This window comes from Clarias gariepinus, chromosome 12 (genome assembly GCF_024256425.1).
Source record: "Clarias gariepinus isolate MV-2021 ecotype Netherlands chromosome 12, CGAR_prim_01v2, whole genome shotgun sequence".
In the NCBI taxonomy this organism is placed as follows: Eukaryota; Metazoa; Chordata; class Actinopteri; order Siluriformes; family Clariidae; genus Clarias; species Clarias gariepinus.
Window position 1 is genome coordinate 11,373,031 of NC_071111.1, and position 124,950 is coordinate 11,497,980.

General features: G+C 37.7%; 5 protein-coding genes across 13 annotated transcripts; 2 read left to right on the top strand and 3 right to left on the bottom strand.

Moving 5' to 3' along the window:
- Positions 1 to 25,710: 25,710 nt before the first annotated feature.
- On the bottom strand, positions 25,711 to 58,510 carry tspan11 (tetraspanin 11). 4 transcript variants are annotated; one of them, XM_053508807.1, is made up of 9 exons: positions 58,375 to 58,510; positions 47,944 to 48,038; positions 44,444 to 44,635; positions 41,809 to 41,883; positions 40,436 to 40,540; positions 35,738 to 35,896; positions 33,858 to 33,944; positions 29,792 to 29,916; positions 25,993 to 26,106 (listed from the first exon to the last, which is right to left on the bottom strand). In XM_053508807.1, exons 2-8 carry the CDS (start codon positions 48,028 to 48,030, stop codon positions 29,839 to 29,841), a joined length of 783 nt encoding a protein of 260 aa, XP_053364782.1. In that variant the 5' UTR covers positions 48,031 to 48,038; positions 58,375 to 58,510; the 3' UTR covers positions 25,993 to 26,106; positions 29,792 to 29,838. The 4 variants fall into 4 exon arrangements, with proteins under 4 accessions (XP_053364783.1, XP_053364782.1, XP_053364780.1 ...); XM_053508805.1 differs by having other exon boundaries at positions 47,944 to 48,035; positions 58,375 to 58,484; XM_053508806.1 differs by having other exon boundaries at positions 26,016 to 26,106; positions 29,803 to 29,916; positions 47,944 to 48,035; positions 58,375 to 58,484.
- An 8,784-nt stretch (positions 58,511 to 67,294) lies between these two features.
- On the top strand, positions 67,295 to 83,003 carry prmt8b (protein arginine methyltransferase 8b). 2 transcript variants are annotated; one of them, XM_053508732.1, is made up of 10 exons: positions 67,295 to 67,985; positions 69,251 to 69,487; positions 70,677 to 70,832; positions 71,903 to 71,966; positions 73,814 to 73,956; positions 75,677 to 75,764; positions 78,773 to 78,888; positions 80,335 to 80,485; positions 80,630 to 80,751; positions 82,528 to 83,003. In XM_053508732.1, exons 1-10 carry the CDS (start codon positions 67,917 to 67,919, stop codon positions 82,609 to 82,611), a joined length of 1,230 nt encoding a protein of 409 aa, XP_053364707.1. In that variant the 5' UTR covers positions 67,295 to 67,916; the 3' UTR covers positions 82,612 to 83,003. The 2 variants fall into 2 exon arrangements, with proteins under 2 accessions (XP_053364707.1, XP_053364708.1); XM_053508733.1 differs by having other exon boundaries at positions 69,254 to 69,487.
- Positions 83,004 to 83,206: 203 nt separating this feature from the next.
- Positions 83,207 to 100,626, bottom strand: cracr2ab (calcium release activated channel regulator 2Ab). Of its 5 annotated transcripts, none has more exons than XM_053508688.1 (18): positions 100,550 to 100,626; positions 100,047 to 100,113; positions 99,236 to 99,549; positions 98,938 to 99,049; positions 98,656 to 98,821; positions 97,841 to 97,987; positions 97,001 to 97,091; positions 96,289 to 96,369; positions 95,240 to 95,427; positions 94,294 to 94,365; positions 94,169 to 94,208; positions 93,987 to 94,081; positions 93,554 to 93,902; positions 89,062 to 89,200; positions 87,790 to 87,871; positions 86,360 to 86,576; positions 86,196 to 86,272; positions 83,207 to 83,835 (listed from the first exon to the last, which is right to left on the bottom strand). In XM_053508688.1, the coding sequence occupies exons 3-18, from the start codon at positions 99,422 to 99,424 to the stop codon at positions 83,748 to 83,750; spliced, it is 2,133 nt and encodes a 710-aa protein (XP_053364663.1). In that variant the 5' UTR covers positions 99,425 to 99,549; positions 100,047 to 100,113; positions 100,550 to 100,626; the 3' UTR covers positions 83,207 to 83,747. The 5 variants fall into 5 exon arrangements, with proteins under 5 accessions (XP_053364663.1, XP_053364660.1, XP_053364662.1 ...); XM_053508685.1 differs by having other exon boundaries at positions 100,028 to 100,113; XM_053508687.1 differs by having other exon boundaries at positions 100,047 to 100,198; positions 100,550 to 100,624.
- A 2,041-nt stretch (positions 100,627 to 102,667) lies between these two features.
- ccdc59 (coiled-coil domain containing 59) lies at positions 102,668 to 106,183 on the bottom strand. The gene is made up of 4 exons (XM_053508753.1): positions 105,944 to 106,183; positions 104,516 to 104,843; positions 103,304 to 103,412; positions 102,668 to 103,192 (listed from the first exon to the last, which is right to left on the bottom strand). Exons 1-4 carry the CDS (start codon positions 106,095 to 106,097, stop codon positions 103,028 to 103,030), a joined length of 756 nt encoding a protein of 251 aa, XP_053364728.1. The 5' UTR covers positions 106,098 to 106,183; the 3' UTR covers positions 102,668 to 103,027.
- A 155-nt stretch (positions 106,184 to 106,338) lies between these two features.
- mettl25 (methyltransferase like 25) lies at positions 106,339 to 120,490 on the top strand. Its single transcript, XM_053508139.1, has 12 exons — positions 106,339 to 106,653; positions 107,148 to 107,306; positions 107,382 to 107,500; positions 108,609 to 109,280; positions 109,511 to 109,658; positions 111,709 to 111,803; positions 111,930 to 111,959; positions 112,158 to 112,231; positions 112,608 to 112,701; positions 114,745 to 114,819; positions 119,894 to 119,965; positions 120,181 to 120,490. Exons 1-12 carry the CDS (start codon positions 106,449 to 106,451, stop codon positions 120,274 to 120,276), a joined length of 1,839 nt encoding a protein of 612 aa, XP_053364114.1. The 5' UTR covers positions 106,339 to 106,448; the 3' UTR covers positions 120,277 to 120,490.
- The last annotated feature ends 4,460 nt before the right edge of the window (positions 120,491 to 124,950 follow it).

The following is a 124,950-nucleotide window of genomic DNA, read 5'->3' on the forward strand; positions in this document are numbered from 1 at the left end:
AAATTGGCTTGCATTTAAAAAAACGGATAAAATATGCATTAAAAAAACATACAAAATCCACGCTAAATGATAGCAGTTACATCACTGAGTGCTTAAATGTGTACATGCACTTAATAATATGTCTGTCACATTGCAGGACATGCTTATTACCATATATAATTCCACCTCTTCAGGAAGACTAAGCCGATATTCAAATGTGTGTCTGCAGCAAACTGTATCTTCACAATAACTCCTCTTATTAAATACGTACCCTGCGTCAGGAACTCTTCAGTCTTGAGCAGAAACCTGTGAACCGCCGGCCCAGCTGAAATGACAAACTCAAACAGCAACGATACACACATGGTAAAACAATCAGTCAGTCTGTATGTGTGAAAGAGAGGGGTGTTTCCTTAAACATGGTTAAATACAATCATTATTACTTCCAGGGAATGTTAGAGTGTGTGTGTGTGTGTGTGTGCGCGCGTGTGTGTGTGTGCGTGCGTGTGACCAGACGGCCAGAATCAAACAGGACACACCAGTGCGTGGACACAAATGGTTGAGTGATCACAGACAAGGACATCAAATGGCTCCCCCAGGACCACTTTCACACGGGTCAGCTGTCTTTCTAATTCCACACACTTCAAACCGATCAGGCTCAACACTTAAAAGGACTAAGGTTCTCATCTCATGTAACGGAAGCCAGTGGCTACATGTACGGACTGCAGAACCGTACTAATTTGTCATCTGGTCAATGAGTTAAGACATATGCTTTACCGAGAAAAAAAGAAGTAAGCTTAAGTGATCTGTTTTTGAGGCTCTGATTCGCTCATAGGCTTTAAATAGGGACAGTCAAGCATCTACTCAGAGGAGCCAAATAGACTTGGGATATTTATTAGTGTCCAGAGACGCCGTGACCAACTCTGTTACACAGTGCTATTAGGTAATGTTCCGGTTTTACATTTACAAATGCACAGTACCTGAGATAGCACTGTCACTGCTGTCAGTCAAAGTGACTCAAAGTGGCTTGATGACAATCCCAGAGCAGGCAAACTTCAGTTTTCCCAGATAACGACAACGTGGACTGATGGAATCTAAAAGCCAAGGCCAAGAGTACATTCAAGGAAAGTGTCCTTGATCCTACTTCACCTTGATATAAATAGATGGAATTAGACAATGTGTGTACATTTTACCAGGTATAACTACCTCTAATTGATAATTAATGTTACATGACATTTACAGTAGATAGCGATAGATGAAATAAAACTGCCAAAAGAACTACAACAACTATGGCATGTTTTAATCATTCCTTTGGTATTGTTGTGGAACATCTGTAAAGCAAGTTACTTCCTGCTATCACTTATAACAGCAGGCATTCCCTCGACAGCTTCTTTCTTTTACTTTTTCTCTTGAAAATACATTAAAATATGCAGCTTCTTTTGCCATGATTTTTCCATGATGGACAACTTAAAGTTTAAGCTCCAGCTGTTAAAAAACACTGACAGTGGAGACTGTCCTTGAAAAAAAAAAAAAATGCTAAATAAACATGGCTTTACCATAGAAGCATGCCATAAAGGTTGTCACTTAAAACTTTAACTTACAGTATGTATACTATATACCATACCAGATACCAGACATACATGTAAAAAATAAGTGCACGTGTAAAATTATGCAAATTTAAACTGTCTTAGAAAAAAAATGCAGGTTGCTAATTTAAATCAGTCATTCTGATAGACAGCAATGGGACTACTTACAGTACAGAGAAGAAGAAAAAAAACTTTGCACTCTATTATGATAGTCAGGTTCCCCTAGGAGATTTATATTTATATTAATAGGCCTAAATGATAGTATTTATACTGTAGTAATAACCTTGCTAAGTGATTTTACACATCCACTATGTCCTTATAACTACTTATGTAGTTATGTAACACAGGAATTGTTTATAGATTATTCTTCAATTATGTTAAATCATAAATTGATTTATTTATTATTAATTTTCTATACGACTTATCTTGTATACATGGTTACGCGGGCTTGGAACCTATCCCGGGAGACTTAGGGTACAAGATGGAGTACACCCTGGATAAAGTGCAAATCCATGTAATACATAAATGTTATTTCTATTTACAGTATTGTCCTAGGAAAGTCATTAAACTTAATTATTATTTATGATTGATTGTATATTAAGAACTGTGTGTTAGATACGACTGCATCAGTGGCAGTACAAACTTTATTGGGAAACCTTTTTTCTGGTTTATACGTATTTAAATATTTACGTCTAACTGCATATTAGATAATGCATAACAAATGATATTAATGTAAGTGGTTTGAGCGGTGCACTTCCATTAAAAATTGAAACCTATGTTTTGTAGAAATTTCTTTCAATCTTTTTTTTATTTTTTTTATAGTTATCCCTGCAGTTAGCAAAACTGGCTAGGCATATCTTTCCTGTATCTATTATCTCAGAATTGTACTTAGTGCAGGTTTTGCTCAGACTCTAATTAGAAGAACAAAAAAAAAAAAAAAAAAGAAAAAAAAAAAAGCAGAGACGAAGGTAGGCCATTTTTCTTTGTCCATATATATGTATGTAGTTCTTTGGAGATGGATTCCAGAACACTAAATCTGGTATGCTTTGTTTCCATGGAGACCGCGCAACCATAGCGATAAATGCCAGGTAACCATGACATGAAAAGGGACACTCCCCTCCCCAAGTCATGCATGCAAATGTGAAGGAAGATTTAGAATTCTGAGATAATAGGGAGAATAATAAAAGAGAATGAAGTAAACAGTCAGGACCTGTGATGTAAATCTGGTGATCTAATGGGACAGCAAATAATATTTTATATACATAAATAGTGAAATATTTATGAATAGCAAATTTAACGTGAAATATTTATGATTTTTTTAAATGCTTACATACAGAGCAGCTAATTAAATGCATGTCATGTAACATTATATTACTTCTGCACAGTTAAAGCACTATGATGTAATTAAATTAATTGTATACAGAGGTATCTTTAGGATTCCTGTATGTTTAACCAACCCAAAGATCCAATAAAACTATCATCAAGCCACTAAAAGCTAGTTAAAACTACTACTAAAGGTGCTCTATTATTTATTGTTACTTTTTTTATTTTTATTACAACTTATATTATTAAGAAACAACATTATGGAAAAGTAGAATCTCTGAAATATTAATTATTATATCATTCGCATTTTGCTTCAATGACAGTGTGTGTAAAACCTTATGGCGCATTTTAGATCAAATCAAGTGTCATTTGAGGACATGGTTTAACAAGTTTGGAGATTAGATTAATTGTTCATTGCAGTCAAACAGGTGCCTAGAAATAGTGCAGAATATCAATTATTTAAGATATAAAACATATTAGGATCTCAGAAATTCTCAAACCTGGTTCATTTCCATTTTGAATGTACTCTCTAGTATATTGTGTGTATGTGTGTGTGTGTGTGTGTGTGTGTGTGTGTGTGTGTTGGGAGGGACATGATGGGTGGTTGAACCTTCTTCGATTTAGTTCCACAAACGCATGCAACAAATGAAACAGATTATGCTGTTTATAAATCAGCAGGGTTTCCTAAACCAAAGAGATGTAGCCATAGGGATTTTTTTTTTTTTTTTTGAAGAGATGAGAAAAGAAACTTTGGAGATTTTATTGTGCTTCAGGACTTTCAGATAGAGACTGAGCACATGGTTTTAGGTTCCCTTATGTGGATGTCGTTGTTACTGAATGAAAGAAAACTTGTTATTAACTAAGTTATTGTTTAGTATTAAAATACTGAAAAGAATCTTAGTTTGTCATTCAATTAAAATTCTATCATTTGATTGAATTGATTAATTAAATTTAATTAATGGCTAAATTAAAATGGCTTAGTGGTTAGCAATGTTGCCTTGCACCTCCACGGCCCGGGTTCGATTTCCATCTCTGTGTGCGTGGTTCCCAAATTGCCCGGAGTGTGTAAATGTGTGTATGTGTGTGTCCTGATATGGATTGGCACCCTGTCCAGGGTGTACCCTGCCTCGTGCCCCAAGTCTCCAGGTATAGGCTCCAGGCCCCTGTGACCCTGTATACAGTATTAAGTGGAATATATGATAAGTGAGTGAGTGAGTGAGTGATCATTTATGAATTTAATTTTACAGATCATGCTAGTTATATAATTTACCCTGTGTGTGTGTGTCTGGAGGGTGTAAGTCCTCCTTCTGTCAGCCCTTAGGGTGTGGGACTGTACTATCTCCTATAAATAGTCCTGTCCCTGATCTTTGTAGCCTCCTCATTTTACACTCATATAATTGCCATCCAGTGCATGACATTCTGAAAGGCTTTAACCCTCGCGTATAAACCAGCACAATAAAAGTTAAACAAGCCTGTCAAGAGACCGTGCATGTGGTTTTGAAGTCATGTCCACTGTGTCGACGGGCGGTGAGGAAATAAGCCCCAGTGTCAACAGTTCATCATGCACAGGAAGGGCCGGTATGCGTGGTGTGTCTCACGCTCCTGCTCCACATCATGCTCTGGCATCATGCCACAGCATCTGCCACATGTGCCAATGCGCCTGAAGAATAATTACATGTCACATGTAGAGCAATGACTGTAATTCATGTGCTTGAAGACGTTTTCAGGAACACATACAGTACTCCTGCCTCTGCCTGTGTATGTTTGCAGAAAGAGGGCGAGAAAGTGAGAAACAGGAGGAATTACAGCTTGTCAGGCAAAGTGCAAGAGGAATGTCTAAATTATGACAGGTATTAATGCATGGTAATGAGCAAGGCAGCGAGGAATGGGAGGGGATAGATCTGGGAAATGGCGATGGAGATTAGGAGTTGCTTTATACAAAGGAGAGAACAGTAACCTAAAGATAATGGCTGAAGGTAGCAAAATACAAAGTATAACAGGAAGACATGCTTAAACTACGGAGGATGGAGTTTTACCAACCACACACCACAAGAAATATCACTAGCAGCATAGAGAGTTGGGAGAGATCTTAACTAGAGTTAGGTTTATCTAGGAGTTATCATTATAAGATCATGATGAAAGCAAATTTACTGTACCATTTTTTTTTTTATTCTAACCTTGGAATTTTATTTAATTGCCAGCTGCTTTTTTTGATATAATTAATTAACCGAAATATTGAGAATGTTAAGAATATAAATGCTTAGCAATATATTCAGTAATTAAATATATTTTACAATAATCTAAAAATGAGAACATTTCCATTGACTATATTATAAAAGGTTTCAAAATATATTATTTCTGTAAATTGTTCACATTTGGGGATTGTGTGAACACAAAGCATGTTTAAGCAGGATTTGTAGTTCTTTACATGAACCCTGTGTATTCTCATCTGCTAATAGGCATAAGATCATTATGGATGTACAGTATGTCACAGCTCTTACATGGTATTGAATTCTAAATTCCAAAAGACAAAATGATTGTGTTATTTCTTGATATACTGTAAGATGCAGTAATATGTTTAATCCATAATATGAAAATGATGAAAAGCAGGATTAAAGCTTCAACAGGTGTTTTAAAGATTTTTTTTTTTACTTATTATTATAAATAGCAATGATACACCCACATTTCATCTATAACACCAAAATAAATTAGATTGCGTATTTGGGAAATAAAAAGCAAAGCACATAAATGTTTAATCATCCATCGTCTATACCGATTAACCCTGTATACAGGGTCTCGGCGGGCCTGGAGCCTATCCCGGGAGAGTAAGGGCATGAGGCAGGGTACATACTGGACAGAATGCCAATCTATCGCAACACATACACACACTCACACACACACACTACGGGCAATTTGGGTACACCAATTAGCCCTAATCTGCATGTCTTTGGACTGTGAGAGGAAACTAGGATACCCGGGGGAAACCCAAAGCAAGAGGAGATCATTCAAACTCCATGCACACAGAGATGGGAATCAATATTTAATATTATATCAATATTATATTTCTGCTGTCTGTTGAAGTTTTGAACGTGTACTAAATAATGATTGTGTAGTCCATAGACGTGTAATATATAAGCATGTAGTATATAAACATATTTATGTCTACAGTTTATTTCTCATTAGAAACTATTTGCTGAATTATCCTCCCTTCTTTTTTACTGACCAATCAAATAAAGTGTGCTACAATTCATATCTTACTACTCTGTATATGTCATTATAACAGCAATGCTTCAAAGTCCTACAACTGGCGCATACTTCCACAGTAGGTTCCCTTGGGAACGTTCACGAAAAAGCATCTAAAAATGGATCAGGAAACATGGGAAACAAGGTGGGGGTCAGAGAGGTGGCAGGTCATAGCCCGTCATCACACGCCCTCAGTCCGCGCCGATGGCTTCATCAGATGTTAAGTGTTACGTTATCGGGTTTACTGTCAACACGAGTATGTGAAGTATAGTCTCCACTGGAACTCTTAATAAGCCCCCCAGTTAAGCCAGAAAACCAGCATGTAATAAGAGAGGGAAGTGTTAAAGAGCGGACACGGAGTACTTTAACTGGGACGAGTGCACCCGGATGGAAATCGGGAAAGCAGACACTGCGGCGGCGCTCAGGCAGGATAGTGTGGCGAGATCCTGTAGCTTAATGATTTTATTTAGCTCGGGTGATGATGGGAGGGTGATGATTTATTAATAGAGAGGGATTGAGCCTAGCTGTTAGATTACCATGTTTATGCTTAGTGGGATTTTCCTGCCTATTTCAGGTGTCGTTGAGAGACGGCATGCAAACGGGGGTTGTCTTTCCAGCCTGCGTCCTGGCTCAGATTCCTTCCCCTGTGTACTAACCTTTTGTCCTTTGCCCTGCACATCACAGTGAATTCCCATATCAGCACTCGGGTCATGACCCGGAATGGAAAACTCGAAGCAGAAATGTGCTGGCACCTGATTTTCTGCCAATCTGTCCACTCGGTCATGCTTGCTTAGACCGTCTTGGCTGCTTTTCTCACCCTGTGGGTCTTCCCCTGCTATTATTTGAAGGTGAGTCCTCTCCATTACAGGAATCAGACACTGCACTGGAGGGGTCTGTAATTAAACACATCCAGTGTTGGTCATTACCAAATACCATCCCTAATTGCCCCTTATCTCAGGTAATTACTGCCTAACAGGAGAAAATGACTCCATATCATGTGGCGAGAGGCTGTGTGGAGGTGTGTGTGTGTGTGTGTGTGTGTGTGTGTGTGTGTGTGTCTGAAAGAGAGAGAGAGAGAGAGAGTAATTGTGGTATATTTGCAAAAAAAGAGAGTACCGAGGGCTAGGGGATATGAGAGCTGCTTGTAATGCAGTGGTAATGACCAGGTTCTGTACGTGAGCAGGTGCATTAATGTTGTAACACACACACATACGCACATACTGTACACACACCTCTAATAACAGAGATGATCAGAAACATACAGTAAGAGTAGCTCAAACAAACACCTTGTTGAGTCTAGTGCTGAAAAAGACAACACAATAAAAATATGTTTTGGGTGGTTTGGGCTTGTTTTGGTGGACACTATAAGGACACACACACACACACACACACACACACACACACACAGAAGATAAAAGAGCTGAATATCGGCTTTGTGCCTACACACACGGATTATGCAGTCTGAACCAATAGATTATACACAGATGAGTGAGCTCTACCTCTATCTCAGCGATTTTTGGACCTGCTGCTGCTCTAAGCATATCACTTGCTCAGTGTGTGTGTGTGTATGTGTGTGTGTGTGCCACACAACGCCCGAGGATCGATGACTATTCTGTCTGACACAACTATGTCGATTCAGCATATACCCGAACAAAGACACACACACACACACACACACCATGCCAAACTTTTGCAAACGCTCTCAAGGTCGGTTCGCTCATTACAGCAGCCCAGGGGACCTAAAACCCATGTCCTACTTTAAAGCCATGCTCTGACACTAAAGGTGAACTTATTAAGTAGCGCAAAGAGTCAACATGAGTCAGGAACAGTCCTTCTCAGTCCAGAATGATAGTTTCCTGTCTGTTTGGGGGGGGAAGAAAGAATGTTCTCTGTGTTGTTAAAGGACCCCTTCTTTTTTTTTAAGCTTATCACTATAACTGATATCTATACTGTACTTGTGATTAGCATGGACAATCTAATATGGATAAATCTACAGTATGTATAACATCTTTACCAAGACTTTTCCATATCTGCCTCTGTCATTTTGAATTTGTTTTATACACCGATCACCTGTAACATGATCACCCACCCAATATTGAGTCGATCCCCCCGCCCCCACCCCATTCCTTTAGCCACCATAACAGTGATGCACTGTGTGTTCTAACACCTTTCTATCACAAGCAGCATTAATCTTTTCCTCGGTTTGAGCTACAGTAGCTATTCTATTGAATTGGCCTTCACTCCCCACTGCATCAGTGAGTCTTGGCCGTCCATGACCACGCCACCAGTTCACTGGTTTTCCTCCCTTGGATCCTTGGTCTTGGGGGATGTTCCCAGGGTGTAGTGGTCAGGGCATACCAAAAGTGATCCAAGGAAGGAAAACTGGTGAAGTGGCGGCAGGGTCATGGGTGGCCAAGGTTTACTACTGTAGCTAGTGTAGATCAAAATGATACAGGTTAATAATGGTTGTGATCAGAACACAGTGCATCACTGTTATGGTGAGACCTACTTAATATTAGGCAGGTGGTCCTAATGTTTTTGGTGATCGGTGTACTGTATAGTCTAATATACAAATATATTAAAATTTCTCACCCGTTTCCCAAAGCTGCCCTTAAACTTGAATTATAAGTGATTTTCTGACTAAATAGACATCCTGTTAATTTCCCAGTACAGGGTCTGACTTCTTGTTCACACACACATTATTCTTCGTCCACAATGGGTAGAAATTAGGTTGAAAAATTGTAGAGTATTCCTTTAAACGCAGTGATTACTATTGATGTAATTATTATTATTATGCAGAATATAACCTCTGTATATCCTGTGTCCCTGGAGAAAGCGCTTTACTCTCCTGCCAGTGAAAAAAAAGAGCAAAATTATATTAAAGTGTTTGCCTGTTATTAAGCAGCCTCCCCCATTATGTGTGTGAAATTGGATGGAAAGTGACAGCATGAGTGCATCTGACAAGCGCTAAAGTGAAGCACTCAGAAAGCCATAGTGCTCCTGCGCTCAGATAATGGCATTTCATTAGCATAGCGCTGGTCTGATTCCTTCACACTAGTGCTGAGGAAGACATCTGTTGTGTGTCTATATCATGAGAAACGTCTCGTGGAAGCACTATAAAGAATGAATTTTATACGGCCTATGGTACTCCCTCTGTGCGGACAGGTTAGAGCTGAATTTTGTTATATATAATATTTGACTGTTGAAGGGCAATTTTTTTTTTTTTTTTTTAACACAAAAATCACATGAAAATGGTTAGGATATCTCTTTATATTCATTTTCTCAACTTGTTTGCTAAATACAACTCATGTCATTTTATTCAGGAAAATAAAAATGAAAAGTTTTTTCAAGTCTGTTATATACAGTACTTACATAAATCTGTATAACGTCTATAAATCTTGGACGTTATACATTTTTCTCCTCTGCACATTGATTGTGAAGTTTGTTTTGGGGATGATTTCTGGTTTCCTGGTTTTGGTAGTTTTGGTTTCTGTGAAAGAAAAAAGTTAAATTTGTACAAATCTTTGAAAGATACCAACTTAGTTTAGCTCAGTGGGACTGCACACGCATCATATGAGTCTCAGCTGAACTCTAGAATCATTTTTCATGGACCAAGGGTTGTGGAATTTGACCCTGATTACTTACATTCTTCCGGGTGACAAACTTCACAGTCTGTGTGCAGAGCTGGAAAATTTATAAAGACAGAAACTTATGGTAATGTACTTATATGCACCTCAAAGCATGTTATTTGTGGCATATTTAATTAAAAGTGTTTTGAAGTTGAAAATTAATTTCCAGTTTTTATATTCAAGATCTTATTTCGAAGATCCGGATTTTAACCATTTAATATTGAGACAAAAGGAAAGCCAACTTTGTAACAGCTTTATGCTGTATCCTCATGCTTAAGTTTATTACAATGGGAAATGTTTAATGCTTTTTTGTTGTTTTTTAAAATTCTCATAAATTATGACATTATTACAGTCTGTTCATGCTGGCTTTCTTTTTTTTTAGTCCTCCCCTTGATTTTCTCCCTAATTTAGTCATATCCCATTCCCACCTGTCACTGTTAGAGCACTCTTCCATCAAGGCAACATCTACCAGCCAAGGAGCTTCATGACTTTGACATGCTTCCTCTGACACACTTTCGAACTGTTGCTCACACAGTGTGAGATTCTGAGGAAAGTGCCATCCACCCCTTTTGCTTGCGTGAGCACACACACTAGCCATGACTGGGTAGGGTCGCACTGATTGTAGTGATAATGCAGGTATGCCACCCCCCCCTTCCCCTTGGCCAACCTGCTCTAGACTTGGAGGCCTCCAGCATCACCTGGGAGTCAAACTTAAAATCTCTGTATGATGATGACAAACTGGTACTCAGGAGCCAAGTGCAGCCATATCTCACTGTATCATTTTTCAGTCTAGGTCATGTCCACTTTGTGTTTAAAGCTGCACACAGTTACAGTAGATAAAACGCTAAATATACAATTAGTGACATTGCTGCATACACGATCACTAAATGAAACTATATATTAAATAACATTAAATTAAATTAATCATAAATAAGAACATTATATAAAAATAGCAAACTATTTCTGAGAGGAATTATTCGTAATATTTAAATGTATGTTTAGAATATGTAATGTTTTATTTGTTTCACTCTAGTGTGTTTCCCTCATTGTAAGGTTCATTAAAGCAGACAAGAAAACAGTAATCATGCTCTGGAGAAGACTGGAACAACTGGTCCTAGAGGTTTGTTTCCAAGTTGTTAAAATGCATTTAGAAAGCTATTTATCAACGTAAAGTAAACTAATCATGGGCAGTATTGGGGTCTTTTATATACAGTAAACTAAACTGAGATGTTTGGCACATACTGAACCAAAGGATGGCTCTGGATGTGATACACAAAATGATTAAAACAAGTTGTTGTTTTTTTTTTTTAGTTTTTAATTCTTTACATTTTTTAAATATATATGCTGCAGGTCCATTTTAGCTACATTTAATGATTTCTACATGGTTGTTTAGCCCTTTCAGTGTTAATCTAACCAATGAAAAAAAAGCCTTATGAGCAATGTTGGGGGACGTTACTTTTTAAAGTAACTAATTACATAAAAAATTACTGTAATTAAAAAGTTATCAGTTACATTACAGAGTCACCTTCTGATAAAAGTAACTACTTAGAGTACTTTTCCATTGCATACAATGCATTCCTCATGCATGTTGTTGGTTTTTTTTCAAGACCTTTATAATTATTCTAATATCATCACTCAGCGAAGTTTGGCCCATAATCTGTGGCCCATGTCTTTGGAGTGTAGGAGGCACAGGAAGAACATGCAAACTCCATGCACACAGACCCCGAGGGAAATTAAACCCGGAACCTGGGGGTGCAAGGCGACAGTGCTAACCGCTAAGCCACCATGCCGCCCTCTCCAAAAATCATCCTAATGGAAATTTAATAAACTCCAGAAGTTACAGAATGCTATTGCGTAGCGAACGAAAAGCTGTTTGGGATTTAGCCCAGGTGTGTTTTTATGACGCGTCACAAAAAAACCTTTGGTAGTACAAGCTGATTTTTATTTTTATTTTTTTTACATAAATGCTAGATAACTAAATATTAGGTACTATAGATAAAAAAAGAAAATTTTACCTAAAAAGAAAGTGCTCTGCTTATTACTTATTTTGTATCCACAGTCAGAAATCTTTGTAATCAAAAGTGCTAGAGAAAGAACACATTTTCTTCATTAAAAATGGTACAAAGACAGAAACACTTAAGCAGGCATGTGCATGTCAGGGTGCTTGTTATTTCTTGCCAGCTCTCTCCAAATACACGACTGATGTCTCATGTCTCCACTTCCCCGTGGCCCTATTAAGCAGCACAGCCTGTCCAAATGTCTCTGCTCTCCCTTCACAACCTGAACAAGGTCTGGTCAGGGCTAAAACCTGCCATCCCCCAACTGACTCAACTGAAACAAGAGAGCTGCAACAATACAGTACGATCCCTGTGCAAGGTGTCCTTTCCTGCCAGAATCAAATCAATATCGACTTTCTGCCTCCGCTTAGACAAAATGACCATCAGCTCTGGGTCAAAACATCTGCCTGAGGGGGTTTAAGTCCACATTCATCAAGATCCATCATAATATTTACAACATGCAGCACTATATGAGATTTGCACACATGTCCCATATGGAAGAAGGGGTGGGGTGTGGAGGTGGGGTGGGGTGGGGCAGGGGGTTGTTTGACAGATGGGAGAAGTAGACATGTAAAAGTGTCTCTCATAATTTCTAACTCTTAAACGATTCCAAGGAGTCTGTTGCTACTCTGTTCTTCACCATAAATGTGAAGTGACATGGTAGTATTTCGGTGTCACAGAATCCGTGGGAAAATGTGTAGAATTTAGTGCACGGTTTAGCACTTTAGCTTTATAAAACTATACAGGGCGCGACGCCAAAAAATATTCTCAACAGGAAAAAAATCCTATCAAGCTGATATGTGCAGCACATGACTACCAAGGCACCAATAAAAAAAAGCAAAATATTTCCTGCAACCTTTACAGTTCCTTCCAAAACCCAAATAATATCCGGTATCCAGAATCATCCCATGGGATTGTTTGTATAAAACTTTTTGAAGCAAGCTCCTGCTCTTTCTTTCATACATTAATGTATTCCAGTGCTGCACAGGAAGCTCTAGATTGACGGCGACTGGGGTGCATAACGTACTGTATAGGTTACTGATTTGTGCTGAGTGGAGATTATTAACAAAACTTCTTGGACGGGGCCGGTAAAGAATGAAAAGACGAGACACGACAAGTTGAGTTGAAAAACACAAGCTCCAAGCATATGGGAAGTACTTTCATCTGCCAGGAAAGATGAGAGTTACAAATATTCCATTCGAAGTTGGAAGTTCAAGTCTCTCCTACAGAAAATGATTTGGAAAAGAAAAAGGATATAAGTAATATCTAAATAATAAGAAATGGCCTACTAGCCTAGATGAACAAGACAATGAGAGTCTGTCGGGACTGTAATCAGAAAAAGATAAAAACATCATCCAGATGCAAATATTCTTTACTCATAGCAAAAAGCTGACCATTGACTTGTGCCATGGGTGCACATTTAATTAACATTAAATCATTACAACATTAATAATAATCTTCCTCATCATCTTCCTCATCATCATCATAAGCTTGTTAGTTCCCCTTAGTATTGATGCACTACTAACTAGCTTACTTATGTTAATACATTACCTTGGACAACAATGTCTTACTTAAGCAAGGTTTTCCAGGAAAAACAAAGCATGCTTTAAAGCTCCCGTGCGTTGTGGACCTGCTATAAATGTATAATTCTTCCACCCTTGGGAAGCACCTTGGAAAAAAAAGCCAGCTGGGACACTCGTTTAATCAACATATAATCTATTCTAATTTGGTTTGCACTGATAACCCCCCATCACCCCAGAACCGTGAAGAAAAACTACACACCGAACAAGTGGCTTTCTACCCAGCCTGCTCCTATTTATCATCCTGAAAAGGCTTTCTTATAATTGGAGGCCCCTCGCTTTATTAAGCAGGAGAACAGATATGCGGTCTATAGGAAACACGGCATCGTGCAGTCGGATGCCGAGCCAATTAAGTGTGTGACACGGATGCGATGTAAGCGGTTAAAAGATGGATAACTCGATTCCGTCGGCGTTAACGCTTGATTCGTTCTTGAAGTTCCTCGTCGATAGTATTGACCGCAGCCTCGCATTGGAACAAAAGGGAAATTATTTCTGACACCACAGCAAAGCTTCTCGTCTTACTCCTCAGAGAGTCCCATAGCGGGAAGGATATGAATTGATAGACTGTAGTACCCATGTGCCCTCTTTCTCTCTGTTTCTGCTTCCCTCATAAATGTCATCCCACTCTCTCTACACATTAATCTCCATGAGGCCAAACGAATTTTTTTCTGGGGCTGCTGGCTCATGCCTCACTGGACTACAGGATGGCAGGTTTTGAGAAAGACTTTTGAGAAAGAGAGAGAGAGAGAAAGAGAGAGAGAGAGTCCATTTTTCATACAGACAAGACTACAGCAGCAGGGGTATGAGTGGGAAAATATGAGGGGTATTATGAAGGCGGTCATTCCTGCAGTCAAAGGCAGACACAGAGGAAGCATGGATACCGACCAGCACAAAGAAGAGAATTGCAACACTGTGTGATCAGACAGCAACCACATGAGAAAAAAAAAAAAAGACTCAATCAGACAAATTGAATGTGTGTGTGTGTGTGTTTATTTGTGCATCACGGCATTGCACCATTGCTGCGTTATAAATAACAACCAGCAGAACCATTTGTGCTCCAACATTTGATATCTTATAAACAGGAACAAATGAGAGAGCATTTGACGCTTAGGAAAAAAAAACAATCTGACATCACTGTACAAACACTCCATTGAATACCGGCCTGCATCATGCCAGGAACTGTGTGAAGCTGCTGGAGTGTGAAGGAGGGGGTGCGAGGGCAGTCTCGCATTGCACTTGGGTGATGAAGTTGAATTGAAGCATAATTGGGATTTGTTCCTTTGACACTGACCTATAGCTGTTTGTATAACATCTAATGACCTCTATGGCATACACCCAAAACGCAAATGCACAGATCTCATTGGTTGAGGGCTTAAATCGGAAGATTGTGACCTTTGGCTGAGAATTGCATTCGCGAATGCCACAACGATTTTCCTTGATGCTAAGTTTAAGGCGGCTTGTGCTGGATTACAAGACTTTATTTTGGGCGCAAGATGAAACAACATCAGCTAGTCCAGTTTGTAATTAAAAGCGCATAAAAGTGTTGCGTCAGAAATAAAAGAGCGGTATTATTTACAAACTGAGCACGAGCATGGATAATCACACTTCTGTCCTTAATTTGGTACCAAAAAAAAAAACACTAACACATGCATTCAGGCCCCTTGTGGCAGATCTATTCATAAATTAATTAAAATGGGAAATGAATGACTATAGCTTACATGTCTGGATATAGCCTCAAAACCTCCATTACTTTTTAGAAGGCAAAATGAATGGCTAAATCCTTTAGCAACAGCGTGTCCATAGCAACAGCAGAACCATTTCGTCTCATAATAAATGAGGGGTCAGAACAGTGTTTTATTTATCTGTCACTATTAATGCTAGAGGCACTGCGAGACTGTAACAGGGATGCTCCTGATAATGCCGAATAAACATAGATGGAATAAAAAAAAAAAGTTTGGCAGGATGTCAGACTCTAGGCATGGATTCACCTTTGACCCTGTTACAGCTTCCCCCCAAAAATGTTCTATCTCTTCTAATATTTATTTGAAAATAAGAAGGTTCAACCACCCAAGATATAATATACAAGAATGTAAGATTCTGCTCATCTCTCTCTCTCTTAAAGATGTTAATGGTTTAAAAAAATGACTCTAAAACTGTGAGGTCGTAACCATTACTCACATACAGTGGTTCGGGCATTTCAGAAACACCCCCCCCCCCCCCCATGCACCCTCCCGCCCCTCCCGTCACCCAGGCAGACCTAGAAAATGTGCTTTTAATTTAATAAGTATTTTCATGAAATGATTTTTGTTGCATAACTTCAACATTGCCGCATCTGGCAAGATGCAGATTATGGTATGGTATTATTCTCTTGGTATTGTTGCCGTAAGTGATTTTCCCCTAATGACTAGCTGAAATAAGCTGTTTCGGGACGAACAAAAATATCAAGTGGTTAGTACAGAGTTATTAATAGATCATTCCTGGTATTTGGTGCCATTTGGAGATCTGAAATGATCTGAAAATTACACAGAAGTGTTTGGTGGCTTCATAACAAAATAACAAAAAAAGTTTTTTTTTAAGGATAAAAATATACCTAATAATAAGACACACACACACACACACATTCATCCATCTATGTTCTATATGACTTATCCTGTGTAAGGTCACGGTGGGTCTGGAGTCTGTCCCAGGGAACTCAGGAGAACACAGGCAATTTAGAAACACCACTCAGCTTACAGCACGGGTCTTTAGACTACAGTATGCTAGGAATCTGGGCATCCTGAAGGGAAACCCACCAAACAACATGTAAACTCAAAGGACACATACTATACAGTAGGTGAGATTCAAATCCCCAATTTCTATATTCACAGTGCGAACAACTAAGTTAAGCTGCTCACACATATACAAGGTTTTTATAAATGATATTTAGGAGACTCGTTCAAAATGACCACACTGTTGAGTGTTCTGATATAACTGAAAGAGCCAGACACCCTAGTCATTACACCATGTGTTTTCAATGTTCTTATTTAGGTCAATCACAGCAGAGTGGATGTGCTATGACTGAGCACATCTACTATCATCAAAACATGAACAATGATACGTAGAGCTACTTACTCACCTTTCAGGGCTGTTGAAAAAAAATAATTATATGATGTTGATTGACAAATCATTGAAAAATAGAGTGGATTTTAAATTATTTTAATAAAAGCATCCTGACGTATTTTATGTTGTTAGTAGTGCATTAATTAATATAGAATGTCCACAAGACGAATGAATCTTGTTGTTACTTACTTTATAGCGGATACACTGCCTGGCCAAAAATAAATAAATAAATAAATAAATAAATAAATAAATATTCGCCTACTTATTTCATTCAATCATCTTTATCTTTGATCACAGCACACAATGTGGTGGCCAGTTCATTTGATTCCTCATGCTCCAGAAACGCTCTTTCACAATCTGAGTCCCCGATTATGCCTGTGTTATTAGGGAAGAAAAACTCTAGATGTGATTGATACTCTGGTCATTCAGTACATTCAGGTCCTCAGCTGACTTCCTTTTATTGCCACATAATTAATGTTGCTGAGTCTAGACCTGACCAACTGACGCAACCCCAGATCATAACCATGCCTCCAGGGGCTTGTACAGTAGCCAGTAGGCATGAAGGGTGCATGTGTTTCTCTTCGTACACTCACTCTGGGTCAATCTGAATCTGAATCATGACCTTTACCTATTGCTAAAAAGTTATACTCCTTATACTCCTTATAAATTGTCGATTATATGCTAGCCACTCTTTTCTTCCTGATGTTGAGCAAAATGGCAGCTTCTCATATTATCGAGAAAAGGAAAAAAAAACACAAAGTTCACATTATTATGTCAAAACATTATTAATCCTTTGCAAAATGTTAATTAAATGCCTTCTTACAGAAAACCTAGTTTTACTTTGCAATAACAACACATTTTTAAAATCAGTTTATTATTAACATTATCACTGTTAAAACATGACAAAAAAAAGTGTTAAAAATTTTTGCATGTGCATGTGTATACAGTACATCTTTTCTTTAAAGAAATATAATTAACATCTATAAAGCTGTGGGGGGAAATTTGTCTGAAAAATCAAAGTGGGGAAAATGTGTTAAAGTCCCATTTTTAAGTTTTAAATAATAAATACAATTATGTGTAATGAAAAGCCAATAATTTTATCCACTGAACCAGGCAAATATGTTTCTTTTTTGAGTCTGTACAGACTCTATGCACATAATAAGCCATTATGTATCATTTTCATAATTGATATTACTGCTGTAGCTTTATAAACTCACACTGTGTTCGATTGTGTTAAAACTATTATTCAACATGATGGTTAGACATATTGTGAATACTAGTAATCACAATAATGCCCGAAGTTTTTCAGAAGATGGCATTTTCCAAAAATAAAAAGGTCTGCTGAAGCTTTTTTTTTTTTCTTTCTTTCTTTTTTGCTGAGGAAGTATGCAGGAAGGCACACTTATTCTTAGATATTCTGGAGCAGAATTTGGCAGGAAGCTCACATGCATGGATTTAAAGGCTTGTCGTCATGGTGATTTGTCTCAAGGCCCATGTGATCTGGCCCCCCACATCTGTTTTTCTTTCTCTTCCCTCCCTTTAATCTGTCTAATTATTTATCATTAATTATTTATCTTTTGCCACTGCCATGTGTTAAACTGGGCCAGTCATCAGTAACAGCAGAAATATCCCCATGCTGACTTTTTTCTTTCTTTAGTGTGTAAAAGTAACATGCATGAGTTTTCAAGGTTGCATTTTTATTAATTCAACACATCTATCATATAAAGTGTTATCTTAAAAATATGAAGCAATCATATTAGCTCCTGTCAGTCCTGATGGTCACAAATGCCATCACAGTTTCCAAAGTGTCCTGCAGATGCACGACTTTGGGCCAACATTGCCCTCTGCTGGAAGTTTAGAGCACTGCACAAAGGATCAGCCATTTTGTATTAGTTTAAACTGTTTAATCATTTAAGTACATTGATCATCCTGCAGAATACATAGCAGAATTGAAAACAACTCCACACACACATGGAAGTGCCTTTTAGACCAGCAGTCAAGACGGCAGCTGTAATGCGAGTCATGTGTGTGTCCGCCGTATAAAGGCTTTGCAATGCTAAGCATGACTTTGGTGGGGTTAGGAAATGATATGTGCGTGTAATCATATGCATAGCTCTGTGTCAGCTGAAGTATGAAACAAAAAGTCACATACCCACATGGTTACCCTGAGCGGTAATATGTTGAATCCTTCTTGCTCCGGGACAAAAGAGAGGGAAAAGTATGAAAGAGAACATGTGAGAATGGGAAACAGAGAAAGCACTATAGAAGGTTCAACTATCGGTCTTACTGACGCCACCTCTCACCACAACAACTGCCAGAAGAAGAGAACTCCATAAACCACTGACCTGAACTTAGATTTCTTAACCATTTTTTCTTTTCTCATGTAATTCTAACTATACCATCTACAGACTAGCAGGCCAGATTGCAATACTTTCCACTAAGGCATTATACAAATCACTAAAACCCCAGGTATGATTCACGTGTAAGATGTCGAAACTCATTTCATCTCATTTTTTTTGTGTTTTAAAGAAAAACGACAACAATAGTGCAAACCAAGACTTTCTATTGAATGAAGGCATGCAGCCGATTGGCATTTACAAAAGACTTGCACAGTACAGAAGTCTTAGTCTTTTGACTAAGAGTGATTAGACTGAGAGTAAAGAGACTCTCAGCCAAGTTAAAACATGTGAATAGTGCAAATGTTTGAAATAAGGCCAGATGTCCATAAATGACAAGGTGGCTTGGAGCTTGCTGCAGTTGCTCCCATAACTATTCATCAAGTAGATTGGATGGATTACTTGTCACCAACTTGCAGAAAGAGACACATCTGTCTTTGGTCAGAACACACAATCATTCACTAGCACCAATTGCACATTACAGGACCTCTGGAAGCTGGAAGTTATTGGCACGTCCCCGTACAGTCCTGACCTCACTCCAAGCCGTTTACACATGTTTAGGGAATTAAATAAGATCTTGGGCCAGTGTTCCAGATATGAAGCAACAAACAGAAAAAAAGCTTTCTACAATGATGATATCCAAGCACTAGTGAAACCCTGGGATAAGAGCATTAGTGTAACAGGGGATTATATAGAGAAATAAAGGGAGTTTTTATTCTCATAACTGTGTTCCTTTACTCTGCACAACCAAAAGTCCTAGTTTGACTTGAACGCCCGCTCGTACATATATTTCTACCATGTTTTACTGGCTTTTTATCTCATGATAAATTTAAAATGAATAATAATTTAAATATTTTTAATCTGTTAGTGCAGATGCTAAAAATAAAAAGTGAGTGATTAACAAACCATACTGTAACAGAGAACTGAATTTGAACTTACTGTATATTCAAGTTACAAACTGGAGAAAACAAATGTCCATAAATGTATGTGTCCTTTAGCAGCACACTACTTAACAAACATAAGTGATCATTAGTTTATTATATGTTTAAGCAATATTACATGAGGGAGAGTGCTGTTATAATAAATATCAGCATGGCTGCCATGTGGCTGTAGGCATGAGAGAACAGCATGAGTGCCGAAGGTATCACAGCAGTGCTGATATTCAGTATGACAGCATGACCTCAAGTGTGGTATGGCTTTCATACAACATTTCCCCAAAGATTATAATTTGTTTGTTTATTCAACCAGTCATTTTGCTCCACCAACACATGTCCAATATGCAATTGGAGACTTATACAATAGTTAACAACTGACAGTTAGTGTAATTAGTTTAAAAAATTTTCGGGACAATGAAGCAAAACAGTGAGAGGAATAAATAAACCATGAAGGTAGTGGACAGTCCCTAAAATCTCAGAAGTTTTTCCTTATATTTCCATTTATTCTGCGTTAGAATTTTGGCTATGTTAACTTACAGGTTCTATGTTTGAATCCCAACAACGTTCCCAACACAAAAAGTGTGAAAAGCCTACTTCCACCCATGACAGTTAGAGGCATTATCTTAAAGGAAATGAAACTGTTGTACTTTTTTATTTAGTGCCATAAAACCATGGAACCCTTAAAGTTTTAAATAACAGTTTTTTTTTTTTTCCAAGAGTGTACAAGATTTAATTTATTACATTATTGACGACACATCTCAAAGGACAGATGAGGTCAAACTGAATACTCGGTTTTGTGTTACTTTGCAAGCTTAAAGCTCCTTTCCAGAATTAGCTCAATAACTATTTATAACTATATAACTATCATTCCTGTGAACATTCAGCAAGTGGATGCCTGATCCTTGAAAATCAATAGATAACTTGTTGACAACTTGTGGAAAAAGATATATCTGTCCACATGAGAGATATAACTGTTCACACAATCATTACAGGAACTTGGCTGGGAGTTATCGTCACATCCCCCCTGTATCGTCCCGAACTCACGTCAAGCGACTTCCACATGTTTGGGGCATTGAAGGGAGGCCAACGTGAAGCAGGCAGTCTGATCATGGTTCCAGTATGTGTATATCTATAGATAAAATTATATAGAAATAATTTTAAGAAAGCATGTTTTTTTTTTAAATAAGTTTTTCATTGCTGGTTGGTTAAAACTATTTCCCAAAGGTTGAAGAAAGCACAGGATGATGTGGTCACTTTCTTGACTAAGACTATAGTAACGCATTGTGTGATGAGAAAGCAGATTGATATCCATGTCCCCAAATGCAGTACTGTCAATATATTGGATTGTAATAAAACTACTATTTAAAATGAATAACCCTGTATAAACCAACAAACTCAATTTCTCTGTACGTTACTTTGTCTTTACAGTCGCTTGAGAATAATGTTTGGCAGACTACTACAGCAGGCCTGACCTGGGAAACCAACATCTGGAGTACTTGATCTCTCAGAGGGCCTGCATGTTTCTGACACATGTCCACATGCTGACAGTAATACAGGGGCAGATTTATGCTGCTGCAGTGACCGGCTCTGGCTCTAGGCCCTCTCACATGCAGAGCTTTTGCTATCTCAAAGGCAATATCTTTCATGCTTTGATCCCCATCCTAAATCCGTCTGGCACATTTATTGCTGGGTATAATGCAGGCCTGGAGTCACGGGTCACCGAGTCTGTGTTACAGGAGCCTGATCACTTGCGCTTTTTTGCTTTATGGAAGTCTGATCTACGGGCTGATATACAGTACATTAATGCGTTTTATTTAAAAATAATAACAATGATAACAAAGCATGTATAATTTATAGGATTTTGGATCACAACCAAGAAAGTGAATAAAGAATTTGGCCTTCATCCTAGCAGGTTCAGGGTGTTCGATCCTTTGTGAAACAACATCCTGTATAAATAAGTCAGTGGAGCACTCTACTGTACTGTATATATTTTACTTACAGTGTCGGTTCTGCAAGGCTTCACACTCATATGGGTCTTTGTTATGCATTATGTGTAGAAAGAAATGACACGTATAGCAATTCGCTGTATAAACGCAGTTTGGGGTGGGAGGCAGCTTGGCACGTCCACCCACATGTACATGAATCATCCTCCATGCATTATATAAAGCATAAAACACTTCAAACATGCTGTTGTAGAAAAGTAATCAGCAACAGGATGGTGTAAAGTATTACCACTAAAATCATAATAATAATAATAAGAAGAAGAAGAAGAAGAAGAAACATTTAAATTATGGCAATTTTAAAATTTAATGAAGACTGACACTTTTGTTGAAGAGTTCCATTTACAGTTACAACATACAACAAAAAAGTTACCTTATCAATCTTGCTTTTATATAATTTTGTAAAACGTTTTTGCATTTTTAAAGTTGTACCCACAAAGTGCTCGATCCTGAAAACTTTCCAGTGGCAAAACTTAAATTACCAGATTTACTGCTGATTGCACTGATACTGATGAACACTATTTCCAAAACTGATAAATAAACATCCAACTATAGAACAAAATTACCAAATTCACGGCATTTGGCCAGCACCTTTGTACCGAGCAACTGACTTTTTTCCTCATTATACATCTGAGCAGTTGAGGATTAGGAAACCTTGCTCAAGGGCCTTACTCATGTTGGCTGTGCTGGGGTTTGAACCAGTGACCTCCAGATGAGTAATCCAACATCATAACCACTGAGCTAGAACATATATTATAGACTCTCATATTAAAATATTAGATACACTGTGGCTAAAGCTGCTTTTATAGTGAAACTAATCAACATCTTCTGCCCAAGCAGCAACAGTACTGTCGGACTGAAATTGGAAAATAAGGAACTATATTCTAATAAATTAAATAATGGTGGTACTGTAGAGAATCAGAATAAAGTACACCCCAGTGAGAAATGTTTGGTGTGTCTGGTTATTTTGGATAGAATAAGACTGTTTCTCATTCATCAACTATCCCAGTAGTCTCAATGTACAGTAATGCCAAGGCTGCTATGGATTGTGGTGAATCTGTCAATGAAAAACGCCTACATCACCCTGAACTCATACTCATCTTATGCTAAACATAACATAGTTTTGTCACTTTTTCATTCGAAGACTGTCTTGAATGAATATATTGTACATCACACCAGTTAGTAGTTTAAATACAGTATGATCATGTTGTCTCTGCCTCCACCTACTGGCACTTATTAAATAACTCATTTTCAGTATTACTTTTCTTCTGATCAGGGTATTGAAGGCTCCCAGTACTGTAAGAAGTAACACTAAGCATAAATTTGGAAAATATGGCATGATGCATACTGTGCATAAACTTGCATGTTTTGGGGAGGTGGAAGGAATCCAGAAAAGCTGGATAAAACCAGCTGGACATAGAAAAAAATAAAACCAGTCACCAGGTGTCAACTTAAACACTGAGTTTGTATTATGCAGATTTATCCCAAAATCATTTTATTATCCAGTAACATCGATCAGTATATATACATATACAGTACATGCCACTGCTACATCTGCATTAAGAAGTACATCTGTTGCTCTTTAAAAGAGGCACATTGTCTAAAGGCATCGAGGCAAAAAATATACATGTCATATTATACAGATATTATCATAGTATTAGAAAGTAGTGATGTGTCTATAGTAGAGTAAATGAAGGATAGTTGGACATCTGACATAGAAAGGGCATTTTTAGCACCATCCACCCAAGTACTTTATTATGCATATGCATTCAAATTTATACAAGAGAAATTAAAAGTAGTAGCTTAAATTAACTACTTATAATAAAATGCAAATATTTAATTATTATCCAACTAAGAATGAACTTCAATGGTGGTTGCTATGGTAACCCCATGAAGCAATGACTAAACATTTTTTTTCTATATTTGCTTTAGTAATTTATGAGGTTTCAATGAAGGTTTTATTTATGTAACACCCTCAAACTTCCAAACGAGCCCTTAAAGATCCAATATCAAAGGCAGTTGGGTGGTAAAGAAGTTTACTCTTGCAAGTTAATTCATCCATTATCCGTGCTATTTCAAAACCAGATATCTGAATTGATTATAATAAAAAATATATACTGACAGAAAAGCTGACATCAGTTGGCATGTGAAACGTTTCAAACAAGTTATGATAATGCAATCAGTGAAAATAATAGCTCTACTGTATATATGCAAATATTTTGTCTTAGAAATGTTACTTGTTCCACTTTATAATGCCTTGCACCAACCCAAAGCTTTTTTTATATTGTCTAGCTTTACAACCTTTTTTAATTGAGCAGAAGTGATATATCTTTGGGTTAATTCAACTATAAGTATACCAATAGCAATGTGAAACATGGTGGTGGCAGCATAATCGTACATGTACGGGAAATGAAAAACTGTTTTTAGGTTGAAGAATGGATGAAAGCAAATGCAGGGGTAATGCCAAATGAAAAGTTTCTGCTTGGGACAGAAGATCTTCTGTACAAAAACATTAACCTTTAACCCATCACTTTTTATTTCCTTGGGGAAATAATAACAACAATAGTCGGGTCTTTCAAATGGTTGAGATGGTAAAGGTACTCGAAATGGTATCAATATCAATCAAGTATCTAAACATTTACAAAAAAAAAAAAAAAAAAAAAAACTATAACATAAAAACCAGAAGAACTCACCCAACATGCAAACTTTTTATATGGTAGTACAATTAGATCTATTAGCTCCTGAAGGCATACTATTTAAATATCTGGTTGGGTACAAAACATTTTTCAATATGTAATATTGAATGAAAATGTGCTCTACCAAAAAGCTGAGCAGAATGTTAAAGGGTTGAACATATAGCTGATGCTGTAATGGAATGGTTCAACAACAAGAGTCATAGCCCAAACAGATCAGACAAAGAATCAATGGCCACCACTAGTGGTTATTATTCATTTTCATGTAATCTGACTGAGCTTGAGCAACTTTGCCAAGAAAACAGCATAAGCCGAAATACTAGGATGCACTTTTGAAAAGTGATTGTGTCATGGCAGTCCCCTGGAATTTTTGTGTTGCCTTTTGGGGGACTTATTTTGACACTGTTGGCATTCCTTTTTTCCCCCAATTGAACTCAGGTGTTTCTTGTTAATGCATTAATAATATTACTGCCTAAGGCCCATGCTTTTGTTGTTTTGTATTGCATTTGTCTCCATTAAGCCATGACTTTTAGTTAGTTATATATGTTTCTAGCCATGTGTCAGTTGTTTTAGTTCAGGTAATGTAAGTATTCTATTCAAAGTGTTCTGGGTTAGTTGATTTGGTCTTGTCTGGGCATACATCCTGCATCTCCATCTCTCAATAGAGACATACCCCAGAAGACCTGCAGTCAAAGGTGGCTCAAGCTAGTACTGATCATGAGGCTGAATACTTATACAGTATAAATAGCAAATCATCTCTTCTTTTGTGCCAGAATTATTTTATAGACTATTTATTTCTCCAGATCCAAGTGATATCAACTTCATGTTCACACTGTAACACTATAAATATGCAAGAAATTTTAGAAAAGATGAATTCTTATGCAAGACATCACAGGGTGCTTATGGAATATGCTACAGTGCAGAAATCGCTGTGATATTTTTAGCTTCTTAGTAATTTACTTCTCAGTGTACATTCTGTTAGCAAAACATATATTTTTACACATATAATTCATAGTTCAGTAAAAATACTAAAAATAACTTTCACTGCATCACATGACCTTTATATGAGTTCGGTATATTAGGCTTAAGTAAAAAATAACATCTAGTTGCATAAAGAGAGCAGCTTCGACCAGTTACAGATACACAGTGCTTAAAAAAGAACAAAAAAATCTTCTTCTTTAAAAAATAAATAAATAAAAAAAAAACGCTAATGATTTCCCCCCCCTATAAGATTATGAAAAGCCTCTTGTGTTATTAGGATATCAGCATATAACCACATTACATTCTTGCTGAGACTCCCATATTACTGTACAGTGGCAAGACTGTGGGAAATAAATCCAATGATGATTAAATGAATTTAAGGAATAAATTAATAGAAGGTTAAAAGAAGGACTTGCACATTTATGTAAAACTATACTGGGAGGAAAGCACACTCATGCAGTTTGGAAAAAAAAAAGGAGGAATGAATAAACAAGTGTGTGGACTGGCAGCAAGCAGTTGAGGTGACCCATAGAGCTCCTGCTGATCGGTCAGTATGGGTCGAGCTTTATCCGTCTGTGCAAGCAACAAGTAAACACCATCCCACAGATCTGTAAAAGAAAAACACACACGCACATGAGTATATGCAATATGTTTAGATAAAGTTGCATATAAGTGAATTAGCACATGCATGACAGAAGCCCATAGATGAATATTGTGCATTCTGGTAGAGCATTGTACTGTACTGAGCACTGAGCCATGTAACGAGCACAAAAATGACAAAAATGCAGTTAGTTACTGACTTGAAGGTCAGTGCTTTGAAGAAATACTCATCTATGGGTACATTTATAACAAGTGACTGGATGCATAATCAGAGGGAAAAAGAAATGAGAGCAGGCATGCTATTTTTACTTTTATTTTAGATTCTAGCCATCATTCTTAAGCAAACTTTGTCCTTTACCAAAGCATTTAATAGTAAATAGTGTGTTTTTTATTATTTTTTTTTATATTGCCTTATCTTAATTATACAGAATGTCTATGTGGTTGCACTTGTAGAAGCTCTTTTTAAAAGCATCTGATGAGGAGATTGAGCAGCATCCAGTTACTATGGGAACAGAGGCGTAAAGCAGCCCTTATGGCAGCAGCTCTGCAATCGGGTCAATTAGCATGTGTGGGAGTGTGTATCTATACACGTGCGTGTGGTTAAAGAGTTAGAATGGTGGCAAGTGCTAGAACCAAAAAGGGAGAGTAAACAGCCTGTGTAAACAGCCACATTTTATTATTTAATTATTATTATTTCATTATTTTTTTTAAATAATAATATTGTGCAAAAGTCTTAATAGTACACCGTGTTTACTTAAAATTAAATTAAATAAATGATAAAGACTAAATTAAATAAATTGTAACAATGTTTTGCTGCAAAGGGCTGCAAAGTGCTGATTTAAAAATTGGTTGTTTATGTAACAACCTCAGCAGCAGCCTCATTTCCCCTCTCGTCTAGTCCAAACACTCAGCATTCAGCATCACCAGTATACTAGTCACCTGATCATCTGTCATCATCCACACCTGTTTCTCACTGGTCCATGCCTTAAGTCTTAATGATTCATATGTCATTGTGTGGCTCAGGTAAAGGGATGGTACTGAAAATGAGAGGCAAAAACCCGCCAAAAATTACAATCCTTCAGGAATTATTCCTCAAAACTACATAAAAAAATACGAGAAAGCCTGGCTTCTTGGTAGTTAAATATAAAGAAATGAGGCATGGCTAAAGGCATTTGCCCTCAGAGAGAGAGAGAGAGAGAGAGAGAGAGAGAGAATAGCTATGCAAAAGTCATGTAAAAAGGTCGGTGAAAAAAAAGGGAATCTCGGAAAGTCCCCTCAAACAAAAGTAATTAATTAATTAATTAATTAATTAATTAATCAAAGCTCAAGAAGTAAATCATGATCTATTTTATCTATCAGTTCTTAATCCGTATCTATATAGAAATGTATTTATTTAAAAAAGAGGGAGGCATTTATTTCTCCAAAAATAATCGAACCTCCTCCTACCCTTTGGACACAGATATACTGTAGCTGAGCTAAAATCTATAATTAACTTATCTTATTTTGTACTGTTACAAAATTAACACTTCTTTTGCATACTTTGGCACATAACATAAATATATATACCCAAAAATACATCCAGTTGTTACATAATAATGTGAGGAACTGCTGCACATGGCAACTGAACATCACACGGATATACCTGCTTATGAATGAATGTGTGAATGCATTGGGCCCTGGTATGGCCGGGTAACTTGGTCGTGTACTCCTGCTTTGTGCATGGGACAGGCTCTGGACCTGGGTAGTAAAAATGAACTTCCAGTACTATGGAAACTATCAGGCACAATGATTGTCTTGACTTAATGATAGTTAAGCCTATAACCATTAGTCATGTTATACAGAATGTGACCCTAAGAGGCACTTAGTGATACACGCTGAGCATAACACATTTCAGTGCAACGTGACCGAAAGATACCTCCACCATCAGAACTACAGGAACTGACATCGCTGTGTATGAGGCTGCAACTTTTCACTCTTGCACTTGTCCATTTGAGAGAGGGAGCTGAGGGAACATTACTGGCTTTACTTCAGCCATGAATGGGAAGTTACAAATAATTAATGAAAGGGAAAAGTGGCTAAGTATTTTTGTGTAAGACAATCTCTTAAAAGTTTCAAGAGAAAAAAAAAGGGATCGGACACGAAACACGAGGGGAGAGAAACAGTCTAAATACATAATGTACAATATCTCCTATATCATATCATATCAATATCATAGTCAGCAGATTCCACTTTACCGTCATTTTCACCAACAAAAAAAAGTATTCAAGGTTTTTCAAAGCTAAATTCACACTGCGTATAGTAAGGAGGGAAAGTGGAGACCATGGAGTGTTCATGCTATGCAATAACAAGAAAGTCAAAAATGATTATATTAAACCTTCTGTTGGCTGCACTGTCTTATCAGCACTTTGTGTTAAAGTCTACTGTCCCCCCAGTCACTGCTGTGCGGGTGCGATCGTGTTAAATCCCGTCATTTGTAACAGCGATGCTAGCAAATATCCCCATTTGTGATTTGCAAAAGAGACGAGCGTGTAGTGATTAAATTTTTTGTGGTCTAAGGGTATGCCTGGTGCTGACACAACTCACGGACCAAGTCTCTAAGGAAGGTGAACGTTTCTTAAAGGGAATCATTACTGGTGACAAGACTCGGATTCATCACTACGAGCCTGAGAGTAAACAGCAGAGTATGGAACATGAACATCCTCAATTGCAAACCAAGACAAAGTTTAAAAGTCAACCATCAGCTGGAAAATTGATGCTTGCAGTTTTCTGGGATTCTCATGAGCCAGTATTGGATCATTCAACAGTGCTTATTGAAGAGCTTAAACCTCAAATTAAACACAGAGGACTGCTATCCAAGGGTGTTGTGATCTTGGATGACGATGCAGGTCCGTATACTTCTGCCCACATGATCAACCCTTTGCAAAAATTTGTTTTTGCGGTGTTAAAACATCCTTCTTATAGCCCTGATCTCTCTCTACTGTACTTTCACCTGCGAGGATGACGATTCACTTCTGATGAAGAACTTAAGACAGCAGTGCATACGTGGCTCACAGCTCAGCCCAAAACATTTTAATGAGGAAATACGAAAGCTTGTTGATAGATGGGCAAAGTGTTTTGAAAAGCAAGGAGATTCTGGTAAAAAGCGATTTGCATGGTTCCACTTTCTTTTAGACACTTACATCTCATTCAGGACAAAGTACCAACACACATCTCTTTCTTTCTTATTCCCTGCCCTCGTTGTCTCAAAATCCTCAAGCAAAGTAAAAAAAAAAATCACTTTGCATGACCCTGCAGGTTGACACTTGGCACTGTGCCCCAAGAAAAGATCACATCTGTGCCATGAAGATAACGTCAAAAAGAGCAAGGTTGAATTTTCTTTAAAACAGAGACAAACAAAAAGGTAGCATATTTTAGGCTAAAGGAAATATCTACAATAGATTCAAACCAAAAAGAGTAACATATTTGAATTCTCTGTGATTATGACTTATGGGTTGAATAAGGGAGATAAGCCATGCAATGCTGGTCTGCATACGGACTGAAACTTATGATGTGCGAGCAGCGCAACAAGCATTTTCTGTATTCTTGGTCTGAAAGCACAGCCTTGATGAGGGGATGACAACATGCTGCAGTACCATGCGTGATGCACTTACACATACAGTACATACTGTACACACACACACACATATGGCAGACCTGCCGCACACTTGGCTGTTGAAAAGCCAAAGAGCAGAACTGTTCATTCAAACATCAGAGAAGTCTTCTTCCTCTTCTTTATAAAGCAGGTAAATAAAGCAGGCAGTCAACAGTGCTCCTGCTAACTACAGACACAGAACCAACACACACACACACACACACACAAAGAGAGAGAAAGAGAGAGAAGAAGAGAGAGAGAATACGAAAGACAGAAACATGATGTAAGACAAAAGACAAATCATTAGGATACATTAATAATAATTCAAGCATGAATATGTACTAATTGATTTATGTAATTACTAAAGGGAAAAGAATATCATGTTACACACACACATATATATATATACACAGAGAGAAAAATAGAGAGATACACAAAAAGGAGTGAAAACATGACATAAGATAGCACAAGAGACAAACTATTAGAAAACTAATGTTAATTAAAGCATAAAATGTATGGCATCTATTTATCACACACACACACACACACACACACACACACAAACAATACCGGGATTGACAAGTATAAAAGGACTCCAATTGTAAGTCTGGAATGAGACATTTTCGAGGTCACTCACATGCCTACTCATGCTGCTTTTTGCACAATTATTTCTCCAGTGCACTCGACCTCTGCGGAGCAACACCATGTGTTTTATTAGCATAATAATGAAGAGCATCAATTTAATTACTCTACTCATTCGAGAAATGCTTCTGCCTGCTTTGCATTTTTATTTATTTGTTCGTTTATATTTTCAACAATAATTTACCCAACTTCAAACGTTCCCTAATAGTCTGCTTAATAATCTGCACAGTGGTAGCCGGTTGACCCTTCTTCCTGAAATATTACGAACTGATTATCGTTTCTATTATATTATCAGAAAAAAAAAGATGGATTTGCCGTGACCTAAAAATAAAAAAATCAATAAATAGAAATAGCGCTGTTACAGCAAATGGGGGAAAAGGCAACTTGGTATTTTCTAGTAATTTCCCTGCATAAATTATACATTCTATTAGACAGCTGTGCTGAATGCAATTAGGATGCTGATGATACAGTGTAACTAATATGTAGTTGAAAGCAAAAGTTTGTACACCCTTAGATATACATTTTTTAAGTTAATTATAACAAGGCGTTTAGTGCCTTGGGCTTCACAGTTGTGTATGTGCAAATTAGAAAAATGATCAAATAGTGTTCAGATGTTTAGATATGATCAGTAAAAAAAATTCCTCTGTTTAAAAGTTCCTCTTAATGGAGTTTTATAACAATTCTCTTGATCTTTGTTTTCCGATCTTTGGCTCTACTAACTGACGCCATGTTTTATTATTATTATTAAAGATTTTCTTTTTTTTTTTTTTAAGTATCTGATTTTTTTCACAGAGAAAACGTTAAACATTTGCATTTATCTGTACCATCTTTTCATATACTGTATTCTATACATGAAACATAGCTGCTCATGAAAGAAAGACCAATATACAGTATAGGCTGATCAGCCATAACATTAAAACATTAAGCCCAATATCATGTGGGTTCCCTTCACACCGTGCTGTGGTGTCTGGCACTGGTACGCTACAGCAGATCCTTTGCATGGATCAGATTTCTTGTGGATTAAGATCTGGAGAATTTTGAGGCTCGATCAACAACCTGGAATTCTTTGCCTCCTAAATTCCCATACAGAGCAAGCTGTAATGCACTGGATGTCTGATAGCTTTCTATCGTAACCAGCATAATATGCATACTGTGGCTTTTCTGTGGGATCAGATTGGACAGGCAGGCCTTTGGTCCCTATAGGCATAGATAAGCCTTGGGTGCCTATGATCTTATCACCAGTTTACTGGTATATAATTAATAATCAGTGTTATTCAATTCACTTTGCAGTGGTGTTGTGGCTGCTTGGTGTATAGTATGTTAGAAATGGTGCAAAGGACACCTGATGATATAGGATGATATTGTCAGTTGAGCCCATGACTCTGTGTTGTGCGGCTAAGCTTATACCTACTGTTCCTCTGCTAACTTTTGTTTTTAAGTCCTTCCTACCTACTGTATGTGCAATCAACACCATTCTTCCAAAATATTTTAGCAACTGGGTTACAATATAACACGTGTTCAGTTGCACATCTGGGTTTAAATCTTGTTATTGTAAAGGTTTTAACATACGATTTACATCATATTCAACCTTATTGCTTTGAGACATCCCGCCCTGTGGTCAGGGGTGGGGTCTTCTCTGAAGAGACCACGTCCATCAGGACAGAAATGCTTCATTATACTGTAGGATAAAGGTCACTAGTCAGAAGAACATGGAATTTATTCGCACCTTTCTGTACTTGCATGTGAACAATGTATTTGTTTATACACTCAAGTGAAATAAATATTTTGCAAACGTTTCCACTTACACTGCGACAGGTTAAGAAATAAACCTGTCATACTCTCCATAGCTCAGATCCAGCTCAAAAAGACACGAGTTTTTAAGTCAAATTAGAGTCTTTATTCACACGAAATAGAGCAACAGCACTAAACACTCCCCAACATGGAGCACAAGACTAAAATTAGATGCCCGCATTTAAACACGAGCGCACTTTTTTATCTTTCCCTCGCTCTTCTTGCAGTAGCGAGGGATCGGTCAATACTGCCGACTCGAGATCTGAGGTAAAAATAGTCTTCCATTTTGGACTGACCGACAGATCTAGTAAACAGTCTATTTTAGTCAGCACTTACACCGCAGATCAATGATTTGATGTCGAATCAGTAGTGATGTTAAGGTTCATGGTTGGGATTTTATTATACTGGACCTTAAAGCCACTTCAACATTCATTTTCCTTAAGGAAACCTTACAATGTGCAGTTTTAATGTTTATACGACAATTCAGGAAATCCTTGTTTAGTCATCAGTTATAACATCCTTATTACAGTTGACATAAATATAATCTGAAAAGAACTGTTGATGTCAACACGGAAAGGGCACTGATCTTATATGACCATCTGTTTTTTTTTTTTTTCCTCTAGAAGACATAAGATTTTATATGTTTTTTGTTTTTTTACGTAAAATAGCAGTTAGGTACATAACATTTTAATAATAATAATAATAATAATAATAATAATAATAATAATAAAAAAAAAAAAATTAATTAACGTATAAATAAATGAATTGCCTGGGGTAAAACTAAGAAGGTTAAAACATTCTTAATAGTATCACTCTATAGTTAATAAATATACTGTATATGTTAACTGAAAGACACTGTCTTTATTTTATTAGTTACATAACTATTGACACCTAAAGGGTTGTTAAATAGACCAAGGAATGGGTTAAGCACAAAAAAAAAAAAAAAAAAAATAAACAAATAAATAAAAACAGGGTGTATGTGTGTGTGCCCTGCGATGGATTGGCAGCCTGCCTGGTGCCCTAAACCTCCTGGAATAGGCTCCAGGTCCCTGTGACCCTGAATACAGGATAAAGTGGTATAGACGATGAGTGAGTGAGTGAGTGAGTGAGTGAGTAGACACAGGGTATGCAGTCATAGAAAAATTGCATCTACCGAATATTTATCTATATGGAATAGAACACTTCGGGACATACTGTCGGTACAGTAAAATCTCTGTTGATTTAATACTGTCATATGATCCAACTGGACCAATATAAACACTGTGAGATGTTAATCCAACACTCTGGGTGTTAGTTTAACACTGGGAATTTTGCTGTGATCTATCTATAGATAGACAAAGATATAGTGACAATTCACACTATACTGTACATTACACAGCATTAAAAGTCATCCTGTTGTCGAAAATTGTGTGACACTGTTAAGTTGTCCACTGTACAGTATAATACAGTTGTTGCTGCAAAAATTCCAACATATTAGAGTGGGCATATTAAAATAAATCTATGATTCACCACATAGTCAGCAATGCTGTTACAGAAAATTAATTATCTTCTCACCAATCAGAACAGACAATTCAGCAGGGCTCAGCAATTGAAATAGATATATGAGGAAACATCTTCTGCAAGGTGGAGTAAAGGTGGCAAACAACAGCTGTAAACAGCCAGAAAGATACAGAGCTCTAATCAATAAAGTATTACCTGTAGACAGGCCACACCGATCCCCACAGCGCCAATGATGAGCAGGTGGTCAGCCAGGAACTGTTCCAGCTTAGTAATACAGCCTCCCTGAAAGACGCAACAGCAAAGAACAGCTAAAACATCAATTTGCACTTCAGCAGTTAGGGATTTGGTTGTGACAGTCATGTCAAGATGAGTTTAACAGCATTGTTTTATTCTTTAGCATCTGATAGCTAGCATTACAGTATGTATTACATGTATAAAGCAATATACGATAAGGTCAAACTTGGTTGAAAATGCCCCAACGTACCAAAGGATGCTAACAACATAATGTCATATACACTGAACAGCCATAACATCAAAACCATTTGCATGATGTTTCTGGCTCCTTAGGGTGTGGCTCTGCAGGACCTGTTAGGATGTGCTGTGGTGTCTAGTGTCTAGTTAGGTCGCTTCTCAGCCAACGGAACTGGCTGACTCACAATCTTGCCAAAGAACATAGCCACGGAATGGCACATAAACATCCTCCGAGAGCAACTTCCCTCAACCATTCAAGAACAGTCTGGTGAAGAACAATGCCTTTTCCAGCACGATGGAGCACCTTGCCATAAGGCAAAAGTGATCATTAAATGGCTCGATGAACAAAACATTGAAAATTTATGTTCATAGCCAGGAAACTCAGTAGACCTTAATCCTGTTCAGAACTTGTGGTCAATTCTCAAGAGGCGGATAGACATACAAAAACCCACTAATTCTGACAAACTCCAAGTATTGATTATGCAAGAATGGGCTGCCATCAGTCAGGGTGTGGCCCAGAAGTTGATTGACAGCATGTCAGGGTGAATTAAAGAGGTTTTAAAAAAGAAGGGTTAACACTGAAAATATTGACTCTTTGTATAAACTTGTAATGCAAAACATGTCAACTAAAGACTTTGACACTTGTGAAATGCTTGTGATTATACCAAAGTAACATCTGACAAAAAGATCTAAAAACAGTGAAGCAACATACTTTTTGATCATTTATATTTGTGTCATTCTCAAAACATCTGGCCACGGGTGTAGATAGCAAAGAAAAATATCCAGCAAACTGAGAAATAATACAATAATAACAAAGCACACATCAACCATGAGGAGGCATGAAGGTTAAGGTATCCAAACTGTCTTACAGCTAGCTAGCCATGTTACTTTGCTACTGTAACTCTTTACCATGTGTTTTAGCACTGGACTATGACTGTCTAAATAGTAAAACTCTTTCTCTTGAAAAAAGATAACTTTTGATCTTACCCAGCTAGCTAACTCATAAATATTAATTAACTTAAAGCAAAAATAAAAGCAATTCTCTGTCGTGTTTAAACCTCAAAACATTTGGCTTTTTCTCTATAGCTTATGATAAAATACAGCTGTTACTGTATATGCTTTAGAAAGCTGTGTATTCATGAGAGTAAGAAAAATAAAGCTGGACCTGCTGACAGGTCGTGGGAGCTTAGGGAGTTCTAAAATTTACTCTTTGTCATTTGACATTACCAGATTCCATTGAGTTAACAGATTTTGATGTATGACTACACCCTTCACTTAAATCTTACCCATGGGGCTAATCAGGCTGTGGGCTGATTTTGTAATATAATGTACTTTATATGGCACAGTGGGGAATTGGCCCTAGCATTAGCACCTGAGAGACTCACTATAATGTCAATATGAGCACCTGCTAGACCGCCAGCTGTAGTTTTCTCATCCAAACCTTACCCAAGTGGTATATTAAAAGAATGATGGAGTTACAGTTTTCAGCAATATTACAGCTTGACCAAACAAATCAGCAGCTCAGTAGGTTACATCTTTGCTTCATTTAAAATCATTTATGCGATTCTGTGGGAATGAGACCGATATTCATTTTGAACACCCACCTCCACTTTGTAGATGTTGGAAGGGTGGTCTCTTTTGCCACAGCGATGGGTCATTGTCTTGCAGCAGCTGTCAGGAACCATCCGGTTTTCAGATTCAGATGACCTGACGTACACACTATTCTGCCAATCTAAGGAGTTGTTGCTTCCACAGCACTTAAACTGCAAAGTGAAATTTCATAAGGGTGTCGATTAAATTTCGGTAATGGCAGCTTTATAACAATATAATTATATATTAATAGTAATTATATATTAATTCATAATAAATACAATGAATCTTTATGTAAGGAAACTTTTGTAACATTTCTGGAAGGAACGATACTCCATGATACTGTATTATTATGAAATGATTTTTATTTCTGTCTTAATGAATACCAAAAACAGGAAATGACTGTTTAGATGATAACATGAACTATTTTGTTTCATGTATGATTAGCAAAACTACATTTAATTAATTATATAATCTTAAATTGATGCAACAGAATAATTATATAACGTAATAAATAAATAAATAAATAAATAAACCATGATAAATCATGTCGGATCCTTTTCTCTATTAATGTGAAGTGAAAACTGTTGAAATGTTTTATGGAGGAAAAAAAAAACATTAAATGTGTCACACAAGTGTACACACATGCACGCACACACAGACACACACACTTTTATAATGAAGCCTGTAACTGTGCTCAAAAATAATTTTTTAAAGACGTTAACAATTAAGAGATCATAACTAACCTACAAATTAAATAAACACCAGTTTTTCTGTTGGAGTTTTTTTATTTTATTTTATTTTGGTGCTGAAGACATGGTCTGCAAAAGAATTTCCATAAAACTAGATGTCTTGCATAGGAACAATGTAAGTCCAATGTAATCAACAAATAGTGACATTAACATGAACAGAATGTCCATTTAACACTAAAGCAACATTATTGCATGAGTGCTGGTCAATATACGCAAAATTCCTTATATAGATGCAGTTGGACTCATACCCCTATCTCACCTACGCGGTTTCACGCGGTGGCCGTAAGTACGGTTCATCATGATTCATCGCGAGTTTTTGGCGCTGTGAGTACGTTTCCATATTTTTCCGCACGAAAAATTAAACATGTTTAAGCAGAAGCTTGCGGACCTTGCAGAGCGTTGCGGAACATCAGCAGCCAATCGCACCACATCTCACCGTGAGTTAAAGCGCAGATAAACCCTGAAAGTGTAAAATCAACACTGTTGATTTTACTCTGTATGACAACAGTCTCTCAAATTCTATTCTATGACTGAATGGAAGCAACGAAAAACCAACAGCAACAAAACCACCCCAAACCATGCTTCACAATGTGTTTTTGTCTAATGAGACCAGGGTAGAACTTTTTAGGGATAATTCTAAAAGACAGCTTATAACCAAAAGAATACCATATGGTGCATCATGGTGGCAGCTGCATAATGCTTCCGAGCTCTAGTCAAGATAAACAGATAGCACCGAATAATCTATTTTGGGCACAAAACCTGCAGACAGCTAAGGATGAAGAAAACATTCACCTTCCAGCAAGAAAAAGGCAAAAGGCACAGATCCAAATCAATAAATGATTAATGCTTATTAAAAACGAATGGTTATGACTATAACCTCTGTTCCCTGAGGGAGAGGAACGAGGTACAACGTATGGGATATCACGCCCTCTCATGTCCTGGTTAAAGCCACCTATATTCATGGCGTAAAGGCAGTCAAACCTGTGGTGACATAGATGTAGCCCTGCCTATACCTATAAGCCATCGTCACCACGGTTTACTCTCAGTTTTCTCAGCTAAGCTGAGAGGCTGTTATGTCAAGATGGTAGAACCGGACAAAAATGCTTAGTGAAGACCAACTGGTTGCCGCGCAAATATCGCCTCCAGACATGCCCTTAAAAAGCGTCCAAGATGTTGCCATAGCTCTCATTGAATGTGCCTTCACACCCTGAGGCAATGGGACACCTTTGCTGCTTTAAGTTAATGAAATAGCTTCCACAATCCAATGGGAAAGCCGTTGTTTAGACAAAGCCTTACCCTTTACTGGACTGGCAAAGCAGAAAAACATTTAAATCACATAAGCCCATATTCATTGGACGGTCCATGTAGACCTGTAGTGCACATACCGGGCACAAATTATTTAATTTTCCTTGCTTCTTAGAAGCAAAAGGAGGGGGGCAGAAGCTATGAATGTCGAAGACCATAGAGCTATAATTGGTGGAGACAACCGTAGATACATAGGCCACATTCGGTCGTAGAGTAACCTTTAAACCATTAGCAGCAAACTGCATACAAGATGGATGCATGGACAAAGCGTGGAGATCACTCACTCGTTTAGAAGACGCTAAAGCAGGAAGAAGTGCCGTCTTACATGAAAGAATTTTCATATCTATAGACTTAATTTACTTAAAAGGAGGACCACAGAGGGCCTCAAGCACTAACAATAATTCCCAAGATGGAACACTGGACCTCACAGTGGGTTGCAGACATCGTACTCCTCTTAAAAAAAACTTACTGCCAGCCGATGAACACCCAATAACACTCCATCAAAACCAAACTGCTCACCCTATCATCCAGAGATCGCTGGTTCGGTTACCACGTAAGGCTGTAACTTCTCGCAGCCGGAGGTCTAGAGCTCCACCATTGCCAGTTCCCAAGTGCCGGATGAGAAAGGATTAAAGATTACATACTTTAATAGTAGAGAAGAAAAGTCCTTTTTCTAACAGTTCTTGTAGATCTTGGAGCACTAAAGTGGAGAACATTACGTTCTTGCCACCACTCACAGATAAAGTCGGGGAACATGGGCAAGCAATTTTTAATGGTTGTCGGTTCAGGAAGGAGAAAAAAATCCTGCGAACCTCTACGGTTTCTGAGCCGGCTGTGGGGAGGGCCACTCCACCCCCAGCTTCTCGGCCACTCAGCGGTAGAGAGCAAAATGTCGTCCCGAGTGGCTAACGCAGTAGCAGCGGAGCTCTGAGCAGACAGCAAAATTTTATGCTCGTCCCCCGACAAGCCGTGCATTTCCAGACCGATGTCGAAAACATCATCATCCTCGAAAGCACGCTGCTTAGCGCCTGGCTGCTGGCCAGTGATGTAGGAGAGTTCACGGCCCTCCGACCCTTTAAAATACTTCATTTGGTCTGCCCAAATAAGAGCGGGAACTTCTGCCGAAAACTCCTTGTCAGCAGGCACATGCGAGGCTGGAACTGCTAATTCGGAAATTCGGACTGTATTTTTTCCCTGGATTCTCTTCACGAACGTGACTCGTCTTTCCAGCATTGAACGACGCAGCTGGCGACAAAGCGCACATGACTCAGGCTCCTAGCATGGAAAAATCCCAGACGGGGACAGACTCGTGCAAAGAGAAGCTGCACTCCTGAGGACGGGACGAACAGCGGACTTCTTCTTTGCCACATTATCTTCACTGCTCATACTAGCTAGCACCGTTAGCACAGCTTAACAGAAGCCAACCAAACGGAGACGTCGCTAATGCTCTAGATGACCCACCAAATGAGGCTGTTCTCACCAACAGGAACAGTTAAATTGATTTTAAGCTCAGTCTTATAATGTAAAATGTAGAGTTGACTAGCAACACCTAGAAAACTCTACACAGCGAAGTGAAGAGCATAAGAACTAAGAGTCAACCGTGGTGATGATGACTTATAGGTATATGCGGAGCTACACCTACAACACCACAGGTTTGACTGCCTTTACACTGTGAATATAGGTAAAATACAGTATATGAATATATATCGTGTAATCTGACAGATTTGGAGCATTTCTGCAAGCAAGAGTAAAGACGTGCTTAGTTGTTAGACTTTGACACAAATATAAGTGTTGTATTACAGGTAAAATGTGCTCTTAAGAATTAGATCAAAGTTTTAATCAATTATTTTTTCACCTGAATTGTGTTGGATGATATTAGAGCTGTAAATGGCAGGTGGACTGCTAATGCGATTCAATTAGATTTTTTCTGCAGTTGTTTTTTTTATTCAATTGTATAGCTTTTTAAAATTATTATTATTATTTCTCATCCATGGGCACAATCCACAAAACTCTTGACCATGGAGGAGCAAGGGCTCAGTGCTAATCACTACATCACCAATGACGTCTATTCAATAGCGCTAAAGTTTACTATCTGATTTATTTAAAGTAGCATTTAAATTATTTGTAACTTGTACTGTTTAAATGTCATGTCCCATGCAAAGGGTATTCTTTTTTCCCTGCATGTCTTTTGCTCCACACTCCAGTCGAGTAGGTGGGTCACCAACTGCCCATAAACTAAAAACAAGAAAAAGCGATACTCTTGCAAAACTAATTATTTGCAGAAGATGCAAGAGGACTATATTTTCTGCAAATGCTGTGGTATATTTTGAAGAAATGTATTAAATGTAGACCATTTAATGTTATGTAAGTTTACCTAATTAATATAAAAAGTGTTAGTCGATTCAGAATCAAACACTGACTCTTCAGTTAGGGGCATGGTATATGTTAGATTTTATACTGACATGTTCTTATTTTAATTATGAATAAGATTTTAGGACCGGAACAAATATTTATTATTAACTACTCTGGTAGTAGCCCCATTATATCATCCAGACATCATACTGCCATATTTGAATGATAATAATAATAATAAATCCCTAGGCATAGCTCTGGTTTATGATTCTATGGTAAGGACTTTGATTTGGAGTCTCTTACGTCCTGCTGGAGACGGTCCACTGCCTGAGTGATGCCTTCCTTCCCTGGCTGAGCGTAGTTCTCAGTCATCGTCTTACTCAGGTGCTGCTTCAGCTCCTCGCTCAACTGAAAGGAAATGAGGAGAGAGACCATGACAAGAAAATTTATAAAAATGAAATAAATAAGAGAAGTGAGTAAGAGCTTCAGTGCAATTATCAGAGTACAAAAAAGTTTGAGATATTTGAGAGGGATAAAAAGGTGAGGATGAGAGAAGAAGATGATGGGTGGGTGATAGAGTGATCGAAATCCTCAAAAGCACACTGTAAATAGTGATGTAGAAATTAAAATGACTATGTAACTTATGATATACACTGCCGCTCAAACAAGTTTAGGATCATTTACAAATTTCTTTGTAATGTTTTTCAAAAAAAAAAAAAGATTTTTCATGCAATTCACAAAAAAATTGAATCTTATTCAAGTTATCCGGAATCCCTATTGAGCTGTTGTGGAAGCAGTTTGACCCTATAGTTAAGAGGAAGACTCCATCAAGCCTATCCATCTTGTGGGAGATGCTCCAGAAAGCATGGGATGAGATCTCATCAGAGTATCTGAACTGCTAGAATGCCCGTGCTCTACCAGGCTGTAATTGCTGCAAAAGGTGTGTGTTTTCTTTTATGAGGGCAAAGCTTACATTTTTACAAGAATGTTTATATTTTTACAAGTTTACATTTTACAAGAATCATTATTTCTAACTATCACCATTTTAGCATGTCTTGTTCTTTTGCTATATTTTCTATTCAGGCTAATTCTGTGTGCGTTACTTTGGAAAATAAAATTTCTAAGTAATCCTAGAAGTGATCTCAAACTTTTGAGCATCAGTGTATACAGGTATGTCAATATAGAATTGATTGGCCTAATGTTATCATGTTTTCCACCTAAAGAGCCCTAGCTTTTCTCTGCAACATGGTGCATATCTTATTAACATAAAGACAGTTGGTAATAACAGGAACCAACTTCCACAAAATTAATTATAGCTATCAGTTAAAAAAATGTAATGTGTGTTTTTAGCAAATTGCTGTTTTATAAGGGAAATAAAATAGTCTGGGTCATCACTCCATTTTTTCCCTATAACAGCATGCATTGTTGTGTTTGATTCTTGACATATTATAATAGACTTAATAAACAGGTATATATTCATCTATGGTAATGAAAAAAAACGTTACTAAGGCTGACTTTGTGCAATAATTTATCACAATGCACACAATTAAATGACCAAATATTACCATTTGCTGTGCATCATCTTTCCATCTGGTGACATTACATTGATGTGCCTGTGTTTTTTTGCTCTTTTTTTATGCTGGAATGTTAAAGTGTGTGTGTAGGTGTTGCCTCACCCTTTGATAATACACATATGCTAGAACTCCAGCAACAAGTTCAATCAGGAATATCACCAGCAAACAGGAGAAGTACTGTAAAAAAAAAAAAAAAAAGTATATAATCTATTAAATGTTCTACAATATTTCATTTCCCAGTTATAAAAACAAAACCCAGCAATATTATCCTCATTTGTAGTAATGTACTGTATACGACATTTCTATACAACGATTCAACAAAACAAGGACTTACAACCTGCAAACACTATGGTTCACTCTGGTCTCACGATCTGAACTACATGCCATGACCTTTTTGACCTTCCTCCACTATGTCGTTTTATCATAAATGTTGAATAACTCTCAGCAGATATCTAACATCCCTAGAAATAAGTTCATACACAAGGACTAGAAAAGCATGCCAGTGCTACCAACAGTAATAAAAGTCAGGTGCACGAAAGATGACAAGAAGATTTTTGTCAGTTATGGAGGAACAAACAAGTTAAGTTAATTAGCAATGTGAAAGCACCTGCTGGCTGCACACTCCTACTCAGCACTACTATCAGTGTCTTGTTATTTACAGTCTCTTTGACTGTCACCTATGTGTCTATGCACTTACAGTATCATGCACAATTCATAAAGCATCTATTAGTCAGACATCTATTAGACATAGGCCTTATTTTTATCTGCACCCACTGCGATGGTCAAAAGCACCCCAACCTGTGCATTTTAAATTTGTGCATATTTAAATAGAAACAAATTTATATATAATAAAAGAGCATCAATGCTTTCAGGAACATTCACCATTGAACATTCCCATGGGCATGCAATATGTGTGGACACATCTTTTTTCTTTTTCCATTTTGTCCATTTAACACTGCATTTACTGTAAATTTACCACATTGTTCCAGGCAAAAAGAAAAAAGTGGGGTGATTTACATACCCCCCCCCCCCACCCAGCTATCTTTCAAGCACCATTTAAATAAAGATAAAGCCTGTTTCCTGCATTCTGACTGGATAAAAAAATGCACTTCCTCAAAAGGCTTAGTAGAGGCAGTAACATTTGTATTTAAAAAGTAGAACTAGAGTAAAGCATGATCTAAGATGTATTTCAACTGGAACATTAAGAGACACATTTTGGAACCTCTAAAACTTGTTAAAAGGAGCATAATATGTCACATTTATACAAGATTTGTCAAAAAGTAAATATTGGGTTTACAAAAGTTAAAATGGAAGAACAAAATAAGACAAAAATGTTTTTTTTAATTTGTTGAGCCCACCCACATCCATGTACACAAATCTCCGCCCCTAAAGGTGGTACCCAACTTAGAATGGATTGTCTTTTGTCATTTCCAAACACAATAAGCCATCCGGCTGTTTAAAATCCACGTTATACCACTATAAACACAAACATTTAGCGAAGAGTGATGACTTGGCTATAGACTTGCTTCACTAGCTGCTTAAAAGCTTAAAACACAATAAATTATCCTAATAATTATAATAATTCATAAGAATCTATTTCACAATACCAGTCGTACTAATTCAGGAGCTCAAAAGTGTCTTCATGTTCATGATTTTCTTTCAATTCAAACGTAGATCAGCAGCATCATTAATTTGGTGTCTAGTTATATCCAGTTAACCATGAACATTATTATTATTATTATTATTATTACTACATGCAGTGATTTGTAAGTACTTATTACTATGCAGTATTTAGTCCTATTACTAACGCATTTGTTTGCTTGAACATGCTCAGTGCTTATTTCATAAATCATCATTGTACCCATTATATTTAAGATTGCTACTAAATCTGACATTTGTCAAACTGTACCACTTGTCGAACACATCTTCATAAACATCTGAAGCATATGCTTTAAACATAACACACAGGACGTGGCTTGCATGAGACGAAGACTTCTTATCAGCATAAATGACAGAGTGATTGACGGAACGGTAAGAAAAAAGAAAGAGAACACAAACACAGGCAGTGTCAATGTCAGAAGAACAGCTGGCACAAACACACACAACACACACATATACAGGTAGACAGGTGAGGACAATTAAGGCAACCTGTCAGCAAGACAGGAGACAAAAGCTTTATAGAGGCAAACTCAAGGCCAATCATTACAGTGCAGTATAGCTGCTCTACCTCTCCTGGCTTTGACTGGTGTGTGTGTGTCTGTGTGTGTGTGTCTGTTGAGATGTAAGAGAAGCTTTCTTTTAAGGTGAGCAGAATGTTAAATATCCAGATAGTTCAGTCACAGACTTTTAAATCACCTTTGTGAGAAGTTGGCATAATTAACGCAGCATGAAAGAATGAACAAGAAGATGGAGCTGAACCGATCTAAACAAGGAGAGGGTCAGCTATAAATAGAACCACTGCAATAGCAGTCACAACCTCTTTTTCTCTGCCTTAGAAAATGGAGGAGAGTGGGATGTCTGTCAGCTCATTTAACCCAATGTCATGCTCTAAATCAGCAGCAAGCAGTCAAACAGCGGACAGGACGTCGGCGAATAACAAGACGTGAAATTAAATGATTTATCTATTTTTAGCTGGTTATTTTAGTGTGAACAACGGCTTAGCTTCTGGACACCACTTCCTGTACTGTACATTCCTGTAACCAGTGGTGTTAGGTACAGAAGGGAAACGTGTGCGTACCGTAGAAAGGAGGTTCCTCTGCTCGCGGATGACGGCACAGCAGCCCAGGAAGCCCGTGATCATGACCAGGCCGCCGGCGAGCAGGAGGATATACGCCGACACGGCGAATGTACTGGAGGCCAGAAGACTCAAATAATCAGCTTTATCAATCAGAGTCCAGATCCCCACCCCCATCACAACCCCTCCACCCATCTGCAATATGAAAAATAAAGAGAGAGAGAGAGAGAAAGAGAGAGATACGAGTTGTCTTTTAATTATCTAGAAACAACTTGGTCATTCCATCCATAAAAATGCTAATTTTTGTTTTAATTATACACATCCATCCAAAAAGGAGAATATTCCAGACATCAGATTTCTCACCTTATTGGATAAAAAAAATGAACATTCATAATTTATTCATAACATGCTTGTCATAAATCTGAAGCATTTCTGAGTCATTTCTATTACATAACCTGGAAAATACACAGATTTATCATTTAAGATGATTAATGATGTAATATGCAATAATGAAATTATTTAGCATTTTTTTACATTACACCTGCAGCTCAGTCTGTTACATAAACAAATCAAGCTATTGTTGATAAAATAAAAAGTAGGCAACCAGAGCTCTGGGTTTCTGATAAGAAAGTCAGGAGTTCAAGAAAAGCTCCCCCAAGTTGCCAATGTTGGGCCCTAGAGCAAGACCCTTAACTCACCCTGTGCTCTGACCACAACTTTCTTAAAGCTCTGATATTTTAAGTAAAGATTTTTACTGTACAGTTATGTATACTGTATAAAACAAATAAAAACTTAACATACTTAACATTTATATACCATACAGGGAATAAAATATTATGGGGTGTGCTGTTACAAAAAAAGTATGCTAATTCTAAAGTATAATGCAGAACTGATGCTTTTTCTTATAACATGACAGACCAGTGTTTTATTCTATTTATACCACAGAATAAAAAAAAAGAAATTGTTAAAAAGTGACTTTTAGTGTATTTTTAGTTACACTTATTTTCACTTTAGTTACACTTATTTTCACTTTAGTTACACTTATTTTCACTTTAGTTACACTTATTTTTATCACAGTGGAGCAAAAAGTCCAGTGTTGACACTGGAGACTCCTTCTAATCACAACAAATAATAAATTTGTCCCAGGGACCAACACTGTAGCTAGAAATCGTGAGAGACACCTTTCTACTTTTCATAGATTTATAGTTTAGTGTAAAAAAAGAGAGAAAATATCAGCACTGGTCGATTTGAACTGTCTAAATGATGTCTTCATGCTTTCTGAAGATTTGTTGAGAACAACTTTCTCATTCTATTTCTAGACAACTTGTCACTCCTAAAGCTGCAAAAGGATGATCAACAAATCTTACTTCCTAGAGTATTTAAAATCTATCATAAAATATGGGTGTATATTTACTTCTTGCGTGTCTGTGTACATTTGACCGATGCTTGTCTATGGTTGCATTGACTATTAAGAAATAAAATGAATAAATAAAGAGACAAGCTTAATAAAGCTGTAAAAATACAACCTATGAACTTCAGTATAACTTCAACATACACTTCAACACTTTTCTTCCTGACCTCTCCCTTATCTAACTCATATTCTACGGAAATTCCAGGAAACTATCCCAGCCCTTAATTTCCCTTCTTTCCATTCCTTTTCCTTCTAAGTTCAAACAAAGAGCCATAGCAGAATCAGACACACCCTCTGGGGACTTCTGCCTGATGAGTGACCCGCATACCACTCTGCCCACTCCACTGCAAAAGCCAGCTTTGTTTCAGACAAAAACTAAATCTTTGTGCTCTAGTTTTTTCAGCCCAGAAGAAGATCAGAGGTTAAGAAATATGAACAAAATATAATATGGATTTAATAAAAAAATAACAGCAGCTCTAATAGTAGTGCTGGCTATACGGGTCATAATATGAAGCTCATTCTAATATGTTAGCGTTTCTATAGTAACAGTTCACTCGCAATAATCTAAAACAAATAATACGTTAGCTGTTATGAAGGTCGTTTAAATCAAACCGAGTCCTTAGACACAAAATAACAAAACATAGTTATGAGAGTAAAAAACCCTTAGTGTGTTTATACAAATGCACTTATCCAAGCGATTCAGTAGTGCTTGGGTACCATCTAATGCATTGGACTGCATGCTTCATGTATGAAACATTTACATTTACATTTACATTTGGGCATTTGGCAGACGCTCTTATCCAGAGCGACTTTCATTTTTTTTTTTTTTTTTATCTTATTACACATCTGAGCATTTGAGGGTTAAGGGCCTTGCTCAAGGGCCCAACAGTGGCAACTTGGTGGTGGTGGGGTTTGAACCTGGGATCTTCCGAACCGCAGTCCAATGCCTTCACCACTGGGCTACCCCTGGCCTAAAAGAAACGGTGGAAAAGAGGTGGAAATGGCTTGTAGCGGGGTTGGAATTGTATGCAGAACGCCCAGTTAAATTCTTGAATTATCTTATTATAGATATCTTGAATTTCAAAGATCAGGAGTTCACCTCAGCCAGGATCAGATGTACAGCCTTGTTTAAAATGTTTACACCATTTAAATGTTTTATTGTTGGTTTTACCCCCTCAGTTTGACTTGAACACCCTTTGAATTTAACAAAGACATTTAACTGTTGATATGGTGAAGCTTTCTCTAAGATGATTTTATATATGTATAATGTGTGTGTGTGTATGTCTATTTGAATGTCTTTGTTAAATACGGAGGGTGATCAAGTTAAACCGGGACTATGATTAAATGCTTTAATCACATCATTTACACATTTATTTATAAAAGTATAAACGTTTTTTTAAAAAGTGCTTAATATCATATGCTTTGCCCAGGATTTTAATTAAATCCTGTCCTTGATGCTGTTAAATTTTACTAAGGTTTCAGTATCACAGTTATTTCAGTCGACAGTCGTATGACAATGACAAGGCAGCACTTTGCAGCACATACACTCGAACGTGTTTAGAAATCCTAAAGCCTTTAAAGCCACTCGTTACAAACAAATATGACTCTAGAGGGTGCTGTCCCAGTTCGTGAGCTGCTGCACTGCCTGATCAGAAACGAGAAATCCTGGCAGGCAGAATGAGAGCTGAGAGGTGGTGGGGAAAATAAAGGCTGACTTGTACATCTGCTCCCACATCGCTACTGACAATGACTTACACACATACATAAACACATGCTCAAACCTCCTTCCTTCCTTTCAATTTAAAAGTGATTTCACTTCTAGCCCAGGGCTTTATGAAACATTAGGGATTGACCGAGCTCTATTATTAAACACTTACTGTTCAAGAATACACATGTACAAACAAATACACCACACACACACACACACACACACACACACACAACCCACCTGAGACTCACCAACTTCGATTTGATCTTGTGCAGTTTTTATTCCACCCTCTGACTAGTTTTAGCCCACAGAACAAACTCCCACACTTTTTTCCCTTACACTGAAATGCATAATGCACACACTCTACACTCAATCCAGACTCACCCAGAACAGGAAGTTGAAGACAAATAGCAGATACTTGAGACAGACCGTCACCCAGTCACCCTGCTCATCCTTATACATGCTCCCCATCTTCCCTGCCGAACAAAAGACATACAAAGATGACAATAATGCTATATTATTATATAATACAATTACTTCTTAAGAGTGACATTAGGATTATACACTTTTAGCTTATACAGTGGAACCTCGGATTACGAGCATAATTCATTCCGGGAAGTGGGCTCGTATTCCAAAACACTCGTAAACCAAATTTAATTTTCCCATAAGAAATAATAGAAACTTAAATTGTTTGACCTACAGGCCAAAAAAAGGCGAGTGTGTGTGTGTGTGTAAGCATGGTGTCAAATTGTGCACGCACACACACATACAAACACAAACACACACACACACACTCTCTCTCGCCTTTACAGCCCCCTACCACCCCCTCCTTCTTTTGACTTCCCAAACACACACACTTTCTGCCTTACACAGAAACTCTGCTCTGTTGCGATTCTTTTCAATGGTGAAGTGAAAAACGACAGGCTGATACAGAGAGAAAAAATTTATCTTTACCCTTTAATGAGACTAGCTCTTGCTCTATATGGGCGCTGTACAAACACGCTTACAAACACAAAATAAAATGTTTTACACACACACACGTGGTCACAGTGACACAGTGTTGTAGTAAACAGTACACGCATGCACGGATGATGATTATACCAGTAAGAGACTAGCACTTAGACCCAGCAGGAGAGACGATTACCTACAATTCCGCAGCGCAAGAGGGAGAAAAACCGTAGGCTCAGTTGTGATCACTTGACGCTCAGCGTCAAAACAAGAAGCGCATGCGTGATACATGATACTCGGTGCTCGTAAACCAAGACAATGCGTGTTTTTCAAGTCAAATTTTATTAAAAATCTTTGCTGGTCTTTACGAACGACTCGTAAACTGCGTTACTTGTAATCCGAGGTTCCACTGTACACTGTATATGTGTATATATATATATATATATATATACACACACACAATATATATATATACACATACATCGGTAATGATTTTTATTTCAATGCTGAAGGCATCCAAAATACAGAATAATGTCTTTTGAACAGTCGATATTGAGATGTATCTGATACTCTGTAAATCCTTCATAACGACTTTAATCTGAGGTTAACTGGTGATTGCTGAGACTAGTAACTCCAAATGAACTTCTCTACAGCAGAGGTAAGTTTTAGTCTTGCTTTCCTGTGATGGTCTCCATGAGAGACAGTTTCATCATGGTGCTTGTTGGGTTTTGTAAATGCATTTGACACAATACTAATCTTGCAAGAACTATTGCAGAAAGGCTGACCTCCGTGTCCTAAAATAAAAACTGACTGTAGTAGTTGTTGTTACATAATTACCTTATTTCATATGTGTTATTTCATACTTTTGAGATCCCCAGTATTTTTGTAGAGTGTAGAAAATAAATCACTAAACATAAACAAAGAAATTTGCAAATCATCCAAAAATTTTAAGTATATATATATATATATATATATATATACTTAAAATTTTTGGATGATTTGCAAATGAAGTATATATATGAAGTATATATAAAGTATGAGGCGCCGTATAGGGCTTAAATCAAACTTTACTCATGCACACACATATGAAACACTTGCATACACATATATGAAACACTCACACATACATATATACTACTAACTGCTCAAACAACTACATATGAAACACTTGCATACACATATATGAAACACTCACACATACATATATACTACTAACTGCTCAAACAACTACATATAAAATGCGCGCGCACATACATACATACTTTCCGCGCACATACATACATACTTTCCGCGCACATACATACATACTTTCCGCGCATATACATACATACTTTCCCGGCACACGCACGCACACACACACATACATACTTTCTGTGCACGCGCACAAAGCCAACTGTAGCGGTGTAGGGAAAGAGTGAACAACTGATCTTTAGTTTAGCGGAAAAGGGAATGGATAATTTCCTATAAGTCATTACATATCGCTGGAGTGTGAAAAAATTTTACTCGAAAAAGAATTTATATTTTTATTATAATTATTATCGAGGCGAGGACATCATATAAATAGGACACAATAATTGACATTTTGATTTAATAAAGAAACCATTCGTATTATATAGGCTAGTAATCTGTAAAAATAAATAAATAAATAATACCTTTTATATTTTTTTATGGTATCAGTTTCAATAAATAATCTATATTTAATGTCCGTAGCGTGAAATTTCCACAGCAGCAGCGACAGGTATCCGAGGTGCTTGTGTTACCATGGTAACGCAAGGAGGAAGTGACGTTGCATGGTGTTCTGAATGGTGGAATTTTGTAGAGTGAAGTTCCCTTTTCAGACATTTCCTGCGCAGGGAGTAGGGTGTAGGGAGTAGTCATTTCAATGTATATGAACTTCATTCTCCCTGATTAGTAGTAGCGTTTCTTAAATAGACCGTTAATGGACAGTTTAGAAGACAACGAGTGATTTATTTATCACCACAAAAGTGGGTGATATGGGGGGTCGGAACAATGTTTGTCCCGTGGGATTCCGATGAGTTATTGTTCATATTAGCGAAGGCAAGGAAACACATTTCACAAAACAGTATTTCTTTCTGTTGTAGGATCCGACATATTAGCCAAAGATTCCGTGCTTCAATTTTCTTTTTGCAAATCATCACCTGCGTTTTCTGCCGCTGAAATATTCAGACATTATGTGGATAGTTCTGAATACGCCATGTGATTAAGCAGTGATTATACAAACCAGTACTACCATTCAGGGAGAATGAAGCGACAAGTCCGTCTACACTGAAATGCCTTCCTTTTACACTGAAATGCCTTCCGGTTACACTGAAATGCCTTCCTTTTACACTGAAATGCCTTCCGGTTACACTGAAATGCCTTCCGGTTACACTGAGAATCTCATAGGTGAATGTGCGAGAAGAGTTTGTATGTATGTGCGTGGAAAGTATGTATGTATGTGCGCGGAAAGTATGTATGTATATGCGCGGAAAGTATGTATGTATGTGCGCGGAAAGTATGTATGTATGTGCGCGGAAATTATGTATGTATGTGCGCGCGCATTTCACATGTAGTTGTTTGAGCAGTTAGTAGTATATATGTATGTGTGAGTGTTTCATATATGTGTATGCAAGTGTTTCATATGTGTGTGCATGAGTAAAGTTTGATTTAAGCCCTATACGGCGCCTCATAATAAAGTATATACCGTATAGAGTATATATAGAGTGTACTTACACACATACACATTTTTATTGTTCTATTGAACTCTATAATAACACGCTGTTATTGTTGCTGGAGAAAACTGAAGAAATATTCTCAGACATAGGCTATTTATAATTAGATTATTTATTTTACATCTGTTTTTATTTTCATATTTTAAATACAGTTTAAAACCATGTTTTTCACATTCAGTTTTTTATAAAAGCACATGTGGTTTTGACTAAGAACTGAACACGTAGCCTACTTTGTAGCAAGTACTTCCATATTCACTGCCCAGCCTAAAAAAAAAATTTTTTTAAATCACCATTTCAGATGGGTTTAATTATTGAGCTGCATCAAGCAACTGTCCTGTATATTGCCGAAACTGGGTTAAGAAACCATTGTCAAAACCTATAAGGTTTCAACTTTCTAGAAAGAATGTGGTCATGAATGGAGTTTAATCACTTAAACCTTTAGAGAATGCATGGTAAAAAAAAAATGAACAGTCAAAACCAGTGCTATGTTTAATAGTATAAGTAAGAGGATTGCCTTGTACATGCTATGTGATGAAAATTCACAGGATTTGGACTCAACACCTGTGAGTCCATAAGAAAACCACTTGTTAGTGAGACTAATCAGAACAAAGGGCTTATATTTGCTAAGGTGCATAAAGATTTGACTTTTGAGCAATGTAAAAAGATCATGTGGTCTGATCAGTCCAGATTGGCCCTACTCCAGAGCGAGGGTTGCTTCAGGGTAAGAAGGGAAGCGCATAAAGCGATGCTCCTATCATGCATAGTGCCTACTGTAGAAGCCTCCGGAGGTGGTGATCTGATCTGAGGTTGCTTCAGTTGGTCAGGTCTAGGCTCAGCACCATCATCATTGTAATCAGTATACCACTAACAACACCATTTTTTTTATTTTTTTTATTTTTACAGATACTTTGTCTTCCTTGCTTCTTTTTCTTTCTTGTTGGACCTTAACCTAAAGCCCAATAGGTTACAAGTAAAAAAAAAAAAAAAACACACACAGCTGGTTTAGAAAGAAAGTGAAGACGGACGTCATGAAAGACCGCACTGGCCTTGAGTTCTTATTGTTGGAAAGTGGATTTATTATTTATTTTACATGTATGTACAGGATATGTAGTGAAGAAATGGAAGGTTTGTACTTTCCTCATTTTTTCTATTTTGAAAGTGTGACTGTAAAGATGTTATGATTTGGATGAAAATTACATTAATGACTTCTTTAAGGGAGTTAAAATATTGGTTTACAGCACTGGAATGCTCTTATGCTGCTGATGCCAAATGACAAAACCAGACTTAATTTAAAGAGGAGTCAAAAAGACTGTCATGCCATACAAAACCATAACTTAACTCTAATAACAGTCCAAACAAACCTTCCCTATGTGGCAGTGATAAAGCTGCCAGGAGTGTGCTGATACAGGAATCTAATCAATAGTGAGCCGGATGTGACTCAGAGTTACTCTTACTCCCTAAAGATGATCATTTACAACAACAGCATATCTCAAAAAGCTTGCCAACAAAGCAATTTGCTAACACCATCCATTCACCCCTTCATTTTCTCTACCAACTATTTTGTTTATGGTTATAAGGGCCTGAAGCCAATGCCAGGAACTGTAGAGGAAGCACTTTGAATAGGGTGCCAACCCATCACAGGGCACAAGCACACACACAAGACACTAAATCACACACTATGGACAATGTAAAAAAAGTCAATCATTCTACAACACATGTCTTTGTATCGTAGGAGGAAACCAGAGTACACACAGAGGAAACCAACCAAACACTGCACAAACAGGCAAAGACAGCACAAGTTATAGTTAGAAGCAGTTTAGAGCCAGATTAGAAACCACAAGTTTTGAAAGCGCACTGTACTGTACATGTGTCCAACTGTAGGCACTTTTTTAATTAACAACTAGACAGAATTTGATGAAACGTTTGTAGTACTTACCCTGCACCATAAGTGAAATTAAAATGTTAAGTAAAAATGATGTACAATTATATACAATTATGTGCTGGATTTAATAATCTATTTTAAATAAGCTACCAATAGGCTACTTAATCTGAACAAACATCAGCAATAATAAATATTAATTAGAAAAGCTAAACTGAATATTTTTACTGGGATTAATTGATATTTGTACCAATGAAATAACAGCGCTGACTGCTGGAGTCAGCTTATCTTTAGCTTTAAATGTTTACCTATTTCTACAAACTCTTTTCCCTTCGATGAGCGGTACTAACGCTAGTATATGGCGGTTTACAATGCGACTGTTAAATGTACTATTTTTTTTTCAACCATATTTATCTATGCTAACAACAAATAAAGGCAAAATTACCTCATTGAAAAGACATTTGCCAATATTTATTTAGCACTGCAAAAATAATTAAAGAAAAAAATAAACAAATACATAGTTATACAGTACAGGCCAAAAGTTTCGACACAGATTCACTCATTGACGACCATTTACATTGGTAGATTCTCACTGAAGGCATCGAAAACTATTAATAAACACATGTGGAGTTATGTACTTTAAAAAAAATGTGTAAAATAACTGAAAACATGTTTTATATTCTAGTTTCTTCAAAATAGCCACCCTTTGCTCTGATTACTGCTTTGCACACTCTTGACATTCTCTTATTGAGCTTCAAGAGATAGTCACCGGAAATGGTTTTCCAACAGTCTTGAAGGAGTTCCCAAAGGTGTTTAGGACTTGTTGACCCCTTTGCCTTCATTCTGCAGTCCAGCTCACCTTAAACCATCTCGATTGGGTTCAGTTCCGGTCACTGTGGAGACCTTTTTTTGTTAAGTACATAACTCCACATGTTTTCATTCATAGTTTTGATGCCTTCAGTGAAAATTTACCAATGTAAGTGGTCATGAAAATAAAGAAAACACATTGACAAATAGATGAGAAGGTGTGTCCAAACTTTTGGTCTGTACTGTATATTATTAACAAACACTACATACATTCAAAGTAAAACAACTGCAGCCTTTTTTCGATTTCAAATGCAGCCTTTTCTCCATAAAAATAAAACTAAATTTCAAATTAAATTGGATTTTGGACCAATTTTTCAAATTAAATTGGACCAATACAGAATTGAGGGGAGAAGCAGAAGAAAACCCAGCATCAAAAGACTGATAACTGGAGAGAGGTTTTACTGGAGAGACAGGAGTCAAACTGCTTATTTCTGGGACATGATAATTAATAGTTGTGGCCCATGAATTGCCTGTGTATACAAGTGACACGGCCTATCTGAGGGTTGAGCTTAGAAGCAACACGTGTCAAAACAACAAGCAAATAATGGCCCCTGAAATAAGCATGTTTGTGGAGAAATGGTCAAAAATATACACCAAAATGCGCACGAAAACCCCCCACATCCACACAGCTGGTTTAGAAAGAAAGTCAAGACGGACCTCATGCAAGACCGCACTGGCCTTGAGTTCTTATTGTTGGAAAGTGTATTTATTATTTATTTTACATGTATGTACAGGATATGTAGTAAAGAAATGGAAGGTCCATTAGTGTGCTAAATGATGGAGAACAATTCCCACATCTCTATCTTGCTTAGTGCATCAGGGGATTCTCTTCTGTACAATAAATAAAGATGAACATTAAATGGTCCAGGAACCGAACACTAATCCCAGAAGTGTGATTAATATGAATCTTCAGTACATGGAACAAAATGCTATAAGCTGCTGTTGATTTTCCGTAACAGTGAAAGTGAAAGTGTTCACAGTAAAAACGAGCAACACTTAGTTGCAAAGAACTAAACCAAACCAGAACTGACCTAACCCTAACCCAAGGAAGCTCTAGTAACAATAGAGACAAGTTAGGTTTATTTAACAAGCTAATTTAAGCATCAGTTTGAACTCTATAAAGTCCAACTGTCATTTAAGAGTCATGTTGGTTCTGTCCGTTATGTGCTTGAAACTCCTCCCCTTCCATTCTCTGGTGCATGATGGCACAAGTTACCACATCAAATGTATAGCTCACTACACTCATTAATTCCTGGTTTTTGTTTCAAGTACATGCTACATTGTTGCATTTTATAGCATCGTTATGCACATTAATTTGAAACACTATGATTTATTTATAATATTAATTATTTCCCATAAGTGTACAGTCAAATACATAAATATTGGCACCCGATGTAACTAATTAAATGTGCTGCGTGCCATTTTTTACGATAGACAAATTGGTTCATTGCATAGTGCATGGTTAAATTTATTCAAATATAAAATGTTTTATAAGTAGCACTTTTTTTCTGAAGAAACTCCTTTTGTAATGCCTTTCCTTTTGTAATGTGGAGCAAGGTTCAATATGTGCACACAATTCAAAAGGCATGCAGCTTAAATGCAAAAAATTAAGGGTTAAATTATTACACATTATAAAACTGGTATTGTCTTCACAAAAGCTTCTGGACCATACTGTAAGCTACAAAACAACCAAAATGATCCGCCAGTATGTTTCACACTGGTTCCGCCAGTATGTTTCACACTGGTTTTGGGGACTTTTCCTTGCTTACAGCATCAGTAGAGAAAAAGTCTGTTTGCATGTGATCACAACATTCAATTCTAATAATTCCTTGTGAAGTTCAGCCTCTGTTTCTTTTTCTTTGTGAGCTGCTTTCAGAAAGGGCTTTTTCATCTCCACACCAAGCAGCTTGTGTGGGTGCTGAATGCGTATGCGCCCAACTGGCAGATTTTTAGCTATTTTGAAACTTACAGATTTTGCCCTGATTATGGCTGATGATATTTCTGGCTGGGTAAGTTATTTATTTTTTAATACCCAGCCTATCTGAGTGGTTTAGATCAACAAACGGTTTCTTTCGAGTTAAAAGCTTTTTGGCTGGAGGCAAATATGAAACTTCTGGAGACTGACAGCAATTTAAAAATAGATATTTCCAGAATCCATTTTGGTTAAAAAGCATTTTGTCCGATTGCCAAACACAGAAGGAGCTGGTCAAACTGTTCAGCTTTCTTATTTCCCTGAATACAAATGGTCTGTTATGCTGCATTAGCCAAAAATGGGCTATCAGTTTGACCAGCTCATCTTGTGTTTTGACAGCTGGTACTGTAATTGGTAATCAGACCAGGCAGTTTTTTTTCCATCTCAGAATATGCAGAGCAAATAGCATTTTGTACTTTTTTCCACTTTAGAAATATTATTCAAAGCCCCAACAATTTAAACTAATTGATTTTTCCTCTTTTACCTGAAGTTAAAATTAAAACTATATATAATCTTCAATTCCTAGTGGAGTTTTGTAATAAATTATTTTTAATATTTTACGGTTTTAAGGTTTCTGACACAGGAACTAAAGAGTGAATATCATTTGAGGATAAGCAATTTAAGCAAATACCCTTTTCTTTTTTTTTAATAATTGATTAAAGCAATAATTTCCAATTCGCAATACATACTGCTGTGTGTAGTGGGATTTTGTTTTTATTGTTATCATTTTTTTATATGCCAATATAAATTCTGTTGCCCAAATGATTGCACTGATATGATCATGTACTTTCATTCTCAAGTTTTATTAAAATTACAAATCGCTGGTTCACCTTATGTACAGTCACTTAGGTTCCCACCTGTATATACAGTACATGTACCTGGAAACAGTATATTCTTATTATTTTACAATGCTCAACAACCTCGTTAATGCACCCTTCTGTGTACTTTATCGGACTTCACCTTTTGCAAACAGTGTATCATAGGTTTATATATATATATATATATATATATATATATATATATATATATATACACACACACACACACACACAGGTATATATAAACATATATAGGTTTACCCTTAGTAAGTTTAACCTAGCCATAACCCCACCTGTTGATGGTATGTTGTTGTATAATCTATGAACTGACTTCTGTAACATTAATAAAGTGTTCTATTTATTTGTTTATCCATCCATCCATTCATTACAGGTCTATGGAGGTCAATGGTGACCATATTCATTTCCATTTTTATGACTGTAGTAGGACCTTTGGTTAACATTAATATGCACATTCACACGCTACGGGTAATATGGGAACACCTTAGCCTAATCTCTATGTCTTTGGACTGTGTGAGGAACCCGGAGTACCTGGATGAAACCCACCAAGCATGGGGAGAACACGCGCAAGTCGACAGTGCTAACCACTACTCCACCTATCTATCTAGCTAGCTATAATTTAAAGATAGGGATTTGTCTTTTTCATTTCCATCATCGATCCATGAAGCAAAGTGAGTTAGAAATTCTAGCCTTATTCCCTTGAAGTTTATGGTGTTGATCTGTTTTTACAGATCATCTGTTTTTGATCCTAAAACTACACCCTTTTTTTTTTTTTTGCCCAAGTTGGAGTTTTCCCTAGGCTAGCTATTTTTGACACTGAAAGTCTGGAAATTTCCTTTAGTTTCCATTCCTGACACAGGAAGTCGCGTGAACATGAGCTGAAACTTTAGATGTTTTTGTTAGTAGCCTCCTTTGGAAACATTGTATTACAATGTTTGTACAGTACGTTATTGGTCTGATTTGATGTTCCTTCACGCCTCGTGCGGTTTATTAAATAAGGTACAACTAATGGAACGGTCTGGAAGTTTCCATTGCAGACTTTAGTCTCTATTTGCCAAACATGGTAAGTGAGATTTATTTTGGATTTGTTTTCTGTTCCTGCTGCACAACACGACTGCGGAGTGTTTACAGAGGGGCAAACACTTACGGTTCCTTGGCAACGCGGTGTAGAAGAATATAAAAGCCGCCTGTGTTGCTGCACCATCACTAGCTACAGTGTGTGTGTGTGTGTGTTTCATTAGCCATAAGAGAGCTTATAAAGGAGAAGCGAAATTTCAAACCTTTCCTTTCCTGTTCTGAAACAGGACTTCCCCGAGTGTTCGTCAGACCTTTTTTTGTCTTTCAAGAATCTGACTTCGACACGAGTTAGATTTGATGAATGCTACAAAAAATAAATAAAAACAGCTAAAAAGCGCGCGCGTGTGTGTAGAGTAGCCATCCGTGCTCCAGCTGAGCACCTGCATTACCCGTGCTGTGTTCTGCGTGTCGGGTGGAGGAAAAAGTAGCCTGGAAATGTACAGCAGCAAGCCTGTGCTACTTTTACCATGCAGGCCAGAAAGAGGCGTGAAAATTCAAACTCACCCAAGAAGCAGAAAATCCACCAGAATTCAAATGTTTAGAAACGCCTGCACGCGAAGTGCCTGCATGTGTACGTGTGTGTGTGTGTGTGAGCGAGTGCAGCTTGTTGCTTGTCCGAGTGGAGGGTCACAGAGAGGCGGGGAAGGAAACACAGCTCCATCCCGCCCCTCTGCTGCAGGCCATCCTGCTCCACTAAGCATTCATCTTCCTGCAAATGCACAACATCCACATCAGCATTTCTGATCAGGACATGCATGCATGCTGCAAAGACACGATTTTTGCCTGAAGTCTGAACGGTCAAATCTGTGATTTTTAGGTAAATTCATCTCGATGATCATCTTACTTTTGTCTAATGCAGGATGATAATGAAAAGGGATTTTAGTGTGAGGTAATGAACATTCAGGATGATGATGGCAAACTATTCTCTGTGTTTTAAGGAAATCCTGTATTTATCTCTTTATCCTGTATACAGGGTCGTGGGGGACCTAGAGGCTATCCCAGGAAATTTAGGGCACACCCTATACGGAGTGCCAATCCATCGCAGGGCACACACACTCCCCCCAAAGTCCATTTATCTTCCATACCACCTAGACTATGTGGTATAGTGAGGGGCATGTGTCCTTTCCCAGGACGCTCAGGGCACAAGGCAGGATACACCCCAGATGGGGTGCCAAAAAAATTGCAGTTCATAGGAGCGCACACCCTCACATATATACACCGTTCAGGCCATACCACAGTACTTGTAGAAAATCCACAAAGAACAAAGAAAAATATCCAACTTTCGCACACACAGCGGTAGCAAGATTCAAACCCCCAACCCTTGAGGTGCAAGCAATAGTGCTAACCACAGAGCATCTACACACCCTGTGGACATTATATTTATATTGTCTTCAATAAGGGAACAGGTGAATAAACAATAAATTAGGACCATCTGACATGAACTACACTACATGGCGAGCTGAAACATAGAGTTCAGGTGTTTCAGCTACACCATTAACAGGTGTATACTGTACAACCGAAACAATAAACAAACATTGGCGGTAGAATGATTGGTGCTAAAGAGTTTAATCTGTTATAAGTTGCCACTTTTGCTATCAGTCAGTTCATGATCTACTGAAGTCAATTGCAAGTACTATTAATGTGAAATAAAATCATCTAAGAGCAATAACATATCAGCCACAAAGCAGTAGACCATGCAAACGTACCGAGCGTGGCTGCCAAGTGGTGAAGTGTATAGTGCATTGAAATCCATGGTTGCATCACTTACTACTGACTACTTAGAAATTGCCTCTGAATGCAACATCACCTTAAGAACGGTATATTGGGAGATCAAAATATGCAAAGCATCAGCTGGAGTGGTGTAAAGCATGCTGCCACTGGACTCCGTAGCAATTGAAACCTGTTCTCTGCAGTGATGAGCCAAGCTTCACTATCTGGGAGTGAGGGACAAACATGACTTTGGTAGATTCCAGAGGAACAATACCTACTGTACAAGAATGTAACATTCCATTAGTAAAGTTTGGTTAAAAAAGGGGCGTGATGGCCCCTACAGTACCTGTTTTTTCCAAGGGTTTTGATCCCATTGGTCTCAGTGAAGTGTACTACTAATTGTACGCTTTAAACTTTCCAGCAACAGTTTGAAGAAAGCCTTGTCCAGCAATGTTTTCTAGTTCTGCTCCTAGAATAGATTTGTACTTTTTAAAAATAGTCACATCTGGATACCATAGAGTTGTAATATATACTGTATATAAGTAGCTGCTGCTGTTACAGTATCTATCCAATATCCACTATTTTGAGTATTTTGAGTACACTTTTTCTCTTCCTGTCAGCTCAGTGAGCTACCATTGGCTAACCTCTGAATTTCACTAAAACTATTCTGTGAGTTTATTGAATTGAACAATATGCTTAAAATCCTACTATAATTCTTGTCATAGGTTTGCTTATTAATCCAGGTGTTATTTCAGAAAAATACATTAAACTTTTTATTACTTGAGCATAATTAGAAGATGCTGGCATAAGCGTTTGGCTGGAAGTATGCAAATGAAAACAGTGGCATTTAAAAAAAAATTATTTTCATGGCCTTGAAAAGAACCTTATCCAACTTTCCTGGTCAGACAGGGTGATGAAGCAAGAGAGGGTTTTGTCACAAGTGTCCTTTTCATTATGCAAAGTACAGCATCTGCTGATGAAGTGCTAGATCTTGTCTGACCCTCAGTGTTTAGGTTAATTTGATATGTTCTGCACTGAGCCAAAGGCCTCATTGATTAGACGGGCCTCTTCTCCTTATTTACGCCTGTCAATAGCAGCAAGGACTTTATTAAAGAAATAGTCCACAGTGCTTTTCTTCTATACTGTATGTGACTCTGCAAGTGGTGTCAGAGGTTATTAAATTCACAAATACACAAAACAGAAAAAAAGACTAATTAATAAAAAGCTATTGTTAATATTAAATAGCATGGAATATAAAATGGTAACTCTGTACTGTAAGGTATCACTGACATAAGAGATTATATTGCAACTTGCTTCTGATTGTCCTCGGTCACACAACCTGGGATTTCTCAATGTGTCCGCCTCCCTGCATGCCTACAGTACTCTGTATCTCAACAGCTAAAGCTTCATCAGGAAAAGGCAGAGGAAGTATAAGCAATACGGCAAAATTCAGGAATTTATATTCAGTCAAATCAGATATTTCCCTGTCATATCTGAACCAGGGCAAAGAGTTTACTAAGGCGGCCCTGTGGGCATTTATTGTAGTGAATGGCATCAGCAATTGACCTTAAGTCTTTGATAAGGCATTTGGTGCAATTTTACCAACAATGTCAAAAAGGAAAAAAAAAAACAAGCCAATTTTTCTGTTCAATAGAGAGTTTCGTTGGATCATTTCTCACAGTCTGGATTAAAGACAAATGAGGGTATGGGAAGGGGAATATGGTTCCAAAACAACCATCTGGGATCCTCCAATCCGAAAGGGAGAAAAGAAGAATCAAACCGCATTGTCAGTGAAAATCGAAAGTCATCAGGCAGAGGACTTGGCAGTAAGCAGTAATAATGAATTAATTGCAAAGGATAAACAGAAATGGGTGACAGAGAAGAATGAATCACATGAATTAATTTGACATGTTTCTTTTTCAAGACCAGTTGTGATTCCGGTTTAGTTCTGTCTGTTTGGGTCCTTACTTTCTGTTTTTCTTGTTAGTTTATCACCATGGATTTTTGTGTCCTGTTTAAGGCATTCTAAATGGTGGGAGTGGGGGTGGGGTCATGGAATGTGTGTTTTGAGTGTACGGTCCAGTGAACACATTCAGAAAAAAGCCCAGAGAGTAGACAAAAAAATTCTTTGACTTAGGCAACCCACACACAGGGATTTTTTTTTTTTTTTCATATTTTACTATTTCTTTAACAAGATAACACAAGTCTACCCAAAAGTGTGTCAGTTAATAGTCCATCTAAACGACCTCCCAGATAATGCATTTTTTCATACTTCAAACTCAAACTTCAACATTTATTTTACTCCTACTCCAAATGTGCAGTTTTAGTGTCTGTTTAGGCGAGTTACTGCTGCCAAGTCAGGATAGGGGCTCTCTTATATGAGGATACAATAGAAAAGATTGTTTGCTTGTTTAAGCCCTGGTCAGTACAAAAACGGAGAGAAAAAAAATTACAAAAAGTAAAAAGCAGGAAAAAGGTTGTTGTTTTTTTTGATTGTTTGTTTTTTTGGCACATGCATGCTGGAGACCTGTGTGAATGTCCAAAAGTAACTAAAAAGTCAATTTTGCATAATAGGTTCCCTTTAAGCCAACCGTTTAAGCATAAATGTAATTACTTATACCAAGTTAAGAAGCATTTGTATTTCAAGGCCAAGTGGTTTGCAAATGCTGTATGCTTTATTGGTCTTACTGTAAAATGTATCTTAAAAACAACAACAACAAAAATGATTAATATATGCTGGATACTTAATGAAAGAAAAATATTTCTCCTTTTGTGCAAGAAATCATTGCTCTAATACCACCTGCTGCCTACACCCGTTCAAGGTTTGAATTCAGCTAAATGATAATAAATTGAATCCTTGGACACTGCACAATGAATAAGTTTAGATTGTCAGTTAGGTTGGTTTATGCAATGCATGACTTTGTCATTTTGCTTGAGTGGGTGTCTGTGCTTCAGTGTAATGCCTGAGCAATATATGCACTAGAAATACCCTCATCAGGAAATAACACACAGAGGCACCACTGTCAGGTTTTCAAACTAAAATGCTTCTAACCATTGCAATTAGAGAAAAAAAAACTAACTTTAACTGTAAAAATAATTAACTGTAACCGGGGATGGAATTGCGTGTGTAGAAGAGGATTTTTCGAATGTTTTGTATCCAGTGACACTATGCAGAACAAAATAATTTTTAATGATAGCCTTTTAGTCATAGAACATTATATGAATTTTTTAGAGCTTTTTGTTTCTGATCTTTCCTCTCATCATGATATAATATTGTTTATCTAAACAGCACTTCTTGTTTGTATTGAAATTAAATGTAGGAATATCTACAGTTAAGTTACCTAGATTAGCACATTTTTAATATCAAGTCACCACACAATATTGCTTACATTTATCAAAATTAAATGACAATCATAACACATTTGTGTCACATGCTCATTAGTTCATAAAGAAATTAAATTTCATAACAATAACCTTTATTTTCATTAGACTTTGTCCTTTAATTTTAGAGGTCACCAAATTGGATCACTGATCCACCAGATCTGGCACTGGTTTTACACCAGATCCCCTTCTGTCACAGCCCATGCGATTTCTGGGCCTAAGACTGGCACTGAATGTTAGCAGCTATTTAGACATTTAAGCAATTTGGATTAAGGGCATTGCTCAAGGGACCAGCAATGGTGTACCTGTGGTGGTGGGGATTAAACCTTGACCCTTCAATCAGCAATTCAGGTCCTCAGTAATGGACTTTAAAACTCTTTAAAGCTATTTCCAGTAAGACAGCCTGAAAAATTTAAACACAAAGGTGTAAATAATTAATTTATACATGAATAAATATTAATGTGAAATCATATAATCATGTGTGAAATGCAGGGTGAAATTTACATATTATCTTTTTTTACCTTAATAATAACAACTACCTCATAATCACTGTTTTCCTAAATTCAGTAGAAACAGAAGAAATAGAGTGGAAAACATTAATAAAATGTAAATAATATTGAATAATGTATTTTCTGCAGTAATAGTATAAGTCATAATTTAGAAATGAGGACCGACTCCTAAAATTATACCAAACCAAAGTAATAAGAAAGTAAATATCAGTAGTAGGCTGAAAACATTTAAATATTTTTTAGACCCCACTGTAATAAGATAAGATCAGTTTAGTTTAGGTCAGTTAAGATTGGATTAAATTAAACTTTATTGTTATTGTGCAAAGTACATGTACAAAGCCAATGGCCCTTGGGGGCCTGAGCTTCTCCAGTGGCACAAGACAAACCCAAAACCTAGATGTTAATGTTTTTAGGGTTATAGATAATATGTCTACAATGTGTTACAGTATATGACTGTAGAATAACTGTTTTTATAATAGTTGTTTGTTTACAAAGGGTAATAAAATCTGCCAATTTTTTAATGGAATTCAAGCCTAAGGACTGAGGTAGGATGTACTGTACGCACTGACATTAGTTTATTACACAAACCTAATCATGAGTAACAACCGTGAAATGAACAGAAATTAAACTAGGAGATAAACAGTATAACAAACCAGAGGTGAACATAGAAAATAAACAAATCCTCTAGAGAGAGAACACAGAGAAACTAGAAGTTTACATAATATGTATAATCAGAAATAACAAGATATCCATGAACTACAGTAAAACAGAAACCATCATAAAACAAATGTCTCACAAAACCTTAAACATCCAAATAGCACATTGTTTTTATCTTAGTCCAGAAACATCCCGTCACATTTAAATGCCCACAAAAAAAAGACAATACACATTAAATAAAGTATTGCTGTAGTTTATTACAAGTCTTTTGTAAATTCGGATTATTTGTATTACGAAGTTGATAGACATTGCCTTATCCATATTTGAAAGAAACTGTCTCAATAAAATCCTAAATGGTGAAAATGCTAAAGTAAAATTGCATGAACAATACTGTAGCAGAATTGCATGTTGCAAGTCAAACACAGCATTACTCAGCTATACCATATCATCCAGAACTGATTAGGAAGTTAAGGAAGCTGCTAAATGAGAAAGACAGACATTACTACAATCAAGTAGACAATAAAATGTGTAAACACTTTGTTTGTCTCCATTCCCTTCAATTTGCAGTTGTGCAGTCAGCTCTAACCCAACACAGATAAGCCCATGGTTAACTTTGCACCATGGACTACAGGACTTGTCTGTTTTGTGGCTCAGCTCGTGTCTCGATGGAAGGACGCAAAGCAACAAACCTCTTTCAAAAGTCCTTTTCATCAAATTCTTGATTTAGAAGAAGTATTTGCGTATGTGTGTTTTTAGGCTAAAATAAACCTGCATGCCACATTTTATACTTCAGGTTACGCTTAAGTTCTGCAAAGAAATCAATAGGCTAAGATTGCACTAAAAAACTACAAGAATAAGATTTTTTGTGCTTTTTTCGAGTTGATCGGATCCCGTTGGCTCATATGGGACTGAGGCACTCATCACGGTGCCTGCTCCTGCGCAGAAAGATGGCGGGGGCTGAAAGCTCAAAGGTGAGTTCCAACATGCATTTGTATAACCGATCGGTCCTCCAATTTTAGCCACCTAACAAAACATTAGCTGAAATGACAGTTGTTTAATAATCATTGAGACAAAACAAGCCAGTCATGTATATACTTAAAAATTAGTAAAGTATACAGTCTAATTATACTGAACAAAAATATAAACGCAACACTTTTGTTTTTGCTTCCATTTTTAATGAGATGAACTCAAAGATCTAAAACATTTTCTACATAAACAAAATAACCATATCTCTCAAATATTGTTCACAAATCTGTCAAAATCCGTTACGATGAAGAACTGGAGTCAAGTCGAGACCCCAATGAGGACGACGAGCATGCAGATAAGCTTCCCTGAGACTGTTTCTGACAGTTTGTGCAGAAATTCTTTGGTTATGCACTCCGATTGTTTCAGCAGCTGTCCGAGTGGCTGGTCCCAGACGATCATGGAGGTGAACATGCTGGATGTGGAGGTCCTGGGCTGATGTGGTTACACATCGTCTGCGGTTGTGAGGCTGGTTGGATGTATCGCCAAATTCTCTGAAACACCTTTGGAGACGGCTTATGGTAAAGAAATGAACATTCAATTCACGAGCAACAGCTCTGGTGGACATTCCTGCTGTCAGCATGCCAATTGCACGCTCCCTCAAAACTTGAGGGACACCTGTGCAATAATCATGCTGTCTAATCAGCATCTTGATATGGCACACCTGTGAGGTGGGATGGATTATCTCGGCAAAGGAGAAGTGCTCACTATCACAGATTTTGACAGATTTGTGAACAATATTTGAAAGATATGGTTATTTTGTGTATGTAGAAAACGTTTCAGATCTTTGAGTTCATCTCATAAAAAATGGGAGCAAAAACAAAAGTGTTGCGTTTATATATTTGTTCAGTATATTCAAAAGGTTAAAAACTATAAACATTAGCATTCAATCAGAAGTAAGATGTTAAATGATAGTGAGTGGATGAAGGATTTATAGTACATTCCTCCTCTATGCATGTTATCTACTATTATTTACAACCACATTTACATGTAATATACATGTGAATGATGAACATTTAAAACTATCATATATTTACTATGGCAAGATACTGTTGTAAAGCAACATTAAATTTGCATTTGAAATTATAAATAATTTGGTTGTTTGGTTGTTTGTTTTGTTTGTTTGGTGGGTGGGAAGTAGGAAAGCCGATAGAACAGGTAATGGCTAATGAAATACTGCATTGACAGGTAACGGTAGCATGCATGTGTCAACATCATATAATGCACACACAGTAGAATCCATAAAACATTATAGAACCATAGTGGTAAGGTGTTTATGCCTCCATTACAATTTAGCAACTTAATTTCCATCACTCCAAAATTTGTATGGTAAGATTTACTCACTCTATACCACTTATAATGTGCAGGGAGGGGCACAGTAGGCCTCAGGGCATGAGGCAGGGTACATCCTTGACAGAATCCCAATCTATCCCAATACACACTTGCTTACACACTACAGGCACTTTGTGAACATATACATATTGAAAAAAAATACGTTTAAAATGCTTAACGTATAGTACTATATGCATTGTAACTATGTGGACCGCATTCTTCATGCTTTTTTGTTTTTACAACAAATGGTACACCCTGGACAGGGTGCATAGGCTGTCATTCTTCTTAAACCAAATGTTATTGTCATCTTAGCTTCATTCTCCCTAATGTCCCATGAATTAATCCAGATTATTTCTAGCAACAAAACGTTTGCCTTTTTCTCTTCAGGGTAGAAAATATCTGCGATTGTTTTAATGTACCAGATGTCCGACAATACAGTGTCAGTGAGGATAAATATAGACTGGCGCGCACGGAATTGCTGGAGTGTTACTTGTTTTCAGACCATCTGACATAATGATAACTGACATAACTCTAGTGCTTTTGTTTGAGTATGGTCTTGTGTCCTCGCCTTTTATTATTCAACACCTCTGTGCATTCTGCAAAAGCAAATCAGGCTCAGAAATGACCAGCTGTCTCACCACATCAAAAACCATAAAGCTGATGCCCAATATAGGAGAAATAAAAATATCCTCGATGCATTTAAGTGTAAGGCAAAAAAAAAAATAAAAAATAAAAAAATGCGCCTGGCGTTCAGTCAGTGTGGAAGATGTGTGGGCAGGTGGAGGTGCCATTGCGCGTGTAGGAGGCACCGATTTAGTTTCGGGATCATCTCCATGCACTTCATCCGCTTTAACCCGCTCCTGTCCTGCGCAACACAGAGCCAACTTCTTCTATTCGGGGCTGAACTTTTTTTTTTCTCTGGAGAGAAAAGCAATGCGCTCGAATCACGGGTGGATACACAGTCTGTAAAACCTTGGAGTGTATTATAAAATGGTCTATTATATCCCTGTATATGTACAGTAAGGGATGTGTGCGCTTCGCAACGATGCTGTGATTCAGCAGTGCCAGACCCTGAGGCTGCTGCTGAGGCTTTTTACAGGATCAACTGGTTTCTTCAAGTGCTTTCTAGGATCTTTCTGTTAACTTTGCACCATGGACTACAGGACTTGTCTGTTTTGTGGCTCAGCTCGTGTCTCGATGGAAGGACGCAAAGCAACAAACCTCTTTCAAAAGTCCTTTTCATCAAATTCTTGATTTAGAAGAAGTATTTGCGTATGTGTGTTTTTAGGCTAAAATAAACCTGCATGCCACATTGTATACTTCAGGGTATGCTAAAGTTCTGCAAAGAAATCAATAGGCTAACATTGCACTAAAAAACGACAAGAATAAGATATTTTGTGCTTTTTTCGAGTTGATCGGATCCCGTTGGCTCATATGGGACTGAGGCACTCATCACGGTGCCTGCTCCTGCGCAGAAAGATGGCGGAGGCTGAGAGCTCGGAGGTGAGTTCCAACATGCATTTGTGTAACCGATCGGTCCTCGTGACACAGAGTGCATTGCGATTAGAACAATGCAAATCGTGTTCTCGAGCTGTTTGCGCGTTTGGATGAGTTCGGAAATGTCTAAGCGCCGAATTTAAATGGCTAGGAATGCAGAAAGCAGAAAAGCCGTGCAGGTTTGCATGCGATATCTAGAGAGGAGGGATAACAGTCATACAGCCAGGATGTGCTGATGACAAACAGGCTAGAAAAAAAGTGATTTTTTTCTTTCTTTCTAGAAATGCACATAGCAGAATGTTCCCGCAGGCTATAAAACACGCGTGGACTGAGGTTACAAAGCGCGCGGTCAAAAAGGACAACCGACTATTGGCCTCGGACGACGACGCTCCATTCCGTGGTTCAAGAAAGAAAACACAAAAAGCACGGATAAATCTGCAGGGTTCATTTTTCCCGCAGTCGGTACTTATGGCGATCGATGATGTGAGGGGGAAAAATCGTCTCTATTACGAAAAGCCGGCGTTGTTGTGAGCGCTGTCCTTGGTGCTGCAGTGAAGGAGCCGCCGGTGTAGTAGATTCCCAGGGGCTCATCCCATCTCTAGCTGCACGTTCAGAACACTGTATGCACGAGATTAAGCATTGCTTTTATTTCCTAATCCTAACAAATCATTGTCCATCCTGGTCAAGTGTAATCCCCAAACTGACATATTTTTAAGAAGTTGGAGGAAACCAGAAAAAACAGAACAATCACAGAGAGAACAAGCAAACCTCAAAACCAAACCAAGGACCCAGGAGCAGTAAGGAGGCAAAGTTATCCTCTGTGCTTATTCCTGCTGCCCTAAAGCCACAAACACTATGCATGCATTTTCTCTTCAGTAGGCACTTTTTCCTAATCAAGTTGTCGTGGATCCAGAGCCAATACTGGGAACCTTGTGCATGGAGTGGAAATACAAATTTGATAGAATGCCTATTGAAGGACGAATGCACAAACATGTTCACACCTTGATGTAACTCAGCATAGCTAGTCCATGTACTGGTATGTTCTTGGGATTCAGAGAACCCAGCGGACATGGTCCCACAGAGGCAGCACTACTACCTGCTCCATCACCATGCCATCCTAGTCCAATAGTGTAGTTAAAAAAAAAACAGTTCTAGCTTATAAGCCAATAGGATGCCTCATGCTACAACCATACCAGTGGAATGGTAATGACTTAAGTTTAAAGTTAGTAAAAAAAAAATAATAATGATTGTTTTAACTCTGTTTGCTCTAGCAGAAGCAGCAGCAGCCGAAGCAGCAGAGCACTGGCAATCCTCCCTCATCACAGCCTCCCCCTGTGCCTAAGCTCATGGCCTCAGTTCATCATGTCCATTGTCCCCCTCATACCCCACATGTCTCAGCACTGTCCACCTGCCCTGGGCGTGGTAAAATGGCCAAACTTCTCAATCCAGAGGAAATGACCTCACGAGACTACTACTTCGACTCATATGCCCACTTTGGCATTCATGAGGTACACAGTATAAAATTATATTGGCTTGATTTAACTTGTTTTCCAGTGAAGTTGTATGTAGAGTTCCCTGTGAAAAATTATATTGTGACAAAATCAATATTATATTTTGAAGGACATCATTGTGAGTCAATGAGCTAAATCAGATATTGGCGCTGCAAATTGCTAAAGTACACTTAAGGGCTCTTCAGCCTGTCCTTCTTCAAGGAATCACTAAAGCTGTCAAGGGTTCCCCTATCAGAATGGGTTTGTGGGCATTGTCAGTATTTTTTTTTACATTGTGTTGTGTTAAATGTGCTTGTCAAAAATGTATATATTTTAAAGAAATTAAATAAAAACTTAGCTTTGAAAGAGGTTTTCCAGAGGTTTTCAAATGGGCTACTTGCTCATATTTTGTTTGGCATTTAGGTATTGTGATTTTATTGTTATCATATATCTGAACCTTAAATTGTTACATATGTTGCTGCTTAAATATATTTACTATTCTGTTTTACAATTTAGTCTGATTTAATCTTTAAATATATTAGTGATTCTAGCCCACCTACTAAAAAACTACTCACATCTATAGAAGAAAAAAAACATTCACTTTAAACAAATATGCACATCTGTGATGCAGTATGAAATGGGTACATGTTGATTTTTTGGGTCAGGTCAAATTGTCTGCAGATAAAGGAGCTATTCCTGATAATGGAGAAAAACAGGACAGGGAAGAGAAAATAAAAGAAAAGAGAGATGTGTATCAGTTAATCCCAACCGGGTGATAATAGATATCTGTCTCACTTTATAAAAAAGAAGATACAGTACATGGTGTCCTACATGTCACACTAGTCATGCAGCAAGATTGAAACCTGAGAGTCTATGCTTTGAATGGGTCTTTCAGTTTTCAAGTGTTTACACTGCCTTTTCAACGCAGTGGCATTTATTTAGCATTTTTCAAAGAAAAATGTGTTGGACCATTTGAAGGTAAAGCTGTATGCAGGTAAGCTGTGTGATGGAATAACAGGATGTAAACTCAACTATAAACAGTTGAATGATATGGTTTCTTTACTAAATAAAAATATAATAAATAAAGTAATTAAATGTTTTGGATGTGGATGTGGATACGACATGTGACATTATAGGGATGTGACAGAAAATCACCCACTTTGAGGTCAGAATCACACTCTTCTATTTTAAAATGCTCTATTGACAGGAGATGTTAAAGGATGAGGTGAGAACACTGACCTACAGGAACTCCATGTACCACAATAAACACATTTTTAAGGACAAGATTGTTCTAGATGTGGGCAGTGGGACGGGGATCCTTTCCATGTTTGCTGCTAAAGCGGGAGCCAAGCACGTCTATGGGGTGAGAATTCTGCTACATCCCAGCACTAAACACTGCTACACAATGGAGTAGCTCAGATTTGAGAAGAGAAATTTCATTAGTTCTAGGGTTATAAAAAAAATTCTGCATATGAGAGTGGGAGAGTGAGTGGGAGAGAGAAGAGCTTCTTATTCAGTTCATCACCTTAAAGCATATTTATAAATACTATGAGCTGAACTTCACTGAAACCGAAAAGAAAATGATTGTCAGGAATGGAAGTTCTGGTGCCAGACGAGCTTGTGTGAGTATTTCAGAAACTGCCGATCTCCTGGGATTTTCTCACACAACAATCTAAAAAAGAAAAAAAAAAAGATCCAGTGAGCAGCATTGTTGATGAGAGAGGTCAGGGTAGAATGAGCAGATTATTCTGAGCTGACAGGAAGGCTAAGATAACGCAAATGTCAACTTGGAGAGCAGAAAAAGGCATCCCAGAACACACTGCATGTCAGACTTTGCGGAGGATGGCTTGCGAGCGCAGAAGTCCACATCAGTTCCACTACTGTCAGCCAAGACCAGGAATCTAAGGATGAAGTAGGAACAGACTCTCCAGCACTGCACAGCTGAAAAGCAGGAGATGTTGGAACGAGCTGTTATTTGAGTAACTATAGCCTTTCCTTTTTTGGTGTGTGTGTGTGCGCGTATATATATATATATATATATATATATATATATATATATATATATATATATATATATATATAAACTCTAGAGCCAGTTGTGGGTGAAAATCCCAGGAGATCAGCAGTTTCTGAAATACTCTACCTATCTAATTGCTGATTGATGATTGCATGAATGAGCAGGTGTATCTATTAAAGTAGTCACAGGAAGTATTTTCACAGGCATCTGGCTGGTTATTGCAGTGAAATTTATGAATGAGACTGTGTCTTTACAGAGACACTTTTTTTTTGTACAGAAAGCATTTAACCGGTTTAATTATAAAAAGAAGTGGTTATTTAGGACTAGAGTTCAACATATTCTTGCAGTTAATAGCAGCAAGCCAATAAAACATGTAACACTCATTTTGTTAATTTTTCTACATCTTTTTTTTGCAGATTGAATGCTCAAGTATATCAGAGTACTCAGAAAAAATCATCAAATCCAATCACCTGGACAATGGTAAAAGCCAAGCATCTTGTGTCAAAAAAAAAACAAAAAACATAGTGTGTTATTTAGTGTGATTAATGTATTTGGTTAAAAATATAAATGGCAGCTCACTTTGAGAGCTTCAATTGAAAAATGTGTTAGATATACACATAAGGATTTTGGCACCTCATTCATATTGCTGAAATGACCCACAAGCTTGACAATGTTTTGTCATGTAGGTCTTGGGGCAGAGGTTTTTCAAGAACATTTAAAACAACCGTTCAAAGAAAAAAAAATGGATAGTTGTCAACTGCATGGAAAAGGAAAAATAAAAAAAGGCTAATAGGCTACAGTTAAAATGCACATAAAAAGTAGTCAAATGTTCAAATACACATCTATCGGCAACAGGTTTTGTAAGGCTTTGAAATTTGTCTCAATTTAGCAGAAAGGATTCCACCCACAATAATTGGCAATGAATAACACCATCATGCCACAGTAGAATACAGCAAAGCCTAATAATTATAGAAACAGCCCAAACACAAGAGGACTCAATTTTTCACACATTCTAGTCTCACCATTGTGATTTCCAGTAGGCATGCAGAATTAGCACAGTTTGGTGAAACTGTTTCGTGTTCTGTGTTTTAATAATCGTAACTTTATACAAGGGATATTCAAGTCAAACTGGAACCTGTATTTAAATTTCAAATTAAAAATATTATTTGTCACATTCACAGTCATACACAGTACAATATGCAGTGAAATGCTTAGTAAAATTGAAGGATGTAAAACCAATCAACATTTGCATTTACATTGAGGCATTTGGCAGACGTTCTTATCTAGAGCGATTTTCAAAAGTGCTTAAGTTTCCGTCATTGGATAGATCTTTTTTTTTTCTTAAGTACTCTGGGATAAGTCCATTACTGTAGCAGAGGATTATATAGAAAAATAAAGTGCATTCTTAATGTTTTTTTTTTTCATTCTGCACAATCAGAAATTTTGGTTTGACTTGCATACCTCTTGTACATTTAATGATAAAGGCTAGTGTACTTAACGGTTGATTTGGCTTCTGGCTCGAAAAAAAGTATATAGCACAAAAAAAATTTGTTTAATCTCACCAGCATGTTTAAGGAAACCAACTCCATTTGTGCAAACTTGCCTATACAGTAGATTAATGCATCGTTAATTTTGAAGCCCTGAATATATACAGGCTTGCTTGTATGTTCATAATTTCAGTTTTGAGTATTATGCATACTTAACTTGAGTACAGTTCTAAGGCTTTAACTGTCTTATTTACTTTAAATTTTTTTCCTATTAAGAGAAAAAGTGTGACATACTTGCAATTAAGCAAACAGTGTTCTGTTACACAGGAAAAAGCGGTCACTTCCTTACTCACATCTTGTGGTGTTACAGGGTTGTTTAAATCAGTCCTCAACAGTCTTTATTTTAATACAGTAACGGGTAAAGCCTGAGTCAACAGGAGAGGAATCAGTGCAGTGTGCTTACACACACACACACACACACACACACACACACACACACACACACACACACACACACACACACACACACACACACACACACGTCTCTCAGCACTGTATTGCTTTGCAATTAGTAAAGGGAGACTGGCAGCTTGTCAGACAAAACTGGCAGACAAAATAAATGGAGTCCAGCAAAAGCTGACCGTGAACTTCAAAAAAAAGAGATCAGATTCCATTCATAAACTTTCACTGTGTTTTTCTTCCTCTCCATTTAATTTTGCAGAGGACAAAATCAGTTCAGATAACCTTTATATCACAAAGGCTTTGCATAATTGTAACACAGGCTTGACATAATTTGCATAATGTGTATCTCTTTTGTATATGTGTGTTATTGTCTTGCAGTCATTACCATCTTTAAAGGGAAAGTGGAGGAGACAGAACTGCCTGTGGATCAGGTGGACATTATTGTTTCTGAATGGATGGGATATTGCCTTTTTTACGAGTCCATGCTGAAGACTGTCATTTACGCCAGAGACAAATGGCTGGTTAGTAGCTATGTTCACACACAGCAGTTACAGTAAATAAGTTCACTGATTGTTTTATTAGAAGTGACAAAAATGATCACGTACAGTAGATGTGTATAGCAATCGGGGTCAATCTGAATGAAATTTCTGTTGAACAGTATGAGTTAACATGCCTTCAGTACTTTATTAAATGCAAGCCATTTTAAGCCTTTGTGCACGACTAGTTTCTCTATCTGAATCTGTTTATGTGTTTTGTGTATGTTTACTTGGCCTGATGTGTAACTTTAGCGTGGGAGGTGCAGTGGGCTTTTTTTTCCTGCTTATTTTTCTCCCCAATTCAGTCTCGATCAATTTCTGGTCATTAGAATTTTGATCATTAGATTTAAGATTCTAACTTGCAATTTTATAACAGTCGGACAAATGATGTACTGTCCAAACTTTCATTAACATTATTTAAAAAATATAAATTTATTGTGAGACCCACAGTAGTTTTTAATGTTAAACACTGTGTATTGAGATGGGTAACAATTGAAATGTCGGGCAACCTTACAGTGGTCACAATCGGTTAAGGTAATTCAATTTAGTTCAGTTTTAAAACTTATAGATTAAAGATAGCCCTAGATTAAAATGCTGAACACACTTGATATATGTTTCTTTTTATTTAAAATTTCTCTTTAAAGCATGCTCCATGCATTCAGATTGTGTGTAACTTGCATACAGTGGAAAGAATTTCTTAATTTTTCTGCATTAATTTGTCATAAAATGTGACCTGATCTTCATCTAAGTCAAGGGTATTGACGAATATAATGTGCCCAAAATAATAACGAAAAATTCCGATCTTCCTTGTGTTTATTGAGAATAACCGTAAAAACCTCATAGTGCTAGTGGAAGAAGTATGTGAATCCTTGAGTTAATGACCTTATAAAAGCTAATTGCATTAGCATACCTAGAGTCTTGTTACGAAAATGAGCTTGAGAAGAATACGCACAAGAATATGAGAGCCATGCCTCGCCAAAAAGAACTTTCAGAGGATCAGAACAGAGGAGTATTACAAATTAATACAGAAAACCATGAAATTCCAAAAGGTTCACATATTTTTCTTGCTACTGTATAAATGAAACGGAGATTCTGTTTTCATTTGGTCTGATTAAAATCTTCGCATGTAAACATGGACAGTTAGATACTGTTAGGGTTCATACAGTACATCTATATGCCTGATGTATATGATTCTCAAACTAACTGAATTTTCTGTAATTACAGTGAATCATTACAGATGATTCACCCAGTTCAAGTCATAAATATTTGCTGCATACATCAGCGTGATGAGTGTCAACAGTACTGTATCAACAGATTATGATTTGTTTGTTTATTTAACCAGTTATTTTGCTTTTGCAATACATATCCTTCCGTGACTGGCAGAGTTGGTGACCAACAGAGGTGAACGTAGTTTCAAATTCTTCAGTACTACTGTACTGTATGTAGTTAAACGGTGAAGACAATAAACCACGGTAGTGGTGGACAGTCCTGCAATGTTTCTCTTTATATGTCCACTTATTCCGCTCTAGAATATGAGCTGACTTTTACGTTCACAGGGATGAATCCTACATAAATAGCCTCTCGTTTAATGAGATTACTCAATCGGAGCTACTTGTTGTATGTTGGTATTTCGATATAGTAGTTGTGTGAAATAAATATCATAACTGTTTGGTGACATAAGTGATATGATCCTGACCTTTTTCAGAAGCCTGGAGGGTTCATGTTCCCAGATAGAGCAACACTATATGTGGTAGCAATAGAGGATAGACAGTACAAAGACTTTAAAATCCACTGTAAGTATATACACACACACACACACACACACACACACCAAACCCAGTACACCATTTAATTAACATATGAATAAATCAAGCCAGATAGTGAAGTGACTAAAGATCTCGTAATAAAGATTCGAACTACAGTAGGGTTTCTCACTAATTAAGGGTTGTCCAGAGGAAACCTAATACTAATTATCCAGCATGAGTTCTGGGTTGGGCTTGTTTACTAAGCAAGAAAACCATAAATCAGAAAAAAAAACACATAACTAATCAAATGTTTGGGAAGAGAAGGGACAGTAATGTCTCCTTGCACACACAACAGATGGTGTCAGTTTCTTGTTCTCAGAATGCCTCATGGTGCTCTGGCTTGTAACAAAAACCATCTACGGCACCCACTCTTTTCATTTATCCACCTCATCCCATGTGGACATACAGTACATGAGATCACTTTCACATATCCAGTTTAACATTTAAACACTATACAGCCCCCCAGCCTTGGGGGAAACATTCCTTCTTGCAAAGAGCTAAACATACTCAACAAGAATATCACCATATGGTCAAACTGATCCAGAGCATTTTTAATAGTTCACTCATTAAAGAACAAGCCAATTCAAGAACCGGATGTTTGGATGTAATTTAATTTTCTCAATACAGCCGTGTGCCAATTCCTAAAAAAAAAAAAAGAAGTAATAATTACAAATTTTTATTTGTTATATTTTAATGGTTCTCTCAGTGAATGTCAAACAGATGGAATCAGATCATCATACCTACTAATAGCATATGCTCAGGATTGATGACTCTGCCAAAGAATCTCAATGTTAGCATCCGTATTTCACACATTGACACATTACACAAGTGCTCGCACCTCCTCTCCTCCTCCTGCTCCACTCTGCTTTCACATTTGCTACTGTTACTTTAACCTACACTTTGTTTATAATGGGTGTGTACCAGAGCACTGCTGAAAATTCTTATATGTTTCCTAGAACATCATGTATGACCATAATTCATATCACTGTAAGTACAGTAATGTGCTTGTGCGATTCATGTCATCATAAATGGATGTTCAAAAACTCTACTGTTTTAAAGAGAATGACAGCAGTAAACCAAAACTGGGTAACAGTAAGAGAAAGAACAATGACAGACAAAACAGCTAGGACCTAACTAAAAGTAACACTAAATTTAAATAGACAAACTAATAAAACAGAACAGTTGAAGTCAAGGACAATATTAATGGAGAACAGCAGGCTGGGATCTGAAGTCCTGGACAAGTTCCAACATAAGAGACTAATAGATCACAAAAGTCAAGGGACGGGTGTATTACATCCTTAAACTTAGAGTCCAACATTTGCACTAATGTCTTTACTACTTCTAAATTGTAGTAGCCACAAAAACCAGGGCAAACATATATGCAAGGATCATGACAGAATGCCCCGCCCCCCCTGTTTCCTCCTAAGGGGTGGCTGTAAAGAGACAAAGCAGAACTCACTATCATACACTGAGCATGATGACTGAGTGGAAGCTTTCCATGGATGGTAGGGTGGAGCTTTGCATAGTCATTTGGCCTGGGGAAGTTGTGAACTTTGAGCCAGGGCTTGGCATGGGCACAGGGCCAAATCTGGGCAAGGGTACTGGACCAAAGCTTGATTTGGGTGGATCTTAACATGGGGACTGGGTTAATGCTGGAGCTTAGCACTGGGTTGGAGCTTGGCAAATGCAAGGAGTCAGAACTTTTGATACAGTTACTTAGATTGAACAAGAGGCACTCTTTCTTAAGGCTTTGGCTAGGGTGTAGGATGAGCATGATGTTTTTGAAACCGGGAGAAATGGATAACATGGTAGTGAACCTGCCTGATGCTCTCAAGTGAGACAATAGGGTAATCAATACAGCCCCGAAGCCAGGAAGTGGTAAAAACACAAAAGGGGGTGGGGGCAGCAAAGTGTCCTTGGCACTAGAGGGGTTTGGTTTGGCTGGTGCATGGTCTAGTTGGGAAAGACAGGGTGTTTCTTAGACAGAAAAGAGCTTATGTCAGGCAGAGCATAGCATAGTTCAGGGATCACACTGCATGGAATGGGACATGATTCAGGCATCTTATAACATGGAACAGATCATGATTCATACCTGAAGTAGGAGGCCACTTCATCATCCTCCACAGGATACTGAGCAGGCAGCATGGTTTGCAGCAGAGCTGGGCTCTCTGTCTCCTTCTGGGCTCTCTGCGCTATCAGGCTCAGAACCATCCTGAGCAGTACCGATGCACTCTGTTGCTCCTGGCTACTCACCAGCCTTTGCTTTAGATTAAAGTAGATTCCATCCCAAAATGTTTCTTGGAAAACCTTTTCATTAGTTGCATAAACTCCACTCCATTTCCTAGACTGGAATGCTGCTGTGAGACATATAAATATTGTCTTAAAAAAGTGTGCCCACTTCCACTCAACTGGCTTAGGATCGGCCAAGCTCACCCTGCAAAACTGGCTCTATGGAGAAAAATCAGTGGGGGCAAATTCTATCACATCACAGGCACTTTGTACATGCATAAGTCTCAGGAACTCAGGAAAGAGCTCATTAAAAGGATCAAAGCCAAATGCTGGCATGCCCAGCCTGGCATCACAACCCTCTTGTTGTTTATTCTAGTGAAGCTGAAACACTGTGCTCAAAACAAACACGAGACACAAACACAAACATAAAAATTATGGCTTAACTATGGTTAACTGTGTCTAGGAACTATAGTTAGTCCTAGTTATAATGACAATGACGAACAAAACAGGGAAACAGGATAACAGCAGGTAACATAACAAAAGGCTCTTTAATGCTGAACAAAACAAAAATAAGAATAATGGCAGTGAACCAAAACAGGAAAACAGATGATACAGGGAGAACAAAAACAGATGCCAGACAGAAAGTCAACAGCACAAAAACCAGAGACAAAAACGTGATGATCAAGACAACCATACAGTAGAGTACCAGCACCCACAAGTGTTTCATTCCTTGCATAGTAATGACTGTGTCTCCAACTGACTCCTAGGGTGGGAGAACGTTTACGGTTTTGACATGACCTGCATTCGCAACGTGGCCATGATGGAACCACTGGTGGATATCGTGGACCCGAAACAAGTAGTGACCAACTCCTGCCTGATTAAGGTAGGAATATTCTGTGTTCACAAGTGTGTGGGTTGACAGACGTAATATGAGAATGTGAATATGAGTGTTGATCTTTTTTTGTGAAAGCCCTCATCTGATTCATAGAGAAGATTGACTAGGTGCTACCTCAGGACACATGTTGTGTGAGTGTTACATAATGGACTGAGGATCATTAAGAGACTTTCTGAAGGCTAAGTGCTGATCTGTTCTCATCTCTTCTGCTGTTAAAGCAGCTACTGTATGGAATAAAACCAAAGTATGATTTTATGGACTCAATGCTAAGGAGTGGCGTTCAGTCTGTATAGTGAGAAGTTAAAACCAAAATTATTAATAATGTGTGTCAGATCTACAGACTTCTACAGAAACGCCTTTATGCAACATGTTAAACATATTTATATTATAGATTAAATACAGTTTCTTTTGCTTAAATTATTAGTACATACTGTTACTTTTGTGAGAAGGTACCAGTTTGAATGATCTCAAGCATAATGCTTCAGGTCAGTTTACACTGTTGTTCCCTAAAAACAAAATACTAAGAGATTCTTTTCTGACTTACCATTTTCCAGCAGGATTCAATATCATATTAGTGACAAATCCAATTCAGAAGTAGTAAAGGCATTAAAGCAAATGTTGGACTCTAAGTTTAAGAATTTAATGCACCTGTCTATTGCATTTGTGCTAAAATATAGCAAAGACTCGGCTACAGCATGACAAGAGTGTTGGCATTGGTGGCAGGAAAAGTATGCAAGTTGAAGCTTTGGAAGGTGATTGTTTTTGTTTTTTTTGCAGAGTGAACAGATGATGAGGCAAAAGCTTACAACTCCGCTGCATCCTCTGTTACAATATAGAGCTTAATCCAGCTGGCGCCTGTTTCAAACAACACTGTGAATAAAGTCAGAAATGATTAAAGGTCCTGTATTTTCAGCAGTGCAGGTGTGAACGTGTTCAGTACAGTACATCAGTTTATTGGTAACTGCGCTGCGAGCAAAAATGGATCTTTTGTGATTTGCACAAAAGAAGAGCAGCATGACGTGATTCGTTTTTTTGTAGCATCACAGCATCCTTTCATTCCTTAAAATGTAGAATGGAGAGGAGATAAGAATAAGGAGACCACACAAATTAAAATAGTAAAATTGCAGCATTAATGCCTCTTCAGTTCATAAAACACCGGGAGAATAAGTGTTTAAATGAAGCATATTGTTTCTTCTTTTTGACATCTTAACTGAATGACATAAACAAGGGAACGGTCAAGAAAGTACTGTAAAAAAAACCCTGCTGTTTATTTAATGATTACAGGCAAGGGAAAGGGTTGCGTTCCATATCCATGTTTTGACACTTATGATACAACAGAGCTGCCTGTTCTATAAAACATATATTTTTAAAAGTAGATCAAGCATGCCAAAATAAGTTTTATTGTGTGCCTGTGTACTGCTGTGTGCTTTGCAGGAGGTGGACATCTACACAGTAAAGTTGGAGGATCTGACCTTCACCTCAGCCTTTTGCTTGCAGATCCAGAGAAATGACTACATTCACGCTCTTGTCACCTACTTCAACATCGAGTTCACCAAGTGTCACAAGAAGACTGGCTTCTCCACAGGTCCGTTTCTCAGACGACACGCACCTTACAAATAAAGCTGATATGCCTATACTGCAATAAATAATCATCTTTTTCTTATACTGATTGCTGAATAAACTCACATATATACAGTAGATGATACCTATTTGCCTCTCACCCCCTTAGCCCCCGATGCTCCAAGTACTCACTGGAAGCAGACAGTGTTTTACCTAGAAGATTACCTGACAGTGCGGAGAGGGGAGGAGATACTGGGAAGCATCGCCGTTAAGCCCAATGAAAAAAATGAGGTGAGTCAGTGAACATAGGGGGGGAAAATTAGAGAGATTTACTGAGGATTTAGCATTAAAACTGTACACGTAGAGTCTGTGTCTCACATATACGTACATTAGTATGATCTCGGATTCAAGCCCAATTTCATGCATAAAAATCGATCATGCAAGGTCACAGTATTATTTCCCCACAGCAGACATCTGAGGAGACATAATTTAAGTTGGAGACCAGTGATGGGAGTCAGAAACCATTCCATAATCCATTATCAGTTTGAGTAAATGAAGCAAAGATCTTTTAATAATTAGTGCAACCGTAGTACAGTATAGTGCACTGGTTGTATTTCCTGAAAATCAGTCTCACCACTATTCACTATTGCCACACCCAGAGTGCATACATCAATTAGGATTATACGCATTAGCATCTATTACTGAATAGATTAACATTACAAGTACAACACTCCTGTCAAATCAGAAGTACAGTGAGACACAGTGTACATGGACACAGTCCATGTGACAGATTTTGCTGATCATGCTCTTCATGTTAAGATTTGCCCATTGGTGGTTTACTTGTGTAATTTTTTCCTAAAACCAAAGTTAAAGACATGCATCTGCCAATTAGGAGCAGCCTTTTTTCCCAGGAAAATTGTAAAATAGGTTACCTTGAGACACATGACCCACCAATTTACACAAACACATTGTGAGCATTCACAGTTACGTATGAGCGTTTGTAGGATTTTACATGTGCACCCGGGTGCTCCAAAAAAAACATGCAGCGTGGCGTGTTTTAGGATTTCTTAACAATTTAATTCAGTTGCCATCAACTGCCATATTTTTCGCACAGGAGATCAACTAAACTGTTATTGTTCCATTATTAATGAAGACATTCATCTGGAGTGAATTTTTTCAGCGAGAAAATTATTATAAATAAAAATGTGTAACAGAAAAGTGCTTGCTCACTTTTGATCTTACAGAAAAATTTAATAAATAAGAATCTGGATATTGTTTTAGCAACTTGTTAAACCAAAATATCAGTTTCATTGGGCTTAATTGGTTTTATATGGTAGGAAGTATATTGGATAACGTGTGGTGGCAGGGTGGCGTAGTGGTTAGAACTGTCGCCTTGCACCTCCAGCGTCCAGGGTCCGGGTTCAGTTCCTGTCGCTGTGTGCTTGGAGTTTACATGTTCCCCCTGTTCTTGGTGGGTTTCCTACTGGTGCTCCGGTTTTCTCCCACACTTCAAAGACATGCAGATTAGTGTAATTGGTGTTCCGAAATTGCCCGCAGTGTATGAATGTGTGTGTGCCCTGCAATGGATTGGCACCCTGTCCAGGGTGTACCCCACCTCGTGCCCTAAGTCTTCTGGGATAGGCTCCAGGCCCCCCGCGACCCTGAACACAGGATAAAGTGGTATAGATGATGATGAGTGAGTGCATATTGTTTTGAATCACACACTTTTTTTTTTTTTTATAAATTTAGTTAATAACAACACTTTTTGCAAAAATGTATTGGATAACTATTAGATTGCTTGTGTGCTAGCTTTTATGTTACATCTTTGACAGCAAGGACAAAAAAAAAAAAAATATATATATATATATATATATATATATATATATATATATATATATATATATATTTATTTTTATTTTTATTTTTATTTATTTTTTTTTCTTTAGTCAGCAATTTCCCTCCAAGATTTTTTGATGTTCTAGATGCCTTTGAAAAAGCCTGTATCTGACAAAACAGATGGAAAACAAAAATCCACTGAGGCCCTCATTTAAGTGTTTTTTTCTCTAGCGAGACTTGGACTTCACCTTTGAGCTGGATTTCAAAGGGCAACTTTGTGATGCAGCTATTTCTCACGACTACAAGATGCGCTAGGATTCCAACAGAGGAAGATTCTCCCCAACAGCTCGGCCACACAGAGAACGACGCACGAGGCTGCTCCATGCTCTGACCAAACAGGAGAAACCACCAGCAGAATGTGAGACCAGCGTGATTCACGTACAAAGAGCAGAAATGTCATCAGTCCTCCAGTTCTGCAAAACTACCCGTCTGTGAGAGAGCATCACTCTGAATGTAACTGTCAATGACCTTGAGAATGTCTTAGTTGTCATTAATTTTCGTAAGAAAGCATGAAAGCAAGTACAGTGTTGAACAGTAATGTACAAGGTAATGTTTAATACAAGGTATTCTAATAGGAGACAGGAAGGAGAGAGAATCTAAGAACTATTTAAATTATTTTATCTACTCCTCATTATTACTAAACATATTTAACAATTTAACAGTTACTTCTGTTTTTTTTTTATTAATTAATTAATTAAATAATAATTATTATTATTTATTTATTTTTTGGTTGAATGATGTATATTGTAATTGGCACGGTTTATTTCTCATGATGCTTTTCAAGGGTTTTAATTTCTTATTTTCTCATTAAACAATATATGTATTTTTGACCAAAATAGTTCAAAATTTATGCAAACATTTGTTAGGAATTTTGGAATCTGGAAAGAGGAAAATAAATCTGAGATGTGAAAATTATTTGTGCATCTTAGTTTATTACATTTATCACCCAAGTATTGATTTATATACACGTGATAATATCGTAGGAAAAAACACATATGTACAATACTAATAATTTAGTACATAACTCAAAAATGTACAAAAGATTTCCGAACTTAGACAGAGAATCACGGGTGTGTTACTTTCATGCTGGCTCATGCTCATTCATCGACACATGGTGGTGAGAGGTTCTTGTGCTGCATGTAGTTTGATTTATACACAGAATGTACTACATATCGAGTCCATAGACCCAAGTGAAAAACACTTTTGTCAGTCCATTAAACCAGCAACAGCTGCATAATGAAAGCACGGAGCATAACAGATGGATTAGTTTCAGATAATGTTTTCTAATTACAGCTTAGCTGTTCACCTCCAGCGCTCTTTGTTGTATGCTACACATTTAATATACCTCTGTGTGTGTGTGTGTGTGTGTGTGTGTGTGTGCGCGCGCTTGTTCACATGCAGCAGGTTTTCTTCTTCACTGGCTGATTCACCAGCCGTACTGTGTTCTCCCAATCTCTGTCCTCCTGCTCCTTCAGTACTCTGATTCAACATAAAGAGACATGAATAAACAAGATATACGCATCAATAAATAAACTAATCACCATATCCATCATATCGCTAAACCAATGTACTGTATACATCTACCTAAAGCAAACCTTTATTGGGAAATGTCTGCTTAAACTGGAACTATACACCAATCAGCCATAACATTATGATCACCCATCTTATATTGAGTAGGTTGCTCATTCTATGGGACTAGCATTAACCTCTTTTAATAATTTGACCTACATTAGCTCTTCTATTGGATTGAATTACACGGGCCAGTCTTTGCCCCCCAAACGCTTCAGTGTGCCTTGGCCCCTCATGACCCTGTCTGCGGTTTACTGGTTTTCCATTCTTGGACCACTTTTGTCAGGTCCTGACCTCTGCAGACTAGAAACATCCTACAAGAACTGCAATTTTGGACGTGCTCTGACCCGTCACATCACCCATCACAATTTGGCCCTTATCACAGTGGTTACAGTTAGAATATCTCATTACATTGTCCTCTGGAAATAGGTGGGATATTATTATCCAGCAAGTTAAAGTTTTATCTCTGAAGGTGATGTGATGAAAGCATAAAAAATGGGCAAGTGTAAAAATTTGAGAGACTTTGGCAAGAACCAAAATCTTATGGCTAGACACCTGGATCAGAGAAACACCAAAACTGCAGGTCTTGTGGGATGCTCCCATTCCGCATGGATCAGGACCAGTGTTGGGGGATGTTACTTTTTAAAGTAATTACATCACAAAATTACTGTCTTTAAAAAGTAATCAGGTTACATTACAGCGCTGCTTTCCATTGCAGAAAATGAAAACTCCTTTGTGATTCCTCATGCATGTTGTTTTACTGTTAACTACTAACGGCAGCAAAAACAGAGGGGGACGGGGCTTCTAGGACGACTTTCTCTCTCTCTCTCTCTCTCTCTCTCTCTCTCTCTCTCTCTCACACACACACACACTTTGTAATGTGTAATGCTCAACACTGGTCAAGACATACCAGAAGTGGTCATGGGCGACCATGGCTCACGTAGGGAGTGAAAGCTGGCATATGTAGTCTGATCCAATACAAGAGCTACTGTAGCTCAAATTGCTGAAAAGGTTAATGCTGGTTCCCAGAGAAGGGTGTCAGAAAAGTTTTTTCTTTGGTAGCAATAGGGGAAACATAATATTGAATAATCAGAGTAAATTAAAGGGTTTATACTGTAGGGCTTTTAAAAGTAGATTAAAGGGCTGTAAAGGAATATGTAATTTGTGGAGACCTAACCCAAAAAACAAAAAGCAGTGACAGCCTGCCCATCTCACCTTACTTGGATAGATTTAATCTGCACCATGCACCATGTATGTTTATACATTAATGTGGTAATGTTATTATGAACATGTTCCATATGTAACATTGAGAAATAAAAACTCTATACAAATAGAAGACAAATAAGAATGTGCATATTTAGATAATAAAATTAGTATTTAAAATGTATGTTCATTTTCAAAAAGACATTGCACTAAGGATGTCTGTGGATTTGTTTAGTTTTTTTGTGCCGTTACAATTAATGGGGTCTTTGACTACGGACAAGTTAAAAAGACCTGCCCTAAGTTAAAAATTAAATGAATACAAATGACACATTAAAATAGTCGGAGGGATTATAGTCAAATCAACATGATCAGTAAAACATCAGAATTCTTTGAGGCAGTCATATTGCTTTTAGACTGATCATATATTAGTCTCTTAAACTATGACATTTTCATCAGCGTGGAAAAGGTAAAAGCTAGACAAACCACAGGTTCTATTCAAACCCAACAGTCTAGATCACAAATATTATATACAGTGTATAGAGTAAATTGTATACACCATACGATCCTATGATTTTCTTGACAGAAAAGGGAAACAAGGGAAGCTTCTTTTTGACAGCCCTTCGCTGATTTCGCTGATCGCGATGTATTTTAGTATCTGTGCTTTCAGTTTCACAACACTATTTACACCAAATAACTGGATTCCCTCCAGTTTAAGGGATTCTTATTACATTAATTATTATAAATAAATCCACTGTTTTACACTTTCGCTCACAAAAAACAAACCACAATAAATTCTCTATGCCCACATCTTCCTGTTATAGCCACTACATATTCAGCTGTGGTTTGCAATATGAACTACATACATCACTCTGATTAAAGCAGCAGCAGGAAAAATATAGAAAGTGATGTCAGTTATTAAGGAATAAAACACTTGAACACTTCGACATGAAGCAGAAACAATAACATATTAAAATGACTAATTAAATAATAATCCTGTGTTGCAATTAATTAATCAACACCTTCTGACCAATCAGGTTACAGTGTGGTGTGTTTCTGCTCAGTTTTACCTGGCAAGGTGTACCATGGCCTCAAGCACATTGTCGCCCGTATACGCACTGCACTCGTAGAACAACAAGCATGCTTCCTGTAAGACATGACAAGAAATTATGATTTATATTTATAAGCCTTAATCTCTAGAAGTGCTTTGTTATTTCACTGTTTAATGCTTTACCTTAGCAAGCTTTTCTCCTTCTCCAGCTGCTACCTGTCTCATACTCTCGCTGTCTGATTTGTTGCCCAGAAGCATGATGGGAACTGAGTCCCCGACTGTTTCCTGTATGCTCACCAACCAGGAGCGCACAGACTTAAAGCTGTCATGCTGAGTGATGTCATAGGTCACTACCACGCCATCAGCCTTGCGGAAAAACTGCTTGGTGATGCTTCGAAATCTGCGAAAAAAACAAGACAAAACTGGATCTCTACTGTATACTGTTGCTTAGACACACAGAAAATTCTATTTTTTATTCGGAAGATACACAACCAAACACAGTATGATACTATATTCAATGAAATGCTTACACGACTGTGTGTTACCTAAAAAAAAGGCAATAGAAAATAATGCAAAATATAAAATCTGTATTAGTTTTGCTACAATAAAATAAAGTATAACATAGAAATGATGAGCAGCAGTGGTATTGTCCATTGTCCACTGGCCAGGGTGACAGATCATTCATTTAACCCATGTGCTTATGTTTATCTTTATTCAATCTGCTGACATTTTAATGCACATAACTCTTCTACAACTGTATGATATAAAACCAAGTGAACTAAAAGGATGTTCTGGATGAATATATGAGATTTAATGATCACAGATTTTTTTGTAGTAGAATCTGGCTTCTCAAATGTCTTGTAAATAAGCACTACTTACAGTACTACTCTTAATTATAATGTATCGACAGATTGCACATGCTACTAAGTACTGCATATAACACAACATGATAAATTTAGCCAGTAAGTGATGCAAATAAAAATACATAATATAAATAAAGATTATGGACATCTTACTAAAATAACCCATATGATCATTGTACAGAATTTCTTTGTATGTTGTTGCATTGAGATTTCCCTTCACTGGGATGAACAGGCCTAAACCTGTTCCAGTATGACAATGCTCCTGTACCCAGAGGCCTGACCTTGACTCACTAAACACTTTCGGAATATATTGGAACATCACTGCACCCCAGGCTCCTCATCTAACAACAGTACCTGACCTTACTGATGCTCTTGTGGAGGAGGGAACACAAATCCCCACAGTCACACTTCAAAATCTATTGTAAGGCCTTGCCCCTTGCCTTTAAATCGGACATTGTTATATTATATGATATGATATGATATGATATGATATGATATGATATGATATGATATGATATGATATGATATGATATGATATGATATGATATGATATGATATGATATGATGATATGTAGAAAAATCCAAATAAATATTTTCATATTAATTACAGAACTTATTGTTAATCAAAGGTTATGATCTGTAAAAAAAAAAATAAAAAAATCCATAATCACAGAATGCTATACTGTAAAAAGGCCCTATTTATGCAACTGCCTTTAAAGCAAACAGTGCACAGTTAACCAAAGGGCTCACCTCTCTTGTCCTGCAGTGTCCCACACCTGAACAACCACATGACTGTCCCCCAGATTTAGAGTCCGCACACTGTAGTCAATGCCTTAGATAGAAACAGAAGTATTCAGTCGTTGTGTTTACACATACTGTATGGCCACACTCAGGTTATAAATAATTATGCCTTATCAAAAAGTCTATAATCAAATGATGGCCATGAGGCAGAAATAACTGGGCTGATTGGTGTAATTCTACTGTGCATGGGTTCAGTGATTAATATATGAATTCATATAAGATTCAATTTATGGAAATTGACATAAATGCCTGGGCAAAATGGAAGTGATCCCAGCAGGGATTCTTCTCCTAAATAATTTTATGTGAGGCTTTTTTTTTTTTTTTTTGGCAATTTATTTAACAACTTTCTAGCAAAGGAACATGCACAAGAGCATGCTGAATCCAGGGATATACAGTAATGCCATGTCTGTTTCACTGTCTCCCCACACACACCCACACACACACACACACACACACACACACACACACACACACACACAGTTATAATAGCATGTCCTAGACTTTATTGAAATTAAAACAATAATTTAAAAGTGTTTATTTGTTTTTTCTAATGTCTTTTATGAGCATGCAAAATTTGATGCTAATTCAAATCCTACTGCAAAATGTCAATACACATAGCATTTCAGTGTACAACAATGCCCAGAACAAAGGCTGCCAAAAAGTCATTCTCAGTATCAGTGAGGTTGACCTGTCGAATCACAGTGGAACTCTGTAGTACCAAGTGAAGTTCCAGAGGAAATGAATAAATCACTATAAACTTATGAAAGTGGTCGCACATACTCTAGAAGTGACAATGAATACATTGCTGCCATACACACTCAGACCAGAACACTGCTAGAATCTCACAGTGCCTTTTAAACTCTCAAAGTGAATTGCATAACAGGAAAAGGCAGGGGTGGTTAACCACTTAAAACGTGTAGCACCTCTTTGGGTATAAACTCAGTAGGCTTGTGAATTCTGATGATGTTCAGCAAGGTCATTAATAACAAGCTCACACTCGTCTCTGCATATGTTCATGGTAAATAATAGAACAGAGCGCTTTGCAGGTGACTAAGGTAAGGTAGAGGTTAAATGAGCTCACGCTATTTCATGGCAGTAAATCATAATACACTGAATCGCCCTAACTGTTTTTTGTATTTATTCAACTCCCCTCCCCACTTTAATCAGGTACTGTAATACCAGTAGCTGGGACTCTGATTATAAAAGCAGACTGAGACTCACCGACAGTGGTTGCAGTGTCTGCGTGAAAATGGCCATCACAGAAACGGTGCATTAAAGCAGTTTTACCCACACCTGAGTTTCCCACTAGAATGATTTTAAAGAGGCGCTGTGGGGTTGACACCAAACTCTCCACTGGTACCTGCACACATATAAAGCATAGGATCTTAAACATATCTATTAAGATTGATGATTATATGTGTGTTACATATGTAGTTAGTACAGAACTGTTAGGAGTAACATTCACATATTTCTTTACTAAAAAAATTGCATTTTGATTTTCCTTGGGGCAATAAGAACAAATATTATTAGTATTATTAATAATAATTTAATAATATTTATTTAATTATTAAAAAAAATTTATATATATATATATATATATATATATATATATATATATATATATATATATATATATATATATATATATATATATTTATTTATTTATTTATTTATTTTTAACAAAACCTAGTATAGATGTTTTCGGTTGGGATGTAGCTTCATACAGTAATGAAATAAATAAATTAAAAAATAAAAAATAATTAAAAATCTGTTTATAAATAAAAAAAACAATTTTAAAAAGTGCATGTTTTGCGGGCATTAGGTCCATATCTTTTTCCTTCGTATACTTTAAAGCAGTTAAAAAGAGAATAAGTTTAATAAGATATACTCAAAATTGTACTCTATCAAAAATTTTAAGAACATTAAAGGGTTAAAGGTAAACTTAACCCTGAAACTCATTAAACATACAGTATTGGTGTTATATTTTCACTATTCCCATTAGCCGTTAGCACTCACAGCAAGACAGTTAAAATGCTGTTTACTATAAAAGTGCTGCTGTTTCTTAAAAATAAATCACAATTTTCCAAGATGATCCACATCATATTAATGTGAGTCAAATCAAAAGCAAAAGAGACAAAAAAAAAATCTGGACTCAAAGATCTATATAAGACATTCATTCATTTTTATTAGTTATTAAATAGTTAATAAATAGTCCAAAATTTTGGATCTGTTTTAGCATGTGCTACACATGGAGCTACACAGACTACAAGCCTAAAACACAGCTGTCGCTTCCGTCTCTCTGTGCATGGAGTTTGCATGTTCTCCCCGTGCTTGCTGGGTTTCCTCCGGTTTCCTCCCACAGTCCAAAGATATGCAGGTTAGGCTAATTGGCATTCCCAAATTGCACGAAGTGTTGGAATGTGTGTGTGTGTGTGTGTGTATGTGTTTGTGCCCGGCAATGTATTGGCACCCTGTCCAGGGTGTACCCTGCCTCATGCCCTAAGCCTTCTGGTATAGGCTCCAGGTCCCTGTGACCCTGAATACAGGATAAAGCGGTATAGGAGATGAGATGAGATGAGATGTCTGTCCTGATGTAACGTAATAATACTTTAATGAAGACTTTAGAATTCGGTTGAAGTCAAAATATTGAGTAGAAGTGAAGTTCTGAGCAATTAGGTGTCACAGCATCTAGTGCTTTTTTGACAAATTCTTTGTCTGGAGGTGGGCGTGGCTATACTCATCACTTAACAGAAATCAACCCAATCAACTCAATAGTTTACTGTGTATAGAGTATGTGGAAGACACAGAAACTCTAGCAATGAACCTACAAGCTTACAAAATCCTCAAGAAACAGAAATGAATGGATGACGCAAAATGGTTTACTCTAAAAAAGAAAGAAAAGTAGACTAGTCTATGAAGATCGCAGTATGTTTATTCTTCTTGCGAGATGTTTAAAACCAGTTTGTCTCATTTGTTTCGAAACCTGTTATTAAAAAGCAGCAATATGACGCGCCACAATGAGATAAAACACAGATAGTTAAAGCAAACATTTCTGCAGCATTCCAAGGTGAGGCTGTGTTAAATACCCGAACTAGGAGCCCAGTGGTATGCACTTAATGCCCATCTGGCATTTTGCAAGTACTTACAGTAGATATCTGGCTTAAAGTTAACTTGCACCATAAGTGAAATGAAAATGTTGAGTTCAAGTGATGTTATAAACAGTTACTGTATGTGCAAGATTTAATAATCTACAGATCTGGCCATTAAGAACGCACATTTCGAGAAAAAGGAACCCGCGACTTGCCGCAGCTGCGCGCCGCAAGCTGTGAAAATGCCCTTCATTACCTGTAGGGGGCACTTGTGTTTCGGTCTAAAGTATTGTCTGTCTACTGAAGCCGAAAATGTGTTGTGTCTCTTAGGCACCCATTGACAGCAAGCGACGGAGCTCATAAACGTGTCAAGCTCAAACTGTAATTACTGATATGTATTTATTCTTCATTTTCTTCTCTTCCTTAATGATAATACTTCTTTAACAGCACGCAGAATCCCCGGGCTCTGACTGCGCTTTCTCCATTCATTAGTAGTAGTATTACTAGTAGGTTCCTGTAAACACGTCGTTGGGTTGTTTATGCTGGGTCAAAATTCTGTGTTATTTTAGGTACTTTAATCACACTGTTGGGTTGCTATTGCTATGAATACTAAAAGTGCTACATGATTAAACTTTTGTTCCGGTGTTTATGCAGTAAGCCTATGGGTGAGCAATTAGGTGTCACATCATCTAATGATTTTTTTAAAATTATGATTTATGAAAATGAATTTAAACACGAATATATAAATCCAACAAATTTTAATGTTCAGTGATTAGTGCATGGGCATCAACTCGCATGTTCTGTAATATTCCATTGTCATTCATATTGCCGTTGTTTCAGCGCCCTTTACCAAAGCATTCACTAGTTAGTAAGTAAGTAAGTAAGCAAATAAAAGATAAATGAAAAAATAGCTTTAAATGGTACTTTAGCATAGTAAAAGTAGCCTAGCATGAGTTTATATATATAAACTCATGCATAATACGACTGTCCATACAGTAAATAAAAAGAAAAGTATCAAATCCAACTATTAAGTCTGATTTAATTGCTATCATTAATCATTATTATTTTTTTACTTTATTTTATGTTTTCCTAGGAAAATAAAATTTTGCCAGATACGTCTGCTCTCTTCTTAATTTATCTAAACCCTCCCTACAGTATTTGCCAACAGCACACACAGTTTGATAAGATTCACACCTATCGTGAATGAAAGATGAGAAGAGATTCCGCAGAATCTTCTGACACAATGCTTGCTCTGAAGGACTATACTCGACAAGAATATAGAGAATAAGAATCATATTTATAATAAGATAATTAATTAAATGATACAATAATATCAAGTAAGAACTTTATCTAAAAGCCAGACCGACCAAATTTCTCATTCACTGCTGAAGTAGTTAAATATGCTTATACTGTAGATACGGAGGTTACATGTTAAAAGTACAATCGCAAGTAAATTACAAACTGCATGTAATGTTGTAAAATATAAATAAAACAGTATTAGACACAAATATATGATATGGTAGTATATGCAATAGAAAAGCTATTTACACATGAGTGCTCAAATGTAAAACAAACAATTAATAATTTATTGTGTATATTTAATTTCCATTAAACATTTTATTTCTATTTATTCTATGTTTTGCTGGCGAAATACATTTTAGGCAGAGACGTCTGCTCGATCTTGTTAATTCGTTTTAAACGCCTCAATTCTGCCAATTCCCCCATCCGCGAAACCGGTTTGATAACTTCACACCTACATCAAAGGTGAGAAGAGGGATAACAGTAACTGAGCGCGCTGTCGCGTTGTATACACTGTACAACACGCATTTATCAGCCTTTCGATAAAAAAGCGCTGCCTTTTGTAAAGTGAAAGTACGAGCCGCGAGTTTCCGCACGCCGACGAACAGCTTTATTTCAGTCATAAATTTACAATCACATTCCAGCTATTATTTCCAGCCGTGGTTAAATAATAGATGAAATAATTATTCAATGCTGGACACAAACAGCAAAACCATGATGATTATTATTATAAAAAGCCCGAAGCACTTCAGTGAAGCACAACACACTTATTTAAATTCCCGAATGTTGCTTGCGGCAAGTCGCGGCACGCTGCGCGCCAAATTGCAGCATATCGCGGGAAAACACGTGCATTCTTAATGGCCACATCTGTACTTTAAAATAAACGACTTGCTCAATGTAAACAAACACCTGCATCAATAGATATTGATTAAAAAAGCAAAACAGAATCTTTTTGCTGGGATTACTTAATATTTTCAAAGCTAAATTAGCAGCACTGAAGAGGTAGAATTAAATTCTAAAGCGGTGTGGTCGTTTTTAACAGGGAGTGTATTTGGCTGATGACGAAAAAAGTACAACAAAAGTAAGATACAGTACTTAACCTGACAAAAATTTTATTTCTTTGTATTAATAAGTTAGAGAGAGATGTTATCGATGTTATTTTATTGATGTTATTCTTTCAGATATAAACCTTTAATACTTTTAAAAGCCACTCTGGATATACTGTAAGCACCAAATTGCTCAATGTAAATACAAAAATGCTGGTGCAGTTACAGACACAAGTCATTTTGACATAATTCATGTATTTGACAAGAACCTTCTTTTACCTTCTGCAAAACCTCCTTGCCTGATGTCTGGCCCCTCGTCATACAGGCCAGGGACATGTTTGAGAAAAACATGGGGCTCATCTGAAGATCAATCTGAGCTAGTTCTTCTTCTTCATTCATCTGGTGGAGGACAGGACAGGGTTCTCCTAGCAGGTGTGGGAGGGGGTCCTCCTCTATGGAGATAACCCTGTGGAATGATGGAGGATCCACTGGGTCTGGGTTCTCACTCACGCTCGCAGTTTGCTTGGCTGCTCTTATCATCCCGTCATCTCCAGATGCAGAGTGTGGCCTAGAGTTACAACATGAAGTCTTCCTGTTAGGCTGCTGAGTCACTTCTGTACCAGCCTCACTAGTGTGAGATGGGAGATAAAAAGGCAATGCAAAAAAAAAAATCAGAAAAACAAATTTGTTGGTTCTGATAAATTTCTCTCACCGTTCTGTAGCCTGCTTTTTATTGGGATGAACAATTTGTTGGTTTGAGCCTTGTCCCTGTTCAAGGGTGGATTTCTCTCTCAGGTTGCTGCATTTCTATACACAGAAACAACATGTGTTGTGTAACAATATTTACAACATAAACAGTAGAAATAGAGAAAAGGAGAGTATTTAAAAACTTACCAATGAGTCTTTTTTATTTCTTAAATATTCATTCATTTCTCTGAAAGAGCAGACGTACAGTACCATGAGAGAGACGTAATTAGTCATTTTAATCGCTGTATGTGTATGTGCACAAGGCTTCTTACCTGAGCAGGTCTAACTGTTCGGCTAGGTTCTGTTTCTCTGTCTGCAGCTTCTCTGTGAGTCTGTACATCTCCCTGTTTAAGAGACATTTGATAACGAGTGAGTCTATCAGGGTGAATAAGACGATAAATCAAAAGTGCATTTATCCCAATATGTAACTGTTTGGTGCTTGTACAATCCACATCTACAGTAGTTTACAGTTAAAATGCATGTGACCTAAATAGGGAAGGTTTTTTTTTGTTGTTGTTGTCCCGAATGAACGTAGATGAAAGTACCGCATTTCCTAAAATTATACAATATTGTGAAACAAAAACATTACCAAAATACAAAGCAGGCATACAAATATGAAATAAGAGGCAAACAAATAATAAAAAGAATTAGAAACACACACACACATACTCTTTTTAAATATAAAATATTTATTTATTTATTTATTTTTCATCTTCTATACTGCTTATCTTGTGCAGGGTCCTGGGGCCCATCCCAGGGGACTTAATGCATGAGGTGGGGTACACCCTAGACCCTAGGGTGCCAATCCATCGCAGGGCACACACATGCGCACACACACACACACGCACACACCACAGGACATTTGAGAACAGCAATTAACTTAATACACATGGAGGGCCCCAAGGCAGGAATTGGACCCTGGAGGTGCAGGGTGACAGTGCTTACCACTCCACCACCGTGCCACCTTATATGATAAACTTACACAACCTGCAATGGCTGATGGGAGCTATAGTCCAGTGCCTCCATGGCACATCCCTGACACTTTAATGTCATTATTATTTTTTTTACTGATATATTCCTGTAATGTTTCCTAACAAATTCAGCAGATTTTATAACTGAAATAAACAAACAAGTAGTGTGGTTTAACCCATCTGAACCCTGACCTGGCAAATAATGAAGGGCAGGTGTTTGGTATTATCAGAATGTTTAATTGCTTACATTTCTTTTTCTTGCTGCTGTCTCATGCCTAGCTCCTGTAGACTGGTTAGTTGTTCCTGGGCCAATGACAGCTCATTACAGATGTGTTCCAGCTCGCGTGAGAGCTCCTGATTGGTCATTTTTAGTTTCATGTTCTCCAGCTGACTTTCCTGTCGTTCACTGTGCAGTTCTTGACATTGTTGCTCCAACTGGAAGAAAACGTATCAGATATAACCGGTTATGTTTAATTGATTAAATTTCTTTTTGAAGGAATCATTTTGTTAATTTTAAAATTCATTAAAGGAAGGACTATTTTTTTATGTGTTTGCCCTGCTTTCTTTAGATCACAGGATATACACAGTATGACAAAAGTAATTAAAATGTTCTGGTGGGAACAAGTAAAGTTAGTGATATAGAGACCCAGAGACAGAAAGACGATAGGAAGCACATTAGTGTATTCCAGTTGGACAAAAGAGTTCCAGCAAACCATTGGTAGTTGCATGAATATTTATCTGTACATTGGTTATATGAAGTATTAACATATGAGGAAAGTATGAGAAAGAGCAAACAGGGCATTGTTTTATGATCATATGACATAGAACAAATATATATATATATATATATATATATAAGCGATAGAGGCATTGGAAAGTTCATACAATGTTAGAAATTCTTATGAATCTCTACTCTGTTCTTAGCAGTATAAACAATTATCGTTAACAAGAATTTTGTAATATTTTCCTGTACTGATATACTTATTTCCTGTACATAACATATTGGACAGCCAATAAGCAGATAATGCATAACAAACATGGTCAAGGTACAGTAAATGGCAGTTTCTGCCTTTATAATATATGAGTTTGCTCTTTGTTTAACACTGAGTATATAAAGGGACGTAGTTCTTGTTTATCATAATGGCATTTCTTTAATATTCATCAGTCTTCATTTTGGTCAAAAGGTGAACAGGTGTAGCTTGGATTATGATGGTGGAATTTTCTTCTATTGTAAAAATGAGCCACATCTGTTGGATATCATCTTAGCATTTCTAAATCTGCCCTGTCTGCACGTACCCTTCTTTGTTTCTCGAAGAGGCTCTCAAGTTCTTGCTCTTTGCTGCTCAGCTGCTGTTGCAGATCCTGACTTCTGAAGTCCTGCAGAGTGTTAGAAACCACTGGTTAAAATGTTTATATAACATCTTATATGTGTACATCTTCGAAATATATAAATGTGTTGGCGACTCTAAAGCATACTGTAGTATACAGAGTGAACTGAATTTGTTGAACACAAGTTCATCATGGGAGGGGGAAACAGTGTGTCCATAAAGAAACTGCAATAATATAGAGGATGTTTTAAAAAAGAGAATTTTGCAAATATTGTAGTGCTTAAAAAAACATTCAGTTATGTATCATAAAACATGAATTGTTTGACAACTCTGGGTGCATAAAAAAAGCTATTATATTATATACATTTATTATGTATCATATTATCCTATATACATTATTATATTGTATTATATACATTTTCTATATTTTTTTTTATCCTGTGTTGCAGGAGCAAATTATTTGCTAACTTTGTTTAGAATTATAACCAACTATAGCAACAAAAAAAACGTATATATATTTATTATGTTACTAAAAGAATACGCAGTACAAATTAGGTATGATTATAATATCATTTGGTGACCCCCTGATGATTCGCTCACTAATAAAAAGCTCATAAAATGTATACAATTAGACATGGCAGGTAAAATGACAAATCATATTAATATTTTTTTTTCTTCACCTTGTGACTCAGTCGATCTTTCTCATTTTTTATCTGTTGCTCCATTTCCTCGTACAACTGCTGGATTTCACCATTGTGTGTAGCGGCTTTTCTGTTAAAAAGTAAACGACCAATTGTTCATCCACAATCTACAATTACCTCCTATATAAATAAAACGCAGCATCTCAGGCGCATAACGGTTAAAAAAATCCCATCACATGATAGTGATCAAATTTATAAATTTAAAGCTCTTTTTTTAAAAAGATCTTTTTTTTAAAGAAAAAAAAAACCCTAGTTCTACATTTGTCCATGGTCACAGTACTTTATACATTATACTCATGTCAGCATGTCAACATGATATTAGCGCACAATAAATCCACCTGTGGTTTTCACACTTCTGCGGAAGACAACATGACTGTAATACAATCTACCAGATTGCTCGATTCATATAGTTATACGTCATACTGTTCATCAACAACAAAACATCGACATCTGACTACAGCACTGAAGAGTGAGCAAGGCAACACATTACAGTAAGCTATCTATTGTTCTTGCAGAAATGCTCTTCTTCTAGCCAGCTCAATATACATCTACTGTAAAGTGCATCTCTTTTAAGTTTTTACGTTTAAAGCCACTTTGTTGCAGGCAGTAAATATCACACCAGCCCCCAAAGCACTTTCATGCAGTATAAGAGATGTGGGGCTGATACTGATTGATGTGTTTTAACAAAGTGCCACTTATTAATGTGGTTAAGAGCTGCTCTTAAGACGATGGGGATTTTAATCTCACTTGTTGAAAAGCCAGTTCAGTGTAGCTGATTTGTATACATACGATGTAAGCAATGCATAACAAGTGTCCTACTTTCTTAAGGCACTTTCCATCTCACTCTTCTCTTGTTGGGCCACTCTGATCTGGGATGTGACTCGAGCCAGGAAATCTTCAAAGTTGTACAAGAGATGAGGCTCGTCTTTTCTCAGCTGAGTCCACAGAGTGCGCACTTCGCTGGGACTACATAGGGAGGGACAGAATGAGAGAAAGAGAGATATGAAAAGAGGGAGTCAATTTTCTGGTAATACAGTATATTCAGAGGAGCTTCTGTGTCAACAGGCGAGTTCAGCTTGAGGCTGATAAACTTATTTCTAATTCATAAGATAATGGTGATGAATGCTGGTTAGAGACTCACTCACTCACTCACTCATGGTCTATACCACTTTATCCTGTATTCAGGGTCATGGAGACCTGGAGCCTTTCCCAGGAGATTTAGGGCACAAGGCAGGGTACACCCTGGACAGGGTGCCAATCCATCGCAGGGCACACACACTCATTTGCACACTACGGGCAATTTGGGAACACCAATTAGCCTGACCTGCAGGTCTTTGGACTGTGGTAGGAAACCGAAGTACCCAGAGGAAACCCACCAAGCACGGGGAGAACATGCAAACTCCATGCACACAGAGACAAGAATCGAACGTGGCCAGGAATCGAACCCGGACCCTGGAGAGGCAAGGCGACAGTGCTAACCACTACACCACACCACCGTCTGGTTGCAGACCCCCCCGCGCAAAATCTGACCAAGGACACCAATAGAGTTTAGAATCACCTCTGCGTCTGGTGGCTCACTCCTCAAAATACAAAAGCATATTGATATTATGAAATACTGTACAACTGAGACTCACTCTTCGAAGATGTTGTTAGCGCCTAGGCTTTCCATCAGCGCACTAAAGTGTCTTTCGTCTTCATGATCCTGTGGCTCATTCTGATATAGATCTTCTGGACAGGACTGTGAAAGACCCAAAAGCTGATCCTCTTCCTGACTCATTCTGCGTCCCTGCAGAAATTTACCTGGGAAAAAAACAGAAGACAAGATACGCTCACAACAGGTTCTCTCTCCAAATTCTGTATTTGAAACAAAATCAAGACCTTTTTTTGAGACTCGAGATGAACAAGACCAAACTCACTGAATCCAGAGGAGAACTCTTCTAGAGTAAGGTAGCCATTACTGTCCAAGTCCAATGAGTCAAAGACATTTTCCAGTTCTTCTGCAGAAAGTGGTATTTCTTTGTTCAACCTCTGAAAGAAAGGACGTTAAAACATACAACATATGCATCATATAAATAAGCACATATGAAGTGATTCTGTACATTTCATACATTACATCTCAAACACCAAATTAATAAGCAACATGGAAAAATCAAGTATGGGAAGTCATGCATATTGCCCTCAAACACAAATTATGTAAAGTTTCCTGGTCTTTACCCTCAAATCAGTGGGTGTAATGAAACCTTTGTCCTCACTGTCACAGATGTGAAAAAATTCACCAATCTTCTCCAGCTGTGATCCCATTCTCTCCAAACCTTTCATCTTCCCAGGCTCTGACTGTCTGTCCTTCTTATCAGAACTTTTGTAGATGGTTTCCTTGGCATGGTGATTCGGGAATTCAGACATACTTCTCACTTTCTAATTCACGGCTCTTAATGTGGAATGTCATAGTAGAAAGTTGATATAATCCACAGCAAAGGACACCGTTTTAAAGAATCCGATTTCATGTTTTGAGTCTTATCTCGTTCGGGCTGTAGAGAACAATGAAACAAGTAGCAATTTCAGTGCTTTAGGTATTACCTCATCATGTCTACAAGTTGTGAAATGTCTGTTTGTGAGTGTGTGTTTAAAGGATGTTGTAGTTCCCCATGACCAGTTTCTTAGTAAAACCATGCAGCATTCATTCTGTAAAGCTGTAGAGAACATTTTCCACTAGTATGACCAAGAGTAGGTGAAGCGTGCATAAATATTTGATGCATTAATGTCTAATTAACAGCATTTATTTAAATACATAAAATAGCATATAAAAATGATATTGACGTGTTGAATCTGATGTCCTTATCAGATTTGTCATGTTTATATCTACTTCCCTACATTCATATTAACTTCCCTATAGTCTTCTCTAAAAGCACCAGGGAGGTTAATATAAAGCTTTAGACAGGACTAAGCCAACATGTTCAAACACATGATTTAAAGTAACGGAACTAGTTTTGAAAAACGGAAACCTACCTTTTCACGAAAGTCCTACCTCATCATAGAAGGGGGCAACAGGAAGAGGCTTGTGTGGTCTGAAGCTGCGAAATTTCCTGTAATATCTGGTGAAAGACGAAACACACCATAGTGGGTGGATTCGCTTAAAAAGAAGGTTTCCATTCTTTTACATTATTTTTCCGGCAACAGCTGAAAGAGTTAAGAGTTTTAGCAAAAAGTTTCCTGAATACTGTGGTTCATTAAAACAGCACCTCACTAAGGCTGATTTTAAGTGTTGCTTTAAAGTTATAAAAAAAGATAACATTTTGTAGGTTTTGTATTTCCTTTACAATTGCAATTATGTATCATGTCTAATAACAGAAACTAGCCTACTTCGAAAGACTCACTTAACTGGCAAGTTTGACTTCTTAACTGCTTTAATACAAAGTAAAACTTACCTTATTACAATAAAAAAAGTATATTTATTAAATATGAAAATAAATATAACAACACAACTTAAACAAAGTAATTATCCCCTGCCATGTCGTCTAGTTGTCTTACCTAGCTGTTGGCTCTCACTTGTCCCTGATGTTGATCAGCCACTACAATTGTGCATAAGCTCACGCAGCACTCGTGGTCGGTGCATTGCGGTTTCCATAGTGACGAAAACCCACCGCCTCAGTTTTTTCCCCCTGAGTCATGATAAAGGCCAAGTAGCAAACTCGTGCACTAAGAAGTGTGACTAAACAGCCATGATACCACCTCTAACAGGAGGCTTTATGTAGTTCAACATCATAACCAGAATCTCTTCTGACTTTTTAAATCTCCTGATAATCTACAGCAGCAATCTATAGTTAGGACAAACCTGATTTATTTTCTACATTCTGGAACAACACTGGAGATATCGAAACTATAATATAACACATGGAATTGTGTAATTATTCTAACTAAGAACAACAGTCAATTATTATTTTAAGACATGAACAAAGATCAGCTGTTCTGGAACAGTTCCTCCTATAACAGTGCATTTGCAAACCCCATCAAGCACCTCGATTCTTCATGCATAAAGAAACAACCAGGAATTAGAAGGTGTCTACAAACTTTTGACTTGTGGTGTGTATGGCAAACTCTGATATAAAGGCTGATTAAAATCTCACAATTACTTTCTGTACAGTTGTCTATAATGAAAACCAATCAGTTCTTTATGACAAAAGCCTTAAAGTTTTAGGCTAATTGCCAATTAGGTTGCCAATTACAAGGCTTTGTAGCTTGTAATTTCTCATGCTGTAAAATAATAATCTTCGAAAGCTGTTCAAGTCATACCGGGACCTTTAATTGTGCAGAATAAAAAAAAAAAACAGTTATGAAAGTAAAAATTCCCTTTATTAGTGGTGCTTGTGAAGCGAAGCACTACTATTATTATCTCACAGGCGTATAATTTTTTTTCTTTTTCTGCTTCCGTACAAAAGTTTGGCGCGTAACTAGTCCCTTACCCTTTGAATCAGGTGTCAAATCGTGCGGCTTATTCAGGAATGGGGTGCTATAACTTTTCTAAGGGGTGGGCGGCACAAAAAGTGCCATAGACTTAACATTGAGACCGACATCAGCTATGACATTAGCTAAGTCCCATAGACATGACACTGAGACCAACATCAGCAATGTCTATGATGCCATGGCAAGCACCACTCACATTTTCTTCAGAAAATGTACCTCTAGTTTCTCTATATAATCCACTGCTACACTAATGCACTTATCCCAGTGTTTCACTAGTGCTTGGATACCATCAATGCAGAAACTTCACGTCTGAAATGCTGGCCTCCAAGGACCCCCTTTAATGGCCCAACCATGTGGAAACATCTTTTTGTGATTGTGATTTTATGATTGTGTGTACAGTTCCCACAGACAAATACATCTTTTCTGCAGGTTGGAGCTGAATGTTTACAGGAACGACTGCAGTGGGCTTCGTGCCACTCTGACCAGGTTCATCATTTAAATATTTTACTTAATCTAAAGAGTCACTGTATTGTGCTTTAATTCTAATTATTTTTACACCTTTAATCATAAGGAAATTACATCACAAGTCCTAGTCTGACTTGAACATCCGTTGTAAACACGTTGAAATGTTAACCCAAACTCTTTCAGTACATTCATAGCATTATATATAAGATTATCAAGCTTTTTTTTCCCCAGAAAAAAATATTGAGAACACTAAAAATTTGCGTTTGTCCTTCATGGCCACACAAAGTACCCTTGTTAAATCATACAAAAAAATATCCCCTTGAAGACTGGTATCAGAACCCAAACTTATCCAAAGTACCATAAACAAAGTGCCTTTTTTTTAAACACTATAGGATTTACCTGGTTTTAATTTACAAAAAGTTTACAGCAACATATTACATGGTGATTATTTTACAATTTAGCCTTATTCATCTATCCCATTATGGATTATGCAGGGTCCTTATGATAAACAGCAATTAAAATGAATTGCAGTAGAATAATGTATGTTTTCTCGAAATAAACTTCCGGTTTGGTTAATTTAATACTATAATAACACCAAAATTAGTCTAACAACTGAAAAAAAAAAAAAAAAAAAAAAAAAACTATAGCAAAAATGTATAGATAATCATATAAAATTAGCATTTTTTAAAAAGCATTGTATGTAAAGTATGTGTAAAGTGATTAAGTGGTAAAGTGTACTTTTATTTCAAAAAAGATAACTAGCTCCATTTACATTAAAGTTTTCTCTCATTAAATCCAAGATCATAAACTTAAAATAAACTACAAATAAAGGTTTCTGAAAAATTCAACAATCACACAGATCTACATTTTATCCCAAATGCATCGAGCAGTTCATAAACACCCAGGACATCTCCGTCTGCTGATTCATAATCATCACAGAGAGATTAATGTAGAAGTATACATTATTCAGTTCCAGTCTCTGTATAGTATAAACACATTTCCAGGTCTCTCTCTCTCTCTGCCTGCAAGACTCATAAATTACACTTTATGGCTTTAAATAGCAGGTTGCAGGAAATCTGGTTATTTTCTCTGAGCCTGGATTTTCTGAAGCAGCAGCTCCATCTGCAGATTCAGGTTGGGTTGACCCTTTTTCGTCTTCTTCTTCAGCATCTGATAAGTAGCCATTTTCTTTTCCTTGTACCTTTTCAGAGCCTCCTCTCTCTCTGCTTTGTCTTTCAAGTATTCCTAAATCAGAACACAAACGTTTGGTATGCATTTAAGTAAAAAGAGAATACTAAGTTATTATATTACATGGTTTAACAGAACCTTATAATATACAGTACAGTTTTTCCTAACCTCTCTTTTACGTTCTCGTTCCTCTTTTTTCCTTTTATATTCTTCCAACATCTTCTGGTTGGAAGACATTTTCTTCCATTTCTTTTTCCTGAGCTGGTCCTGATCAGAACTGTTGTTGAGACAATGCTTAGACATTGGCATGAAACATCACACGTTAATATAAGTAAATGACATCTTACAGGATTAACACCACAATCTCCCATGTTGATTGTTTTCAATAAATTCTACAAACACTCAAACTGGTATATGCCTAAGTAGCTCTTCTTATATTAAACAAACAATAAGACACTCAGTTTAAATACAAGTGCAGGTTTTGATCACTGATTATTCTTTTAAATTGCTAAAATTGGTTCATGAAATCTTACTACATTCTTGTTAGCTAATTAATACAACTTTGCATTGCAATGCTGAAAGTTTTTATATCATTTTACAATCAGCGCTCTGCAAATGTGCAAGTCAAAGAAATTATTAAGCATTCCTGCACTAATGTTATCGAGTCTGCTGTAACCAGCCATAACATTAATACATCAACACTGATTATCAATTATACACTAGTAAACAGGTGACACAATCGTGGGCACCCAACTGATACGTTCCATTTCCTACAGGAAAGCCAATGCAGCACGAATTGCAGCAAAAAGGCAATGCTGGCCACAATAGAAAACATCTAGTGCACCACAGCCTGCCATGCCCAGAAAGTCCAGAGCACAATGGCAAAGACCTGGCTTGATCTCCAACTGATGAAGCACCAATGACATGCTGCAAACAAACAAGTCCAAAACACTGAAGCCCCACCCTATAAACCCCACCCAAAGGGTCTGCTGCTAACACTCTAGTGCCAGACACTGTAGCATACCTCCCAGAGGTCCTGTGTAATCATGCCCAGAGGGGACAGAGCTACCCAGGCAGCAGAAGGGGAATCTACACCATACTGGAAATAACGTTTTTTGTAAAGTTATGGTTAATTAGTGTATATTTACTGTAATGAACAGTCTAGATGATTAAGGTAAAAACAACCCAAAATGGGTTAAACGCTTTATTCACTTCTGCTCTGATGCTTTTAACAGAAAATTGCAGATTTCAACTTGCTCCCATATTACAGTCATCATTAAACTGTTACAGCTAAACCTTAAATCTTTGGCACATCTGGATAATTTGTGCACAGTGAATACAGTCACCGGTTCTGGTGAACCTGTATGACTAATTACAAACCTCTCAGTCTGTGACGTCTGTGGTCCTTCATTCAGTGAAGCACCTGATTCAGGGATTCCTGTCTCAGAAGTCCTTTTGACAGAGCTGGACAAGTCAGACTCATCGTTTAAACCTTCATCAACACATCTTCCTTGCTTCCTGCGATCCTTGTTCATTTGCTCTTCTTTGTTCAGTCTCTCCTGTTCGGCCTGGTAGAGGTGCCTCAGGTGCTCGGGGTATTCTTCTTCTAGATTCGGCTTGGAATCCTTCATTCTCCATTTCTCCTTTCGCAGTAGTTTCTTGTATTCTTGTTGTACTTTTTGCTTCCTCTGGAAGGCAAAGCCCTTACCTACAGACAGATAGCATTCTTAAACATCTGACATGATGCAAACAAAATACAGAAATACAGCATAGAGTAAAACTATTTATTTTACAGGGTTTTTAAAATGCTTGCTAATTAATGATAATTATCAAGAAAACAAGATAATGTACATAACAAATGACATTGACAAAAGTGAATAATAATGATGATTAATTTATTTATTTAATATAATAATGACATAAGCTTAAATGTTTACTACTTTGATGATGTAATATGCATATTCTTGTATATTAGTAGTAGAAATATTGACATGTCATACACTGGCTTCTTCAAATAACATCTGGAAATAAAGTGGCTCAAAAACAATTTAGACATCCAAATATTTTTCAGCTGATTTTTCACCAGTAAGTCACATTTTTGATAGTGCTCTTTTTGCTGTATACAGTACATCAACATTACATTTATGATGATGATGATAGTTTTTCGACTGCTCCTGTCGAGGGGTCGCCACAGCAGACACAACTTGGAACAGGTTTTACGCCAGATGCCATTCCTGACACAACCCTGCCATTTTATCTAGACTTGGAACCGGCACTGCATCTAGTGGCTGGGGTTTGGGCACTGGGTGGGAATCAAACCTGAGAAAGACCTACCAACTGTGCCACAAGTTCATTTTACATTATAATTTTGATAATCCACTTATATCGGCTCCATGTTCGCAAACATCCACACACAGACAGACCAAAGGCAGAACTGAACCTGGAGAAGACCTGATAACAGCTCAGGTCCACTTATTTTCCCAATAATTTAAATCTGAATTAAATCACTAAATTGTTTTTTTTTTTTTGGTTGCATTAAGCACAAACAAAGCAAATTATATATATATAAGTATATATATATATATATATATATATATATATATAAGTATATATATACTAGATTTTGTATATACTTTGAATATATATATATATATAAAAGTAAAACCAATATATATATATATATATATATATATATATATATATATATATATATATATAAGTAAAACCAAAATCTAGCACTAAAAAAAAAATCTGAAAAATATAATACAACTGAAAGAACATGATGTATAATAAACACTGCTGTCTTACCTTCTTGTAAACTTCCCTGGAAAATCTTGTTCCCTTGATTCCATGCTTTTTTCTTTTTATTAACAGCTGACGGATGACCATCTGCACGATATATTTTCGTGTTTTTGCCTTTAAATGAAGGTTTGCCTTTAAAATGTGGATTTACAGGCGCCATTTCAAAACAGTCAAAATCACTTAGAACCAAAGCAGACACACAAACCTAGCCATGCCACATGAGGACCGTCGCATAGTTATGACGTAAGCGAGGCCAGCAGACAATATTAATCAAACGCGAACGCAAACACTGCACTTCTTTTAAAGATAGTACTTTACGTTTTAGTATGGTAACCAATTCAATTTCACAACGTAAACATATATGCTCTCAAATAATTACAAAAAAAGAATACTGCCTTAAGTAACGCAACTTTATGTGCATGCAACTAGCACTGCCTGTGAGAGTGTAAACGTCATATTTGTGCTGCGAGTATTACATGCCGGAAACAGCTCCGGCGTATTTCGGAACATTATGGCTTTTTCTAACATCTCTATTGACGAGGTAAAGGAAAAGATAGACGAGGTCCGTCGTTTTCTTTCCGTCTCATTACGGATCGCGAACGCGCACACTGTAGATTTCTACACGTGCGATGTGTGGCGCGCGTTCATAGTTCTGGATCCTGAGGAGGTTTTAACTGTGGTGAATTCCACTCGGGACCGCACGGGGGCGCCAGAAGGCAAGTACAAGTGTACACCACATCAAACTGATCTCATCATTAAAATCATCACAGACAGTCCCAATAGTCATGATTCAACTCTTCAGCTCATTGACAGTATTTTCTGAGTTTAGAAGATGTTAGATTGGAAAAAAAACTGGAATTTGCTGAACAAGGTTCTCTAACTCTACAACAAAAGATAAAACACAGAGGACTGCTATCCATGAACGTTATGATCTTGCATGACGATTCACGTCCGCACACTTCTGCCCACACTGTTTTGACATTGAGGTGTTAAAAGGATCCTCCCTATAATCTTGATCTCGTTCCATCAGACAGCAAGATGCCCCAGGCTAGATTAAACATCCCCAAAATACCCCCTAAAATAATTTGTTGCTGTTGAAACAGGGTAGCAGCTCTGTCAGTGGTTATAGAGTTGTGATACACCTTACCATGTGTCACTCTAATATGTTTTCTGTCTAAGGTGGTTATTTGTTCCTATTTTTATTTTAAAGTGAACACTACGTATGGGTTCTGCGACATCAGTAAGAAGCTAGTGGACGTGTCGGCCTTGCTGACGGCAGCTGAAGCACACTCTCTGCCAGGCCTGGGAGTCTGTGAGCAGCGGCAGACGCTGATAGACACGCTGAGAGTGATGGGCGGAGACACCCAAGGTTAGTGTGCTTATGAAATTTCATCAGAAATGTTAGTTTGTGATTGTACTTATATATATACTGGAGGCATTTCAGATGGGGTCGCAGATGGACCTCTGCTGCCTGATGAATTCATGAACTCTAAGAAGGCTCATGAGGTGCCAGCTATGGCTGAAGTGGTGGCTGCTTTATCCAGATGCTGCAAAGTCAAACAGGTAAGAACGATCTCATGCTCAGGACCAGTCATTGGATTTGTGGTTGGTGTCAAGATGCTTGTTTAGAATTTTAGAGTCATGAGTTTGTTTGCACCATGGAGGCCAGGGCATTTGGGCATTGGGCTTTATATTTTGTTTGAATAATTTTTATATCAATGTTTTTCAAGCCGTTGAACGAATCATCAGAGTTTTCATTATTTCTTATTGCTCTGAGACAAAATGGCGTCCATGATTCCCCTATGATTTAAAGGTGCAGAGACAACAGTTAGATTTGTTTCCTTAAGCACGGTTACGGTTTTGTGTTAGGAAAGGGGACCGTGGTTTAATCAAGTCGATTGGTTTGTTTTATATTGTATATTCAGGTCAAAGGCGTACAAGACTCACTTTGTCAGACTTAAAAAACGTACACCCGGAAAGGAACTCGTTCTTAAGTCGGGGACTACCTGTAATTTATTCTTTCTAAAAACAAAGTTAGGCTTATAATAGTAAAAGCACTGTCATCTCAGACCTCCAGGGTTGGTGGTTCAAATTCCATCCCCGATCTGTGCTTGTGAGTTTGCATGTTCTCCCTGTGCTTGGTGGGGTTCCCTTTAAATACACTGGTTTTCTTTTATAGTTCAATGACATGCATGTAGATTGATTGGCATGTCCAAATTGCTGGTGATGATTGTTATACCACCCTACACCGGATGAGATGATGGATGGTTGGAACAGCAAAGTTGCTGACATTTAAGGTTTAAACCATGGCATTTGAATTGTTTTTGCAAAACCTTTGCTACAATCGGATATATAACAAACCTACACCTTTTTTCTTCTAAAACAGGAGCCAGAACAAACAGGAATAAAATTCACAGGAAATGAAAATAATGCAACAAAGAGAAAAAGTGATAATAAAAAATAAAAAAAATTATGTATATATATATATATATATATATATATATATATATATAGTAGTTGAGGTATACCTATGATGAAAATTACAGGCCTCTCTCATCTTTTTAAGTGGGAGAACTTGCACAATTGGTGACTGACTAAATACTTTTTTGCCCCACTGTATCTCTTATTTCATCTTTTCTCATCTCTCTCTCTCTCTCTCTCTCTCTTTCAGGTTATAGACGTGGGCTCGGGTAAAGGTTACCTTTGCTCTTTCCTGTCCCTGCAGTACAGCCTGCAAGTGTTTGGCATTGACTGTTCCAGCACAAACACGCGTGGTGCTAAAGAGAGAAACAGGAAACTGAAGAGGTTTTCCAGAGCCTACCAAAAACACAGCCAAGCCAGCCCTAACCAGGAAGTTCCAAATAAAGAAACGAGAGACAGGAAAGAAGATGTCGATGAACGACAAGAGAGGATGCAAAGCCATCAGATAATCAGACCTTCTCAAGAGCGGGAAGAAGAGAATAATGTGAATGAAAGTGAAACAAAAAATCATGTCACAGTAGGCAGAAGTAATGACATAGATGAAATGCAGTGCTCTACTTCACCAGATCTACGCATGGATTCTCTCTCGGCTCTGAGCATCCCTAGAGAATTAGAATCAGCCAGTGCTGATTTAGAGGACCCCTTTTTTACAGTGTTGGCACCTGATATCGTGGAGCGAGCCTCCCCTCGGGTTCCCCCTAATCAGTTAAGCGAAGAGGAGAGAGAGAGGAGGAAGAGAGAGAACCTTGAAAGGAAGGCGCGCGAGGGAAAAGGCATCAGTGACACCAAAAACCTGTACTCGCCTCTGACGTCTTATGTTACGGCCGAAACAGAGCTTAGGACACTTATTACAGAGCTGGAGGTGAGGGGTGAGAAATACCAAACTACACGATTTGCACAAAAATGTGCACCTGGTATTTTTTTCATTCCTTTGAGGTGCTATAACAATAAGCTACCCCATAGTTATTCTAATCATGATTATTGCATGGTTTACGGGAACTCAAGCTCTGGAATGATTGATCGAGGTGCGTGAGCTATGCTGGGAACTGACAAATACTCTGAATTCCTCTCTCCCTGTCTCCCTGTTTCCAGAATGCAGTCTTGGTGGGCTTGCATACCTGTGGAGATCTGGCTCCCAGCACACTGCGCATGTTCAGGGCCAAACAGGAGCTTCAGGCCGTGTGCAGTGTGGGCTGTTGCTACCACCTGCTGTCTGAGGAGTTTGATGAAGATGCACAGGGTAAGTGTACTTTCACCTACTGGTCACATACAGAGAGTCGATTCCAATCATGCGGCATTGCGGTTACTGTACCGCAGGAGCCGAGTGGATGCAATCCAGCGCCAGGCATCATGACCAGCTCCGTGATTTATAATATGTAATTATGTTGAAATGCCTGATGCAGGGTTGAGCAATTCATATTTTTTACTAATTAACCAACATAGATTGTCTTTGCAGACAAATAAAATTGTTTCGAAGGGCTGTCTACGAGGCACTCATGCTTTATTAATTACACTAGGGAAATATAAGTAGTTGAGTTGACTCAGTAGTCGAGTTCTCATTGGGCGTATAGACATTACACATTATAATAACATGGGGATAAGGACATAGACTACAAGGCTCACTATCCAAGCATCCATCTGTCAGGTTGTACGTTACTAAATGGAGCTCTCTCAGTAAAAGCAGGCCCTTACACTGCACTGAGAGAAATCCTGGCATTAGCAGCTCTGTCTCTACCCGCACTACTTACCTCCAATCCGAGCACAGCTTTGGAAGAGCCAACAACAACAAAGAGAGCGAAAACAGAATTAATGAGACCAGTGCTATGATGTTCAGGTCACATTCCTTCTTCTATTCAGTTGTTCTAAAGTTTAACAAGGTTCATGAATGTGTAAAGAAAAAGTTGTATGAAAATTCTGTCTATATAGATATGGGTATATGTGCACACACATGGGTTACAACCAATGTCCATTTAGTGAGACCCTCTATGAGACATCCCATGACAGGCTCCATGAGACATGAACACTGTTTTTCATAGCAGTATTATCAGGGTTCCAACCAATGTCCATTTAGTGAGACCCTCTATGAGACATCCTATGACAGGCTCCATGAGACATGGACAATACTTTTTATAGCAGTAGTTTCAGGGTTACAACCAATGTCCATTTACTGAGACCCTCTATGAGACATCCCATGAGAGGCTTCATGAGACATGGACATTGCTTTACATAGCAGAAGTCTCAGGGCTCCAACCAATGTCCATTTAGTCGGACCTTCTATGAGACCTCCCATGAGAGGCTTCATAACACATGGACACTGTTTTTCATAGCAGCAGTCTCAGGGTTACAATCAATGTCTGTTTAATGGGACCTCCTATGAGACATCTCATGAGAGGGTCCATGAGACATGGACACTGTTTTTTATAGCAGCAGTCTCAGGGTTACAACCAATGTCCATTTAATGAGACATCCTATGGATGGTCATGCACTAAGGGTCTCATAGATTGACACATAGACCATACCATGGACTGTTACACTGTGTCTCATGAAGCATCTGATGGAGATTTCTTGAAGAGAATTATTACTGGTGATGAGACATGGATTCATCACTACAAGCCTGACAGAGTATGACCAAGACCAAGAAGACGACCAAAGTGTAGTGAAAATCGAGGAGATTTTGTTAATATATTTGTCTTTTCTAAAAGTTTAAATACAAAAAGGTAAAAACTAAAATAAATTCTACAGCCAGAGTGGGGATTAAAAAGAAACGTCCCTTTTTCAGGACTGTGTATTTCGACAATAATGTTGTAAAAATCCGAATAACTTTACAGATCTTCATTGTAAAGGGTTTAAACAATGTTTTCCATGCATGTTCAATTAACCATAATCAATTAATTAACATGCACCTGTGGAATGGTCCTTAAGACCTTAACAGCTTACAGAAAGTAGGCATTTAAGGTCCCAGTTCTAAAAACGCAGGACACTAAAGAGACTTGTCTACCGACTGTGAAAAACACCCGAAGAAAGATGCCCAGGGTCCCTGCTCATCTGCGTGAACGTGCATTAGGCATGCTGCAGGGAGGCATGAGGACTGCTGATGTGGCTAGGGCAATAAATTACCATGTCCACACTGTGAGACGCCTAAGACAAGTCAAGACAAGGCAAGACAAATACATAAAGTCAACTCCCAAAGTGTGGATAATTTTTGATATGGGAACAAGTTTTACTTATACAGTTTAATATTTTTTATTCTGCATTGTCTGTTTTCTGTTCCATGAATTGCTCTCGACTAGAGTGCGACAGTGGTGTGTATGGATTTCCCATGAGCCAGTATCTACGGGAGCAGGCGTGCTTCTGCGGGCGGAACGCCAGGATGTCTGCATGTCTTGTAAGTTTGAAAAAGAAAACAGTTGGCTTTAAGTATGACTGCTTCACTGATAGGACTGAATTAATCCCGAATTGCTTTCAATGCTATAATACGTTTGTACATCAGGTATTCTTATTTTATTTATAGGCTCTCGAGCGGGTAACAGTTGGAGGAGGGGTAAGTAACTCATTATTAAGTCTCCATTAAGCAAATGAGGAGCAATTTTATGTGATGGTAAAAGAAGAACATGCTGAATACCAGTCCTTCTCTTACAATGGAGTGAAAGGTTATGAATATTCATCAGTTTTTAGTGCTTTTGTATAATAAAAAACTAAAAAATATTTTCCAACTGCCGTGTTCACTTCTTTTTTTCAGCTTCCTATGGAATCACTCTTCTATCGGGCTGTTTTTCACGTTATTTTACAGGAACACTATGATGCCCATAAGAGGTACATATAGCACAGGCTTATGCATAAATGTCTTCTTCTTTTCTGGGTCCACAATTGAATAATTAAGAAAGCACCAGGACTTACAGGATTCAATGTAAGAAAGTGTGTACAGTTATTTTATCACAGGATAAGGTTGTCCTAAAACCTTACCCGGAGAGACTAAGGTGTTACATTTCCAGAACAATGACTTAAGTGTAACAATTTCATTGGAATAAAACTTGCTGCATCACTACAGAATTGAACTGCTGTGATGTGATCACGTGTACGTGTATCGACAGATTTGACCATGGCTTAGCCAATGAGATTAAACACCCGAATTTCTCCATTTTATAAAGTGATGTTTGCAGCATCGTTCTGATGGCTTTCTTGTTGGCAGTGAGAAGCGAGTGGGGAACCTTTATTCCAAAACATCCTCATTTGTGGACTATGTGAGGAGAGCTCTCAGGAAACTAGAACTGGATGAAACAAAGGTCAGATTCAGAGCCACATTATGTTTTTTTTAAACGAGGGGTGTTCAGGTCAAACCGGGACTTGTGATGAAATTTCTTGTAAATGACAGCATAAAACTGATTGACATTTACAGACCTTAAGCACATTACAGTGATAAGACTTGGCTGTAGTAGAACATTTGAACGGTGCCAACGTTTTAAAGAAGCCGTTTTTTCGTGAATATTCTCAGCTGAAGCGGATTGGAGCCCACTGCAGTAGTTCCCACAAACGTTTTTTAGGTGGAACGCCTCAAATTGGTGGATAACTTGTCTCCAACATGTGGAAGAGACACATCTGTCTGTGGGACACAATCATTCCCAAGCACCACTTGCACACTCTGTTGGTAGTTATTGTCAAAAACAATCTTGACCTTTAAACGACGACTTCAGTACTTGGGTAACAAGTACAGTGTTTGACTAATGGCAGTTAGTGACCTACAGTAGTAACCCATTGTAAGGATCTATCCATTGATGAAAACCTTAGCATTTTGGAAGTCACTCTAGGAAATAAGAGTGTCTGCCAAATGCCTAAATGTAAATGTGACCTCACTCCAAGCCAATTCTACATGACTGGGCCATTTAAGCAGTTCCTGGGTGGCCAGCGTTTTATGGCTCTGGTGTACTAAGAAAACTTTTCACCTTGATGGTATCCAAGCACTAGTGAGATGCTAGGATAAGTGCATTAGTGTACCAGGGGATTATATAGAGATTTTTTTTTTCGTGCATACCTGTGTTCTGTCATTCTGCACACTCAAAAGTCCCGGTTTGACTTGAACACACATTTTATTTTCCTTTGATGTCAGATCAGTGTTATAATTCTGCTGCTTTTTGTCAGATTATCTGGGTTATATGATTTTTTTAACCTGAACATATTAATTTCGATTTACTGAAAGATGACAGTTACACTGAAGTGAATTTTTCACGCTCATGACAAGGCATAATGTACGTATATAACACCACAACACAGAACAAGGATGTTGTTTCAATGTAACAAGACGTTCTAGAAGTGATGAGGGACAGTGACATTTGAAATGTATTTCCCAAGTCCAGTCTGCTCCCGTAATTAAATTTTTGGTGCCGTCGCTGCAGACAGCCGCGTCTCACATAGATAGGTTGTTGAAAATGGATGCAGGATTTTTATTGCTTCTGTGGCGATTTCAGGATATTCCATTTTGATATTTCCATTTTAATCCAAAATGTCAGCACAGTTGACGTTGCTTTAAACCCACTTTTAATGGCACATACAGTATGTTATACAAAGCGGGCTTGCAGAATGCGAATCACATGTTGCGATGTGCTGATGCCAGCGAATGGGAGATGAAATTCCTTCCTTTAAATCATTTAACTTTTTATATTTAGAAGTATGCCAGCTTGATAGGAAGCAGGGTCAGTCATGATGGAGCATCCATGCAGCAGATTAGTTTAAGGGATTTAGTGGCAGCTTGGCAGTGTTGAGGCTTGAACCCCGAAGCTTTAACTGTTGAGCAACAAAGGGAAGTTTTAAGTTTCGTTTCAATTCAAACCTAATTGTCAGAACTACAAACGAGAACTACAACTCCCAATAGCAACGCTCTGGCTCACCTTAGTACTAGCACACCTGAGACTAATTACAGGACACAGATCAAAAGGACTTGCGTACTTCCAGTCCTCGTGAAGTATAGCCTTCTGAATTTTGACTGCTCTTTCAGATTTTGATCTTGTTTTTGTTCCCACGTTTACGAGTTTAGCCTGTCCCAGTTCATGCCCGTTGTACATCGCCCGACCCTTGCCTGTTTACTGGACTTAAGAGTTAGATTATCCTTGCCGGTTTTGATTGTCGTGTTTTTGAATTTATTTGCAAATAAACCATCTCATCTGCACTTGTGTTCTCCATGTCTGGAATATTGCAATGAGTGGTAACCTTTCAATAGGTTCAATAGTATAAGACTAGTAGGTGCTAGTTGGTTTAGTAATACAATAAAGCCATTTTTCTGAGTTATTTTTACAACATTTTACTAAATTGTTCTCTCTTTTCCTCTTTATCAGCTCTCAGACAGTGTGATTCAGAGTTACCATGACCGGTATATCTCTAGGATGAATGAGATGGTGGCATTCAACATGGTAAGCTTCACGTTTAATGGATCATAAAACATCTGAACTGTATCTAAGATGGTTTGGTGGAAATTTTTATATTAGCTTTGACACACACGTTTGCAGTCTGGTCCAAAAATCTAAAAAAAAAAAAAAAAAAGGAAAAAACAGCTTTTAGAATTTTGGAAACCAAGAAAGTAAAATTTCAACCTCTTGCATTTAATATTTAAAGCTCTGCCAGGTCTTTGTTCAAATGTAAGCAAATGTTTGATCATTATTTTGTACAAAAAGGACTAATTTTCGTGTGCTGAGTGAAGTGGTGTATAAACAGAAGAATCATCACTAGTGGTCTCAGACATTTGGATCCCGCTGTAGATAATTTAAAACAAAACAGAAATTATAATACACGTATTGTGTGTTAATAATAAGTGTATTTGTTCTGGACAGGACTTTACTGTGAATTGTGAATAAAAGGCATTTATTAAAACATGGAGTCAGACCCAGATGCTAGTCTACATGTCTGAATATATAAGGGAAAAAAACAGCAAGATAGAAAAGTCAGGTTTCATTTCAGGGTGTTCTGTAGTATTGTATAAAGACAGAACGAGATATCTGTTATGTCAGTGTAGGATCTTTCTGATAACGATAAACAATTTTCATAAAATAAAAATCTCAGTATATATTAACTGATACTTTACTACAAAATATTTTCATATAATATTTAATAGTGGTATAGTGGTAGGTGTCATGAACGGGGTGTTGTGGCAGGTGTTGAACGCCATGGGCGGAAGGAGCAGGCATAGAGGCAGAGGGGTGGTGTAACCCAAAAGAGTCTTTTTAATAATAGTTAAACACAAAGTATAAATAAAGACACAAACAAAGGAACAAACAAACTCAAACAATACTTAACTTTGTGCTAACAGGGGCTCTCTGGCAAGACACAGACTGGGGAACAGACACACGCCCTGTGGCAAGACACAGACTGGGGAACAGACACACGCCCTGTGGCGAGACACAGGCAGAGGGAGACACGTAACACGCCCTGTGGCGAGACACAGGCAGAGGGAGACACGTAACACGCCCTGTGGCGAGACACAGGCAGAGGGAGACACGTAACACGCCCTGTGGCGAGACACAGGCAGAGGGAGACACGTAACACGCCCTGTGGCGAGACACAGGCAGGGGGAGACACGTAACACGCCCTGTGGCGAGACACAGGCAGGGGGAGACACGTAACACGCCCTGTGGCGAGACACAGGCAGGGGGAGACACGTAACACGCCCTGTGGCGAGACACAGGCAGGGGGAGACACGTAACACGTCCTGTGGCGAGACACAGGCAGGGGGAGACACGTAACACGTCCTGTGGCGAGACACAGGCAGAGAGAGACATGTAACACGTCCTGTGGCGAGACACAGGCAGGGGGACAAACACATAACAGGACACAAACTATGCGTGGAGCTGAAACTGGACACTAGAGAGAGAGACACTAGAGAGGAGGGAGACACTAGAGAGGAGGGAGACACGTAGAGACGAGAGACCAAGAGAGGGACGGGACGAGGGCTAAAGACATGGCAATCAGCTAGGCATGGCTTTTAGCTAAACATGGCTAAGCAGTGCTTAACCATGGCAGTTAGCTACACATACACCTAGCTAAGCATGTCTTTAGCCCCAACATGCACTAAGCTACACTTACCTAATAGCTTAACACACACTAGGGAATGGGGGCACAGAAACACAGACAGAGGATACCCAGTGGCCAGGCGAGGCAGCCCTCCAAGACTAAGCGAGGCGGCACTAACAAGCTAGTCGGTACTCCAAAGCTAGGAGGGGCAGCACTCTGAAGCTAGGCGCACTGGGACACTAGGGGGAGAGGAAACACAGGAGGACAGGACTGAGTCAGCTCCACTAACACAGACACACACAAGATACACAGAAACATTGCCAATAAGAGAGCCCAAGTCAACACAACTAAAATCAAAGTACAAATAACAAAACAGAACAGAACAAAATGCCCACACAAATGACAGTGGTGTTACCAAAAAATGCTCGACCCAGTTTCCCAGTCTAAACAGCTATTTAAAGATTGATTGATGGCTACCTCGGTTCAGGTGTGCACTCGCATCACCTGACCGAGTTGCCTGCTGGGAAACTGAGTCAGCCAACAAAAACTACAAAATAAAAACAGTGCCCTCTAGTGGTGGACCCTTACAGTAGGCACATTTAAATTTGTATCGTTAGGTACAGAGTGTTCGATTAGGTGCGTGTTGTGATCCAAGTTATTACAAAGTACTTTTAACTATACTATAAACATGATTAGTTCATTTAAATTAACGTTTTAATGCAATGTTCAAAATAGTGTAGTGGTATTGTATGAGGACGTCTGGAGTGGCAGAGAAATATGTTTGAGTGGTGCAGGACATGTATGAGCGCCATATGACAGTGGTGTGATGTGTGTGACAGAAGAGTTCAAGTTGCAGGTGGGTATGCATCAAGGATCAGCTCTAAGCCCTTTCTTGTTTGCTTTGGTGATGAACCGGATGACCCATGAGGTTAGACAGGAGTCTCTGTGGACTATGATGATCGCAGACGACATTGTGCTTTGTAGCGAGAGCAGGGAACAGGTGAATGAAAATCTAGAGAGGAGGAGGTACACTCTGGAAAGCAGAGGAATGAAGTTTAGCCTATAGCAGAACAGAATACATGTGTGTGAATGAGAAGGACCCAAGTGGAACAGTTCACCTTCTTTATTTCTGCTCCCTGTAGCCTCAGAGTGTGGAAAAGAGGTGAAGAGGCGGTTAAAATAAGTTTGTCAGAGGGACAACCCATGTTAGATGTTTTGGAGACAAAGTCAGAGAGTTTGGACATGTTCAGAGGAAAGATTGTGGATATATCGGTAGAAGGATGCTGAGGTTGGAACTTCCAGGCAGAAAGTCTAGAGGAAGACCAAAGAGGAGATTTATGGATGTAGTGAAAGAGGACATGAAGTGGTGCAAGAGAAGTTTAGATGGAGGCAGATGATACACTGTGGTGACCTTATGAAAGAGAGTGGTTGTGATGTAGTGGTTAGCACTGTCACATTGCACCTCCGGGTTCGATTCCCGGCCAGGCCCAATTCCCATCTCTGTGTGCATGGAGTTTGCATGTTTCCTCCGCCAGTCCAAAGACATGTAGGTTAGGTTAATTAGTGTTCCCAAATTGCCCATAGTGTGTGAATAAGTGTGTGTGTGCCCTGCGATGGATTGGCACCCTGTCCGGGGTGTACCCTCCCTCATTCCCCAAATCTTCTGGGATATGCTCCAGGCCCCCACGACCCTGAATACAAGATAAAGCGGTAATGACGATGAGTAAGTGAGTGACTTCATGAAAGACAACACAGAAAAAGTTTTGCACTATTTGCTATCTATAGTGCTTTTTAACAATTTAGTACCCTGATACCTAGATATAGGGTTGTTTTTTTTCTCCTTTTTTTCCAGGTACTTTTTGTACCAGTTCATATGGTTGCAATTTTTATATTTGTAATAAAATTAAAAAAAAAAACACTTTACTGTACAAAAACGTGCTGAGGCATGACTTGAAAAATCAAGATACATACCAAATCAGGAGGTTTGTTTGAAGTACTGTTCTACTTCTAATATTGAATTTCTTAGCAATTTTAAACCTGGCCAAATTTGGCTTCATTTGGGGGAACCGGTACTTTTGGGCAGACATACACTTCTATTAATAAAAGTGTCATGAGTCATCTTTCCATAGAAATTATTGGAGTTTTCACTAAAATACAGGACATTCAATAACAGGATATGCAACGCCCGACCAAAAACTAATTTACGTTAATATTTTATTGAACCACCTTCAACTTCAATTAAGATACATATTCATCATGGCATTATTTTAACCTTATGTATAAACATCATATTTATTGGCATCTGGAGTAACATTAATGTTTGGCCAGAATCGTCGAGTATTGACAAGAGTTAATGTATGAAAATGAATCCTCATGCTCTCAGAACCTTTCATACTTTGAGCTTAATGGATCTGGGCATTGTTGTCCCTCTAGAAGAACAAATCCATTGGTGGGAGAACCTGGACAATAATACATTCAGGTCATCAGCTGATTTCATTTTATTGCCACATTAAGCAACCCCAGATTATAACTCTGCATCCAGAGTCTTGTAGAGTGGCCACTATGCATTATGGGTGTGTAAAGTAGCTTCAGAAACACATCGCTCTTGAATAGGGTTAGTCCGCACTCAACAGACCACATGGCCTTTTTTCATTGCTCCAGTCTAATCTTTATGCTCCCTAGCAAATTGTAGCCATTTTCCCCTGATTAGTCTCACTAACAAGTATCTTTCTTATTATTCTTTTTACACTGTGTGTGTGTGTGTGTGTGTGTGTGTGTGTGTGTGTGTGTATTTCCAATATGAAACATAGCTGTGATTTCAACAGTCATTTTTTCTTTGATTTGATTTTTTTTCTTTTATGATTTTTGGTATTTGAGTGGTCTCGGTCGTATAAGATTTTTTTTTCCCCCTGATCACATTTCAAGTTGATGGTTCAGCAATATCCTTCTAGCTTTTAATAATGCACTGGACCGTTCTTAACCCAATTGCAGTCATTTCTGCAATCTCCTCAGTTGTTTTCTTTGCTTGATGGCCAGTAATTTGACCCTTATGAACACAGTAATGTCTTTTCCACTATTACAGGATCCTACTTCTGACATGGTTGTTTAATAAATGAGAAGCTACTCACTGCATCAGCTAGTTTTATAAGAATTGTTGCCAGCTGAAACATATGAGGTAATTGTCCGATCGCAGGCTGTTAAGCATTTGCTTATTTAAATCCATCCAGCGAATAGGCCGGGCAGTGTACATTACCTGGAGTCACATCTACAGGTCACTGTGTACGCCTAGATAGAGGAATGACCAAATATACCAAATGATACCAAAAGATAACCCTGTCCAAATAGGATTTTTAAAAATTTACATTAGTATTTTATTTTAAAGGACATCTGTGTTTTCATCCTTTATACAAGACAAAAAAATAATCAACAAAAAGAAATATTAATGAAATAGTGTTTATTCAGTGTTGTGTTTTCTCTCAGTTAAAGGTGACTTTGGCTCCCTGTGTCGAAGGGCTTATCATGCTGGACCGTTTGTGCTACTTGAAGGAACAGGTAAGGAAGCCAGAGATACTGAAATCTGTTGGGTTTATATTAACAAAATAGCATACTTTATTCACCAGTACCTGAGTTGTGTTGTAATACACACAGCAGACAACATTAAATTTCATAGCTATTCATGACTGTATGATACAGCACTGCAGATATTTATAGAGTGTCCATGCAGCCTCTCTTAAATATTAATTTAATATTAAATAATGTTTTGACAGGAGAATATGTCTTCTGCCCTGGTGCAGCTGTTCAACCCACTCCTGTCCCCCAGATGTTATGCAGTTGTTGGAATAAAGGATCCTGGCATTCCATAAAGCCCAAATATGCTTTATCGTAAAAGAAATATGTTTTATTCTAGGACTCTTATTGTTTTTATATTTAAATTCTACATTCATGTGCTAATAGCTATTTCCATTATAAAAAGAGTGTCAAACTCATGGATTTGTATATTATTACATAATAACGATTTAATCATAAATACGTTCTGGTTTCTTCTTGTGTGATTAAAGTTTATTTATTCTAACCTAACCCAGAACATATGTCAGAATGAATTTAGATTTAAACATGGTCTGACACTAATTCACCTTGAGTGCAGGGTGAATGAAAGGAAACAGGATGTGGGCCATGTTAACACAAGCATGTGAAATTTTCCCAAAGCAGTTTTCACATATGTGAGATATTAATCCATATCAGATCACAGGCATACATATCTAATCTTTTCTTTGAAATCTAATCCAAAAAGATCTTTTGTGTTCCTGTTTGAATCACATTTACTCAGCGGATAGCTCAGCTAGATACAAGCCAAATGTGTTTATGAATACAAAAAAAAGAGAGGAGCTTTACTGAAACTATTAGTGGAGGGGTTATGGGAGTATGAGGAATCATTTTTACACAGTAATTGGTTTTGGTTGAAGAAATGTTTAGAGTATACAACTTCTGGCAATGCATGTTTTATGTCGTTCAACTGCCCCCGAATCAAGTTAGTTATTTTTTCACTTGTGTTTTAACAGCTATAAATGCATGTTTGCCTTAGTAGCCCTGTTTTTCCTGAAGATTTTTATGTGGCAAAAAACTACCCTACAGTGTTAGAAAGTGCTCATACTGGAGACACCTTCCAAATCAGGTATGCATGTATTTATCTAGTTACCCAATTAATATGTGCAAGTGATTCCTCATGCTCCCATAACTCGTCCTGTAACAGTTTCAGGAAAGCTAAATTTTATTTTATTTATTATTTTTTTTTAACTGTGTGATACGAGTCATTGCTTAAGTTGTTTTTCCTTTTGTCTAATTGTCTCACCTTTTGACTTGAACACCTTCAGAATTGATAAATAAACAATGAACCACAAGCTCTTATTTTAACATTTAAGACCCTAATCAGGATTTCACTCACTCACCTTCTATACCGCTTTATCCTGTATTCAGGGTCGCGGGGACTTGAAGCCTTTTCCGGGAGACTTGAGCTACAAGGCGGGTTACACCCTAGACCGGGTGCCAATACATCGCAGGGCACACAAACATACACACTCACGGCAATTTGGGAACGCCAATTAACCTAACCTACATAACTTTGAACTGTGGGAGAAAACCGGAGTACCCGGAGGAAACCCACCAAGCACGGGGAGAACATGCATACAGAGACGGGAATCGAACCCGGACCCTGGAGGTGCAAGGCGACAATTGTCATTTTCGCAAAGCGAAAAAAGATCAAAAGAAATCATGGAAGTTTGTATAAAATGCGAATGCGTTTTATTATTCAAATTGATCAGATAGTCCCTGATGAACAAGCCAAGGAAGAGTGGGAAGGAAAGACAGTCAGAGATGAAAATAGGAAGAATCCTTGAGAGGAACTAGGGAACCCATCTTCATTTGGGTGATAACGGATAGCAGGAATTGATCTGCAGTCATACTGTGTGTTAGGAGGCTGGAAGTTCAGTATAACAGTTGATGTCATTAAGTTAATATGGAGTCCAGTTCGTTATTAGAGGCTCAGGTAGGAACCTGGAAGGCTTTCTTTAACTGGAAACTCTAGTCCTGAACTATTGAGCGACTGCAGTCCAAGAACAGCTGTCCTCAAAGAACAGCTGTCTGCATCAGCCGAGGACAGGACCGTCTTCATGGAATAATTTCTTAAAGTGTTTAATACCTAGCACTGTTCTTTTCTCAGTTCTGGAGGTATTCAGCAGGTGTGTTAAGTAATGCTGTCTGCAAGAAAAAGCAACTTTTGCAATGACTTGTATCACATATTGTAGTAAAAAACAAATAAATATATATATATATATATATATATATATATATATTTTTTTTTTTCTTATAGGACCACGAGGAATCATTTGTACACATTAATTGGCCATACATAAAATTATTTGATTCAAATTCCTCTTGCTCCCATAACCCCTACAATAATTTCTGCCATATGCAAAACGTAAGAGGGATCCATTTACTGTGGGACAGATTCATTCTACTCTGTTTATATGTGTGTGTGTGTGTGTGTTTGGGGGGGTATGAGGAAGCATGCTCATCTGCTGAATTTTGTATCCTGTTGGCCTTTGTACTAAGTGCTGCTATTGTTACTCTTGATTACTCTTGCTGTTTCCATCAACACATTCATTTATCATGCTGTAGTTCAGATATCCGTCAACAGTCTCTGAGATAGCACAGCTCTCATCAGGATGTTTGTGCTGTGAAAAGGTCATGACTCAGTTTTGACGTGTTGCACTTGTGTTAGAAAAATCCTTCCAGGTTTTCTCATTGTTATAGAACAAACCACGCAAATCATATTTTTTAAATATCATATTGCGCTGTCATTGACTACCTCCTAATGACTACATACTGCAGGCACATACACATTTGCCATGAGTGCCACTTTTATGAAGTAATATTAGCCTAGTTAGAGTTGCACATGTGCTTAAAAACGAGTATATTGGTGTTATGACTGTCATCAAGCTGCACAGATGTGGTTCTGTTTCCTGACCTGTTGCTAAATCTGGATCTGGGACACTTACAGGATATTATGTTATGGTGCCATGTAAGCAATCGCTTACATGGAAATAGCAATGCAAGGGGAAACAGTGTCATTTCTTTTTTGTTCCTCCTCATTGTTTCCCAATTTAAAATTATGGTGTGAAGATAGGAAATATTCGGAAGCAGTGAGGAAGGAAAATGAAGTGTTTTCTCATAACTGGAGCCGTTACATTTAAAGGTTTCTCTTTGATCCCAAGGCTTCCCCCCTTCCCCCCCTCATGCCTTATATGGCAATTCTTCATCTAGGCCGCATCCGGATGGATATTTATGCAACTTCCTCTCTTTGTTTTCCCCGGAACATGTTAATTACTTATTGTTCTTTGATGTAACAAATATGACATAACACACATGAGCGTTTGACTAAAGACTTGAATACTCCGTCTTTGCTGTTAATAAACAAAGAACATTCAGAAACCATCATGCGTGTTGTGTGCGTGCATGTGTGTGTTTGTCAGGCCGGCAAGCAGTGGAGTATATAAAGGCATGGCAGACACATCAATCCGGCCTCATCATTTTTAAACCTAACAACTACTTTTTATTTCTTCCCTGTGGCTCACTCTGAGCAATAACACATGGCTGCAAACTTCTCCTTGTTCCTGTACCGTCTTTAAAAAAAAAGAAAAAAAAGCCTGGATTACGTATGTAGCAAATAAAACAGTATAGGTTGTGCTGGTATAGGAGAATAATCAATGGGGTGGTGAGATGCAGCCTAACTGACTCTAAGAGTTATTGTTACTACATTGAAGGTTATTATTAGTCAATGACAGCACTTAAATTATTTCTCTTTTCCTACCGCACATTGCCCATACTTATATATATATATATATATAAAATGACACGCCATACTTTTTATAAAAGTATTATAATTCTATATATAGTAAATGTCATTCCTTCAATAGCTTCTCTCTTTTTTTTTCTTCTTAAACTTAATAAGACATAAATGCAGCTTGGCATGCTACAGACTGTGTAAAGCCCTCCGCCTTGAAGAGCAGTAACCTTACTGACACAGGAGGCTCCTTCCATAAATGCTAGAAAGCATACTACTTGATTTATATATACTGTATATAAGTCATGGGCTGAATAGTGACGTAGTGGTTAGCTTTGTAGCCTTGCACTTTTGATGGTTTAATTCCTCTAGACTGCATGCATGGAGTTTGCATGTTTTTTCCATGTTCCCTCTGGGTACTTCGGGTTCCCCCCCACAGTGGAATGCTAATACGACCGCTTGTGAGCTTAAAGTAAAAATAAAAATAAATTATGGAATAAAATAAGAAATAAAATATAGAGAAACTTAGCTATAGAAAAACATAGCTATTGAAAATAAAACAAAAGTATTAAAAATGATAAAAACTTAGCTATATGATAAAATAGATATTGAAATACAGAAAACTATAATAAAAAAACCTTAGCTGTAAAATTTTGTTGTAAGTATAAATATAAAAAAAGGCAAAATGTGCACATGTCCGTATGTCCATAATGTGCAAAGTGCAAAAATGAAATGAAATTTTGTTGTAAGTATAAATATATTTAAAAAGGCAAAATGTGTCCATTGTGTCCAGGGTGTGTGAAGAGGTGCCTGAATGTGCCAATGTCCAAAAATGTCCAGGGTGAGTGAAAATAAACATGAGTGTGCCGATGTGCAGTGTTCATAAATGTCCATAAATATGCAATGTGCAAAAAATACAAAAATTTAAAAATGGTTAGTCTATTGCAGTAATAGAAGGATGGTTTGTCTTATGTCCTATGTCCTACTGCAAAAAAAAGTGTCCTCTTTGATTGAGAGACCGTATCATCTGTGGGAAGAAGCTTCTCCTCAGTCTCTCCGTGTTGGCCTGCAGGGAGCTTAGTTGGTTCGCTCTGGGTGCTTTGGGTTTCCCTCCGCAGAGGAGGCTAATTGCCATTCCAAAACTGCGAGAAGTGTGTGAATCATTATGTGTGCGTGTGCATGTATGCGCTGCTATGGA

What these genes read in the sequence shown, in the direction of transcription:
- cracr2ab (XM_053508688.1), bottom strand. Translation starts at nt 99,424, where the DNA reads ATGTCTGAATTCCCGAATCACCATGCCAAGGAAACCATCTACAAAAGT. An exon ending in TCTTCGAGAAACAAAGAAGG is followed by an intron (nt 95,428 to 96,288) that starts GTACGTGCAGAC and finishes GTTTTCTTCCAG; the next exon opens with TTGGAGCAACAATGTCAAGA. An exon ending in AGACACTGCAACCACTGTCG is followed by an intron (nt 87,872 to 89,061) that starts GTGAGTCTCAGT and finishes TTTCTATCTAAG; the next exon opens with GCATTGACTACAGTGTGCGG.
- tspan11 (XM_053508807.1), bottom strand. Translation starts at nt 48,030, where the DNA reads ATGGGGAGCATGTATAAGGATGAGCAGGGTGACTGGGTGACGGTCTGT. An exon ending in TCTTCAACTTCCTGTTCTGG is followed by an intron (nt 44,636 to 47,943) that starts GTGAGTCTGGAT and finishes TTCATATTGCAG; the next exon opens with ATGGGTGGAGGGGTTGTGAT. An exon ending in CATATGTGTATTATCAAAGG is followed by an intron (nt 40,541 to 41,808) that starts GTGAGGCAACAC and finishes ATTTCCTTTCAG; the next exon opens with TTGAGCGAGGAGCTGAAGCA.
- ccdc59 (XM_053508753.1), bottom strand. Translation starts at nt 106,097, where the DNA reads ATGGCGCCTGTAAATCCACATTTTAAAGGCAAACCTTCATTTAAAGGC. An exon ending in CCAGGGAAGTTTACAAGAAG is followed by an intron (nt 104,844 to 105,943) that starts GTAAGACAGCAG and finishes ATCTGTCTGTAG; the next exon opens with GTAAGGGCTTTGCCTTCCAG. An exon ending in AACGAGAACGTAAAAGAGAG is followed by an intron (nt 103,193 to 103,303) that starts GTTAGGAAAAAC and finishes GTTCTGATTTAG; the next exon opens with GAATACTTGAAAGACAAAGC.
- mettl25 (XM_053508139.1), top strand. Translation starts at nt 106,449, where the DNA reads ATGGCTTTTTCTAACATCTCTATTGACGAGGTAAAGGAAAAGATAGAC. An exon ending in GATGGGCGGAGACACCCAAG is followed by an intron (nt 107,307 to 107,381) that starts GTTAGTGTGCTT and finishes GAGGCATTTCAG; the next exon opens with ATGGGGTCGCAGATGGACCT. An exon ending in CACTTATTACAGAGCTGGAG is followed by an intron (nt 109,281 to 109,510) that starts GTGAGGGGTGAG and finishes CCCTGTTTCCAG; the next exon opens with AATGCAGTCTTGGTGGGCTT.
- prmt8b (XM_053508732.1), top strand. Translation starts at nt 67,917, where the DNA reads ATGGGACTGAGGCACTCATCACGGTGCCTGCTCCTGCGCAGAAAGATG. An exon ending in GAGCCAAGCACGTCTATGGG is followed by an intron (nt 70,833 to 71,902) that starts GTGAGAATTCTG and finishes TTTTTTTTGCAG; the next exon opens with ATTGAATGCTCAAGTATATC. An exon ending in AGCCCAATGAAAAAAATGAG is followed by an intron (nt 80,752 to 82,527) that starts GTGAGTCAGTGA and finishes TTTTTTCTCTAG; the next exon opens with CGAGACTTGGACTTCACCTT.